Source organism: Cannabis sativa, chromosome 7 (genome assembly GCF_029168945.1).
Source record: "Cannabis sativa cultivar Pink pepper isolate KNU-18-1 chromosome 7, ASM2916894v1, whole genome shotgun sequence".
NCBI classification, from domain to species: domain Eukaryota; kingdom Viridiplantae; phylum Streptophyta; class Magnoliopsida; order Rosales; family Cannabaceae; genus Cannabis; species Cannabis sativa.
In genome coordinates, this window is record NC_083607.1 from 15,576,764 (window position 1) to 15,720,942 (window position 144,179).

General features: G+C 32.2%; 8 protein-coding genes and 1 long non-coding RNA gene across 9 annotated transcripts; 6 read left to right on the top strand and 3 right to left on the bottom strand.

Annotated features, from left to right (window-relative positions):
• Positions 1-3,605: 3,605 nt before the first annotated feature.
• Positions 3,606-6,080, bottom strand: LOC115718672 (uncharacterized). Its single transcript, XR_009683494.1, has 2 exons — positions 5,752-6,080; positions 3,606-4,484 (listed from the first exon to the last, which is right to left on the bottom strand). It is a non-coding gene; the product is annotated as an uncharacterized LOC115718672 (long non-coding RNA).
• Positions 6,081-32,343: 26,263 nt separating this feature from the next.
• LOC115696536 (uncharacterized) lies at positions 32,344-33,150 on the top strand. The gene is made up of 2 exons (XM_030623433.1): positions 32,344-32,513; positions 32,616-33,150. Exons 1-2 carry the CDS (start codon positions 32,344-32,346, stop codon positions 33,148-33,150), a joined length of 705 nt encoding a protein of 234 aa, XP_030479293.1.
• A 27,643-nt stretch (positions 33,151-60,793) lies between these two features.
• LOC133029012 (uncharacterized) lies at positions 60,794-62,192 on the top strand. The gene has a single exon (XM_061118558.1). It carries the CDS (start codon positions 61,620-61,622, stop codon positions 62,190-62,192), a length of 573 nt encoding a protein of 190 aa, XP_060974541.1. The 5' UTR covers positions 60,794-61,619.
• Positions 62,185-65,789, top strand: LOC115696537 (uncharacterized). The gene is made up of 4 exons (XM_061101867.1): positions 62,185-63,471; positions 63,579-63,647; positions 64,317-64,379; positions 64,487-65,789. The coding sequence occupies exons 1-4, from the start codon at positions 63,235-63,237 to the stop codon at positions 64,973-64,975; spliced, it is 858 nt and encodes a 285-aa protein (XP_060957850.1). The 5' UTR covers positions 62,185-63,234; the 3' UTR covers positions 64,976-65,789.
• Positions 65,790-65,935: 146 nt separating this feature from the next.
• Positions 65,936-66,676, top strand: LOC133039653 (uncharacterized). Its single transcript, XM_061118559.1, has 3 exons — positions 65,936-66,097; positions 66,442-66,525; positions 66,617-66,676. Exons 1-3 carry the CDS (start codon positions 65,936-65,938, stop codon positions 66,674-66,676), a joined length of 306 nt encoding a protein of 101 aa, XP_060974542.1.
• Positions 66,677-66,685: 9 nt separating this feature from the next.
• LOC133029339 (uncharacterized) lies at positions 66,686-67,616 on the top strand. Its single transcript, XM_061101868.1, has 2 exons — positions 66,686-67,102; positions 67,197-67,616. Exons 1-2 carry the CDS (start codon positions 66,804-66,806, stop codon positions 67,336-67,338), a joined length of 441 nt encoding a protein of 146 aa, XP_060957851.1. The 5' UTR covers positions 66,686-66,803; the 3' UTR covers positions 67,339-67,616.
• A 1,505-nt stretch (positions 67,617-69,121) lies between these two features.
• LOC133039654 (uncharacterized) lies at positions 69,122-70,822 on the bottom strand. Its single transcript, XM_061118560.1, has 4 exons — positions 70,333-70,822; positions 69,640-70,177; positions 69,269-69,485; positions 69,122-69,175 (listed from the first exon to the last, which is right to left on the bottom strand). Exons 1-4 carry the CDS (start codon positions 70,820-70,822, stop codon positions 69,122-69,124), a joined length of 1,299 nt encoding a protein of 432 aa, XP_060974543.1.
• Positions 70,823-71,114: 292 nt separating this feature from the next.
• On the bottom strand, positions 71,115-72,776 carry LOC115697180 (dolichyl-diphosphooligosaccharide--protein glycosyltransferase subunit 4A-like). The gene is made up of 2 exons (XM_061101659.1): positions 71,942-72,776; positions 71,115-71,480 (listed from the first exon to the last, which is right to left on the bottom strand). Exon 1 carries the CDS (start codon positions 72,659-72,661, stop codon positions 72,548-72,550), a length of 114 nt encoding a protein of 37 aa, XP_060957642.1. The 5' UTR covers positions 72,662-72,776; the 3' UTR covers positions 71,115-71,480; positions 71,942-72,547.
• A 49,660-nt stretch (positions 72,777-122,436) lies between these two features.
• Positions 122,437-122,811, top strand: LOC115696538 (uncharacterized). Its single transcript, XM_030623434.1, has one exon. It carries the CDS (start codon positions 122,437-122,439, stop codon positions 122,809-122,811), a length of 375 nt encoding a protein of 124 aa, XP_030479294.1.
• Positions 122,812-144,179: the final 21,368 nt, after the last annotated feature.

The following is a 144,179-nucleotide window of genomic DNA, read 5'->3' on the forward strand; positions in this document are numbered from 1 at the left end:
TAAGTTAGTGAAATTACTTGGTAAATTCTAGATTTGCTTATTGGAAGCTCGGTTATATAGGCACATGGTCCCCATACTAGTTGAGACAAACTACTTGTAAGACTGAGTTAATTGATTTTAATTAATCAATTATAATTCTAAAATTAGACTATGTCTAGTTTATGAATTTTTCACTAAGATATGGTTTGACTGTGAAGAAATAGTGTTTTGAGGTTTATTTGTTAATTAAGAGACTTTATGGAGTCTAATTAATAAATATTATAAATGACAATTTTATTTGATAGTTATTTTAATTATTAAATAAATAGTTTTAGCATTTATAGGGTTGAAGTTGTAAAAAGTGGTATTTGTGAAAAATAGATAAAATAGTTGAGAAAAATGACAAAGTCAAAACTAATGTAGGGCCCACTATGTGGCCGACAATTAGGGGTCAATTTTACTCTAATTTTATCATTTTTTATTCCTAATAATTCAACCCTAACCCTATTGAAGATAGTATCAAAGGAAGGCTATGGTCTCATTATCCAACTAATGCCTCCAAAGCTAAAAACCTAGTTTTCTCTCTAGGTTTGATGATACCTCTTCCTTCTTCTTCTTCTTCAATTCGAAACACCATAGCCTCTTCTTCACAAACTAAAATTCATCCATTAGTGATTGAGTACATGCCACACATAACAAGTTGGTCCTCAATCATAGTGTGTAAGACTGTGAAGAATCCAAATTCATGAGAAGGAGAATCGGGCTCAGATCTTGGTGATACTCTGCTACATAAAGGATATAAGAGTTAGAGATCTGAGCAGAAGGAGTCATTTAATTCCACTGCAACCACTGTAAGGTTTCTCAAACTTTATATGTGTTTAAATTACATTATTTTAGAAATACATATTTAGGATGTTAAATAACATACATGGTAGTAAATCTAGATCCTGGTAAAACATAATCCAACACTAACTCCTAAAGTCAATACTAGCTTAGGGTAGTTTTTGCCACACTACTATCCTTTGTCATTCACCTTGAGTGCCACTCTCTTTCCTTGATCCATCAGCTTAGATATTTCATTCATTTGAGTAGCTCCTCGTGTAGGTATCGGCCTAGGACACTCTGCTTTTGGGTCTGAATCTAATCCTGAACCTGAGTTGGCCATATCTATACCATTAACAAACAAAATTTAAAGTTAGCTATATAACAAGTAATCTATACGAAATATTAAATGCATAAACAAACATTATATATTCAGCATAAACGAACACCATATAAAGTAAGTGTTGAGTTTTATGCCCTAAATAAAACTCATTTCAATATAATCAGATTTACTTATTAATATAGATCAGAAATAACATTTAATGTTGCATGGTTCACATGATTTATTTCATGATTATATGTACATAATGTATAAATTCATCTGAAACCCTTTTCACATACTTGATCCTGTTTATTGTGCTGTCAACACATTGGAAAGTAAACATGACTATGTGAATAAAGTTTCCTAGATTTATCAGACACAGGGTTTTACTGATATGATAATCTACAACAGAGTTTACTTGCATTTGGAGAAATGCTATGTTCTTTCCAGAGAATTGGTTAGAGTAAAGCTTAGGTTGGATGCATGGAGTATGCATCGGAAGGGACCGATATTGAACTTTGACTTAGATTTATTAAATTTACCGTAATATCTATTCAAGTCAATATCGCCTAGTTGATCCTAGATCAAATGATCTTAATCCTGTTATGATTAGGCTCAATCTCAAGAGGCTATTCGTGTTCTTTGATTTGTTAGTTAAGCCTACTTTTAGTTCAGGGTGATACGTACATTTTGGGAACACAATAGTGCAATTGAGTGGGAGCGCTAACATAAACATGGAATCTATAGCTTCTATCTAGCGAATAGTAAGTAAAGGATGATCTCCTTCGAGCTTGACCAAACGAAAATAAATGGTGGAGATCTCATTTCACATAAGCTGAAATATCATTTATACGGGGTTAAGTGTTTTAAGGATTAAATACATTGTAGGGTGTAACGGTAATCTAATCCCTTTACAGTGTAGATCATTCATATAGAGGATCATTGATCAAATTAGGATTATAACAATGGATAACTAATGATGTGTCTATATGGTGGAACATATAGAGCATTCTATATATTGAGAGTGCAATTCTAAGTTCTATCCGTGGATTCAACGAAGAATTAATAAGTCAGTGAATTTAGGTTATAAATTCTTGATCTGCTTATTGGAAGCTCGGTTATATAGACCCATGGTCCCCCCACTAGTTGAGATAATATTGCTTGTAAGACTCATATAATTGGTTTTGATTAATCAATTATAATTCTCAAATTAGACTATGTCTATTTGTGAATTTTTCACTAAGTAAGGGCGAAATTGTAAAGAAAGAGTTTTAGGGGCATATTTGTTAATTATGATACTTTGTATGGTTCAATTAATAAATATGATAAATGACAATATTATTTAATAATTATTTATAGTTATTAAATAGTTAGAATTGACATTTAAATGGTTGAATTAGAAAATTGGCGTTTTTGAGAAATCAGATGCAGTATTGAGAAAACTGCAAAATCCAAGTAAGGCCCATTACACTACATGGCCGACCACTTGGAATGATTTTTTAAACAGATATTTTCATTATTTTAATGCCAAATAATTCAAACCTAACTCTAGTGGAATGCTATAAATAGATGGTGAAGGCTTCAGGAAATTTACACTTAAATTTTCTACTTTTTCCTTCAGAGAAAAACCTGAGCCTTCTCTCTCTATACCTAACCGCCACCTTCATCTCTTTCTTCCCTCTTCAATTTCGAAATACTTAGTGTTAGAGTAGTGCCCACACACAGCAAGTGATACCTCAATCATAGTGAGGAAGATCGTGAAGAAAGACATTCAGCAAGAAGGAGTTTCAGCACTAAAGAATCAGAGAAAGAGATCCAGGTTCAGATATTGATAATGCTCTGCTACAGAAAGGAATCAAGGGCTAGATATCTGAACAGAAAGAGTCATTATATTCCGCTGCACCCAATGTAAGGTTTACTAAACTTTATATGTGTTTATTTCATCGTTTTAGAAAGTTCATATTTAGGGTGTTAATCAACATACTTGTGAGTAGATCTAAGATCCTGGTAAAATAATTTCTAACAACTGGCCTCAGAGCCATGGTAATTGATTTGCTTGCAAGAAATTTGGACTTTAAAACGATTGTTTGATGTTTTGGATGGTATCATGTTGTATTGAGTGTTATATGATGATTGATTGATGTTGTGAATTTTCGTGAAAAATAATTGAATATCTGTTTCTAGAATTATTTTTATTGGATAGTATGCAAAAAATTAAGCAATTTACTTTTTTACAGAACTCAATTTCGATTTAATTTGAATTAGTTATGATTTTTTGAATATAGGTGTTTAATTTTATTATAGATGCATATAGGTTATTGTTGCTAAATAAAATATCATAGTTCTTGATAGATTTTATTTAGGCTATGTAACGCCCCGATTTCCCGAGACGTCACACTAGCTAGTCCGTTTAAAACCATTTAAGATAAAGACAATAAAAGACTTCTTTAATAAAAAAAAAATAACTAAGCATGAGATCTCATTATTTTTAAAACAAAACATTTATTTATTCATAACTTTAAAATATAAAGCCTTACAAAAACTATTTGAATCATAATCTTAAATGAAATATTTTTAAACCAAAACATCGTGACAATCCCCTAACATGTAATCCATGCCTCGAGCTCGCCACCCTCACTGTATAGTTTTGCCTTTACCTGCACACAGAGTACCCGTGAGCTAACGCCCAGTAAGAAGAGCTATGTAGGACATAACCCCCCAACTAGATAACATAGTCATAAGTATAACAATATCACAACATCAAATCAATTCATACCATACTTGCATACATATAACAACATGTCATATCACACATTATTCTCACATACAATACAACATCATATCACAGTGTAATCTTAATGCATGCGATACTCACACACATAACATATAGTATCTTATCGCACATTGTCCTCATATACGATAATCTACTCCCACTCATGTTGATCAGACATGAAGTGTAACTTGCCCTGCCTTGTGCTGTTCTCACACTCGGCATCCAATAGGGAAATCCCTTATCACAAGTTGTACTCACCCATGATAGGATAACCTGCAAGTAAACCCATACAAGCAGCCAAAAATATATCCTGCAGTGCTATGCTCACACCAGCAGCAGAAAACCTATCTTATAAGTGCTATTCTCACACAATCAGTTAAAAGCCTTTTCACTATCACACACTAACAACATTAGCATAAAACAACAATCTACCATAGAATAAAACATGCAAATACAAACCCATAATACAGTTGTATGTTTCAACATACACCCTGTGCACAGATGTCCACTCTTCTTACCTCAGTTGCTAAGTATATCCTTTTCTCTCCCTCGAACCTCTTGCCGAGTTTCTTTGTTGAGAACAAGATCCTAAATCCAATAACACAATAACACTTAAAATATATTCAAGCATAACCTAAGATTAACAATGAAATCTTACGTCAAACTACACAACACGTAGGTTAATTTCACTTGCATGACACACTAAACACAATCATTTATCACTATGATTCACACCAACACATATAATGTACTAAAACGAACATTTTTAACGTAAAATATGAACTCATACAAACACTCTTTACGTGAAATCTCACTAAAATACCATTTATTAACAAAATATACCAATATGTAATTATTTACCAAAATCAGAAGCTAGCATATATCTTAATCATTTATACAGATTATAAAACATATTTAATCTATCAAGAAACACGTACAATTTATTATCCATATTTATGTACTAATTTACACTTAAAACTGTATATAAAATACTAATTATTTAAATAAATAAAATAACAAAACATCTCAACCTAGTCTTAAATTTATTTCATAGACTAGAATTATATTGTAACATCATATTCACAGTTCCCAAACAGTGAACACAATTTTTAATATTTACTTTATCTAAAACTCAATTAAATAGTTAATTAGTCACAAATAATTATAATAAATACCTACAGCAACTAATAAATTATAAGAACCTTTTTATTTTGTACCATAGATAGTAAATAGCTCTACAAAAATACATTTTACTGTTTTAGCATCACTTAACTATTTTTCATAATTAACTTAAGCATTAATTAAGTAAATTCATGAAAAATACCAAAATTGATTAAAAACCGAATCTAACTCTTCTAATACACTTTATAATCTGTAATAAGTCATAAATAATTTTCTTTGAATTTTCTAAGCAACCTAGGTATTTTTCATAATTAAAATAAGAAATAACATCAATAATTCATGAAAAATACATAATCACCTGAAAATTCAATCTACCAATTTTATAACAGTTTATATATCATAGTCCATCATATAAAATAAATCTAGATTTTTTTTGAGCAACTTAAGTATTTTTCATAATTAATTTAATAAATAACACAAATAATTCATGAAAAATACAAAATCGATCAAAAATCTAATCTATCAATTTTCTAACATTTTATAATCCATATTAAGCCATATAAAATTATTCTAGAATTTTCTGGGAAGCCTAGCTATTTTTCATAATTAATTTATAAAATAAATCAATTAATTCATAATAAATAAAATAATTGCAAGAAAATTCTAAAACTTCATAGCAGACCTAGAAATACCTAAGTAAGATCAAAAATCCAAGAAAATCCAAAAAATAAACCTCAGAAGGTGTTGATCGGAGCTTCGCCGGAGTTACGCCGGCGAGCCCTTCTTCTCCGGCGACGGCGAGCCTCCAACTTCTTATACAATTGCTTTTCACGCATTATTTTGATTGGAAAAGCTTCCTACAGTGCTTAGAACCTCAAGCCGACCATAAATCACCAAATAATACGGTCCAACATCGTTGTCTTCTTCGTTGCCGGTGTACCTTTAAAAATGGAGTCCAACAATGGCAATTTTCGTTCAGGGCTTTAAAGCTTCGATTCTCCACGTCAAAACAGATTCTTGGGGTCCTATAAGCTTAAACACAATGTTCTTTAAACCCAGAAATGGTTCGAGTACGTTTAAATTCGATATTGCTCAAGAACATGCTCGAATGTGCATGAAAATGGTGGATTTCGAAACCTCTGCTCTTAGCCCGTTTGGTCATGACTATTAGCTTCCTTAGATCGTAGAAAAGCTACTCAAAACGATCAAACAAACCCAGAAACTCTCTAAGTGTTTCAAGATCAAAATTTTTCTTTCTCTCTCTAAGTTTCATGTAAATCTATATCGGTCTCTCTCGCTCTCTTTCCAGGACTTCTTCACCTACGAATTTTTTTGGGTCTTTAGGCTTCAAAATAATTGTATAAAAGATCGTAACAAACTCATTTTGTGGAACGATTCATAGTTCCACAATTATCGGGATTTTGTTACGGATGTTACTAATACTTATTATAATAATAAAATTTGTAACAATTACACCATTCTATAACAATATTATTAATATTACTATATTATATCTCTAATAAAATGACAACAATAATATAACAAATATATTACACCATAATATAAAATAAATTCACATAATTATTATTGTTATACCCACAATAATAATATGCACAAAATAAATAATTAAATTATCACAAGTATTTAATTATTTACTCAACATTCTCATATGTTTAATAAATTTTCTTAATATGCAAATTAACAAAGTACTGACAAAAGGAAAAAAAAATTACAAAATTACCCTTTCAAGAAAGAGGATATTACAGGCTAATTTAGTTTTTGGGCCTATTCAATTAATAACAGTTGTTCATTTTAAGGTTAAATTCCTCTCTTTTGGGCCTTGTGTGAGAGTTGGGAGCCATAGTAGTGGGTACGACATACTGAACCCAACACCCCCTCACATGAACCACCCCAATTGTGAAGGCCTCTTTGCCTGATTTGAATAACTGTACTAGGTTAATTAAATTAGTTTAACCTAATAAAATTGATTAGCAACATAATTAATTTCATTTATTTTGAAATTAATTTAAGAAAACCATAGTTTAAAGAATTTTTTATTCTAAGCTAAACTATATGTATTTTCTTGTATTTAATTAAATATAGAATTATACCCATGTAGATTCTTTCTGAAGCTTAATTTAAATTTTTCATTAAATATTCCTATTTAAGTTGATATTTAGTTATCTATAACTAATCAACTTAAATCTGAATATCTTTTGGATTTAAAATTTCAAAATTAAGTTGAGGAATTTTAGGAATTGGTTATTAAGATTCTTTAGATATTTTTTTTTAAGTTGATATCTTTTCGAATATTAACTTAAAATGGAATATTTTCAAATTAAGTGGTTACAACTTAATTTTTTTTATATTTAATTAAATTTAAATTTGAAAATATTTAAGTTCTAGATTTTTTCTAATACAACTTAAATTAGATATTTTTTTTCTTCAAATTTTGTGGAAAAGATACTTGGTCAAATAAGATATTTTCTAGATTGTTATTTCTAGACTACTTATTATTTCTAATATTAAAATAGGAAAATATTATACATTGTGAAATTAATTATTTAAATAATTAATTTTGGTACAATTTATTTTAAGTATATTTTTTCCTAGTATTAAACTAGAGATTAATAATTAAGCCTTCTCTACACTTAATTATTTATTTCTTGAATTTAATACATTTAATTAATTTGAAAATTAAATATCTAAGTTGATTTTCATCATGATACTTAAATATTTCTTTTTCATGACACTTAATTAAATAGAAAATTATTTTTAGTTGAAATTTATTTTTTCAACTAAATTTAAATAATTTTCAAAATATATTTTTTCTTTATTTTATTAATCAAATTTCAAAATTGCATTTCTTAAATGCTGGAATTTCGAATTTTATTTAAAAAATAGATTAAAGTTCTAAATTATTTATTTTAATTTTGGGCCAACTTAAATCAATGATTTTTTCATTTAATGATTAATTAAAATAAATGAAGTAAAATATATTTAATTAGAAAATGAATTAATTAGTCCATGAAAATCTAGATAGATATTATCTGTTTTTGCTTGAAGTATTTTTCTAGTGTCTTTAATTAAATAGAAAATTAATATTTAAGTTGATTTTCATCATCATACTTAAATATTTGAAATTTTTCTTATATATTTAATTAAATAGGAAAATTATATTTTTTGTTGTAAATTAATTTTATTAATTAATTTTGGGCCAACATTAAATTAGAATAATTTTTTCAGGATTTATTTTTTATTTTAACATGCATTTTCGAAAATTGTATTCTTAAATACTTTAATTTTTAGAAATGCAATATATATATTTATAAAAAATTCAATTTGAGTTGTAAATTAATTTAAATTAATTTTGTAACAACTTAAATTGAATATTTTTCTAAATATTTATTGGAAATTATTATTAAGATGGAAGAAATTCATGTTATTTTCATATCCATCTAAGTAAAATTTATAAATATTAAATTAAAATTTATATTTAGAATTTTTCATTCTAAATTGGAATTTTTAATTAAATAAATATATATTTAAAATAAATAGATTAAAATAAGTATCAAAGAAAATACAACTCTCTTTAAATAATGAGCTTTATTATTATTAGGACATTCGATCTCCATTGTTGGTCTTACAATAGTTAAATGTTTTCAATATAACCTCGAGATGCTACACTTCGTCCCCTTATGGATGGTTATTCGTTGAACGCATTTAACACCGTAAGATCTCATGATTTGATAAGTGTTTTGTAAGTTTTCGTCTCTATTAGACTCTCCCCTACGGTGACTACTTAGAGATAAACTTATAAAACATGAAACAATGGTGGAAGCTCATAAAATGAGAATAACCTTGACTCTCGCCTACCAGGACAACGTTGGATTCTTATTTTGATCGAATAAAAGGTTGCTAGAATGGTTTGCATTTTAGATGAGCTGACAACTCTATTCAATGAATGATAATTTGACTCTCGCCTACCGGGACACTGTATCAATTTGTTGGAAACCTTGAAATTATTTAGGATTGTATGTTTTAGTATTTTCACTGGTCATTCCTACTTGCTATATGTTTAATAATTTCTGAATTGTGTATGAATTTATATTAAACCATGTTATTTTCTTTTATTAAATTGTAGTTTAATTTCGAATCTTCATTGTTGGTCTAACTTGTTTTGTTTATCTAATGAGATAAATCCCTAATGGATTTTCACCATTAGACATACATAATAGTGTTAGATCTCGCACTACAAGAAAAGGGACCTTTTATCCCACTTTTTTAGTTAACAAAAATAAATAATGGGATAAAAGATATATTGAGACTTTTTATCCCACTTTTAGATTAAAAATTTTTTTAGACAAGGGCCCTGTTTGGTAGAAAGTTTAAAAAAAAATATCAAAGGTAAAAAAATAAGTTCAAGATTCAATTTTTATGGGTTAGCCAAACGGAGATTAAAATATTTAGGGAAACCTTTTATCCCGGTTTTTAACTAAATAACCGGGATAAAAAGTGTTTCCCTAATAAAAACACTTTTATCTCGCGAACACATATATCTCTGCTATTATAACCTCGACTGAAACCCTCCCAAACCTAGAAACCCTCACCTAAACCCAGAAACCCTCGCCCAACAAACCCAAAAATAGTCTCGATCTCGCCCATACCAGAATCGCCCAAACCCAGTAGCTAATCAAACGGTTAAAGGTATACTTTTTTTCTTTGTTATTTTTCCCTATTTTGTATTTTTATCCACCATTTTTTTTGGGTTCAAGAAAATATAAAATCCGATTTTTTTTTTTTGTTAATAATCTCTTCTAGTTTAGGGATTATTTATTATGTATCATTTTTTACCTTTCTAGCTCTTAAAGATTTGATTTTTATAATATTTGAATGAGTTATTGATAGAATTTTTTATGAAATGGTAAAAAAATTTGCTATGACAAAAATAAACATTTCTACTAGGGGCAAATAGTTCTTTTATATATCTTATAAATGTGTATCTAAACAGAATTTGTTGTGTCAAAATAATTATTTACATGACAGTGGCATTGTATATGCTTTAAAAAAGTAATTACATGGCACTAAAGAGACTTAACAATTAGTTAATAATATACTAATATTGTTTATTAGGTTTGTAAAGATTGATGAGGTGTTAAAATTAATAAAGAAGATGATTGAAAATATTTATTGATATGCATTTTGAGAGAGAGAAAAAATAAATCTATTTTTAATTTTGTCTATTTATTAACTAATTTATTCTTGTTATAAATATTAATGATTATGTGGATGTCCAAATCTTTTATTTATTACCATTAATTGTAATCAATATTCCTCTTTTTCTTAGTTTCTTAATATTTCACTCTTGTATTTGTATAAATAGAGGTTCACCCCATTGGAATAAACAACTGAGAAATTCTCACACTTTCTCTTTCTCTCTTCTTCTTCTTTCTTCTCATCTACTTTATATTATTTTATATTATTTTATAGCACGTTATCAGCACGAGTCTCTGCCCAAGCTTCAAGTATGAGTCTCTGCCCAAGCTTCAAGCATGAGTCTCTGCCCAAGTCCCAATGTAAGTATCTTGTTAAAGTTCTTGAATTGTTTCAAAGTCAAAATACACTAAATATATATTTATATATATACTCCTCTGACTGAAACAATTTCAAGAATCATTTGGTTTCTTTTTTCTTTTTATCTATATATCTATATATTATATATGTATGTATATGTTTTTATATATTTATTATAGATTTCATATATATATATAATGTTCTTATCATTCATAATATTTACAATATATGTGTGCCTATGATATGATAGAGAAAATCTATATAAATTATACATATATCCAGAAGATTATGTATCATCGATAAAATATTGCATATATCCTAAAGATTATGCATCATCGATAAAATATTGCATATATCCTGAAGATTATGCATCATCGATAAAATATTGCATATATCCTGAAGATTATGCATCATCGATAAAATATTACATATATCCTGAAGATTATGCATTCTCGATAAAATATGGCATATATCCTGACGATTATGCGTCCTCAATAAAATCTTGCATATATCGTGAAGATTATGCAAATGTAATATTCATTATATAGTTGATGGATATATAATGAAAGAGATGAATACATATTTATATATATGTTCTTGTATTCTTTGAGGACAATAAAAGTAATCTAATATCGATATAGATTTTGACAAACATTTCCTGAAGTAAAACTATATTTATCGAAGAAAAAAAATGATTGTAATGTGAATACAACTAAAGAATCATTAAAAATGATTATTATTGATGCAATTTTATAGTTGGTTTTGAATACCCAAAAAGAATGTTAAGAAAATTGCATTGAAACATTAAAGTATAAGAATAACAATGAGTATGACTAATGTTATTTAAATACATGAGGCAGTATTTATTGTTCATCATTCCCTGCAGAGAATGATACAATCTCTTTTAAAGATTCCTCGTATTAATCATGTTATTATACATTGTTATTACTTGCAATGTTGGAAATTATTGAATCTGACATATGTTAAAGATTAAATTTTGCATACATCTTGGAGACTATGCAAAAATTGCATTCATATATTCTTTGCAATATCGTAAAAGAAATTGTTGAATAATTTCTTATATTTTTATGGATGAACAAGTAATAAATTTTTAAGAAATTTATAATAATGTTCTACTTGTTCAACGTCATTCCCCGAAGTGAATGTAATGATTTTAAATAATCAATGACATTATTTACTACTCAAATATTTCCAGAAAAAGTGGAAACAACTAAAAGATGAGATACCACACATAATCAAAGTGCATGAAATTTATATATCATGTGTGGAATTGAATAATAGTGGTCACGTACCTGTAGTACGCAGATACTTATAATCAAGATAAAAGTATACTTGATTATTTAATAGAATGTGAATTGTACAAACTTATTGTACATTTAGAATATTTAAATATCATTACCTAAAGAGAATGAATAGACATGAAATTCTATTTCAAAGAATATAGATTTCACATATAGTGGTAATGCCAGAAGCAAATTAATATATACATATTTTATTATTTCTTGAAATTAATAATTTCAAACTATTGTTAGTACAGGATATGTATATATATAGTTACTATATAATTCAGTTTGCATATTCCCAAAAGTGGATATATAATTTACTAATATTTGTTAGTGATCCAATATAATCAAAGTGATAAAGAATCACAAAATGATTATTTGAAAAGCTTTCTAAAGAAGTCTTACATACAATTGCTACTTTGAGTAGTAAAATATCTTTGTATGTACCTAGATGTATAACTTTTATTTAGTTATGAAAGTGATAAAGAAAAACTTATTATATGTACTTGTTGTACATTTCAATATATAATATATCAAGTCGTGATAATTAGACTGATGAATAGTCTATTAATAAATTAGACGACTTGTTAAAAAGATACCAGGAAAAATGAATGATATATTATGGTTATATCTATTCGACCATTACAATAACATGATGAAGTTGTCATGTATCTTTAAATTATACACATCATTGAATTGATGATAGTGATTCATGAAGAAATATAAAGTTTGATAAACATAATAGTGACTCCTGAAGAATATATATGTTTTGGAGAATAATATAATTATATTATTCGTGTATATAAAAATGAAACTTGTAATGATTATGTTGTAGTGATTTTAGATTACCTTATGAAAGTTTCATTGAAATACAAATTATAGTGAACCTGAAGTTCATGAATTGAGTTATTTTGACATGATCAATCATATGCAATAAATTGTCAAAAGATTTGACTAAATTTTGTTGAAGAACCAGAAGATTCTTCTCATTATTAATTTATAAGGGTCAAAAGAAGAATATGCATATATTTGCACATAAAAAATATTTAAATTATATTTCTTAAACAATCTTGAGCCATTGTTAGATTTTTATTGCATAGTTTCTTATCGATGTAATAAGATTTTATGATCATGCATTTACAAAATGTGTAAATTTATGTATTTCTTATTATACACGTGTGACTCATTCTTAGAAATGAATTAAGTTCATAAGTATTGAACTTGAACCTGAAATTTATTGAACCTGAAGTTCAATGTCATATAGTATATATGGTTTTAAATAAATATTGATTCATTGTGATATATTGAAATCCCTACAGGTGTATTAATATTATTAGATATCACAATTTTTAAAAATTCTCTCGATCAGGGGGAGAGAAGCAGTTGGGATCGATGATAATTTTTGAAAAATGATCCTTGCACAAAGTATATAAGAACGATATAGTTAAAAATGATATATACCAACTGCAAATCAATATTACTCAAAGTTGAGATAGAATGAGTTGAAAACGCCTGAAGCGTAAATGAACAATATAGAAATTATTAGTAAATGTTCATTTGATTTGCCCTGAAGTTGTTAAATCTAGAGGTACTCATGGAGATACCTTAATGTTATAAAGTATTAAAATGATAACCGTGATGAAAACGGTACTCAAAGAGACTCCTAAGAGAAGTTAGACATAACACATTTCATCATAATTGAATCCCTGAAGTGATTCGTTATAGGTACCTATAAATGATAAACATATTTGAAAATATGTAATTTAAAGAGATCTCTATAACTTATGTCAATATGGGAGGAAATTATCATTTATTGAAATTTTTGTCGACAATAAATATTGAATGTGTGCATATGCAATAAACTAACATGAGATAGCAAGGATCATTGTATTAGATTTGTCGAGAATTATCGACATACATTTTGATTTTTGGCCAAAATATTATGACGCAATCCAGGCAAATTTACTCACATAAAGTGAAGTAACACCTGTAGGGTGTGCAAATAAATATTTCTAATGAGAAATTTGCATATATGTATTTGTACATAATGAATTGTTGTACAAAGTTTGCATAGACATGAGATTGATTGAAGTAAGGCTTAAATATTGAGAAAATATAATCATGATTTGATTATAGCATGGAATATATTTTATGAGGATTTATAAGCGTCACATAAATGTTGCAACAAAAAGTTATTCATTTGGAGCTCCTAATATAGTGAGAATTTGAAATAAGCCTTATCTAAAAATTCTAGAAGAATTTAATACATGTCTTAAGTGATATAAATTCTAAGTCGCGCGCACTATATGACAAAGATCTTTGTATGAAATAAAGACATGTAAGGAAATTATTATTTGAAAAATACGTATGGTTGTCTATGCAGTATAAATACGTAAATTATACGTTGTGATAGACTCTTGAAGAGTTTTTGATTAATTGCAAAACAAACTTTTATTTCTTTTGAATATCGAGAAACATTAAATGTATAAAGTTTGTTCATTAGTATTGAAGTCCTGAAGTACTTCATATGTATTAAGAATTATAGATATATGATCATTTGATATGGAAATTAAGATCATACAACAAGATGGAACAAATATATGGTCTTGGAGTACCATCATTGTTACAAATGAAAATTTATATTATCATTAATGTGTTATGTTCATATCTACTTGAAATGTTAAATTTTAGTATGAACAAGATTGTATATACACATGAATGATACAATTAGTTGGATAAAAATTAATGTTCCACGAACCCCTCATCTATAATTTAGAAGTCCATACATACTCTGGAAGAGTTATAGAAAATATATGATCAAAGATCATATATGGTTATATTTTAAAAGTGATAACAATAATCTTATGAGATTTATTATCACCAAAAGAATTATGGATCATATGTGCATGAGGGAGAGACATATTCATGTTGCACTCTTTTTCCCTTAGTTCAGGTTTTGTCCCACTGGGTTTTCCTGGCAAGGTTTTTAATGAGGCAACTTGCAAATAGTTATGAATATAAAATATATATTGTACTCTTTTTCCCTAGCTCAGATTTTTTCCCACTGGGTTTTTCAGGCAAGGTTTTTAACGAGGCAACTATAAATCATGTTAACATACTTGTATTTTATGAAGCAAGTAGAGAATGTGTCTGAGTGAGATCATTGACATAGCATATTCGGAAAACATATGGATTGCACTCAATAAAGAAGTATCAACCCAAGCAATTCTCTATGGATAATACTGCTTGCATCGCTCAACTAAAAGGAGGGTACATTGAAGGAGATAGAGTTAGAACACATTTCACCAAATTCTTCTTTATACGCTTTAAGAAAATGTATATTGGTGTTCAACATATTCAATCAAGTGTCAATCTTGCAAATTTATTCACAAAGTTATTACCAACATCAACATTTGAGAAGACAGCAGACAATATCGAAATTCGTTGGTTAGAAGATCTCCACAAATGCCTAAATGATGGGGAGTTAGTTTACACTATACTCTTTTTCTTTTGATCAAGTTTTCAACAAGATTTTTAATAAGGCAGTTATTATGGACATCCAAGGGGGAGTGTTATAAATATTAATGATTATGTAGATGTCCAAATCTTTTATTTATTACCATTAATTGTAATCAATATTCCTCTTTTTCTTAGTTTCCCTTTTTCTTAGTTTCTTAATATTTCACTCTTGTATTTGTATAAATAGAGGTTCACCCCATTGGAATAAACAACTGAGAAATTCTCACACTTTCTCTTTCTCTCTTCTTCTTCTTTCTTCTCATCTACTTTATATTATTTTATATTATTTTATAACAATTCTAATATTATTTTTAATGTTGAGGTTTTTAATTTACCATGCACACAAATTTGGTAAATTTTAAGTAATATAAGAGCCTATATTTCCTAAGACAAATTAGTATGTAATTTCATGTACATTTTTATTTTTTATTTTATTTTTCCTTTCTAAACAATGTGTATCCTTTTAATTAACTTTATCATTCAATTCATTTTTTTTATTATTATTATGATTGCTAATTAACAAATTTTATATTCCAACAATCTAATAACACTTCAAACAAAATAATAAATTATATATTTATTAGTTAATTGTTACTATTCTCACTTAATTTTAATTTGAACTTTTTTTAATTGTATTTAATATTGTAGGTTGTGGATTGTTATTAGAAAATGAATCAAAATATCAGTGATCATTGATTGCTAGTTAAAGGTACATTATTGACCAACAAATTTTTACTAATTATAAAGCTATTAGAGGAGTTTGAATATATTAGATATTCATCCGTAGTGAAGTAGGTTCTGCGATATAAATGTACTGTGGTCGGATGAGTGGCAATTATTATATTGTTAAATACTTTTTTAATTATTTTTTCTTGTTATCCATTTACTTGGGTGCATTGTTAGAGAGTTATTAAATTAGGAAATATTGTAAAAATAGGGGAAACTCTTGCTAATTTTTTTTTTTGGATTCTTAAATAACATATTTTTTAATATTTAATTACTAAGCATGCTTAGAATTTTTCTTGCAACTTTTAAGTTTTTTTTTTCAATCTTGTTTATTATGAATTTTATTTTTAGTTTTAAAATGGATAAGTCATAGATGGAAGAGAAGAGAAAAATCCCACAATTCCTAGAAGGATTTAAAATTTTTTTACAGTTTGCCCTAAAGAATTGTAGCGATCCTGAAAAAATTCGGTGTCCTTGTATCTCTTGCAAATGACAAATTAACTTTGACTAATATATCATATATATTATGTTAGTGGAGATTGAATATCTTAAATTTTCATACGTAGTGAAGTAGATACTGGGTTTTATTGACTGTGTGGAGATATAAGGAAAAACTCTACCCATTTGTTGTATTGCTATGTACTTAAAAAAAATTCGGGAATGTTATGGAAATAGAGGAAACTCTGCCCATTTTTTTAGGACTCTATTTCATTTTTTAAAACAAATGCATTTGGAAAAAATTAAATCAAAGACAAAAAGAGTTATACAAGTTTTATGATGTCGAGCTTCTTAGTTATAATAATGAGCAAGACAAGGTGATAGCCATCAATCAATTATCAATGTGGTTAAACACTATGACTCAAGTAGGATAATATTTTTTTATACCATGGAACATAGGGTAAGAATCACACCTCTATTTCACTTTCGCTATAATATTTATTTTATATTGATATAATATTGTTACTTTTTTCAGAAAGCATTGGATGTTGATTATAGCAATGACATCGGGAAGAGTTGTATGATCTTACCGCTTCGTCAACAGTGGTTAAGTCAATTGCTTCCCTTGACATATAAAAATTAATTAGTAGCATTTTATTGTATTTATTTAGACACTATGTGTAGTATTTTAGAGATTTATGCATAATATGTAAAGTTTTATTTAGAATTGAACTTACCAATTATTATTGTTGTTATTAAAAATGATATTAATTATTTATTTTTAATTAAGTTTTTTTTATACATACTCTATATAATTATAAAAATAAAAATTATATTTATTTGTGATTAAAAAAAAATGAATGAAATGAAATATAATAAAATTAAAATAAAAAAAACCTATACATTTATAAAAATGGGATCAAAATTAAGGTGACTTTTTATTTAAAAAAATAGGATAAAAGGTACCATTTTACCCCAATTTTTTTCATAAAAAGTGGGATAAAAGGTACCCTTTTATCCCAGTTTTTTCATCAAAAGTGGAATAAAAAGTACCATTTTATCCCACTTTTCTCTAAAAACCGGGATAAAAGGGTACTTTTTATCCCGGTTTTTTAAATACTTTTTATCCCACTGGCATACATCCCGGTTTTCATTTTAGCGAAAACTGGGATAAAAAGCCTTAAAAACCGGGATAAAAGGCCGTTTCTTGTAGTAGTGTCGAAAGATAAATATTGTATATGCAACATCTAGCTGTTCATCAATTGATGACACCTTAGACTAGTATTTTTACAATATGAAACAAGAAGATTATATAAAGAAGATTACTTTGACTCTCGCTAATCCAAGCATCGTTGGATTCTTATTTATAAACAAAATTATCCTAATTCCTCTTAGCTTATTCATTTCGAATTAGCTCAATAACATATCATTGGATGAATGGTCTATATATCATTTAATGTCATTATATTTTCTCTTAAGAAATTAGATGACGCATATGATTATAATCCCGAAATTCTATTCCCAATTGATATAAATCCTCAATCTTAGAAATCTCCTACTTGTATGGGCAAATCTGACTTAGAGTTTAAATTAGTAGTGGTGGTCCAAGAAAGAATTACTCATTATATTTGGTATAAATTTAAGTCTTTGACTTTAATTTTAGATTCCAAACAGAAATTTTCTTATATTTCTAATTCCAGGATACTATACAGTTACACTTTCACAAGTGTTTAATACCATTTTCTATCATTGGTTTCAAACTGTATGGAATATGAGTTTAATATTCTGTGACTAGGATCCACTTGCACTATTCTAAGAACTTTTTGAAGTAACAAAACCTAAGTCATCAAAAAGACACAACCATATTTTTATTAATCTATGGCATTTGTATCTTGTTCATAGTGTTTTTGACAAGATCATCAATCTCTGCAAAGAGTTAATATGCCTATATCCACTGAAAGTAGTGTTGGAAGTTATTTTACCAGGAACTTAGATCTACTCACAAGTATGTTGATTTAACAACCTAAATATGAACTTCTAAAACGATAGAAAATTAAACACATAAGAGTATCAGAAATCTTACATTGGGTGCAGCGGAATATATGTCTCCTCCCACTCAGATCTCTAACCCTTGATTCATTTCTGTAGCAGAGTATAATCAAGATCTGAGCCCGATAGTCCTTCTTTGTTGTTTCTGAATTCTACACAGCCTTCCTCACTATGATTGAGGTATTACTTGATGTGTGTGGGCACTACTCTAGCACTTATACATTTCGAAACAGTGAAGGAAGAGAGAGAGAGAGGGTGGCAGCTCAGAGAGAATTTTCAGAGAGAAAATTCTATCAGAATAATGTTGTGAATCAGTTGTACAGTTCTCTTCAACTCTGAAGCCTTTGCCTTCTATTTATAGAAGACCACCTAGGGCTATGATTGAATTAATTGACATTTAATATTGAAAAAATCAAATGGAAAAGGGCAGCTAAGTGGCCGGCCTAGGCATTGTGGAAACAAGGCTTGCCACTTTTCCAACTTTCCTTTTCCTACACTGATAGTTTCCTGTTTTGTCAAAAACTGCCAATTCCTTTGTTCAACCACATAAATGTCAAATCTAATTATTTAATAATTAAAATTAATTATCAAATAATATATTGTCATTTATTTTATTAATAATGAAACTAATTAAAGTTTCCTAATTAATAAATATGCCCTGCAAAATCTCCATTTACTGTTTTGCCCTTAATAAGTGATAAATTCTCAAATAGACAAGTCTATCTTGAGAATTTTTAATTGATTAATTAAAATCAATTAAATGAGTCTTACAAGTAATATTATCTCAACTAGTGAGGGGACCATGGGTCTATATATCCGAGCTTCCAATAAGCAGATCTAGAATTTACCACTTAAATTCACTGACTTATTAATTCTTCGTTGAATCCACACATAGAACTCAGAATTGCACTCTCAGTATATGGAATGCTCTATATGTTCCACCATATAGACACATCATTAGTTATCCATTGTTATAATCCTAATGTGATCAATGATCCTCTATATGGATGATTTACACTGTAAAGGGACTAAATTACCGTAACACCCTACAATGTATTTTATCCTTAAAACACTTAACCCTGTATAAATGATATTTCAACTAAGTGAAATGAGTACTCAATCATTTATCTCGTTTGGTTAAGCTCAAAGGAAATCACCCTTTGCTTACTATTCGCCAAATAGAAGCTATAGATTCCATATTTATGTTAGCGCTCCCACTCAATCACACTACCGTGTTCCCAAAATGTATGTATTGCCCAGACTAAAGATTAGGCTTAACTAACAAATCAAAGAACACGAATAATACTCTTGAAATTGAGCCTAACCATATCAGGATTTCGATCATGTGATCTAGGATCAACTTATGATATTGAATTGAATAGATATTTACGGTAAGTTTCAAAAATCTAATTCAAAGTTCAATATCGGTCAATTCCAATGCATACTCCATGCATCCAACCTGAGCTTTACTTTAACCTATGTTCTGGAAAGAACATAACATTTCTCCAAATGCAAGTAAACTCTGTTGTAGATTGTCATATCAGTAAAACCCAATGTTCTGATAAATCTAGGAATACTTTATTCACATAGTCATGTTTACTTTCCACTGTGTTGACAACACAATAAACATGATCAAGTATGTGAAAAGGGGTTTGGATGAATTTATAAATCAAATAGACAAGCAATTGATTAAGTGAACCAAAACATACACAAACGAATGAAAAAAATACTTCTGTTACTTTATTCATATCGAATAATCTGGATTACATTGAAACAAAGTTTTATTTAGGGCATAAAACCCAACAAACTCCCACTTGCACTAATATAAAACAAATCAGTACATTTCAATTAATCCTAAATTCTGACGGTGCTTTTCGAATGAAGTTACTGCCAAGACTTTGGTGAATGGATCAGCTAAGTTATCCTGCGTATCCACTTTCTCCACCAGTACATCCCCTCTTGCCACATATTCTCTGATAATATGATACTTTCTTTCTATATGCTTACTTCTCTTGTGGCTCCGAGGTTCCTTACTGTTGGCTATAGCTCCACTGTTATCACAAAGCAGGACTAGAGGCCTTTCCATTCCAGGAACTACACCGAGACTGGTGAAGAACTTCCTAAGCCAGACAACCTCTTTAGCTGCTTCAGCCGCAGCTATGTATTCTGCCTCCATGGTAGAATCCGAAATCGCAGTTTGTTTAGCACTTCTCCAAACCACTGCTCCACCCCCAAGAGTAAACACCATCCCAGATGTAGATTTCCTGTCTTCAAGACATCCCTGGAAATCTGAGTCTGTATAGCCTAAGGGATTTAAAGCACCACCCTTATAGACTAATACATAATCTCTTGTACTCTTTAAGTATTTCAAAATATACTTAACAACATTCCAATGTACCCGTCCTGGATTTGACTGATACCTGCTCACGATTCCAACTGCATAGCAGATGTCAGGTCTAGTGCATAGCATAGCATACATTAGACTTCCAACTGCAGAAGCATAAGGAATTTTTGCCATGTCTTCTATCTCTTGAGGATCAGTAGGACACTGTTCTTTAGATAGACGGATACCATGTCTAGAGGGCATGTTTGCCCCGTTGGTATTGGTCATGGAAAATCTCTCTAGAACTTTGTCAATGTAGGCTGTTTGAGAGAGAGCAAGGGATCTATTCTTCCGGTTTCTGACAATCTGAATACCAAGAACATAGGCTGCCTCACCCAAGTCTTTCATGTCGAATTGAGTGTCAAGCCATTCCTTGATGTGAGTCATTTTCTTGACATTGTTGCCAATGATCAAAATGTCATCAACATAAAGGACTAGGAATACTACTACTTGGTTTTCCTTGAGTTGGTAAACACAAGGTTCATCTTCATTCTAATGAAAGCCGTATGTTTTGATGATCTCATCAAACTTTTTATTCCATGAGCGAGAGGCTTGCTTGAGTCCATATATGGACCTATTTAATTTGCAAACTTTATTCTCCTGCCCAGGAAGAACATAACCTTCTGGTTTCTCCATATAGATGGTTTCTTCAAGAAGCCCATTAAGAAAGGCTGTCTTGACATCCATTTGCAAAATTTCATAATCTAAAGCGGCAGCTATGGAGAGAAGAATTTGGATGGATTTGAGCATGGCAACCGGACTAAAAGTTTCCTCATAGTCCACACCTTCTCTTTGGGTATAACCCTTGGCGACCAGTCTAGCTTTGAAAGTTTCAACTTCGCCTCCAACACCTCTTTTCTTCTTGTAGACCCATTTACATCCAATTGGACGAAAATCATCAGGTGGTTCTACATATTCCCACACTTTGTTCTTTTCCATGGAATCCATTTCTGAATCCATACCGGCTGATCATCGCTTCTGTTGCGGACTTGTCGTTGCCTGTTTATAGGTTAATGGGTCGTCATCAATACCGTCACCAACGACCATATTGATTTCACCATCCAAGCCATAACGAGATGGTTTTGTAGAAACCCTCCCACTACGACGAGGAGCGGTGACCTTCTGAACAGGAGCTTTGGTAGTAGTTTTCTCAGTTGCTACAACTGAGGGAGTGGGATGTTCCTCTTCTTGAGTAGAAGAAGATGGTACATTTGAAGGAACAGTATCTGTGAGCATTTCCTCTAATACAATTTCACTTTTCGGTTTGTTGTCTTTCATATAGTTATCTTCAAGGAAAGTAGCATTTGTAGAAACAAACACTTTGTTATCCTTGTGACTATAGAATAGCCCACCCCTAGTCTCTTTAGAATTTCCGAGAAACATGCAAACTTCAGTTCGCGATTCCAGTTTGCCATCTTTCTTTCTTAAGACGTGAGCAGGGCACCCCCAAATCCTATAATGGCGCAAACTAGGTGTACGACCATTCCATAGTTCGACGGGTGTCTTAGGGACTGCTTTAGATGGAACAACATTTAAAATGTCGTTTGCCATTTGAATAGCATATCCCCAGAAGGACGTAGACAGAGTTGAATAACTCAGCATAGACCTAACCATTTCTAAGAGAGTGCGATTTCTTCTTTCTGCAACTCCATTCTGCTGTGGAGTGCTTGGGGCAGTATATTGGGATTCAATTCCAAGTTCAATTAAATGATCTTTGAACTGCATATCCATATATTCTCCACCCCTATCAGTTCGCAAGATCTTTAATGTTTTACCTAATTGGTTTTGAGCCAAAGCATGAAATTCCTGAAACTTTTTAAACGTTTCAGATTTCTTTTGCATTAGGTAAAGAAAACTATATCTAGAGAAATCGGCAATGAAAGTGACGAAATACTCATAACCTCCTCTGGCTTTTACATTCAGCGGTCCGCAAACATCTGAATGTACTAACCCTAGGGGTTCTTTGGCACGCTCTCCCTTTGCAGAGAAAGAACGTTTGGTCATTTTTCCTTCTAGGCAAGACTCGCAGACTGGCAGTTCTCCTAAGACGAAATTTTTCAATGGACCGTCTTTGGTTAGCCTATTGAGTCTATCAAAACCTATATGACCTAATCGTAAATGCCATAGATAAGTTTGATCATCATTATCAATCTCTTTTCTCTTAAGGCTTCTAGGTTTAGCTACATTGAAAAGTTCAGTATTTAGTGAGATTTGAGTATCAAGTCTTAAAACATAAAGCCATCGTTCCATGTTTGCAACACATATATGAAATCCATTACGAGAAATTGAACAATTTGAACTCGAAAAATTCAATATATAATAAAGTGTTTGTAAACATGAAACGCTAATCAAGTTTCTACTAAAATTAGGAATATATAAAACATTCTCTAAAAGTAAAAACTTCTTAGAATTAAACTTAATTCGGGCTGTTCCTCTTGCTTTAACTGATACCATCTCGCCATTTCCAACTTTAAGCTTTAACTCATCTGGGTGAAGATTCTCCCAAGTTTCAAGCAGCTGCAATGAAGAACATACATGGTTAGTAGATCCAGAATCAACAATCCAGGTGGATTTATCGTTCTCTAAAACACATGATTCAAATACAAAAGCATCACCTTCGTTTGAATTGTCTAGAAGCCTGGGACATTGTTCTTCTGTATGTCCCTTTCCATTACAATTTGCACATAGAACATGATGTCTGATAATTGTACTTGAAGAAGCAGCTTTGTTAGAGCCCTCATGCTTAATCTTCTTCCTCTGATTAAAGCTTGCAATACCAGGAGGTCCCATTGCAATCAGATTCCGCTCATGGGCCCTCAACTCAGTCTCGAGTTTGTCCATGTCGGAGGAGTTAGGATTGTTCAATAAGTAATATAGAACAAAACTGTCATACTCTTGATAAAGACTATAAAGTATGAGTCTTACCCATTGTTCCTTTGATAAATCAATTCCTAGTAGATTTGCCTTTTGGAATTTCAGATTCATCAACAATAGGTGCGAGTTAATGCAACTACCAGGATGCATTTTCACACTATTGAGTTCTTTTGCAAAGATACTAACTAGGAGTGGATCGGGATGAGGGTTATTCATATTGGCACTACAACATATCAATAAACAGAAGTAAGGTTTTGGTTCTATAAATTCATACACAGGTTCAGAAAACAAATAATCACATATGTTATAAAAAATACTAAATCTAACATAGTTTATTTTCCAAGGTTTTCAACGAACTGATACAGTGTCCCATTTAGGCGAGAGTCAAAGCATCATCCATTGAATAGAGTTGTCAATTCATCTAAAATGTCAAACATTCTAGCAACCTTTTATTCGATCAAGATTGGAATTCAGCGTTGTCCCGTTTAGGCGAGAGTCAAGGCAATTATATCTTATGAGCTTCTACCATTGTTTCGCATTCTTGTAAGTCTTATACAGTCGCCACCATTAGGGTGGTCATGAACCATATAAAAAAAAACTTATAAGAATACTTATCTTTCGAGATTAAACGGCGCTAACTTGCTAATGAACGTTCCTCCATTAGGGAGGATTACTCACTAAAACAATAGCTATGTAAAACCAACAATGGAGATCGAATTTCTCTTGATTAAAGCTCATTATTTAAAAATGTATTTTGTTTAATCACTTATATTCCATATCTCAATAATGAAATATTACAAATTAAAGTAAAAACTTTAATTAAATTTCAAAAAATGGAATAATTTTGAAAAACATCTTATTTAAGCTGTTTAGAAAAAATCTAAATACCCAACTTAAAATATTCTTCAATCAATGACTTAATTAAATATTACCAATTAAGTATTAACCACTTAATTTAGAAGATATTCCATTTTAAGTTCCCATATTTATAAAATATCAACTTAAAAAATATCTAAAGAATCTTAATAACCAATTCCCAAAATTCCTCAACTTAATTTATAATAGGAAATTCAAAAATATTCAAATCTAAGTTGATTTGATAGATTTAACTAAATCTCAACTTAAATAGGAATATTTAATGAAATTATAAAATTAAGATTCAGAAAGAATTTATATGGTTATAATTCCATATTTAATTAAAAACAAGAACATATAGCTTTCCAGAATATAACTATTCAAACTATGTTTCTCTTAAATTAATTTCAAGGAAGAATGAAATTAATTATGTTGCTAATCAATTTTTATTAGGTCAAACTAATATAATTAACCTAGCACAGTTATCCTAATCAGGCAAATGGGCCTTCACAATTGGGGTTGTTCATGTGAGGGGGGGGGGGGGGGGGCTGGGTCCAATGTGTCGTACCCACTTCTAAGGCTCCCAACTCTCACACAAGGCCCAAAAGAGAGGAATTTAACCTTAAAATGAACAACTGTTATTAATTGAATAGGCTCACAACTAAATGAGCCTAAATAAAATCTATCAGTTATGATATTTTATTTAGCAACAACAACCTATATGTATCTATAACAGAAATTAAACATATAGGCTCACACAGGCACACACACTTGGATGGATCCTATCATGTTGCTAGGTCATACACAGATGAAAGAAGTTTGTAAAAATTACATGTTACAAATTATTTACTTGATCTATCATCAATTGAACCTTTGGTTAAAATTAGATCATAGGATCTATCATCAAGTTAACCAAGGCAATTTAGATCAAGCAAAAATAGGTTTTAGAAAACTTACAAACAATCTAAAACACATACTCCTGCAACAATGTTAGATTTGGATAGTTGGATGTAGGATTTATTTAATTTCAAACATTTATTTCGAAAATAAAATTAAAATTAAACCTACCATTTTGAAAAATTAGGTTTTGGGTAACATAAATGTCATTTCAAAATTAAATTGCTAACTTTCCTTTTAAATTTCATGTTATTTAATAAATCAAATAATAAAATAGAAAATGGTAAATACATACCCTTTTTCTTGTTTTACAATTTAATTTAATTAAAAAATAACAAAATTTAAAAGTTAACAAAAATACTTTATTTGCTCTTTTAAAAATTAATATCTGACCTAAAAAAAAAATAATCAAATTATAAAAGAAATAAGAAAAGAGGTAAGCAAAAACTTGATTTTTCCTATTTTCAAAATCAAATTACACTAATATCTAAAATTAATTTTAAAAATTAAAATTAATTTATTTCTGATAATTAGATTTGAAATTTGAAAAACAAAAATCAACATACAAAACTACACAAAAAATCGGAATTTAATTCCATGAAATAGCATGAAAAATCGAAAAAATTGAAAAATTGGATGAACTGTACGGATGGCATGCCATGCATGCAGCCATTCCGCGCGCGTGTGATGAGGTTCATCATCCCGATTTTTCCAATTTTCAAAAATTCATAACTAATTCAAATTAAATCGAAATCGACTTCTGTAAAAAAGTAAATTGCTTAGAATTTTCCAAACTATCCAATAAAAATAATTACAGAGACAGAAAAGTAAATATTTTTCCCAGAATTCACAAACAACATTCAAACATCAATATGACACTCAAAGCAACATGATACCATCCAAAAAACAAGCAAATCGTTTTAAGTCCAAATTTCTTGCAAGCAAATCAATTACCATGGCTCTGGTGCCAGTTGTTGGAAGTTATTTTACCAGGAACTTAGATCTACTCACAAGTATGTTGATTTAACAACCTAAATATGAACTTCTAAAACGATAGAAAATTAAACACATAAGAGTATCAGAAATCTTACATTGGGTGCAGCGGAATATATGTCTCCTCCCACTTAGATCTCTAACCCTTGATTCATTTCTGTAGCAGAGTATAATCAAGATCTGAGCCCGATAGTCCTTCTTTGTTGTTTCTGAATTCTACACAGCCTTCCTCACTATGATTGAGGTATTACTTGATGTGTGTGGGCACTACTCTAGCACTTATACATTTCGAAACAGTGAAGGAAGAGAGAGAGAGAGAGTGGCGGCTTAGAGAGAATTTTCAGAGAGAAAATTCTATCAGAATAATGTTGTGAATCAGTTGTACAGCTCTCTTCAACTCTGAAGCCTTTGCCTTCTATTTATAGAAGACCACCTAGGGCTATGATTGAATTAATTGACATTTAATATTGAAAAAATGAAATGGAAAAGGGAAGCTAAGTGGTTGGCCTAGGCATTGTGGAAACAAGGCTTGCCACTTTTCCAACTTTTCTTTTCCTACACTGATAGTTTCCTCTTTTGTCAAAAACTGCCAATTCCTTTGTTCAACCACATAAATGTCAAATCTAATTATTTAATAATTAAAATTAATTATCAAATAATATATTGTCATTTATTTTATTAATAATGAAACTAATTAAAGTTTCCTAATGAATAAATATGCCCTTCAAAATCTCTATTTACTGTTTTGCCGTTAATAAGTGATAAATTCTCAAATAGACAAGTCTATCTTGAGAATTTTTAATTGATTAATTAAAATCAATTAAATGAGTCTTACAAGTAATATTATCTCAACTAGTGAGGGGACCATGGGTCTATATATCCCAGCTTCCAATAAGCAGATCTAGAATTTACCACTTAAATTCACTGACTTATTAATTCTTCGTTGAATCCACACATAGAACTCAGAATTGCACTCTCAGTATATGGAATGCTCTATATGTTCCACCATATAGACACATCATTAGGTATCCATTGTTATAATCCTAATGTGATCAATGATCCTCTATATGGATGATTTACACTGTAAAGGGACTAAATTACCGTAACACCCTACAATGTATTTTATCCTTAAAACACTTAACCCTGTATAAATGATATTTCAACTAAGTGAAATGAGTACTCAATCATTTATCTCGTTTGGTTAAGCTCGAAGGAAATCACCCTTTGCTTACTATTCGCCAGATAGAAGCTATAGATTCCATATTTATGTTAGCGCTCCCACTCAATCGCACTACCGTGTTCCCAAAATGTATGTATTTCCCAGACTAAAGATTAGGCTTAACTAACAAATCAAAGAACACGAATAATACTCTTGAAATTGAGCCTAACCATATCAGGATTTCGATCATGTGATCTAGGATCAACTTATGATATTGAATTGAATAGATATTTACGGTAAGTTTCAAAAATCTAATTCAAAGTTCAATATCGGTCCATTCCAATGCATACTCCATGCATCCAACCTGAGCTTTACTTTAACCTATGTTCTGGAAAGAACATAACATTTCTCCAAATGCAAGTAAACTCTGTTGTAGATTGTCATATCAGTAAAACCCAGTGTTCTGATAAATCTAGGAATACTTTATTCACATAGTCATGTTTACTTTCCACTGTGTTGACAACACAATAAACATGATCAAGTATGTGAAAAGGGGTTTTGATGAATTTATAAATCAAATAGACAAGCAATTGATTAAGTGAACCAAAACATATACAAATGAATGAAAAAAATACTTCTGTTACTTTATTGATATCGAATAATCTGGATTACATTGAAACAGAGTTTTATTTAGGGCATAAAACCCAACAACTAGGTCATCTCATTCGCAGATGGATGTACATTCAGGGGTGGATATTTGTTTTTCGTTGTATTCTTAAAACGATAACTCTAGATTATATCTTATGCAATGAAATTTGAAATGTTTAAAAAATTTCATTAATTTCTAGCAATGGTTAAAACCATTAAGGTAAGTGGTTAAAGATCTTGCGAACTGATAGGGGTGGAGAAATAGTTAGTAGATATGCAGTTCAAAGATCATTAAATTGATTTTTTAATTATATCCAAACTTACCTCCCCAGAAATTTCGATTTGCATATAGATGATTAGTTACAAAGTCGTTGCCTAAATCCTTCTATGGTAATACCATTTCAGAATGATGTAATGGTTGTATACTTAATGTAAATCATTACTAGATTCATGGATGACCTAATAAAAATCTGAAGAAAAGCTAGAACTGTTAACCATGTTTTGTTAGCTATTCTAAGTGATTAGGGGTGGACCATCCCATAGTCAGTAGATAAGAAAGTGTTTGTTTAAACAAATACTAATTTTCTAAGAAAATGACTAAGTTTGAAAATAAAGTAGCAAATAAAGGAGATATTTATTTCTTGATTCCAAAAGTGTTCTATCATCTTATTTGACATATGATGATCCCACTGCCTCTGTTGTCTTGTCACAACCGAAGTGATCAATACCATTTAGTTTTCTTAGACATAATTCACGGTACCTTGTCGTAGTGGGAGAGTTTCTAGGAACTCACCTTCTTATGACTTGGAAGATACTAGTGATTAAAATCCATTGTGAGTTTAAACAAGTAATGGATTGTCAAGATAAGAAACTAAGAAGAAAAGCCAATAGAACTATGGTTTAATCCATTCACATGGAGTAACCTAAAATTATCTATTACAAGGACATAAACGGAAATTTTCGTTAATAAGTCTATTCAATGGAGTTAACAAAACTTCATGTTCCTAGTATTATAGGTTTAAGTTTATCTAAACCTATGGCTTGTTGTATACCTGGTAATTACTTACTCTAATGCTAGCAACTTACTTTAGTAAGATGCTGAAGCATTTTCTTTCTAATGGCAATCTAAAGAAGCTTCACAACTTCCTAGGCATAGATTTTATTTATCTAAGGAAAAGTCTCAACTATTCCAGAAAAGATAAAGCCATGAAAGAATTTCTTAAATCAACAGTGAGAGGTCTTAGATATGCTTTTGTATGCCTTAGACCAGACACCTGCTGTTGAGTGGGAGTAATGAGTAGGTATCAGATTAATCCAGGAGAAGAACATTGGAAGACAATCAAGTAAATCTTAAGATAAAGAAGAGGAACTATATGTTAGTCTATAAGGGTGTGTTTAAAACTCTTAGACTATACCACATCAGATTTTGAAATTTGCCTTTGTGCTAGAAAATCTTTCTGATAAGATGGTGATTACTCTAGGGGTGGAATAGTGATTTTGGAGAAATGTAAAAACCTATCTGAAGTCTCTAGGTCTACCAGAAAGGGACTGAATGTTAAAGTTGCAGGAAAGGTACTTATTCAGTCTAAAGAAAGTTCTATACATTTTTGGCACCATTCGAAATTGCCTTAACTACTAGTGTTAATTTCGTGATTAACCAAAAGTAGTTGCCAACGGTATAGAATCAAGTATCCCAAAAAGAGTAGACATATAGAGAGGAATTTCACATTATCAATGATTTTGTGATTAAGGAAGAGTAATGGTGGAGAAAAGGTTGTGTTTAATTCAACCTTTTAGATCCTATTACGAGGAGTTTACTACTACTACACTTGATTTGTATATCAAGGTGTTGAGATTATTTGAAATGCACTTTTTAATTTATATTAGTGCAAGTGGGAGTTTGTTGGGTTTTATGCCCTAAATAAAACTCATTTCAATATAATCAGATATACTTATTAATATAGATCAGAAATAACATTTAATGTTGCATGGTTCACATGATTTATTTCATGATTATATGTACATAATGTATAAATTCATCTGAAACCCTTTTCACATACTTGATCCTGTTTATTGTGCTGTCAACACATTGAAAAGTAAACATGACTATGTGAATAAAGTTTCCTAGATTTATCAGACACAGGGTTTTACTGATATGATAATCTACAACAAAGTTTACTTGCATTTGGAGAAATGCTATGTTCTTTCCAGAGCATTGGTTAAAGTAAAGCTCAAGGTGGATGCATGGAGTATGCATCGGAAGGGACCGATATTGAACTTTGACTTAGGTTTATTAAATTTACCGTAATATCGATTCAAGTCAATATCGCCTAGTTGATCCTAGATCAAATGATCTTAATCCTGTTATGATTAGGCTCAATCTCAAGAGGCTATTCGTGTTCTTTGATTTGTTAGTAAAGCCTACTTTTAGGTCAGGGTGATACGTACATTTTGGGAACACGGTAGTGCAATTGAGTGGGAGCGCTAACATAAACATGGAATCTATAGCTTCTAGCTGGCGAATAGTAAGTAAAGGATGATCTCATTCGAGCTTGACCAAACGAAAATAAATGGTGGAGATCTCATTTCACATAAGCTGAAATATCATTTATACGGGGTTAAGTGTTTTAAGGATTAAATACATTGTAGGGTGTAACGGTACTCTAATCCCTTTACAGTGTAGATCATTCATATAGAGGATCATTGATAAAATTAGGATTATAACAATGGATAACTAATGATGTGTCTATATGGTGGAACATATAGAGCATTCTATATACTGAGAGTGCAATTCTAAGTTCTATGCATGGATTCAACGAAGAATTAATAAGTTAGTGTATTTAGGTTATAAATTCTTGATCTGCTTATTGGAAGCTCGGTTATATAGACCCATGGTCCCCCCACTAGTTGAGATAATATTGCTTGTAAGACTCATATAATTGGTTTTGATTAATCAATTATAATTCTCAAATTAGACTACGTCTATTTGTTAATTTTTCACTAAGTAAGGGCGAAATTGTAAAGAAAGAGTTTTAGGGGCATATTTGTTAATTATCATACTTTTTATGGTTCAATTAATAAATATGATAATTGAAAATATTATTTAATAATTATTTATAGTTATTAAATAGTTAGAATTGACATTTAAATGGTTGAATTAGAAAATTGGCGTTTTTGAGAAAATCAGATGCAGTATTGAGAAAACTGCAAAATCCAAGTAAGGCCCATTACACTACATGGCCGGCCACTTGGAATGATTTTTGAAACTGATATTTTCATTATTTTAATGCCAAATAATTCACACCTAACCCTAGTGGAATGCTATAAATAGATGGTGAAGGCTTCAGGAAATTTACACTTAAATTTTCTACTTTTTCCTTTCAGAGAAAAACCTGAGCCTTCTCTCTCTATACCTAGCCGCCACCTTCTTCTCTTTCTTCCTTCTTCAATTTCGAAATACTTAGTGTTAGAGTAGTGCCCACACACAGCAAGTGATACCTCAATCACAGTGAGGAAGATCGTGAAGAAAGACATTCAGCAAGAAGGAGTTTCAGCACTAAAGAATCAGAGAAAGAGATCCAGGTTCAGATATTGATAATGCTCTGCTATAGAAAGGAATCAAGGGCTAGATATCTGAACGGAAGGAGTCATTATATTCTGCTGCACCCAATGTAAGGTTTACTAAACTTTATATGTGTTTATTTCATCGTTTTAGAAAGTTCATATTTAGGGTGTTAATCAACATACTTGTGAGTAGATCTAAGATAGAGATAGAGAGTTCTCATCGCATGAGGCCACTTCAAGAAATATGTGAAAAGATAGGGCAATGGACATAACCAGCCCAATCTGCCCAACAACCCAAGCAACCAAGGATTACAACCTCCTCCTATTGAAGGAGAGGATATCATGGTTATCTTGGGAGGGCCACATATTGCAGGAGAGAAAAATAATGCCCAAAAGAGGTACGTGAAGGAAGTGAAGAATGAGCAATCTGCCTTTGCCCCAGAACCTTCCAAGAAAGTAAAGACTGAAGATCCTCCGATTATATTTTTAGAGGAAGATGAAAAGAACGCGAGGTACCCTCATGTCGACCCATTGGTAATCACCATCCAGCTCGCTAATAAGAGGATAAAAAGGGTGCTGGTGGACAATGGAAGTTAAGTGAACATCCTTTACAGGGAAACACTGAAGAAGATGGGGCTTGAAAAAGCTAAATTAAGACCTTGCATGGTAAATCTTCGCGGATTTACTGGTGACAACGTCACTAGTCAAGGAATAATTGAGCTTCCATTAACTCTGGGCAAAGCACCATTATCCAGCACAATAATGCAAGATTTTTTGGTTGTCGGCCTGCCATCGACTTACAATATACTACTGGGTCGACCAGCATTAATCAGACTAGGGGTAGTTAGTTCGATTAAGCACTTATCCCTGAAGTTTCAAACACCAGTGGGTGTGGGAGTAGTGCGAGGTGATCAAATGCTGGCTCGCAAATGCTATCACATAGAGCTGCAGCACAGGATAGCTGGTCACCAATTAATGGCAGTCTTGACTGAAGAAGGCAAGAAGAAGGATGAAGATCTTGATCCTAGGGTTCAAGATGAAAGAAATTTATGGAAACCAATTGAGGAGCTGGAAGAGGTTGTTCTGGACCCAGGAAATCCCATGAAGTGTGTTTACATTGGGAAGAACCTAGATGAGAAATTGAAATAGCAGCTAATAAGTTTTTTAAGGGCGAACTAGGATCAGTTCGCCTAGAGCCATGGAGATATGATAGGGATTTACCCTAAGATTATCTGCCATCACTTAAATGTCGATCCAAACTACCCAGCAAAGAGGCAGAGGAGAAGACCCTTAGATTCTAAGAGACAAGGGCCACATAAACAGGATGTGGATAAGTTGTTGGTCAACGACTTTATACGCGAGGTGTTTTATCCCTCGTGGATAGCCAATCCTATTCTTGTCCCAAAACCCTACGGAACTTGGAGAACTTGTATAGATTTCTCTGATCTGAATAAGGCGTGCCCAAAGGATTGCTTTCCACTGCCAAAGATTGACCAGTTTTTGGATGCAACTGTTGGGCACGAGCTTATGTTATTCATGGATGCATACTTTGGATAAACCAGATAAAAATACATGTCCCAGATCAAGAACATACAAGCTTCGTAACCAACATGGGACTTTATTGTTATAAGGTCATGCTGTTGGGTTTTATGCCCTAAATAAAACTCATTTCATATAATCAGATTTACTTATAAATAAAGATCCGAAATAACATTTTATGTTGCATGGTTCACATGATTTATTTCATGATTATATGTATATAATGTATGAATTCTGTTTTAGTCCAGAACATATGAATTTGTTAAAGATTATAGTGTTGTCAGCACAGTGGAATATAATCTTAATTATATGTTCAAAAGTTTATTCCCTGATTTGTCAGAACACTGGATTTTGACTGACATGGTATAATCAGCGATAGGTATTCTTACACCTTGGAAAAAGTGTTATGTCCTTTCCAGGACATTGGCAAAGTTTACCAGTATCGGATGTATGGAGTATACATCGGAAGGGACCGATATTGAACTTTGATTAGATATATTAAAACTTACCGTAATATCTATTCAATTCAATATCACCTGTTGATCCTAGATCAAATGATCTTAATCTTGATATGGTTAGGTTCAATCTCAAGAGTGTTATCCGTGTTCTTTAATTTGTTAGTTAAGCCTACTTTTGGGTCAGGGTGATACGTACATTTTGGGAACACGGTAGTGCAATTGAGTGGGAGTGCTAACATAAATATGGAATCTATAGCTTCTATCTTCTATCTGGCGAATAGAAAGTAAAGGATGATTTCCTTCGAGCTTAACCAAACGAAAAATAAATGATGGAGATCTCATTTCACTTAGCTAAAATATCATTTATACAGGGTTAAGTGTTTTAAGGATAAAATACATTGTAGGGTGTTACGGTAATTTAATCCCTTTACAGTGTAAATCATCTATATAGAGGATCATTGATCACATTAGGGTTATAACAATGGATAACTAATGATGTGTCTATATGGTGGAACATATAGAGCATTCTATATACTGAGAGTGCAATTCCAAGTTATAAGTGTGGATTCAATGAGGAATTAATAAGTTAAGGAATTTACTTGGTAAATTCGGTTTGACTTATTGGAAGCTCGGTTATATAGACCCATGGTCCCCATACTAGTTGAGACCATACTGCTTGTAAGACTCAGTTAATTGATTTTAATTAATCAATTATAATTCTAAAAGTTAGACTATGTCTACTTTATGAATTTTCACTAAGCAAGGGCGAAATTGTAAAGAAAAGAGATTTTAGGTTTATTTATTGATTAAGAGACTTCATATGTCTAAATTAATACATATATATTAAATGGCAATATTATTTAATAATTATTTTCTACTTATTAAATAATTAGAATTGACATTTAAAAGGTTAAAATGGAAAATTTGCATTTTTGAGAAAATGGGAATGGAAAATAACAAAATGAGAAAGTTGCAAAGTGAGGCCCAATACCCTTTGTATGGCCGGCCACATGCATGAGATTTACCATTTGTAGTTTCCATTATTTTAATGCCATATAATTCTCACCTAAACCTAGAGGGTTTTCTATAAATAGAAAGTGTTGACTTTAGGAAACACACACACAACTACACATTGTTTCCTTCAGAAAAGGCCACACGCCACCTTCTCTCTTTTCTTCTCTCTGTAATTTCGAATTCCTTTGAGTGATGAGTAGTGCCCACACATATCAAGTGGTATCTCAATGATAATGGAAATTCTGCATCAAAGAAGGAGAAAAAAAGATCCAGATTCAGATCTTGATTATGCTCTGCTACAGAAAGGAATCAAGGGCTAGAGATCTGAATGGAAGGAGTCATATTATTCCACTGCACCCACTGTAAGGTTTTCTAAACTTTATATGTGTTTATTTTCATTGTTTTAGAATTCATATTAGGATGTTAATCAAACATACTTGTTAGTAAATCTAGATCCTGGTAAAATAATTTCCAACACATGCCATTGGGGTTGAAGAATGCTTTACGTCGATGACATGTTGGTGAAATCGTTGAAAAGTGGAAGTCATACTATAGACCTCGCGGGGTGCTTCGAAATATTAAGGAAGTACAATAAGAAGTTTAACCCGAAAAAATGTTCCTTTGGAGTGTCCTCAAGAAAATTTATGGGATTCATAGTTAACGCAGGGGACATTGAAGTAAACCCTGAGAAAATCAAGGCTTTGATAGATATGACATCACCAACCAAGCCTAAGGAAGTCCATGCCTTAACAGGAAGGATGGATGCAGTTAACAAATTCATCTCGAAGTCAACTGATAAGTGTCTACCATTCTTTAACGTATTGCGAGGCAACAAGAAATTCGAATGGACAGAGGAATGCGAGGAGGCCTTTAAGAGCATTAAAAGGCATTTGTTGAGACCTCCGGATTTGGCAAAATCGGTAACTGGAGAGACATTACTCCTATATTTAGCTGTCTCAGAACACGCGATTAGTGCAGTAATAGTGCGAGAAGAGGGAAAGCACCAACAACCTGTTTACTATGTCAGTAAAAGGTTACCAAGGGCAAAATCGAGGTATCCCCCTCTTGAAAAACTTGCCTTATGCCTAATCCACGCATCTCGCAAGTTACGACCTTACTTCTAGGCACACCCAATTAAAGTGTTAACTAATCAACCATTGAGACAAGTTTTATCAAAACCAGACGCTTCTAGAAGATTGATAAAATGGTCAATTGAACTGGGGCAGTTTGACATAACTTATCACCTTCAAACATCCATTAAGGGCCAAGCTTTGGTAGATTTAGTAATAGAAGGAATAACTCTAGAGGAAAATCTGCTTGTTCAGTGAGATGCAGACACTTGGAGGTTGTTCGTGGATGGTGCATCCAACGAGCAGGGCTCAGGTGCAAGGGTGATATTAATTTTGCCAAAAGGCTTTAAGTTTCACTATGCTTTGAGATTTCAATTCGACGCGTCAAACAACGAGGTTGAATATGAAGCCTTGATCGTTGCTTTGAGGATAGCAGAAGCGTTAAAAGGTCAGGAATCTCATATGTCATAGTGATTCACAACTGATCGTAAATCAGGTTCTCGGGGAATACCAGGCTAAGGGCCTTAAAATGGCTAAGTATCTAGAGAGAGTTCGGAAGAACTTAGGAAGGTTCGATTATTTTAAAATCGAGCAAATCCCAAGAGAAGAAAACTCTAATGCTGATGCCTTAGCAAAACTGGCCTCGCAGAATGACTTGGATTAATTAAACTTGGTTCCAGTGGAAATGCTAAATGAGCCAAGTATATGTGAAAAGGAAGACATCGAGATGATAGATAGCTCACCCACATTGATAACTCCTACAATCAACTATCCACTCGAAGAATAACTTCCAATTGACAAAAACGAGGCACAAAAACTCTTGTATTCAGTGCCTCGCTACACGATAGTAGAAGGCAAGTTGTACAAAAGGGGATATTCGATGCCTCTCCTTTGGTGTGTTCTTCCTGCACAAGCAAAAGAAATCATCAAGGAAATCCATGAAGGCTTTTGTGGGGATCATGCAGGTTGGCAAAGTCTATCAAAAAAGATAATTAGACAAGGATATTACTGACCAACCATCAACAAGGACACCCGTGAATTTGTTAAAAAATGTGATAAGTGTCAGAGATTCTCACATATACCTCGCGTACCACCGACGGAACTAAGAATTATGACCTCGCCTTACCCATTTGCTATATGGGGGATTGACCTGATTGGGGCACTTCCCATAGGGTGAGGAGGAGCCAAGTATGCAGTTGTCGCAGTTGATTTCTTCACTAAATGGATCGAGGCATAACCACTCGTCTCCATAACCTGGAAGAAAGTTCTCTACTTTGTTGTCAAAAACATTGTCTACAGGTTCGGAATTCCAATGAAGATCGTATCCGATAACAGAACTCAGTTCGATGGTGACTTATTCACTGAAAACTGCGAGAGGAACAATATAATTAATAGCTTCTTGTCAGTATCCAGGCCTCAAGCGAATGGACAAGTGGAAGTGGTTAATAAAACCTTGAAAGATACTATCAAGAAGAAATTAGATGCTGCCAAAGGTAGATGGATCGACGAACTACCTCAAGTACTTTGGGCTCATAGAACTACTGAGAAGACAACAACGTGACATACTCCATTCTCGCTAGCTTTTGGCTCTGAGGAAATGTTACTTGTGGAAGTAAACATATCGACTCATAGACGAGAATTTTATAATCAAGAAGAAAACCAAGAACTCTTAAAATTGTCCTTGGATCTACTTGATGAAAAACTTACTAAGTCGCAGATTAATAATGCAACGTACCGACACCGAGTAACAAGATACTTCAACAAAAGGGTCAAAAAGAGGTTATTCAATGTTGGAGACTTGGTTCTAAGGCGAGTATTTGCAAATACGAGAGATGCATCTGCTAGAGTATTCAACCCAAACTGGGAGGGTCCTTATGTGATTGAAGCGATAGTTGGAACCGGGGTTTACAAATTGGCTCGGCTGAATGGCTTGCTGATACAGAATTACTTGAACGTGGAATATTTGCGACCCTACTACCAGTAAATTATTACTGTAACTCACATTTCTAAAGTAATATTTTGAACTTCAGTTATGAATAAAGATAATTGTTTAACTCCCAAAATGTGACTTCCACTAGCGGTAGTTGTAGTATAGATCAGGCAGTCGATTCCACAGGGAGGTGATTATGGACATAAGCGTTAGTAGAAAAATAAACACAAAAGGTTAATAAAGAGTGACAAAAGTAACCAATGAGTTTGATGTTTTTTTTTGTGTTTTGGTAATAAATATCAAAAGAAAGCAAATAAATGTGTAATCAATAGTAAAAGTGTAATACCCAGAATTAAGAAAAGGATTAGCAAAACCCTAATTAGATAATTATGAGTTAATTGAGGAGTTATATTATTATATAGTTCAATATATGTGAAGTTATATCAAATTTAACATGTTAAAGACCCCATTGGTGAGCCAGGGGCATTTTGGTAATTATGACCAGAGAAGGGTAAATTGTTGAGATTAATTTAATTACGTGCTTAATAGAACTATATTATCATATAGTATGCCTGTGTTGTCTTTTCAGGTGTGTTCTGACAGGTTGGCGCGGTATAGTCACACCCGGGAATTTCGGGCCGAACCGGGTTCGGGCCCGAAATGTAAATTGAATTGATTATTTCGCATTTTATTTGATAATATGATAATCTGAAATTTATTTGGCAATATTTGAGTGTGAAATGGAATTTATGCCCTTAAAAAGGAATATGTATGTTTCATAGGCCTATGGGCAAAATGGTCATTTGACCATTGTTGAGTAAATTGAATTTATTGGATTTTTAGAGAAAATGAATTGTGTTTTCTGATTTTCTCTCTCTCTCTCTCTCTCACCGAACCCTCTCCCTCTCTTTCACCCCTTTCCATTTTCAAAGTTTAATTTGTAAAAAACTAGTTGATTTGAAGTTGGTTGTTTGAAAGAAAGGTGTTGGGAGGCTTGAGGCTTGGTTGTGCAAGTATTTGAGGTAGTTTTCTTGATTTTTAATTTATGTTTCTTGGCTGAATATTGTGATAGAAACATGTTTAAGTTTGTTAATTTTGGTTATGCATGGGTTAGGTTGTTCTTGCTACATGTTGGGTGATTTAGAGCTATCTTGGACTGGATTTGAGTTTAGATTGTTGTATGCTTGTTAATGAATTGGGCTGAGATTATTGGTAATTCTAGGTTGAAATTTCAGGTGTGAAATTTAATGTCTAATTGCTGGTTTTGGCTTGAAGAACTTGGTTTTGAAGTTCTTGAGTTTGAGCTTAGGTTTTGTTAATCGTAAGCATGATATTGAGTGTTTTTGAGCAATTTGAATTCTGGGATTTTGATGCATGTCATGTGATAAATGAGTATCTAGTATGTGCTATTAATCCTATGTGCAAATTTGTGTTTTGGTTATGAAATTTCTATGAAAAGATTGAGTTTTTGGGTTGAAATTCGAGTTAAGCTTGCTGGTTTTCTGGGTTCTGCACCCCGATGCCGCGGCATGCTCTGGAGCATGCCGCGGCCCGCTCCTCTGAGTGGACCTGGGAATTGGTCCCAGGTGCCGCGGCATGGTCTGGGCATGCCGCGGCCCACCCTCGTGATTTTTGGGCAGTTTGGTTGAATTTTCAAAAATGCATAACTTTGTGATCCGAACTCCAATTCGGGAGTTCTTTATATCGTTGGAAAGCTCGTTCCGAGCTCTATATGATTATCTGAATTTTAAATGCCATGCTTGAATTTTTATGAGTTGAAATTCAGGGGTTAACCCTAAGTATGAATTATCCCGGATTTGTGTGACTAGGGTTACCGACACCTGATCAGGAGCACCCGGGGATTCGGAATCTCCTTTTATAGCTGGACAACAGGTAAGACAGTAGTTTGCACGTAGAGTATGCGCAGTGGATCTTATGTGAATATGATATGCATGAATGTTTAGTAACCGGGATTAGGGTTATTACCCTAATAAGAACGGTCTGTTAGCCTAGGGTTATTACTCTAGTGGAATATGTGTATAATGCCATGCCATGTTAAATGAAATGAAATTTAAGGATTATGCGCTCAAGGCATAATCAGGTTGGACTCGGTACTCATAACCGAGATGAACCACTTCTAAGGCCTTAATGTATATAGACGTGTGAGAGCAACACGTGGGTCTACGTCACGTAGATTTAATTAGAAGTGTGAGTGCAACACATAGGTCTACACCACGTAGACATAAATGGGCATGCTGATATAGTGATCAGGTCTGTGCTATACAGAAATATATGTGAATGAGCATAATATATTTGATATGATTTATACTGTCTTGCTGGGCTTGGCTCACGGGTGCTCTACTGTGCAGGAAAGGGTAAGACATTAGCTGATCAGCCATGAGTTTCAGGAGCAGACGAAGAATGTACATGTTCACGCCACTTCAGACCAAGCGGGTTATGGGTCTAGCAGTGTTGACTTTTGTATTCTGTTTTTCCGCTTAGGTCGGCTAGTAAGAAAGAACTTGTAATAATTTTGTAAATATTTTTGGGATCCCAACTATGTTTGATAAGTTTAAATATATTACAAGTTTATTTTCAGTCTGTTTAATATAAAAGTTTAAATTCTGCGCTAATTTTTAAATTAGTAATCCCAGTTAGGGGATTAGGATTTCATAATCATTTTGGGTAGCGTGCCTAATTATTTAGGGCGTTACAAAAAGAGAGAAAGACTTCAAGAATCATCCATATGCTTGTTTAGCTATTTTGTACCTTTGATTTCCAAAGTTGACACAAATAGTATAACATTAAAGTTCATTATATTTTGAGTATACAAGTTCTTGAAAATAAAAGAAATAATTTAATCTTATGTAGAACCTAGAAATGACATTATACATTAGGCAATAATGCAATAAAATATTAAACATAAAACTAAACATTAATATTATTTTTACTAAATAGTTTCACATAGAAAGAGCATGACTAATCCTATACATTTTTAGTAAAAATAATGACAATGAGATAGAGATGGAGATGGTGGTGATAGTGAAGGAAACAAACATTAATATTAGTTTTATTAATTTTTAGACACATAGGGAGATCATGACTAAACCTATATATCATTTAACAAAAAGTAAATAAAAATGAACATAAAATATAGAAATGATCAATACCACCATTACTCATTACTATAATCACTAAATAAAAATATATAGAAAGAGCATGACTAAGTCTATATATATATTTGGTATATAATAGTATATATAGTAGTATGGATGGATAAAGAAAATAAAAATAAAAGTGGAATATGAACTTGCATTACTCAAATAAATATTACAACAAAAAGTGAATCAAAGATACAAAATAATCTCACTTTGCATATGGAATCATCCCGAACCTTCCAAGGAAGAATAGGCCATTATGCTAACTATTCCCATAAAATTCCTAAAGAGAAAGATGAGAAGAAAAGTGGAGAGAAATTTTGCTATAGTTTCTCTACTCTAAAAATTACACACTTAAACAATAGAAGTGAGTTCCTACTAATAGAGCCTTGAAATGGACTAAAATGCAATATACTAATAGTTTTAGGTTACAAAACTAATAATAATAATAATCTGATGGTTTTTGAAGTTAACATTGATTTCCTATTATTAGTGTTGTCTTTGTTGTTGATTGATAAATTTTTGAAAGATTTAATTTTGTGATTGATGTTTCAATGCAGGTGTCAATAGGGGTGTGCAGAAAGTTATCCAATCCAATTCTCAATCGGCCGATCCAATAGAATCGGATATCCAATCATAATTGGATCGGATCGGATGCAAATTTTAAAAATCCAATTGGATCGGATTGGATGTTGGATGAGACATCCGATCCAATGGATAACCGAACCGATCCAATCTAATATCATCCAATGTCCATCCAATCATATTTAATATTTATAATTTTATATATTTAATTATTTTATTTAATATTTTATATATTATTTTATTATCTATGTTAGATTATTAGGTTTTAAATTATGTTTTTTCATATATGTATATATTAATGAAATTAGCATAAATAGTGGCTAAAATGGATTAGATTCATCCATGACATCTATTGGATGGATCCAATCTAATCCAATAAAAAACCAGTTAAAGCATCCAATGGATGGAACCGATCCAATCCAATACATCCATTGGATTAGATCGGATTGGATGACTCAATTCAATTGGATTGGATCGGATGGAAAAATCCAATATCTAATAAATAATTGGATTGGATCGGATGGGTCCAAATCCATTGGATGTGATCCAATGAACACCCCTAGCAGGTGAAGTATGGGCTTTGGCGTGGAAGGAAGGGAAAGGAAGGAGAGGCTGAAGGGAAAGGAGGAAGCAGGCGGAGCCAATGGCAGCTTGCCATGTGGCACGCGTGGGAGAGAGGGTAGTGCTCTAGGTGGGCGCTGACAAGGCAGTGGTGGCCCACGACCAATTGGACTGCTGGAGAGAGAGTGGCATGGGCCTGAGTTGCTCCTTTTTGGGTTTCTTTTTCTTCTTTCCTTTTTTACAATTTTGTACTTGCTTTCATTTTTTTTTCAACAACACACTTTAATTCCTACATAATAACAACAAATTAAATTAAAATTAAAATATTTTCAATAAAAAAATATATCTAATCAATTTCATGAAAATATTAATTTCAACTTAATTTATTTTAAACTGTAAGATCAAAAATGTGCATTTTTCACTATTAATCACTAATAATCTTTTTTCAAGTAATTACAAAGTGTTGCTCTTTAAAATTACTTGAGGGGGCATATGTGTATGATTAAATGGAATCTATCTGGAAATACATGATATAGTGCAAACCCACCACTTTAATTTTTTTTTTAAAATTCTTGCTGATCAAACCTTACTAACGAGAAAGGAAGATCAAACTATTATGAATAACTTTTTGATTAAAAAATCTGTCTGACGAGAAAGGAAAATCAAAAGTTATAAATGAGATATAACTCATAACTCACATGTGAAGCTAAATACTTACGACTTACATTGTATAGGAGAGTATTAAACGAGACACAAAGATGCCTTGAAAAAAATACTTAAACCTAATATATGAATAGACAACCTAACTATTCACATAAGCAATAAAAAATATAGAAAGTGATAAATCATTAAAAGTATATTAAAGTTTGCTTGAAACAGATTATAACTGTTATTGCGAGGCAGAATTGATAACTGCTCGTAAATCAAAAGCATGGCAGATAATAAACTGCTAGCGCACATAGTAGATAATAAACTACTTAGATGTTATTAAAGGAAAATATGAGCAGTGGGAAAACCTAAAGTATTTGGCATTTGATCAAAATATGATTGTTTAAATTGTGAATGAAAACGCAAGCAAACAAGCATATTTTAAGTTCAAATATAAAAGTACGAAGCATCCAATGAAGATAAAAAAAAATGAAAAGCAAAGTTGGCCATCAAACCTTGCAAGTATGTCTTTACGAAAAATTCCACAAGGGGAAAACCACTGTCTCGACCTTACGACCACCAACCTAATAAAAAAAAAACCAAGCCTTCATAGTATTAGACTTAGATAGTTTTGCTTCCTTGGCTGCCTCCTCGTCCTCTTCCTCCTTTTTGGTCTATTTGTAGAAAGCAAGAATTTCCTCCTTAGATTCTTCCAGGAAACTTGTGTCTATATCTGGATTTTCCATCTAGGCTTGATAGATGGTACGGAGGCCAACAACATTACATCGATCATGGATTTCGACCTCCTTCCCTTCAAGCGTCACCTTAGCAGCTTCAAGTTCCCCTTTAAGCTTCTCGCATTCATCGCTTTTGACCTTTGTCTCCTTCTCAGCAGCTTCAAGACTCTTCTTCATCTTCTCAGCTTCTTTGTGAAGGCGAGTAATCTCTAGTTGGGCATCATTCCATTTCTTGGCCACAACCTCGTGTTGGCCTATTAAGTTATGGACCTCGGTCTCCAAGTATTTTACCTTTTCCAAGCCTCACCGCTGGGCGACAAAAGAGAGGAAAGAAGCATGGAAATCCACTAACAAAGATGCATGAGTAAAAAAAAAAGATGAAAAAGAATAAAAGAAGTGAACAAATAAGGACAAAGAAACTTACCAAGAGGCTGTGAGACAAACTCCTTGTAAGTACTCCCTCCAAATCCCCATGATTGATTAAATCCCAATCATGGGGAAGGAGAGCCTTGAATTGATGCGAACATGCAGCTTGTTGGAAATTATTTTACCAGGATCTTAGATCTACTCACAAGTATGTTGATTAACACCCTAAATATGAACATTCTAAAACGATGAAATAAACACATATAAAGTTTAGGAAACCTTACATTGGGTGTAGCGGAATTAAATGACTCCTTCCGTTCAGATCTCTAACCCTTGTATCCTTTCTGTCGCAGAGTATTATCAAGATCTGAACCTGGATCTCTTTCTCTGAATCTTTAGTGCTGAAAACTCCTTCTTGCTGAAAGTCTTTCTTCACGATCTTCCTCACTATGATTGAGGTATCACTTGCTGTGTGTGGGAACTACTCTAATCACTAAGTGTTTCGAAATCTTAAGGAAGAAGAGAGGGAGGGAGTTGTAACACCCTAACTAACATAGGCGTATTACGTGATTTTTTAAACATACTGTGCAGCTCGTTGCTAATCAACGAGGTTTATGGAAAAACGTGATTCATTAAAATTTTGCTTTTTTAATTAAAACTTATAAAATAATATTACAAAAGACTCGGGATCCCGATTATAAAATCATTTACAAAAGATTTAACTGATTAACTAATACATAAAATAAATGTCGTCTAACGACCAGTTACAAAAATCAGCCTCGCTGGCCCGATGATCGTACGCTCCAGGCCTAACCGCCTCGACATGTACAATCTTCACAAGCTCGCTCAAGGTCCATCAGCTTTAGCCTTGCCTTTACCTACACATAAACGTAGAACTGTGAGTCGACAGACTCAGTAAGAAAAGCATAATAATACTCATACATAATTCTAACTGTTGTGTCCAACACGATACTGAGTCCCGCTACTGCCGTGTCCAACACGATACTGAGCCACTGCTGCCATGTCCAACATGGTACTGAGTTCTGAACGTTCATAGGGACGGTACTATTGACACGTAACAACCTGATCGGTCGAACCGGTCATACTCCATTCTTGGTCATACTCCGGCCTGTACCGACGTGTTACTATATCCTCCTGATCGGTCGAACGGGTCATACTCCGGCTTGGTCATACTCCGGCTGTACCGACGGATAAGTCAATAGTACGGAACCACCAACCAAGTGTCGGCCTAATCGGTCAAGCCGGTCATACTCATTGCTGGTCATACTCCAGCCTGTACCGACGTGACAGGGTTGGATGGTTCGAAGCCAACATACATATCTAATGTAATCTAACAGGCTTCCTACATGCACGCTAAACATGTAATCTACATATGCATACTGTTATACTAATCTTACTTGGATTCCGAATTCAGGTGTCTTAGGTCAACCCGACCGGAACTTTAGGCGAGCGGCGGATTACAGGCTCCTAAACCATAAAAATCACAACACTATAAGTGACACGCTAAATCACTTCCCGGGGACTAAAACTAGGAACTAAAAGTTTCCCTATCGATAAAAAGCATGGCAATACCCCTTAAAACATAAAAACGAGGAAAAACACGGGTTCTGAAAATTCCCCAACCGGTAGACCGGTTGCCCAACCGGAATTCCGGTTAAATTCGGGACCCCCTTCGAATTCCGGATGCACAAGCTGGAATTCGGTTCCTCGCGAGCGACAACAATCAAATTTTCATATCTTGCTCAAATCAACTCCAAATCACCTCAAACTTTCCAGACCTATTCCATATAACCCCTAGAACATTTCTAAGGCATCAAAACCACCCAGATTGCACAAATTTGAAATTCACCATTAGAGCTCAAGCTTTGAGTTCTAAACTCAAACTTGAGCAAACTTAGCTAACATGCAATCAAAACCATCTAAACTTACATAAACAAACTTAGAATAACCTCTGGAAATACAAGCAAACTTTCACAACATCACAGCAACAAAATATAACTTTTTCTTTCAAAAATCACATATTTTGCATAGAAAACTCAAAGCTTCACACAACCTAACAAACATGATTCAAAACAGCTCATTTAACTTCAATTAAACATGCTTTAAACCTCAGAAATCAACAACAAAACACAGCAGCAACAACCTCAATTTATCATGCATGCATCACCATTTTCATCGTTTTTTTCCAACAAATTAAAGAGAGAAAGTTAGAGATCACATACCACAAACAAGAGTTCACAATTATAGGTTGAATCTAGCTTTGAAAATTGAAGAAAAACCCAGCCTTTGCACCCCAAGTAACTAGCCGAAATAGAGAGAAAAAGAGAGAGGGTGTTTGAAAATTCTATTTTTCTTTTCTAAGTTTTTTTGTAAAAATGAAGGAAATAAACATAAAGCCACTTATCATATTTCATTTCAGCCAAGGAAACATTAAAATAAATATTTAATTTTCATTTAATAAACTCACATAAGACAAAACACTAATGGGGCAAAAAGACCAATTTGCCCCTCCACCATAAAACCACATAACTCATACTAAAGGGGTATTTTTGGGAAATTCTAAATTCCCGGCCATTCCCGACATTCCCAATGTCCAATAAACCATCCCAAACTAATAACATGCTAAGTTGTGATTTCTACTGAGCCAAACGCCGAGTTCCAAAATACCGGGCACCGGAAATGCAAAATATGAAAACTACTGAATAACATAACCATGCATTTCTGAATTCCATAAATAACAGTATAATAAATTATTTAAATAGCTATAAATAATTTCATAATTAATCATAAACAACTGCTAATTTCCAAATTAACTAAGCGGGCTTTACAACTATCCCCCCCTTAAAAGGATTTTGTCCCCGAAATCTAACCTGAATAACTCTGGATATTGAGCTCTCATATCTGACTCTAGCTCCCAGGTGGCTTCCTCCACCTTGCTGTTTCTCCAGAGAACCTTGACCAATGCTATGGTCTTATTCCGAAGGACTTTATCCTTTCTATCCAGGATCTGCACTGGCTGTTCCTCATAGGTCATGTCTGGCTGTAGCTCAAGACTCTCATAACTAAGTATATGAGAGGGATCTGAAACGTATTTTCTCAACATCGAGACATGGAATACGTTGTGAACTGCTGATAAGGCTGGAGGCAATGCTAACCGATATGCCGCTTGACCTATCTTCTCGAGAATCTCGAAAGGTCCTGTAAATCTAGGGCATAACTTGCCTCTTTTCCCGAAACGTTTAATTCCCTTCATCGGAGATACCCGTAAAAACACATGGTCCCCTACTTGGAACTCAACATCTCTGCGTTTCGGATCTGCGTAACTCTTCTGTCTGCTCTGTGAGGCAAGCATTCTAGCTTTTATCTTCTCTATAGCCTCATTGGTCCGCTGCACTGACTCTGGACCTAGGTATTTCCTCTCCCCTGTCTCATCCCAGTGGATAGGGGATCTACATTTCCTACCGTATAAAAGTTCATAGGGAGCCATCCCTATCGTACTCTGATAACTGTTGTTGTAAGAAAATTCTATCAACGGTAGATACTTATTCCATGAGCCTTCAAAGTCCATAACACAGGCTCTCAACATGTCCTCCAATATTTGAATTGTCCTTTCGGACTGACCATCTGTTTGAGGATGGAATGCTGTACTAAATTTCAGCCTTGTACCCATTGCCCGTTGCAAACTTTGCCAAAATTTGGAGGTAAACTTCGGATCCCTGTCCGAAACTATAGACTTCGGTACTCCGTGAAGTCTCACAATCTCTCTAACATACAATTCTGCCAACTGATCCACTGTGAATGTTGTTCTAACCGGCAGAAAATGAGCAGATTTCGTAAATCGATCCACCACTACCCAGATAGAATCAAATAAACCCGTGGTCCTAGGTAACCCGACCACAAAATCCATCGTAATATCCTCCCATTTCCATTCTGGTAGGGCTAGAGGCTGTAACAAACCTGCTGGTCTCTGATGTTCAGCCTTAATTTGCTGACAAGTGAGGCATCTCGATACGAATTCTACCAAATTCTTCTTCATACCGTTCCACCAGAAGTACGGTTTCAAATCTTGGTACATCTTAGTGGTGCCGGGATGCAGAGAATACGGGGTAGAATGAGCCTCCTCAAAGATCTCATTTCTAAGTTCCACACTATTCGGAACACAAACCCTGGCTTTATACAAAAGCATCCCAGCATCCGACAACCGAAAAGTCCTTGGCTTGACCAGCCAACACCTCATCTCGGATCTTCACTAACTCTGGATCCGTCATCTGCGCGACTTTTATTACGTCCGGCGGTCCAGTTGCAGCGTTAAGTTGTGAAGCTGACCTACCACAAACTCAATGCTGGATCTAACCATATCCTCTGCTAGCTGAGGTGAGATCTGAACCATACTAGGTACTTGCCCGGGACCCTTTCTGCTCAGGGCATCGGCCACTACATTGGCCTTTCCGGGATGATAGAGAATCTCACAATCATAATCTTTCACTAATTCCAACCAACGTCTCTGTCTCATGTTCAAATCCTTCTGAGTAAAGAAATACTTGAGACTTTTATGGTCGGTATAGATCTCACACTTCTCCCCGTAAAGGTAATGCCGCCAAATCTTCAATGCAAAAACCACCGCGGCCAACTCTAGATCATGAGTCGGGTATCGCTGCTCATAATCCTTTAACTGACGGGAAGCATAAGCGATGACCCGATCGGCTTGCATCAACACACACCCCAAACCCTTTTTGGATGCGTCGCAATATACTACGAACTTCTCCTTGTCCGAAGGCAAAGCTAGCACTGGAGCGGTAATCAACCTCTGTTTTAGCTCCTGAAAACTAGCTTCGCACTTATCTGACCAGATAAACCGCTGATTCTTCTTTGTAAGCTCGGTTAGGGGCATTGAAATTTTAGAGAACCCTTCGACGAACCTACGGTAGTACCCAGCTAAACCTAAGAAGCTTCTGATCTCTGTCACTGTCTTCAGTCTCGGCCAATCCCTGACGGATTCAATCTTCCCGGGATCCACCTTAATCCCATCTTTGCTCACAATGTGCCCTAGGAAGGACACCTGAGATAGCCAGAACTCACATTTCTTGAACTTGGCATAAAGCTTATGTTCTCGAAGTCGTTGCAGTACCATCTGAAGATGTAACTCATGCTCCTCTTCTGATTGAGAGTACACGAGGATGTCGTCGATAAACACAATCACACAGATATCGAGGAAATCCTTGAATACTCTATTCATCAGGTCCATGAATGCTGCAGGAGCATTGGTTAGTCCGAATGACATAACCAGAAACTCGTAATGTCCATACCTAGTGCGGAAAGCCGTCTTCAGAATGTCCTCCTCTCGGATTCTCAACTGATGATAACCCGAACGGAGATCAATCTTAGAAAAGACCGTCTTCCCCTGAAGCTGATCGAACAAATCATCGATCCTAGGTAATGGATATTTATTCTTCACTGTCAGCTTGTTCAACTCCCTGTAGTCGATGCACATCCTCATAGATCCACCCTTCTTCTTGACGAATAAAACCGGGGCTCCCCAGGGTGACACACTGGGCCGAATGAACCCTATGTCAAGCAACCCTTGGAGCTGAATCTTTAATTCCTTAAGTTCAGCTGGAGCCATTCTATACGGGGCTTTGGAAACCGGTTCCACCCCTGGTGCCAAGTCTATCACGAAATCATTCTCCCGCTGAGGTGGTAACCCTGGAAGTTCTTCGGGAAAAACATCCAAAAATTCCCGAACCACTTTGATGTCCTCTGGCCGAATGGTATCTGGCCGAGTGGTGTCCACCACCACGGCCAGAAACCCTAAGCAACCGCTGTGCAACAATTCCCTAGCTGACATAGCCGAGATTACCGGGATCCGAGATCCCTGAACTGAACCAACAAACACAAATGGTTCTTCACTTTCCGGTTGGAAGATCACCATCTTCCTTTTACAGTCAACGCTCGCCGAATATTTAGATAGGAAATCCATTCCTAAAATAATATCGAATTCGACTAAACTCATCTCTATCAGATCAGCACTTAACTCTCTACCATCTATCCTGATCGGCATAGACCTAATCCACCTATTGGAGATAACCAATTCTCCGCCAGGTAATAGGGTTCCAAACCCTAATTCATATCTATCATACGGTCTACCCAATTTACTAAAGACTCTGGCCGCCAAATAAGAATGTGTAGCCCCAGAATCAAACAGAACTGAATATAGTGAGTTACTAATAGAAAGATGACCTGTGACAACTGATGGGCTGGCATCTGCATCAGCCTGAGTGATAGCGAACACCCTGGCTGGAGTGGGTATCGCTGGAGCTCTCGGTGCCTCTTATCGGAGCTGGGGACAGTCCCTCTTGAAGTGTCCGGGCATGCCACAGTGAAAGCATCCCTGACCTTTGCACTCACCCCGATGGTGCCTCTTGCAGCTAGGGCACTCGGGATAGGAGAATCGGGTCTCAGTACCACCAGGACGACTCCCTCTGTTCCGGTTTCCCCGGAACCTCTTGTTCTGACTCGAGCCACCGGAAGCAGTGGGTGTTCTCTTCCTCTGGTAAATGGCCGAACCACTACTCCCCCTGCTAAAGCCTGATGCAGGAGGGGTAGGAGCACCGCCACTCACCGGAGTACTGGCTGATTCTGACAGACACCCAACTGCGCCCTCAGCTCGCAGTGCCTTCTCCACCATCTAAGCATAGGTGGTGCTGTCGTCCGTGGTGATCATCAAGTCATGCCTGATCTTGGCATTCAACCCGTCTAGATACTTCTCCTTCTTGCTGAAGTCGGTCGGCACAATTCCCGAGGCTAACCTCGCCAACCGATCAAACTGAGTCGTATACTCGGTGACGCTCATATTCTCACGCTGGGTCAGGTGAGCGAACTCTTTCCTCTTGGCGCTTCTGACCGCCTCGTTATAGTACTTCGCGTTAAAGAGTTCCTGGAACCTGTCCCAGGTCATGGTGGTGACGTCATTGATCTGAGACACCATGTCCCACCAGACCAAAGCGTCCTCCTGGAACTGGAATGTGGCACACACCACTCTGTCGTTACCGGTGACACCCATGAAGTTCAAAATCTTGGTGATCACCGTCAGCCACTGCTCGACTTTCATCACGTCCGGACCTCCCAGGAAAACCGGAGGTGCTTGCTTCCGGAACCGTTCGTACAAAGGTTCCAATCTATGGGCCGCCACAACTATCTCGGCACAGGCGGCGAGCGGGTGCCACCGGAACTACGGAACCGGGCTGCGGGAGCACCTGGCTGTCTCAACCTACGAATCTCGAGGTCTTGCTCTTCGATCCGGGCTTGCATCTCCGCAAACCGTAACTCCCACCCTGGGCTCCACGATCGGCCGGGGAGCACAGGCGGCTTGTGGCGGGTTCTCATCACCCCGACCACGAGCCCTGCCTCGGGGACCTCTACCTCGGCCCCTAATAGGCGGGGGAAACTGAGCTCCCTGACCTTGATTTGACCCCACTGAGTTGCCCTGACTCCTGGTGGTCCGCCTGGCGTCCATCTGATTAGAACCGCCTGCGAAACCAAGAGTTGGCATATCAGGTCGTATTCAAGGAGAGCTTACTAATGCCGCTTAATTTGGAAATTAAAAACGAAACATGCGCCTATTCTACTATCAGGCTACTAACATGCTTCCTAGCAGGCTTTTCTTTTTCATAACTGAATAAAATAAACTACTAAAGCAATAAAGGCTTACTGAACCGTGAAACGAGCTAACTGCTGATGATGATTGTACATGTCGTGACGATCTTCGGAAGACAACCTGGCAGCTCTGATACCAAATTGTAACACCCTAACTAACATAGGCGTATTACGTGATTTTTTAAACATACTGTGCAGCTCGTTGCTAATCAACGAGGTTTATGGAAAAACGTGATTAATTAAAATTTTGCTTTTTTAATTAAAACTTATAAAATAATATTACAAAAGACTCGGGATCCCGATTATAAAATCATTTACAAAAGATTTAACTGATTAACTGATACATAAAATAAATGTCGTCTAACGACCAGTTACAAAAATCAGTCTCGCTGTCCCGATGATCGTACGCTCCAGGCCTTAACGCCCCGACATGTACAATCTTCACAAGCTCGCTCACGGTCCATCAGCTTTAGCCTTGCCTTTACCTACACATAAACGTAGAACTGTGAGTCGACAGACTCAGTAAGAAAAGCATAATAATACTCATACATAATACTAACTGCCGTGTCCAACACGATACTGAGTCCTGCTACTGCCGTGTCTAACACGATACTGAGCCACTGCTGCCATGTCCAACATGGTACTGAGTTCTGAACGTTCATAGGGACGGTACTATTGACACGTAACAACCTGATCGGTCGAACCGGTCATACTCATTCTTGGTCATACTCCGGCTGTACCGACGTGTTACTATATCCTCTGATCGGTCGAACCGGTCATACTCCGGCTTGGTCATACTCTAGCACGTACCGACGGGATACGTCAATAGTACGGAACCACCAACCAAGTGTCAGCCTGATCGGTCAAACCGGTCATACTCCGGCTGCTGGTCATACTCCAGCCTGTACCCACGTGACAGGGTTGGATGGTTCGAAGCCAACATACATATCTAATGTAATCTAACAGGCTTCCTACATGCACGCTAAACATGTAATCTACATATGCATACTGTTATACTAATCTTACCTGGATTCCGAATTCAGGTGTGCCGGTCAACCTGACTGGAACTTTAGCTGAGCGGCGGATTACAGGCTCCTAAACCATAAAAATCACAACATTATAAGTGACACGCTAAATCACTTCCCGGGGACTAAAACTAGGAACTAAAAGTTTCCCTATCGATAAAAAGCATGGCAATACCCCTTAAAACATAAAAACGAGGAAAAACACGGGTTCTGAAAATTCCCCAACCGGTAGACCGGTTGCCCAACCGGAATTCCGGTTCTGGGAAATTCAGGACCCCCATCCGGAATTCCGGATGCACAACCGGAATTCCGGTTCCTCGCAGGGAGCAACAATCAAATTTTCATATCTTGCTCAAATCAACTCCAAATCACCTCAAACTTTCCAGACCTATTCCATATAACCCCTCGAACATTTCTAAGGCATCAAAACCACCCAGATTGCACAAATTTGAAATTCACCATTAGAGCTCAAGCTTTGAGTTCTAAACTCAAACTTGAGCAAACTTAGCTAACATGCAATCAAAACCATCTAAACTTACATAAACAAGCTTAGAATAACCTCTGGAAACCCAAGCAAACTTTCACAACATCACAGCAACAAAATATAACCTTTTCTTTCAAAAATCACATATTTTGCATAGAAAACTCAAAGCTTCACACAACCTGACTAACATGCTTCAAAACAGGTCATTTAACTTCAATTAAACATGCTTTAAACCTCAGAAATCAACAACAAAACACAGCAGCAACAACCTCAATTTATCATGCATGCATCACCATTTTCATCATTTTTTTCCAACAAATTAAAGAGAGAAAGTTAGAGATCACATACCACAAACAAGAGTTCACAATTATAGGTTGAATCTAGCTTTGAAAATTGAAGAAAAACCCAGCCTTTGCACCCCAAGTAACCAGCCGAAATAGAGAGAAAAAGAGAGAGGGTGTTTGAAAATTCTATTTTTCTTTTCTAAGTGATTTTGTAAAAATGAAGGAAATAAACATAAAGCCACTTATCATATTTCATTTCAGCCAAGGAAACATTAAAATAAATATTTAATTTTCATTTAATAAACTCACATAAGACAAAACACTAATGGGGCAAAAAGATCAATTTGCCCCTCCTCCATAAAACCACATAACTCATACTAAAGGGGTATTTTTGGGAAATTCTAAATTCCCGGCCATTCCCGACATTCCCAATGTCCAATAAACCATCCCAAACTAATAACATGCTAAGTTGTGATTTCTACTGAGCCAAACGCCGAGTTCCAAAATACTGGGCACCGGAAATGCAAAATATGAAAACTACTGAATAACATGCATTTCTGAATTCCATAAATAACAGTATAATAAATTATTTAAATAGCTATAAATAATTTCATAATTAATCATAAACAACTGCTAATTTCCAAATTAACTAAGCGGGCTTTACAGGAGTGGTCGGCCAAGGTAGAGAGAGAGAGGCTCAGGTTTTTCAGAATGAAAAGTGTAATTTTCCTGAAGCCTTCACTATCTATTTATAGCATTCCACTAGGGTTAGGTTTGAATTATTTGGCATTAAAATAATGAAAATATCTAAGGATAATTCCTATAAAAGTGGTCGGCCATGGCAGTGTGGATTTGGTCCTCACTTTTTGCAATTTTGCAGTTTTATCACTTTTGCATCTGATTTTCTCAAAAACGCCAATTTTCTAATTCAACCATTTAAATTCCAATTCTAATTATTTATCATATTTATTAATTGAACCATACAAAGTATCATAATTAACAAATATGCCCCTAAAACTCTTTCTTTACAATTTCGCCCTTACTTAGTGAAAAATTCACAAATAGACATAGTCTAAATTGAGAATTATAATTTATTAATCAAAACCAATTATATGAGTCTTACAAGCAATATTATCTCAACTAGTGGGGGGACCATGGGTCTATATAACCGAGCTTCCAATAAGCAGATCAAGAATTTATAACCTAAATTCACAGACTTATAAATGTTGGAATTTATTTTACCAGGATCTTAGATCTACTCACAAGTATGTTGATTAACACCCTAAATATGACCTTTCTCAAAACGATGAAATAAACACATATAAAGTTTAGGAAACCTTACATTGGGTGCAACGGAATATAATGACTCCTTCCATTCAGATATCTAGCCCTTGATTCCTTTCTATAGCAGAGCATTATCAATATCTGAACCTGGATCTCTTTCTCTGAATCTTTGATGCTGAAACTCCTTCTTGCTGAAAGTCTTTCTTCACGATCTTCCTCACTATGATTGACTTGAATAGATATTACGGTAAGTTTAATAAATCTAAGTCAAAGTTCAGTATCGGTCCCTTCCGATGCATACTCCATGCATCAAACCTGAGCTTTACTTTAACCAATGCTCTGGAAAGAACATAGTACTTCTCTAAATGCAAGTAAACTCTGTTGTAGATTATCATATCAGTAAATAAATCTAGGAAACTTTATTCACATAGTCATGTTTACTTTCCAATGTGTTGACGACACAATAAGCAGGATCAAGTATGTGAAAAGGGTTTCAAATGAATTTATACATTATGTACATATAATCATGAAATAAATCATGTGAACCATGCAACATTAAATGTTATTTCTGATCTATATTAATAAGTAAATCTGATTATATTGAAATGAGTTTTATTTAGGGCATAAAACCCAACAATTAATTCTTCGTTGAATCCACGCATAGAACTTAGAATTGCACTCTTAGTATATATAATGCTCTATATGTTCCACCATATAGATACATCATTAGTTATCCATTGTTATTATCCTAATTTGATCAATGATCCTCTATATGAATGATCTACACTGTAAAGGGATTAGATTACTGTTACACCCTACTATGTATTTTATCCTTAAAACACTTGACCCTGTATAAATGATATTTCAGTTTATGTGAAATGAGTACTCCACCATTTATTTTCATTGGGTCAAGCTCGAAGGAGATCATCCTTTGCTTACTATTCGCCAGATAGAAGCTATAGATTCCATGTTTATGTTAACGCTCCCACTCAATTGCACTACCGTGTTCCCAAAATGTACGTATCACCCTGACCTAAAAGAAGGCTTAACTAACGAATCAAAGAACACGAATAGCCTCCTGAGATTGAGCTTAATCATAACAGGATTAAGATCATTTGATTTAGGATCAACTAGGCGATATTGACTTTAATAGATATTAAGTCAAAGTTCAATATCAGTCCCTTCCGATGCATACTCCATGCATCCAACTTGAGCTTTACTTTAACCAATGTTCCGGAAAGAACATAACATTTCTCTAAAAGCAAGTAAACTCTTGTTGTAGATTATCATATCAGTAAAACCCTATGTCTGATAAATCTAGGAAAGTTTATTCACATAGTCATGTTTACTTTCCAAAGTGTTGACAACACAATAAACAGGATCATGTATGTGAAAAGGGTTTCAGATGAATTTATAAATCAAATAGACAAGCAATTGATAAGGTGAACCAAAACATACACAAATGAATGAAAAATACTTCTGTTTCTTTATTGATGTTGAATAAAATAGATTACATTGAAATGGAGTTTTATTTAGGGCATAAAACCCAACACAACTCTGAACTCTTGGGCGAGCTCTGAGCCTATCTTTCCGTCCTCGACAAGTAGTATTTCAATGGCCTGACTCGAGGAGGCAGATGCTTGAGTCTCTTTAGGGAGAGGCTCGTCAGTACTTGCGAAGACCAAATGAGGAATCTGATCTTGGGTTGCAGCCTTAGGGACCTCGAGATTAGTGATCTAGGAGCCTCATTTCTTATTAGCTGTGGTTTTCTTTTGCCTTTTGAGGGGCTCCCCCTCACCTTGGAAGGAGCCTCCGAGGTGGTCACTCTTTTCTTCCCTTTCCTGTGGGCGAGACCCTCGAAATGCATTTCTGCGAGACAAGATAAAGTGATAGCATTAATTGAAGACAAGTAAACGGAAAGTTTGGGGTATAATTTTTCACCTAAGGAATTTACCATAGTCACTAGAAGATGAGGTATCACTAGAAGATGGGGTAGAAGGACCATAATATCCACTAACATCCCTACAACCCGTGATCCTGAATATATCATAGGGATTAATTGGTTCTAAATTCCAGCTCTCATATAAATGACTCACGCTATCCATCATAGTCCCGTAGTGCTTGGCTACTCAATAGTACGATTCAGTACAACTAATTTAGACATGGAATCTGGGATACTAAGTATCAAACCTATGTGTAATGTGATCTACGAGTAGCGGATGCAAAATATAAAAGTTAAAGCAACTATCTCGAAATGTAACTGGAGTGTTACGCTCAACCCTAAGCAGTGTGGGTGACCAACCACATTGATTACCTCGGGATGCTCCTTCTTCAGCTTCCCCAGGGGCAGTATTCTGAAGGTACTGTGCCCAAGCCACGCGATCTTGAGCTTTCTCCTCGTCTGGGATGGGAACCTACTGCCAAGAAGAATAATTGGGATATTTGTAATCATAAGTAAACTCCTTTTTAGTTAGGAGATACATAGACCTTAGGTTGACCTCGTTCAGAAGGAAGTCGCATGACTTAAGGCCATACGAGAGAGTCAGCAAGAGCCTACGTCGTTCACCCATCTCGAGGTAGGGGTAGGTCTTTTCGAGACAGTTGTCGAAAACAAAGTAAACTTGCAGTCAGAAAAACTAGAATAAAAGGCATGGATTAATTTAACAAAGTCTAATGCAAATGATTACTTACAATTATATGGAAGGTGGTTGTGCCGATGGGGGAAATGCCAGTCGTCTAGAAGAAGTCATCCTTGAAAGAAGTTTTATTAGGCAAATCCACGATGATCTTGCGATCGCTTGTGTGAGTCCCAAGATAGTAGAAACCCCCAGTCGCATTCTTCCTCGCTGGAACAGCCTTAACAGAGTAGAGATACTCTATTTCTAGGGGGTGGGGCACTCCCAATTCAGGATTTTATACAGAATCCTCAAACTTGCAAGGATTCTGTAGGAGACGGGATTTAATTGAAACGGGGCAAGCCTGAGGTGGTTTATGAAGTCCTTAAAGTAGTCTCGCAGGGGGATTATAGCTCCAGCCCTGATGTGCTCAAGGCTCCAAGCGCCTATACTAGTCGAGCCACTTGTACTGGACTTGCTAGTGGTTCCCTCAGAGTTTTCACGAGTAAGTCGGACTGGTAGGTAGCAACTGAACTCCCCGACTCGCACCGACCTAACCCAGCAGTCTCGCTTGTATTCAATACCATAAGTCCGCAGTGAATCACCTACATAACCTGCAATGGTTCGCACCTTCAACTATATTAACTCTGCCTCGAAAGTGATGTTGGGGTTCTGGGGAGTCTTTGATTTACGTGGCTTAGGAGACATTATTTCAAAATCCAATTCACCTGGTTCAAAAGCAATTGTGACCTTGGGTAAAAACAGAGGCTCAACTAAAGGAATAGAGGACACACTAGGAGGTTCAGGCCAAGCAGCATCTCGCAAGAAACGGCATTAGCCTTCTGTAATCTCTTGCAAGAAGCGCCTGTGGCGACTAGCAATATCATCTTGGTGGGTTATCACTAAGTTCCCTAATTTTTGCATCATTTATCTCTAATTTGGATTTGGGTTTTGAAGTTTTGGATTCGTACAGGATGGCAAGTTCAGTGGGATACTCTATTTCTAAATCTTTTGGACGATAAACTTCTAAACCAGATTGGGACATTGCTGCAAGAAGAAAGCAATCCCAATTCCTGGAAGGAATTTATTAAACCAGAAGTTGGTAAATTAGAGAACCTCGAAAACCCATGTTCTGTCTAAATCCTAACGATTACCCAAACACAATTCAGCCCTAAAAATTGCTAAAACCAAATGAGATGACAACGATGCTGACCAATAAATTGGTAATTAAACCCAAAAATACAACATAACAAACTTGTAAGAAAATAAGGAGAAAAGTCACGTACTGTTTGAGGTTGGTTTTTGGGATAATGAATAGCTCTACAACCTGTGAATCAACGAACGGTGCGAAGATTCCTCCGAATGCTTGAAGTCGAAAATCAAATTGGATGAAACTCGTAGGAAAAATGCTAATGACAGAGATGGCATGCAAATTTTCGAGCAAATCTGGTAATGGTTTTTTGATGGAAAAGCTTAAAAAGTTCTCAGAGTTTCTAAAACAGCAAAGGTAATGCAAAGATGGTCCCATTTTTCTATTTTATACTCTTGGGTTAATCTCCGTTAGATTAGTGAGATAATTGATCCTACGGGTAGAATTTGAAAAAGAAGTGGAAAAGATGGTCATTAATTGCTGATGTACCTTAAAACCACAAAACCACCGAAATCAGAGGACATGCATTTTTTTTTCAAAAGGGATTATGACAAATATACTCTCTATAATCATTTAAAAAGTACTTTTTATCAAAAAGAACTTTTTAAGGGGCAATTATTATACCCAAAATTCGGCTGGCACTTCAGAGAAGGACATGTACGGATCAACAAATATAATGATAATTATATTAGAAGATATTAAAATGGAATAAATTATTAAATGCAGAGCTGATAGAGTATATTTATAACTTGTTGACTGTAAAGTCTTAAGCGAGATAAGGATATACGAACTATTGTCTCGCGCTTTGACGAGAAACCATTCTACGTCAGAAGTTCAAAGCAAGGCACCGACCTCGCTACGTATGAAGATATGTAAATAGGACATGTTGACTGTTAGAACACTTAGCGTATAATATACATTATACAACCTAAGCATAACAGTTGAATGAACTTGAACAACGAATAACGAGGCATCCATCTCGCTATAGGAAGGCATACTCATGGTACCTTCAGTAATCAGCTCCAAACATCTTTCAAGGAGATTCACTACTCTGTCAAGTCAGCTCTCTTAGATAGAAGCTGACATTCAAATGAAATTGGCTACTAAAGTTCATCTTGTCACTAAGAACTGCGACTGTCAGATGGAGCGTTATGTCTTCAAGCGCAGAAACGACGTGATTTACATTATCAACCTCGGAAAGACATGGGAAAAGCCTCAGCTTGCAGCCAGGGTTATTGTTGCTATGTTCCCAACAAGATGTCCCAGAACGATACGCTTTACAACGTATTTAATACACGTATGCATTGACCCGGTAAAAGCAGACCAATCACAGCTGTGTGATTTTCAAATAATAACCACATTTATTTTACTTAGGGCATAATAAAATCTCATAATTTCAGGGGATTATTGTTGTAAGATATCAATCCGATTTGTAATTAACTGCCCTCTTATGTAACTATAAATAGGTGGATGTTACACTGAAAAGGGATGGAAAATCCTTAAGAGAAAAACCCGAAGAATTGTATCAGAAATATCTAATAAGATAGACTCGTGGACTATGTAGAATTTTAACTGCAAAACAACGTAAAAAAGCTTTGTGTTCTTATTTTTTCTTTACTGTTATTGTTTTTCTGTGCAAATCTATTACGTTTTAGGCTTTAATATAGTTAACGAAAATCTGCATTAACAGTATGATTAATTAATTGAGTTAAAGTATAATTCAAATTTAAATTAAGATTTATATAAAAAATATAGTTATATAAATTTAATTTAAATTAAAATATATACAAAATAAATATTTATCTAATATTTTTTTGATACTTTTAAATTAAATTTAGATATTTAAAATTATTTTTTTTTCAAAAATAATAATAATTAATTTATTAATTTAACGGTGTTAATTTTAATCGTTAACTTAAACGAAAAAAAACGGTTAAATTAACAATTTTTATTAAATAGCTACATTTTATAAAAGACATATATACATAATTGAAATAAAAATAAAACAGACTTAATTTTAAATTCTACAATTAAACAAAAATCTATTTTGTTTTAATATAAAATTCAAAAAACTTATCCATTCCCTAGTATAAAATAAACCAAAATAGAAAAAATATCTGTAATTTTTATTCATATAAATATAGAATTCATAAAATTTTGCAACTGAATACAAATACGATAATCCTTGTAGGTGAGGAGGGCTTACCGATTATATGCTGAAAATGAAAATGCTTAATTTTATTTTTGAAATTTTCTATGCCCAAAACACTACAACGGCAGAAGAAGGCATGGCACAACAAAGATGTCTTTTTACTCTAGGACATCAACTTATTCGACGTGTTGAAAATAATCTGGTAAGTTAGCCTAAAATTCTAAATTTGCCACAATATATGCCGGTCAAATGAGTTTCAATAGAGATAAAATGTGGTTGCAAATGCCACTAATTTGATGTTAAAGCAAGGAGGTATGGCATGGGAGAGACCACATATCAAATTCTTAGGACTCAACTGGAAGTACTTGGGAGAAAAATTGCAAGAAATGGAATTATTTATGAGAGAGATGGAAATAGCCTTCTCATATGGCACCAATTTTTCCGTTGGCATTGTTGATGAAGAGTTCAAACAGTTCTTGGAAAACTTAAAAGCTCAAATATGCCTTAAGCTAGAGCATGCCAAATGCCTTTTGGCTTTCGATGCAGCCACGACTCCTGTGGGAAAGGTAGAAACTTCAGAGAAGTCGATTTGGATGGTCAAAACAACCTCCATTTCTCAAAGATGATCTACCAATTGCACCCGACTTAGGGAACACTCCCAAACTCAAGAATGAAGAATCAAACGAAAGGCTGAATAGTTTCCACGGGGCCTTGAGAAGCTTGATTACAAGCAGCGACAACTTTGTTTTTGCATTAAAGTGCTCATTTTCATTGGGTCAACTATGTGGTTTGGCCTGATTTATAACAAGGAAAATGGATATTGGTAAGGACTAACCATCACAATTAGTATTGTAACAGGATGCCAGGCCACATTAATAGATGCAATGAGATCGATTTATGGAATTCTAAGATTATTTCTGTTCCAAAGATTTCTAGACGTCAAATTCTTAGCTCTATTACCTTGGATTGTCTTCACTAGTTTTTTAATCCACAACAAGAATTATGGCCAAGCCGGAGCATATTCTGTAGCCACTGGGGTATTGTTGTTCTTGGGTAGGAAAGACTATGGCCCCCCAGTTATGTTTGAAATTGCAAGGGTCACAGAGGCGACTATTCGAATAATTTGTCTCATTATAGTTAAGCTTCTCTTCAGTCCTTCAAGAGCAGAAACTCTTGCAAAGCTTGAAATACTGAAGATCATTCAACTATTTGGAAGCTACATTGAAAGAATAGCTAATTTTCCTCAATGGAAAAACACATTGGCTTCTTCAAGAGTGCTGAAAGAAAGGCAACATCAGTTGAAATGCCATGTAGAAAAACTGGAGAAGTTCATTGTAGAACCTAAGATGGTGCCCAATTTTCGGTTTGTGCCCTTTAATGGGGCTACCTATCATAAGCTCTTAGGGTCATTTTCAACATTGGTGAATATTTTACAGTTCGTGATCTATAAGATATAAGATAGAGTTCATCTCAGAAACATCACTAAGACTTGGAGGTGATTTAGAAGACACCCTGAAGAAAAGTTAACAATGATCTAGAGCTTTTCAATAACAGTATTGCCTCTGAACAACCTTGAAGAAATAACTTTAACTATCATTAATACCCACCACAAGTTGAAAAAGAAGTTGCAAAGAAGACAAAAGTTACCAATCCACATTGAGATGGGACAATCTAAATGCGAAGAAAATCCTCATTCAACATTTGGAGGAAGTTGTTGACAAGATTTATAGTAGAGAAGGTACAGAAAAAGTAAATAGACAAATTTGTCTTAGTTTCATTGGTCTTGGCTTTCGCATCCATAGTTTGGCTAAAGAAGCTAAGAATATCGAGAAAGAAGTTAGAAAACACAAATGGGAGCATAAATTTTTAATCTTGTGTAAACTTTCAAGTTAAAATTATGTGCCATTGTATAAAATATGAGTACTACCCACATAGTCACCTAATAAATAAAAGGGTGCTTCACTTGATACTACCTCTATTGTGATAATCTCAAAAAGAAAATCTCTCTTACAAAAAATCAAAGAGTTATGAAATAATTATGCTAACATTTTATTTTCCAATAAAAAACTAACATTTTTTTGATGTAAGATTTTTTTACTCCCTTATGTATTATGTATTGCAGTATATAAATAAAAGAGATTTTTACACCTCATGTCAAAATTGACACCTTTTTTACATTTTTATCCTTACACGGTTTTTTAAACATTTTTAACTTTTACATTTTTCAATTTTACTTTTCAAAAAGTTTAATAATTACAATTTTACCTTTTCCCTTCTTCCTTACACACGTACACGCACGCCACCTCATAAATCCTTTCTTTTTTTTTTTCTTTTGAATTTTTCATTTACCTGATTCTTCCACTCTTCAAACCGAGCTTCCCACGATCACCATTATCAAGCCCTAACCAATTTCTTCTTCCCACGATCACCTTCTCCAAGCCCTCACCCACGTTTTCCTCAACCTACATTGTCATCCTCCTCTATTTTTTCTCTATATAAATGGCAACCACTAGAAGTGGTTCGAAATCACCATCTCCGGCGAAGAAAGTTTCTAAAAAATCGAAGAAGGCTCCAACTGTTACTTCCAAAGTCGAACCTAAGATGGGGTTAAAAAAAATTGCTAAAAATTTAGTGGCTGATGTTCCAGAGACATCGGGCACTAAGAAAAGAGCCCCTCCTGTTAAAGTAGATGCTCCTAAGACTAAGAGAGCAAAAATTTCCAAGTCTGCACGCGATGTAAGTTTCTCTTTGTTGTTTTTAAATTTTTCTTTAGTTTTTTTATGGTTGTTTTATTTCTGGTGTTACATTTGATGATTTAAAGTTTTCCCCATTTTTTGTTCTAGGTTTCCTCAGATTCTGATTTTGAGGATGAAGTGCATGGTGAGGACCAAAAGCCCAAAGTTGAATCAAAGGTAATTTAAATTTGCTTGGTTTCATTTTATTGTGTTAATTTTTACATGAGCTTTTTAGGTCACTGGTTTAGGTGTTTATTAGGATGTTTTTATGTTTTTTGGGTGTTCTTTATGTATTTCTGTCATGTATTGTGGTTGATGTTGTTTTGTTGTTTTTATTCAGTTGTTGTTTGGTTGTTGAAAAATTGCCCAGTTCAATTCGTATTTTGTTACAGTTTTGAATTGCTTTTCCCCATTGGTTGGTTATATGTTTATTGTGAATTTGTTTTCGGTTGTTTTACACACTATTGGTATTGAGAAGCATTTTACTAATTTCAATTGCAACAAGATCTTTCAGTGTTGTTTATTCTTTAGTTTTGTATATGTTTATTGTCTGTTTTTTCTCGGTTGTTTGTCACACTACTATTATCGACTACCATTTTCGAAATTTCATAACAACGAGCTTGTACAGTGTTGTTAATATTTTAGTTGTTTTTTTTTTTAAGTTGTGACAGTGTTGTTACTGTATTTTTTTGAAAGTTGTTTATCTCTTACATTTATCAAACTGTAAGGGTTTCATAAACGTTGTTTTTAGGTTTTTTATTGGCTGTAATTTGGTTACTACATTTTTATATATTCATTGTTATTGTATCTAAGATTTGTTGCTTTTGTATTTCTTTTTTGTTGCAGGTCCATGCTAGGACCTCAGTGAAGGTTGAAGGATTTGACCTACCAAAGAAAAATCCCCCTAAGGTGTCCTTTTTTTAAAAAAAAAAATATTATTTTTATTATTTGTTTTCTGTTTTTTTTTTTAGTTTTTTTTGTTTTTGTCCTAATTTATTTTGTTTATATTGATACAGGAATGGGATTATATTTATGACCAGAAGAATCTATTCATTGCTAAAGCCTTTTCCACTGCTACTTTCCAGGTGATAGAGAACATTAAATCTTGTCTTTCAGATGTACAGCTTGAAATGTTTTCAAAAACCTGTTTTGGTCATTTCCTTTACCTTCCCGATTTTAAAGTTCAACCCCAAGTGTTTCATGGGTTGTTGCTCCGTGAGGTTCAGCAACCTAATGATGCTGAGTTGTGGGTAATGATACGCGGTGTTAGGCTTAGGTTTAGCATTGAGGAATTTGCATTAATTACTGGGTTAGACTGTGAAGGTGACTGTAGTGTGTTAGATTTTAAGCAAGAGGTTAATAGTCTTTGTGAAAGATATTGGCCAACTTCGTCCTCTATCACTAAGGAATCTGTTAGGGAATGTTTTACCACCAAGAGGTGGGGTGATTCTGATGAGGATGCTGTGAAGTTGCGCTTTGTATTTCGTGGAGTGGTTCTTGCTTAGTGGCACTAAGCATAAAAATGTACCCAAGTCTATTTTAGATGTTGTAGATAGTGGGAGGTACAATGAATTTGCTTGGGGCCGGAGTTCTTTTGAATTGACTATTTCCTCATTGAAGGGTAAGCTTGATAGTTGGGTTGAGGGGGTTAGGAAGGCAAGGAGTTCGAGAAAGAGGGCGAGTGTTTTTTACACTTTGATTGGTTGTCCTCATGTTCTTCAAGTTTGGTTCTACGAGTGTTGTAAGTACATGAAAGGTAAGTACTGCCAAAAGGAAAGCTCTCGTATTCCAAGGATCACTCAGTGGACATGCAATAGTCAACCCACTTTCAAAGTTTTGAAGACTACTATCTTTGATGTTTCCAAAGATAAGGTATATCTGTTTGTTGTAATTTGGTTTTTCAGTAGTTGTTTTTGTGTTGTTTTTCATTATTATTAATATTCATAATTGAAATTTTAATTTTTGTGTTTTTTGATCAGCTGCAACTTTCAAATATGAGGCCCACGGCTGGTGAGTTCAAAGCTTTGAAACTGAGCAGTTTCAAGTTCGACACCGACTACAACTCTTACAAGAGTCTTCATCTTCCCGAAGAGCCAACTGTTGCTCAGAGTGACATTTCTGTCAAGCTTGATGCCTTTTCTGAGAAATTTCATGGGTTGGAGGTCAAGATCGATTCGTTGCATACTTCCCAACAGAAGATTTCATCTGATTTGGTTGAGTTGAAAGAGTTTGTGTCTGCACAGTTTGTTTCTTTTGGTGCTCAGATGGCTTCAATGCAGACACAGTTTTCTACTGTTTTTGCCGATTCCTATGCCAAGGTATTTTTGTTTTTCAATAGTTGTTTTTCGGTTTTTTTTAAGTTGTTTTATACTAATTTAATTTGTAATTTCAATATAGGAAAAAGGCAGTGACTCTTCCAATGATGATGATGGAGGTGGTGATGAAGCAGATTTTGATTTAAATGAATGCAAGAAACTGATGAAAATGAAGAAGAGAATGTTATGGGTGATGAGGAAGGGGAGGGTAGTGAAGGTGAAGAGAAGGATGGTCAAGCCGATGAAGATTCTGACTCAAAAGAAAAAAATGATAATGGCAGTGATGATGATGCCACTGATAGTGAGGAGAAGGTAGATAAGTAGACAATGTAACTAGGTTTTAGTTACTTTGTGTGGTTTATTTTGTTGTAAGTCTGTTTTAGGTAGTGCTCTTGTAATTCTATGTTATTGTTATGTCGCTTGTTATGTTTTATTTTTCAGAAATTTGCAACTATTTTCAAACTATTTATTTGTATTTATTATGTTATTTATATGGCTGTGTTTGTAGATTATGTTGTTCGCAATTTATTGTTGGTCTTCTTATTTTACTTGTTGTTTTTATTTTGTTATGTAGTTTTTTTTTAGTTGTTGAAGTCTTTCACAAAACATAACTTCACTTTTTTCCATTTTCTTTTTCCTTTATTTTCTGTATCAAGAATTTCGTTGATTTCAATGACGGCCCTACTCAAATAGATGTTGAGGCTACTGTTCAGTCCGGGGTAAAAGCAGTTGAGCTTATGGTAATGTTGCTTTTGTGTTGTTTTTTGGTTGTGTAAAGGTTGTTATTTTTTAACCATGATCTAATTCATTTTTAATACCATATATAAACAGATGTCTTCAGATGGAATTGGTGGTGATCCTTGTAAACGTATTTCGCTTCGAAAATGTTGAGGTTACGGATCGTCGTCTTGTTTGTTTTGAGGTATATTTTTTTTTTTTGGTTGTATTTTAGTTTGTTCATACTTTTTGTGTTTAACACTGTCTATTTTCTTTCATTTTTGTGGAAAAAATATATTAGATGGGTGCAACAGGTCTCAATGTTGATTCTAACATTGAACTTGAAGATGACCCAATTCCCGTTGAAGAAACTCCTCTTGTTGACAAGAGGAAATCTAAGAAACCCATAGCGCTGACGTCTCCGTTTATGGAGTATGACTCTTCCATTTCTAGTTCTAAAGATGGTTCTGGTTATGGAGTTGTTAAGTATGTGGCTGGGTTGTGTCCTCTCGATGATAAGATTGGTGAAGATGTAGAACATAAAGACGAGATTGATTTTGACTTGTGGCTTGGTGAAGGACGCCGATCGAAGAAAGATCCGTAAGTGTTTATTTTCAGCATTTTTTGTTGTGTTTTTGTATTTTTTGTTTTTTACTTTACTATTTATGTTTCATTTTTTTTTTTAAAATGTTAGGCATGATAAGGAGAAGGTTTACTTGAAGGGTAAGGATAAGATTGTTCCCCCTTTTCGTTTTGGCGTGGAAGATGTTGCAACGAAGATGTGGTTCCACAAGCTTGCATATCCTGGCCAATGTTTGACTAATTCTGTAAGTTAATTTATTTTTTCTTTTGATTTTTTTCAAAAATTTCAGTCTATAGTTTTCTTCATGTTGTTTGTTGGTTGTTTTTTAGTTGTTGAAATATAATTCATTTTCTGATTTTCGAACATTTCTCATTTTTTATTGTTCAGCATCTGGACATCATTTTTTACTATCTACGTAAAAAAGGAAAGTATGCAAAGGAGCCAAAGGTTAAGTTCACAACCACCGATTGCTTATTCTTCAAAACCATTCATGCTCTGTATGAAAAATTTATTGCACAGAAAAAAAATCTTTCTTTGATAAGCACTTGACATGCCATTGCTGATTATATAAGAGGTAGAAAAATGTTATGTGGTTCCCCTTGGCATTTGTGCGATCATGTTTTCTTTATCATCCATATGGAGACTGAATCACATTGGATTCTTGGTCGATTGAATATTGAGGAAAGGCGTGTGTACATGTACAACTCCTTGTCGACTGCTATGAAAGATAGTGCTGCTATCAAAGCTTGTCAGCCATTTGCGGTGTTGTTGCCCCACTTTTTTGCTTTGTTTGATGAGTTCAAAAAGGAAAACAAACCGGTTTGTTTAGACCCTTTCGAAGTTGTTAAGGTTGATGGTTTGCCTCAACAAACCTCGAAGTAAGTTGTTTTTATTTTTTATTTTCAAATGTTTTTAAAATTTGTAATGTTATTTTCCTTTTTTAAGTTTTTCTGCTGTTGTTTTTTGGTTGTTTTGCGGTATTTGTGGTTGTTTCGTTGCATCGTTCGCCGAATACTTTATTGATATGAAACCGATTCCTCCCATATTTGATGTTGAGCAACACCGTGATAGGCTTGCTGTGTTGTTCTATAAGTATGCTCGCATGAAAGAAGTGGAATTTATTGATAGTGAAGATGAGGCTCCTCCAAAGGGTCCAAAGAAGAATTTGTCTTAGTTATCTATTGGTTGTTGTTGGAAATACTACTTTTTTTTTATGTAGCTTTTGTTTTTTCTATTACCAGATTATGTTCATAATCATAGACAAGTTGTTGTTTCTATCATGTTTTTTTCTTAATTGGAATTGGTTTTTAATTTGTTTATATTTATGGATTTTTAATCTTTATATTTACTCTTAGTCATGACAGCATACTATTAACAACCTTATTACAACCATCTGACAAACAACTAAATTGCATTTGTAATCACTTTATGTAGTTTATTTTTCCTTCTTATTAATTTCAACCTTCTTCCACTCATTTAATTATTTAACTATAATATTTGATGTTCTTTTGTATATTAATGATAATAATACCAATTCCCTATTATCAATATCTCTCCACATAAAAAATCACAATAAAAAAATGTATGTAACAACCAATCGTAATATGCAGTATGTGTTTTCTAAATGTTTTAATATAGTTGTTTTTTGGTTGATGTGTAGTTGTTTCCACTTCTATGCTGTAATTCTTCTGCAGGTCTTTTTGTTATGTCCCTTTTGTCCACACTTGCCACACTTGTTTTGTTTCTTTGTTTCCCAAGCCGTCGCCATTCTTCTTTTCCTCGGCCTTCCGTACTTGATTCTCTCCTTTGGAGGCAACACTATGATTTCTTCAAAAAAATCTGAAGTTCCCATTCTCTTACGTTTCCAACCGGGTATCTTTGTTTCTTCATATGTTTGCAGCCATGCTTTTGATGTGTAGTATTGTGCACGTAGTTGTATGTGTTTATGTTCAAGTCCTTCATGACAATCGCATGGTTACATGGCATTTCATCTTTTTGAAATCTATTGCATGTGCACGTCTTCTCCTTCAAGTTTACTATTCTTGTTCGTCTTCATCTATCACCTCAAACAGTTCGGTTTGTGGTTTCACCTGCATGTTTTAAACCAACTTTAAAACAACCAAAAAACTATGCAAACACAACTGTTTTTATTTTACTTTATGCGAACGAGAATCTGAACTTACTGTTAGTCGCAATGACTGTACATAGTTCCCTATGAGTTTTTTCTCAGATGATGGTGTCAGCCTTGTTGTGCATTTTTGTGCCTCCTTTCTATTATTGTATGTCCATTCTTGCATTTGTGCCCTCAAGCACTCCATTAATGTTGTCACTGGTGTTTCCCTTGCTGCTAAATTTGCTGAGTTCAGTGCCTCAGCTATGTTTGATGTCATGGTAGAGTACCTACAATTTGGACAGTTTCTGTCATAGTTCTACTTTTGGAAAAAAAACTCAAACGCAACGCAAAAACAACGCAAATACAACGCTATAAATAGGTGAACATATCATTAATTTTATCCTTCTTATTAGTTTTCACCTGTTGTTTTCTGAATGATACCTTGACCATTTTTCATGGCCAATTTTCTCCAGGTACGGTCTTATGCGCTTATCCAAGTTGTCTAGCTCCCTCATATGGAATTCAAACTCCATTTCTGTGTAAGCTTTTGCAGCTGCAAAGAATGGCACTCTGAAATGCTTTGCATTTTTCTTGAATTTTGTTTTGAGGTTCGACAAGAGGTGGAAGATGCAGTAGCCATGTGTTATTTCAGGGAACACTTTCCTAGTTGCTTTGATGATGCTTTCATGTCTGTCTGATATTAGGCATTGACATTCTCGAACCCCGAATGCTTCTCTTATTTTTTTTAAGAACCACTCCCACGATTTATCGTTCTCAGAATCAACTATCCAGTATGCTAGTGGAAAAATTTTAGATTCTGCATCTTGTGTGTTGGCAGTGAGCAACGTGCCTCCATACGCGGCCTTTAGGAATGTACCGTCTACCACGATGATTGGTTTGCAGTTTGGCCAACCTTTTATAGCAGCATTCAATGCAACAAATGCATATTTGAAACTGTCATCATCATCTTTCTCTATGTCTATTAATGTTCCTGAATTTTAATCAAACAGGATTTTGTCAAACAACATGTACTCAACGAAATAACAACGCAAAAACAACTGTTTTTTCACAAATATTTTCAAAGTAAAATTTTTAAATTTTTTTTTACCTGGATTTGTTTTACGTAGCATGTACAGTATCTTGGCAAGAGATTGTACGACTCTTTAGCATTTCCATGTAGCCGGGTTTGTGCTCGCTCTTTACTACGCAATGCTTTCATGTAATTCATCTTTATTCCGTATTTGTCTTTCATTTCGTCTTTATGTACGCAGGGGCTGCACTTTGTTTTCGTGTTCAAGAATTTTGGTTTTACAAAGTCTGCTATCAACTTTGATGTAGCTTGTCGTTGATCTCCAAATCTTATTGTAATCGCACATGTGTGTTCTTCTTCGTAGCTCCTTATTATGAATGTTTCTGTGTTTCCATTTTTTGTAGCCTTTAAACTCCATTTGCAGTTTGTGTCCAAACACACTATGTTGTATTCTTTTGTGCAAGATTTCACTACTTTGTATTGAAATGTCTTCTTGATTGCAAAGTAGCATAGTGTACTTATCAATGTTTCTTTGTCCTTGTAAATTTGCCCCTTCTCTATTGTTTCATGTCGTTTGTCATTGATGATCATCATTTCGTGTTGTCCACTTCCTCTTCTTCTTCTGGTTGTTTTCTAGTTCTTTGTACCATTTCTGCGGCCACAAGCTTTGCATAGTCGGTGAAGTCGAAATCTTCATCTACCGCCGTAGTTTTTTCTCCGTTGTTGTCCGGTTGTTGTATGGTTGATTCGATGACACTTTATTCTTGTTTCTAGGAAAAATGCATCAACTTCACCGTATCCCATCGTCTGTATGAGATAGTTGTTGCTTGGAAGTTGTTGCCGTGTTGTTTCCGTGTTGCCGCAAGTCTTCCCGTGTCGCGTTGTTCTCATACGATTCCATGATCATATTGTTCCACACCATTGTTTGGTTAGGTGGTGCCGTGTTACTGGTTTTGTTCACACACAATGGGTACCTTGTGAAATCAACCTCCTTCGTTAATAGCTTTATGTAGAACAACAGACTTTTGTCATCCTTGATTTGTAGTGGTTGGCCTCCTTCCTTCAGTTGATATTTCAGTTGTAGTTGTGTTGATTCATGGTTGCATTGGAGTTCTTCCATCATTATTCTCATTAGTTCCTCAAAAGTGCACTTGGTCGAAATTAATTCTCCACTTGATTCATAATCAACATAGTTTCTGTTGTCATCCCAATGCCCATTGCTCTGCACCAATATTTGTAATGGTTCCGTTTCCTGAAATAATGTAAATTATTTACTTGGTTCAGTTTTTGTAGTTGCAAACAACTATTTTAATCTGTCAAAACAACCAATAAACAACTCTTTCCAACAATAACTTATGCATCTAACACTTTCATCTGACCGACTATTTATATAGCTTAAATCAACTATCAAACAACTATTTCAAAACTGATCACTAATTAATAACAGTAGATTCATATTTTCCAGTTTGTAGATCCCAAACAACTATTATTCCACTGTAAAACAACTTGTAAACAACAGTTTCAGAATAAAACACTGTAGCAACTATTTATATGCCTTAATGTTTATTTTCATGCAAACCGTTGTTGTTTTTTTCTCAGATTCATCAATATTTCATTATTATTTCAATTTAATCCGGTTTTCATCAATTAATATCAAATTTCTATTCATCTACACTAAAAAATTTTTTCACGTTCATTAAAAAATTTGTTTACCTTCAATTCTCCTTCTGATTCAATCATGGGTGAGTTTCTTTGATTTCCAGCTCTCCTTCTACTCGGTTCTTCTCCTCTGATCGCGATTTCTTTGTTCAATGATTGTTGTTTTTGAGTTTTTTTTGTACATCAATGGAGGTTTGCTGGTTTTTTTTTTTCCTTTTCGTTTTTGATTTTGGATTTTCGGGATTCAGCTGGTTTCCTAGGAGTTCTACATTTTCAATTGAATTTGATTTTGCTGGTTTTTGGAAGAAAAATGGTTGAGATTGGGTTGTTGGGGTTGGACGGCTGGGTCACGAAGAAGGATCGGCTGGTCACGAAGAAGATGGAGTTTCCCTTTCCGTTTTCTCAGCCGGCATTTTTGTAATTAACAACTTTTTAATTTCCATTTTTGTTTATTTCCTTTTTTAGGGTCATAAATGTAAATTTATTACATTTTAAGTTTATAATAGAAAAAATCTCTAAATAAAATACTGATCAATAAATAATATATATAAAATATTAAAGTAAAAGAATAAAAATTAAAATCTCAACCCATAGTATTCATAAAAAAGAGAGGAGCTCAGAGTCTACACAAGAAAAAAAATATAACATAGCCGATAAGACTTAGTTGGTTTCATACTTTGGGTCAGCTGCAACATAATGATATACAATTACTAGAGAAAAAATGAAGATGTCCAAAAAATTGGCAATGAAACTAAGGTTTTGATCGTCAATCATCTAAAACTGAAACACTAACAAACACTTATTATATTAATGTATAAATCAAAAGAATTGGCCTAGGAATAATACCATATATGGATTCTTTTTACTTAAAAATTTAAATACAATAATGGAATATACTTAAGACTTAAGAGATGGGAAAACGAAGTCTACAGACAATCTTGCGGTTGTATCGTCACTGGAAATTACAACTTTTCAACTATTCTCTTCCTTCTTTCTTTGTGCACAAAATCTTTTCTAAGCTCGAATTCTTGTTTATACATTTAAATATTTAGCTTGTTTCTATTTCTGATGTCCCAATGATTTTAAGCTCTAATTTTTAATAATTTTCATAAAGATTTGATATGCTCTGGTTCTCAATTTTAGTTGCATTTAAAGTCATAAGTTGTTTTCAGTACTTGAACTTTTTGAAGACCACTTATAGTTTTTTTTTTTTTTTTTTTTTTGAAAGAACCTCAGTTCGGGATAGATTAACTCCAAAGGATGATGGGATTTACAGGGGGAAATCCCTCCCCTTTACAGTTCAAAGAGCTGCTACGAGAGTGACGCGACTCATTAGCAAGCTTGTCCACATTGGATATGAAACATCTCTTAACAAACAGGAAATTACAAACAGTAAAAGAAGATAATAAACTTAAAACCGAGGAAAAAGTAGCAAACAAGTGCCAATCAGGACACTTCTTCTGATTCAGTGCCTGAACCAGGATCTTGGAATATGAGACGATGGAAACTTCCTTCTCATGTTGATTGACTGCCCATATCATAGCATACCTTATAGTTGTTTAATACATTATACATTGTATATGAGTAGTTGTAATATTTCATGGTTCGTACTGTATATCTTTCCAACCATTTTGGCCTCTCTATAAGAGATACAGGATTTCAATATGTTTGGATTGAACACACGAATGTTAGAGTGGCACCTATTGGATTCTGCGTTCTTAGGATACACCTTTTGCAAGTGTCTATGTTGGAATCCTACATCGGAAAAACCCTGTGCCAGGCAGAGTGGAAACCATTGCCAAGTTATAAACCACCAACCAACAGTACTACAAATTACATTTTTGGTGTCAGTTTTAAACTGATACTTATACTTATAGTATCGGTTCATAGAACTGATACCTATTCCACAGTAACAAAAAGTCAGAGTTTAGGTGCCAGTAACTGAGACAATCAGTTTTAGTATCGTTTTAAAACTGACACTTAAAGTATTTTCCTATCGTCTCAGTTTATAACTGAGACTAATTAGTATAAATATCGATTTTAATCTGACACGATTTTTTTTTTTAGAAGTTTTAATAATGCAATTGAATTTTATTTTGTTCATTTTATATTTTATTTAGCATCATCATAATTTATCATAATTTATTCTCATATTACCCAATTTTAGAAACCATAAAACTCATTATAGTCCCATTAACATTTTAAAAAATCTCAACATTTTAAAAATTTTAAAACTCATAATTTATTCTCGTATTACCCAATAATCCATTACAATTTTCACAACAATCATATCAGTTAAATAAACCCACGCAGAAGCTCTGGTGACTGACAGCGGCGGAGCCACCACCTCATGGTGGTTTTTAGGGTATTCGAGCTATTGGTTTTAAAGCTCACGACAAGTGGAGAAATAGTATGGAAGTCATTTTTCTTGAAGGGGTCCGGAGTTTCTCAAATCTAAGCGGAGACATCTCGGCTCCGGCGAGTTATTGTTGGGTTTTGTGCCCTAAATAAAACCCTTTACAATCTAATTAGTTATCAATATAAGAAATTTGAAGTGATTTATGAATTTTACATGCTAATGGTTTAATATGTTTATTACATTTACACACAAAATCAGTGAAGTCCAGATCATATGTTTATTCACAATTACAGTATCGTCAACACAGTGGAATGTGATTGTGATCATATGAATCAAAAGACTAAGTCCCTGTTTCATAAGTGTTTTGGATTTACACTGATGTGATAATCAGCGATGATGTGTACTTACACTTGGAGTAAGTGTTATGTTTTTTCCAGGACATTGGTAAAGTATACTAGTTTTGAATGTATGGAGTATACATTGGACTGGACCGATATTGCAACTTAACTAAGATATTATAAACTTACCGTCATATCTTTCCAAGTCAATATCAGTAGTTGATCTTAAGATTAAAAGAATCTAAATCCTGATATGCTTAGGCTCAACTCAAGAGTGCTATTCATGTTCTTTGATTTATTAGTTAAGCCTACTTTTGGGTCAGGGTGATACGTATATTTTGGGAACATGATAGTATGATTGAGTGGGAGTTATGAACATAAATATAGAATCTATAGCTTCTACTGATGTATAGAAGTCAAGTGATGATTCCCTTCGAGCTTAGCTAAATAGAAGTAAATGGATGAGCTCTTGTTTAAGTGACTAATTCTTAGATCACTAAACATCATTTACAGGTAGCTAAGTGTTTTAAGGGGAAAAATACGTTGAGGGGTGAGAACGGTAAAATTAACCCATCTCGATGTAAATCATCTATATAGAGGATCTTTGATCACAATAAGATTATAACAATGGTTAAATGAGATAGCATATCTATATCGTGGAACATATAATATGCTCTATATAAGTCTGAGAGTGCAATTCTAAGTTCTAAGAGTGGATTCAACGAAGAATTAATAAGTAGGAATTTACCTTGTAAATTCGGTTCACTTATTGGAAGCTCAGCATATAGATCCATGGTCCCCATTCTAGTTGAGACTATACTGCTTGTAAGACTCAATAATTGATTTGTGATTAATCAATTATAATTCTAAAGTTAGACTATGTCTAATTTGTGAATTTTCACTAAGTAGGGGTGAAATTGTAAAGAAAAGAGATTCTAGGTTTATTTATTAATTAATAGAATTTATATGTCTAATTAATAATTAAATTAAATGACAATATTATTTAATAATCTATTTTAGTTATTAAATAATTAGTTTTGGCATTTAAAAGGTTAGAATTGAAAAATTGGCGTTTTTGAGAAAATAGAAATAAAAATTGTGAAAACTGCAAAATCCAAGTAAGGCCCATTAACACCTATGGCCGGCCACTTGGATAGATTTTTTCAATTGACATTTTCATTATTTTAATGCCAAATAATTACTAACCTAAACTTAGTAGTTGCCTATAAATAGAAAGTGATGGCTCAGTCAAATCATAAGTTTTCAATAACCTTTTTCTGTTAGAAAATTATTTTTCAGAAAACTAAGCCTTCCCTCTCTCTTCTATAGCCGAACCTACCCTCTCTCTTTTCCTCTTCATAAATTTCGAAACCCTCAGTGATAGAGTAGTGCCCACACACAGCAAGTGGTACCTCAATCATAGATTGGAAGACTGTGAAGGATCACACACAAGGAGAAGGACATTCGGGCTCAGATCTTGATAATACTCTGCGACAGAAAGGATACAAGGGTTAGAGATCTGAGTGGAAGGAGACAGTATTCCGCTGCAACCAATGTAAGGTTTTCTTAACTTTATATGTGTTTATTCATCGTTTTCGAAAGTTCATATTTAGAGTATTAAACAACATACTTGTGAGTAGATCTAAGATACTAGTAAAATAAATTCCAACAGTTATTCCATAATGAAGAAGGGTGAGGGAAGCTCGAGGACGTCGGGACTTGAGGGTTTTGGGGCTCGCGGAGTTCAGTCGTTGCCGTCGTATACCCCTACACTTAACGACGGCGCCTCTGTGTACTCCAAGAAGAGACAAGAACGGAGAGAGAGAAGAGGACAATGAGAAAGAGAAAGAGGTTTACGAGTTCTCGGGCTCATGGAATTCTGGTGATGGAGTGGCTCGTCGGGATGGCTGAGAAGAACCACCTGGTTCTATGTTCTCCCTTCTCCGGCGCCGCGTGAGGATTGAGCAAGAGAGAGAGGGTATTAGAGAGAGAGAGAGTGTGAGAAGAGAAGACTTTATGTTAGGGTTTTTAGTTTAGGGTATATTATTCTTTTTATACCCTTTTTTTTTTTAATTACTGAAACTTTTGTTATTTATTTATATTTTTGTCATACCCTTAAGTCTGGATTTATAATCGAGACTAAAGATTATTTTTTATGTATTTTTTTATTAAATATAAATTTATTTTATTAAACAAAAAAATATACATATTTTTTTGTTGTACCCTTAAAATTTGAAACTTTTTTTATGTATTTTTTTTTATTAAATACAAATTTATTTTATTAAACAAAAAAAAAAATACATATTTCTTTTTTTTTTGTTATACCCTTTAAGTGTCGATTTATAACCGAGACCAAAGGATCTTTTAGTTCGGTTATGAACCAACAATTATACTCAATCTGTATATTTATTGTTTTTTTTAATTTTTTTTGTCTCGGTTATACTTTTAGTGTCGGTCTGCTAACTGACACTTAACTGACACTTAAAGTTATTATAGTTGTCAGTTGTAAACCTAGACCAAAGAGTTGCGGTGGTTTTTAGTGTCAGTTTTTCAAAAAAAACGTCCCTCAAACCGACACCAAAAGTCTATTTTGTAGTAGTGCAATTCCCCCCACTTAGTGGATGTGGGATCATAAATATAGAATCCCCTTAGATATGGGACGTTCATGACTCACTTCTAAAAGACTAGCTTAAGAGAGAAGAGTGCGCAAAAAAAATTTAAACCACCAAACCATACAACACTTAGTAGATGCGGGATCAAAACAACCTCTCTGGCAAAGGTTATTAATTTATTTTATTTTGTGAAAGGCAATTCTATTTAGTAGCAAACAATTACATAGGAACATTTAATGAGATGATTAGTAACAAAAGGAAGGCCCATATTCCACAAGATAGACGCTTTTAATATCTAAAGCCATCTTAGCTAAACTATGAAGAAAAGGTTATCATCTATTAGCTCCAAACAAAACTACAGAATACCCAAACTACAACAACTAACTAGATTATCATCAAGAAAGCTATCAATATCACGAATTTCTCTATCTTTTTTATTTAGCAATGTGACAACATTCAAACAATCTGGATCAGTAATGATGTTACTCAAGCTAGCTTTAGCAACCAACTTGAAACCACACTCCTCTAAAGTTCAGCAGCAATCAGAGCATAAGAGCATCTAAGGAACCTCAAGCTGCACAAACAACTTGACCAAGATGATTACGAGTTAGCACTCTTGAACTATAGTAGCACGTCATATTAATCTTGAATTTATTCTCGGATGGAGGACTCCATTGTTGCACACTCTATTTTTATATATTCAAACACCCCTTTTTTCCTCCCAAAAAAGATAGTAGCCCCAAATAACGCCAATGGTAGTCCACTAGTTTAACTCCCTGTATTCTTAGAGATTAAGGAAACTAGTGCTTAAGAATAAAAAATAAAGCTATATTACTTGGCTAGGTTTATATTCTATAGATAATAGTATGAAATAATTGCATTGAGAAAAAAAAAATCTACAAACAAGTATGTGTTATAAAATAATATAAAATATATAAGAAGAAAAGAAGAAGAAGATGAAGAGAGAAAGAGAAATTAAATGGAAATTTTTCTGTTGTTTATTTCAATAGGGTGAACTCTATTTATACAAAAATATGACTAAAAGAATGAGAAACTAAATCAATGTAGTAAAGGAAAATACAACCAATCATTAATGGTTATAATTAATGTGGTGATTTGGACATCCATAAATAATATTTCATAATACTCCCCCTTGGATATCCATAAAAACTGTCTTATTACAAACCTTGCTGAAAAACTTGGTGAAAAGAAAAAGAGTGTAGTGTAAACTAACTCCACCTCATTTAGGCATTCGTTGAGATCTTTTAATCAACGAATTCTAATCTTGTGAACCACCTTCTCAAATGTTGATATTGGTAATGACTTTATGAATAAGTCTGTAAGATTGACACTTGATTGAATTTGATCAACACCAATATGCAATATCTTAAAATGTATTAAAAATAATTTGGTGAATGTATTTTAATTCTATCACCTTCAATGTACCCTCCTCTTAGTTGAGCGATGTAAGCAATATTTTTTGGGGATTATTTTACTAGGATCTAGATTTACTACGATGTATGTTGTTTAACATCCTAAATATGAATTTCTAAAATAATGAAATTTAAACACATATAAAGTTCAAGAAACCTTACATTAGTTGCAGCGGAATTAAATAACTCCTTCTACTCAGATTTCTAACTCTTGTATCCTTTCTGTAGCAGAGCATCATCAAGATCTGAGCCCGATTCTCCTTCAGTTGATTGGATTCTTCATAGTCTTACACACTATGATTGAGTACCAACTTGCTATGTGTGGGCATGTACTCTATCACTATAAGGGTTCAAAAATTGAATATATATATATATATATATATAGAGAGAGAGAGAGAGAGAGAGAGAGAGAGAGAGAGAGAGTGATTCAAAATTAGAGAGAGAAATAGAAGGCTCAAATTTGACTGAAAGCTAGTGAATCCTTAAGCTGTCAATTTTGAGTCCATCACAATCCATTTATAGGAATCCTTCTAGGTTTAGGTTTGAATTATTTGGCAATAAAAAATTGATAAATAAATGATAAAAATAAGCATACGCGGCCGACCATAGGATGTGGGCCCACCACTTGCAACTTCGCTATTTTTTAACTATTTATCCTATTCTTTCACAAATGCCACATTTTCCAATTCTACCACTTAAATGCCAAAACTATTTATTTAATAATTAAAATAACTATCAAATAAAATTGTCATTTAATATATTTATTAATTAGACTTAATAAAGTCTCTTAATTAACAAATAAAACTTAGAATCTCTTTTCTTCACAATTAAGCCCTAGTTTAGTGAAAATTCATAAATAAGACATAGTCTAATTTTAGAATTATAATTGATTAATAAAAATCAATTAACTGAGTCTTACAAGCAGTATTGTCTCAACTAGTATGGGGACCACGGCCCTATATAACCGAGCTTCCAATAAGCAGATCTAGAATTTACCAAGTAAATACCCTAACTTATGAATTCCTCCTTGCACAACCATAGATTTGGAATTGCACTCTCAATTATGTTGAACGCTCTATATGTTTCACGATATAGATACGCTATGAAAATTTAACTAAATGGTAGGCTTTAACTAACTACTCTAAGAGCATAAATAACACTCTTGAGATCGAATCTAACCATGTCAGGATTAAGATCTTTTGATCTCAGATCAACCAGTGATATTGACTTAGAAAGATACAACGACAAAATTATAATATCTTTACCAAGATCAATATCGGTTCCCATTCATTGTATAATCCATACATTCGATACTAGCATACTTTGCCAATGTTCTGGAAAGAACATAACACTTATCCAAGGTGTAAGTAAGCTTTATCGCTGACTATCACATCAGTATAATCCATTGCAATGATGAATCATGAGAATTTATCTTTTAAAGCATATAATCACAATTATCTTTCACTGTAATGACATCACTGTAATTGTGAATAACTATATGTTCTGGATTTAACAGAAATTGTATATTTTAAACAATAAACATGAAAACTACATGTAAACATAAATGACTTCTAATCTTCTATTGATAAAAAATCTGATTATATTGAAATGGATTTTATTTAGGACATAAAATTCCAACAGTATTATCTTCATAGAGAACTTCTTGTGTTGATACTTATTTATTGAGTGCAATCCATATGTTTTCTGAATATGTTATGTCAATAATCCCACTGCAACACATTCTCTACTTGTTTCATAAAGTGTAAGTATGTTAACATGATTTATAGTTGGCTCGTTAAAAACCTTATCAGGAAAACCCAGTGTGACATAATTTGAGCTAAGAAAAAGAAGAGTGCAATATATATTTCATATTCATAATTATTTGGAAGTTGCCTCATTAAAAACCTTGCAAGGAAAACCCAGTACGTGGGGCAAAACCTGAGCTAAGGGAAAAAGAGTGCAACATGAATATATCTCCCCCTCATGCAGATATGATCCATAATTATTTTGGTGATAATATATCTCATAAGATTATTATTATCACTTTTAAAATATCACTGTATATTATCTATGGTCATATATTTTCTATAACTCTTTCAGAGTATATGTGGACTTCTAATTTATGGATGAGGAGTTTGTGGAATATTAATATTTATCAATCTTATTTAATCATTCATGCATGCTTATATACAATGTTCTTCATCCAAAAGTTTGAACTTTCAAGTTGATGTGAACATAACACATTAATGATAATATAAATTTTTATTTGTGAGAATGATGGTACTCCAAGACCAATATATGTGTTCCATCTTGTTGTATGATCTTAATTTCCATATCAAATGATCATATATCTATAATTCTTGATGTATATGATGTACTTCAGGACTTCTCTACTAATGAACAACTGCATACATTTAATATTTCTCAATATACAGAAAGAAACAACAATTTGTTCTTCAATCATTTATAATATAATCAAAAACTCTTCAAGAGCCTATCATAACGTATAATTTATAAATTTATATTGCATAGACAATCACACATATCTTTTAAAATAATAATTTACTTACATGTCTTTATTTCATACAAAGATCTTTGTTATATATTGCACGCTACTTTGAATTTATATCACTTAAGACATGTATTAAATTATTCTAGAATTTTTAGATAAAACTTATTTCAAACTCTCACTATATTAGGAGCTCTAAATAAATAAAATTTGTTGCAACATTTATGTGACCCTTATAAATCCTCATAAAATATATTTCAGGCTTTAATCAAATCATGATTATATTTTCTCAATATTTAAGTCTTATTTCAATCAATCTCATGTCTATGCAAACTTTGTACAACAATTCATTTTGTGTACAAATACGTATAGGCAAATTTTTCATCAGAAATATTTATTTGCACACCATAAAGGTCTTACTTCACTTTATGCGAGTAAACTTTCCTAGACTGCGTCATAATATTTTAGCCAAAAACAAAATGTATGTCGATAATTCTCGACAAATCTAATACCAGTATCCTTGTTATCTCATGTTAGTTTATTGCATATGCAAACATTCAACATCTATTGTTGACAAAAAATTCATTATATGATAATTTTCTCCCATCTTGACATACCTTATAGAGATCTCTTTACATTATATATTTTTCAGATATATTAATCATTTATAGGTACCTATAGAACTATTTGAAGGGTTAAATTATGATCAAATGTGTTATGTCTAACTTCTCTAGGGAGTCTCTTCTAGAGTATTATTTTCATCACTGTGATCATTTTTAAATTATCAATACTTTATAACATTAAGGTATCTCGATGAGTACCTCTAAATTTAACTACTTCAGGACAAGTGAAATGAACATTAATTAATATTTTCTACATTGTTCATTAATTCTTCAGGCATTTTCAACTCATTCTAACTCAACTTTGAATAGTATTGATTTGTAGTTGGTATATATTATTTGTAACTATATCGTTCTTATATACTTTGTGCAAGGATCAATTTTCAAAAATCATCATCGATCCCAACTATATTTCTCTCTCCTGATCAAGAGAATTTTTAAAAAATTTGATATCTAATAATATTAATACACATGTAGGGGTTTCACTATATCACATAAATCAATATTTATTCAAACCCATATATACTAATACTATATGACATTGAACTTCAAGTTCAATAAACTTCATGTTCAGTTCAGTAGTTATGAAATTAATTTATTTCTAAGAAGGAGTCATACGTGTATAATTAAAAATACATAAAGTTATAAATTTTGTAAATACATGATCATATGATCTTATCACATCGATAAGAAACTACGCAATAAAATTCTAACAATGGCTCAAGATTGTTAAAATAATCTAACTTAAATATTTTCATCAAAAATAATTTAATATATATTTATTTTCTAAATAAATAAATGAAATTATATATATTATAATAAATTATGTTAGAAAAATAATTATCAAAAAAATATAATTTTATCATATAAACAAATATATAAGAGAAAATAAATGAAGTTATAGATATATAGCTTTTTTTTTGACAAAGTGATTAGAATTACTCCTGAATTTACGATGCCCGCGTTCGCCACTGGCGCTGAAACCTCCTCTAACCAGGATAGCTCATTGTCTAACCGTAGAGCATGCTTTGCCAATAAGTGTGTCTGTCCTATATGTATGTGACCATTATTATTCAATTCTACACATGATATATAGGTTTCATGTACTTTGATTGTGTGTGGTATTTCATCTTCTTGTTATTTCTCATTTCAACTGGAAATATTTGAGTAGTAAATAATACCATTGATTATTTAAAATTATTACATTCACGTCGGGGAATGACGTTGAACAAGAACATTATTATAAATTTTTTAAGAACTTGTTAATCATCTATAAAAATATAAGAAATTATTTAGTAATTTCTTTTACAATATTTTAATGAATTTATGAATATAGCTTTTGTATAATCTTCAAAATGTATGTGAAATCTGATCTTTAATGTATGTCACTTACAATAATTTCTAAAATAAATACCGTAAGTTATAACAATGTATAATAATATGACTAATATATAGAATATGAACACTTTTTCAAATTAAATAAATTCAATTCATATCATCTTTGTAGGGAATGATGAACAATAAATACATGTCTCATATATTTAAATTATATTAGTCATGTTCATTATTATTCTTATACTTTGATGTTTTAATGCAATTCTCTCGAAATTCTTTTTGGGTATTCAAAACCCACTGTAAAATTACATCAATCATAATTATTTGGCTTAATTATTTTAATGATTCTTTAGTTTTATTCACATAAATATAATATTTTTTTGACAAATATAAAATATTTACTTTAGGAAATGTTTGCAAAAATCTAATCGATATTAGATTATTTTTTACTGTCCTAAAAGAATACAAGAACATATATATGAATATATATTTATTTCTTTTATTATATTTCGGTCAGTTATATAATGAATATTATGTTTGCATAATCTTCAGGATATATGCAAGATTTTATTGAAGACGCATAATCTTTAGAATATATGCAATATTTTATCGAGGATACATAATCTTCTAGATATAAGCATAATTTATATCGATTTTTTCTATCATATCATAGATAAACAATAAGAGCATAAAATATATATAAATTCAATAATAAACATATAAAAACATATACATACATACATAATATATAGATAAAAAAAGAAAAAGAAAAAGAAAAAGAAAAAAGAATTCTTGAAATTATTTCAGTCATATGAGTATATATATAAATATATATTTAGTATATTGTGACTTTGAAATAATTCAAGAACTTTAACAAAAATATTTACCTTGAGGCTTGGGCAGAGACTCGTGCTAATAACGTGTTATAAAATAATATAAAATATATAAGAATAAAAGAAGAAGAAGATGAAGAGAGAAATAGAAACTGAATGAAATTTTTTTAGTTATTTATTCCAATGGGGTGAACCCCTATTTATACAAAAAATATGACTAAAAGAATGGGAAACTAGATCAATGTAATCAAGAAAAATACAACCAAGCTTCAATGATGATAAATAATTTGGTGATTTGGACATCTATAAATAATATTTCATAACAGTATGTTCTTTCTCCCAATTTATTTATTTTCTTTTCGTTCGCAAAATCTTATGCTTAAAAAATTGATGCCAAATAATTTTAGGGTGGTTCTACAATGCACACTCCAAAAAAAGGTGTACCGATGCACTCTTTATTTATTTCGACATTTAGAAAAAAAAAAATTAGTCTAATTTTTTTCATAGTCGTGTATCTTATATTTATTTATGACATCCTGTAAAATTTTATGTGTTGACCTTGGTTTTAGCCAATAATACTGAGACAATTGAAGCGATTAGAATGATAGATAATAATTAATAATGATTATATGAAACTAAGCAATAAGAACACAAGGATTCATAGAGGTTCTGCCTTGTGATTGTGGTAATAACCTACTCCCTTTTTTGCTGTATTACTTGTGAGAAAAGAAGCAAAGAATTTGTGATCTCTCTCGAAAGCTTACAATTTTAACAACATAAGAGCTCTCTTAAAGAACTGATTTTGCCACCCTGAATAGTGAAAATGAAATGACTCCACTATTCATAGAAAATAATTACATCAATTAGGTTTACCAAAATAAATAATAAATAAAATGATAAACTTGTTTACTTTCCTGAAACAGATCAAACTAAAAGGAAAAGTAGGAATGTTTCCTTTTATTTTTTGTCGGTGTTGAATCTATCCCACAAGATCAGGCATGTGATCAAGATTTAAATGCTTGAATATTTATTGAAAGTAGCTCTAAGGATATTCCAATCACATTTTCCGTAGCCAGTGTCGGCGAGCTAGCTGCAAAGTTTATGCTGGTCAGAAGGTGTAATATACCCTGCTCGAATAGTCTAGCTTATTCTTCAAACGAGATATTTTTGAATGATAAATCGACTTGGATGACACATCATGAAGCGTACCTCCCGTCCAGATTATAAAATTTTCTCCACATGTCATCCAAATAAGTGTCACAGTCATCTTGCGAAGAAATTGGGATAACATTTGCCCCAAGTCCGCGTGGAAACCTCTTGCTCGCACATTGACTTATTTTGCCACCAAGCTGGTCGGATGGGTGACACATGTTCGGTCTTCGTACCATTCCTTGATCCAATAAGATTTGATAGAAGAAGGGGAAGATGTGATTGTCTCTTCAGTATTTGGGCATTTAATGCCTTGTCTTGAAAAGCAGATCTCGATTGCCACAATGACAGTTATTGAATATTGTATGCCTGACGTATGTATTCCCCAATATATGATGATCACTTTTTTTTGGGGAAACCTAAAATTTAAATTTAAAATTACCAAACTGCCCTTGTAACCGCCTATATAAGGGTTTAAAAATTATTTTATACTCTTTTAGCCATTTTTATTTTCAAAGAAAAGCAGAGCACAAAAATCCCTTTTCTCACTAAAATCTCCAAATAACTCTATCTTGGAGCTTGATTTATAGAAGTCGTCTAAGTGCATTCAAGAGCTTCTGAACTGTGAGCAGGTCCTTTTTCTTCTTTTTTTTTTCTATTTTCTTTAAATGCATGTATTATTTTTGAACCGCTTTAGTGAAATCTGGGTTGTTGAGGTTGTTCTTCGATGATTGAGATTAGAAAAAACTGGGGCTTTCAATACTTGACTTAGACGCATGCTTATGGCCTTTAGATTCCTAAATATCCTTTGTTTTCCAATTATTTTCGCTAGAAACTATCTAGACTCACTTCTTTGAAGCTTTTGGGAATTTTCTAGGTTCATTGTCTTTCTTTAAACCTTTGATGTGGGAATTTTATTTTTGGAATAAAATTTCATCCTTTTTTCTTTTGAATTTGTCTGGTTGGCATATCAGACATATTTTGTTCTTGCAAAAGAAAATTATAGCTCTATCCGGTTCTTACCTCTCTATCTTCCCTCTTTTGTAGATGAATTTTGGCAAATACTGGGAAGGTAACCACTGAATAGATAACAATTTACTTCATCTTGTTTACGAGAAGGAGCCAGGACTCCGTGCAGCTTCATCTTCATCAGTGATAATTCATCGACATCGAGCTTAGAGGAGTGGGAGGTTACAACTGGCTCATCAAAGTCCTCAAAGCTTGTGGTACATCATCATCATTACTTCAGCCAAATCAGTGGAGAATTATAAGGCTTATTTATTTGGGAATAAACAGAGGCTAGATGCATTATTCCCATTACGTTGACATACAAGGTCCGAACGGACGTCTCAGACACGCTACCGAGAGGCTATCTAGAGCCTTCAAAGAATAGCTCCGCACTAGAAAAAATTTCTATCTCCATCGCAAAGAATACCACTAAACCAAATGCCCCATCCAAACATAGGGTGATGGCCAAAACCAAACAAACCTACAGAAATACCTCGACTAAGGATCCACACTTTTGCCGAATTTTTGTGATGGTCGGTGTAGAACAAGTTGAGCATCCTGAGGAGGATGTTTAAATGGTTGTTGGGGAGGAAGAAGTCCAAGAAGTCAAGTATCAAGGCAAGGTCTGAGCAACTACTTTTCTTGATGGTGAAGGAGAAGTAGTGGAAGATGAAGACGAAGAGGCTCTCTAAGTTCTTTCGTTTGGAGGGTACAGTGAGGCCGAAGAACCCCTCTCTGAAATAAGAGTTCAAGATAACTCAAGATTTAGGCCGATCTACTATTGATCATCATTATGATATGAATTAGGTCTTTATGATAAACGACATCTTAATAAAGATAAATTTATTCATATTGGCCATTGTCATATATAATCTATATCATATACAACACCTTCACATTGATGTCTCACTACATCAATAATCCAAACCAAGATTACTCTTACCGTAGAATGGACATCAAGGAACTATACTAGCAACCATTGATTAATTAAAAATTCCATAACTTTAATATGTTGCTGACTGTTTTATTCATAAGATTACTCATACCGTAGAACATCTTTTTACTGTCGTTATAATGTCCCATTTTAGTGTTTTATTTTAGTCAAGTTTTTATTATCCTCGTAGATTTTAATAATAAATTAATATATTAGTATTAAATTAGTTTATAAAATCAAACATGTGGCGCTCCTATGGAATAGGGCGTTACAAAAGGGCTGCTCGGCCACCCCTGGCTAGCCCTATGGTTGGCCAACCACTGGATAGCATAAGACCAGGCAGCCTACTCCCTGTGGCTGCCTGGGTGGCCACGATTTGATCTGGTAGGATATTGGTGCACAACCTTACACGTGGAGTACAACCTAGACTGCAAATTGGGCATTAACAACCCAATAAAGTAGATCAAAAATACCTATATTTGAGGGGCATTTTAGTCTTTTGTATTTAATCAATTTAATATGTAAATATCTACTTACTTTATTTGTAAATTACGGTCTAAGCTCTCCTATATAAGGAGCCTTAACTCAACCCTAGAAAACCCTAAGCAACTAAATCTAAGCCTAAGCCTCTAAGTCATTAAGTCTCATTCAAGCCGTCAAGCTATAAGCCTGATAGCATTCTCACTCCACTCTCTCTCACACGCCCACTACAGCATCTCTCAACACTTGAGATTTGCCATCTTCGATTTCAACTTTGTAACTTTCAGGGAGCTATATTAGATCCCACTTATTGAGATCTAAATAGTATTATCACTCGGTATCAATACAACTAAAAGGTGAGTAGGTCATTACTCGCTAACTAAAAGAGTCAAACCTCTATAAAAATCCTTATTTTCTTTACTCTGTTGAGTTCTAATTGTGTAACACGTGGCAAACATCAAATTAATACGAAAACAATGTCGGTTGGCCACTTTTCTAGGTCAAAAAATAATTTATTATTTAATTAATTTCTCAATTAAATGCAAAATAATAAAATTATTGTTGAAACAGTAATTTTGTAGCTATAGAATACAACTTTGTAGCTACAGAATAAACCAGAAAACAAACAGTGGAGAAAAATAAAAACACGCAGGATGTTTGTACGTGGTATCAACAATCCTTGCAGATTGTTACTAGTCCACGGGGCCACACCTAGAGATAAGATTTATTAGATAGATCCCAAACAATACAAAGTAATTGACTTATGCATAAATAAATTCTCTTTTGTTGTATGCTGTAAGGTTGATGTATTCCACCATCTAATCGAATCTTATTGAAACTTCAAGTGCTCGGACTCTCTTCGACCTCCTTGAAGGGTGTTTGATTCCTTATGAGGCAAGACTTAAAAAGATATCTCCTAAAAGCTTGTAGAACCTTCTCCCAAAGGTAGTACTGTTGTTCTCCTTTTTTAAAGAACTTGATTGCAGAGTCAAGAAATACAAAATTCAAACACACAAAGAGAAAGTCGAACACACTCTTTTCTTCAAAACAAAGACTCTATTTTCTAAATATATGAAGACAATTTAAAGTGAATAAAAGAGATATTAAACCTAGGTGCTAAACATGTATTTATAATCAATACACCCCTTATAGAAAATTCATACATGGTTTGAACGAGACCACAATTCACAAAAAACTTTCCTAAAAAAAGATCTTCAATCAGCATAGGGATTTCTGCTTCTGTACCTACAGAATCGTGAGTAGTAAGTGCGACTTTCCTTTTATAGAAAAGAAAAGTCTTACATCAGCACAAAAAATCTGATCAAACTAATTAAGAAACTCATATAGGATCAGATTAACACGATTGGAATATAGAAATTGATTTATTCATAAAACTTACCATTTATGATAAACTTTTCAAATATAGAAAAGCTAATCACTTTTTATACTTTATATAACAAATACAACTCAACTAACATTAAAAAAGAACTTATGAAATATATTTCTTAATGTAAAGATGTTAAAAATAGAATTGATATTTTAAATAAAAATTTTGACAAATTAGTTTATATTAATTTAACATATTTATTTTAATTAAATTCAAATGTATAAATGATGATTATTAATTCGTTAAAATTCAAGTGATAAAACAAATAGATTTCGTGTAATTTGATAATTGTTGATTTTAATTACCATAACGGTGAGTACTTGTACAAATTCAATCCAAGAAATATTGTATACTTTTATTATTATTATTATTACTAGTAAACATCTCGCGCTTCGCAGTGGATATATAAAATATTTTAAATTATATAAAAATAAATTGTGTATTTTAATTAATAATAGTTACTTAATAAAATTATATTAAAATTGTAACTTTACTATTAAAAAATTATTAACATAAATACTTAAAATATTAAATTTGTTGCTAATAAATATCAAAATTCGAAAAATAGTAACATAAATCCTTATTTATGGTTTAATTTTTATTCTGATGTGTGTGTTAAGTTCTGGGTTCGAATTTTATTGTGTCTGTTTTTAATGTTTGAGTTTTAGTATTTTTCTGGGGTTCTAATGTTTGAGTTTGTATTTGTGAGATCTGTTGTTTCTATTGATTATTGAGATTGAAATTTTGATTTTTTATACGGGAATAAAAGTTTATTTTTAATTTCATTGATTTAAAAATATTAGTAGAAAGTTTATGAAATGAGAATCCTGAATATATGAAAATAAATTAAAAAATAGCATTTGAACTGAGAATCAAAGTTTATTGTTAATTTCCTTACAAATAAAAACTTTATTGTTAATCTGTAAAGATAATATGGCTAGAAGAAGATGAAAAAAATTAATTTTTATTTCATTTAATATGTATATAATATTTTTTTTTTTGAATAATATGAATTTATTTTAATTATTTTTCATTTTTTAAATGAATAATTGAGTGTTACTATATTTACATGTGGTACTTTATTGATCAACTAATAGAACGATAAATTGAGTGTTAAGTTTGGAAATTTGAGGATATCAATAGAAACTACAATGATGACATTAACTTTATATGATTGGAATATAAAAATAATGCATTATGAAAAAAAAAATCATTCATAATCTCACACCTATTTCTTTTTCTACATAATCTCACACCTGCTTTTGTTTTGTTCAATTCATAATAAATTTTTTCTATAAAAAAAAATACTTTTCCTATATTCAGCAAAGTAAATTTTTTTTACACATATATATAGTTATGAATACATATATATATAAATGAATAATTATTTAATTTAATTTATATTTATTAGGGATATTGGCGGCTAAACCACTTGAACTTTACGGTTTGTAACACTTAACCTACAAAAACCGGTATTTCGGCGGCTAAACTACCTAAACCCTTGTTCCGTTTTGCTCTGCACACCTCCGTCCAAAAATCACAGTTAAGTGTCATGGTGGACTGTCCACGTGTACACACTTGTACACGTGGCAAGTTTTTAGTGGTTCACGTAATATTAATTGTAAAAAATAATTATAAATATTAAAAAAAAATCAAAATCAAATTTTTTTTTAATTTTCTTAATTTAAAAAAATTAAAAAACTAATTTTTTTTTTCTTTTTCTTCTTTTTTCTTTTTCCCCTTCTTCCAAATAATAGAAAGGAAGCAGAAGCCAAATTCAAGCAAATCTCTGAAGCTTATGAGGTATGTCTCTTTAGCCAAAACCCACCCCTCTTTTTCTCTTCAAAATATAGAACTTTATTAATATGAAGCTTTTTAATTAGCTGTCAATTTATGTTTAATTTCATTTTTGCAGGTTCTGAGTGATCCCCAGAAAAAAGCAGTGTATGATTAGTACGGTGAGGAAGGGCTTAAGGGTCAAATGCCACCACCAGACGCCGGAGGACCAGGTGGAGCTTTATACTTCTCGACCGGAGATGAACCCACGATGATTCAATTCAATTCTCGAAATGTAGATGATATTTTTGCGGAGTTTTTTGGGTCCTCGGGACCGTTTGGAGGCTTGGGAGGGATGGGTGGTGGAGGAGGAGGTATGAGGGGTTCAAGGTTTTCAAGTGGGATTTTCAAGGATGACATATTTGGATCGTTTGGGGAAGGAGGTGAGGGTGGAGGTGGTGGCGGTGGCTCCATGAACTTGTTGGAAACTATTTTACCAGGATATATTTACTATCATGTATGTTGGATTAACAATCTAATATGAATTCTAAAAGAATAAAAATAAACACATACAAAGTTAGAAAACCTTACAGTGGGTGCAGCGGAATATTATGACTCCTTCCGTTCAGATCTCTAGGCCTTGATTCCTTTCTGTAGCAGAGCATCACCAAGATCTGAACCTGGATCTTCTTTTCTCCTTCTTTGATGCAGAATTTCCATAGTCTTACATACTATGATTGAGGTACCACTTGATGTGTGTGGGTACTACTCATCTGACAAGGATTTTGAAATTTTTCTCTATTTTTCTCTCGTAATTTCGTAGCTTATCAAGCATACAAGAGAAGAGAACAAGGGTTGCTTTATATAGGGAAAAAGGAAAGCACAACTTTCCAAATAAGCGGTTTCCTCTTTTACTGTGTAATTGATTAACTGCCTTATTTAGTGTGATCCACCACTTTCCTATCATTGCTAGGCTTTGATTAGAAATTACATGGCAATTAAAATTGAAAATAATAATTGGAAAACAAGCAAAGGGAGTGGCCGGCCATGGAGTTTCATGGGCCTCACTTGGATTTTGCAGTTTCCTCAATTTTATTTCTATTTCTCCAAAAATACCATTTTTCCAATTCTAATCATTTAAATGCCAAAACTAATTATGTAATAACTAAAATAGATTATTAAATAATATTGTCATTTAAAATAATTATTAATTAGACATGCAAAGTCTCTCAATTAATAATTAAACCTAGAAACCCTTTTATTTACGATTTCATCCTTACTTAGTGAGAATTCATAAAGTAGACATAGTCTAACTTTTAGAATTATAATTGATTAATTAAAATCAATTAACTGAGTCTTACAAGCAGTATGGTCTCAACTAGTATGGGGACCATGGGTCTATATAACCGAGCTTCCAATAAGTCGAACCGAATTTACCAAGTAAATTCCCTAACTTATTAATTCCTCATTGAATCCACACTTAGAACTTGGAATTGCACTCTCAGTCATAGAGAACACTCTATATTGTTCCATGATATAGACGCGTCATTAGTTATCCATTGTTATAACCCTAATGTGATAATGATCCTCTATATAGATGATTTACACTATAAAGGGATTAAATTACCGTAACACCCTACAATGTATTTTATCCTTAAAACACTTAACCCTGTATAAATGATATTTCAGCTAAGTGAAATGAGATCTCCACCATTTATTTTCGTTTGGTTAAGCTCGAAGGAAATCATCCTTTACTTTCTATTTTCCAGATAGAAGCTATAGATTACATATTTATGTTAGCGCTCCCACTCAATTGCACTACCTAAAATGTACGTATCACCCTGACCCAAAAGTAGGCTTAACTAACAAATCAAAGAACACGGATAACACTCTTGAGATTGAACCTGACCATATTAGGATTAAGATCATTTGATCTAGGATCAACAGGTGATATTGAATTGAATAGATATTACGGTAAGTTTTAATATATCTAATCAAAGTTCAATATCGGTCCCTTCCAATGTATACTCCATACATCCGATACTGGTAAACTTTGCCAATGTCCTGGAAAGGACATAACACTTTTCCAAGGTGTAAGAATACCTATCGCTGATTATACCATGTCAGTCTAAATCCAGTGTTCTGAAAAATCAGGGAATAAACTTTTGAACATATAATTAAGATTATATTCCACTGTGCTGACAACACTATAATCTTTAACAAACTCATATGTTCTAGACATAAAAAGAATTCATACATTATATACATATAATCATGAAATAAATCATGTGAACCATGCAACATAAAATTTTATTTCTGATCTTTATTAATAAGTAAATCTGATTATATGAAATGAGTTTTATTTAGGGCATAAAACCCAACAAACTCCCATTTGCACTAATGTAAAACAAAAAGTGCATTTTAAATAATCATTAACACCTTGATATACCAATCAAGTGTAATAGTAGTAAACTCCTCGTAATAGGATCTGACAGGTTGAATTAAACACAACCTCTTCTCCACCATTACTCTTCCTTAATCACAAAATCCTTGATAATGTGAAATTCCTCTCTATATGTCTACTCTCTTGGGATACTGGATTCTATACTTTTGGCAACAACTTCTTGGTTATTCAGGAAGTAACCCTAGTAGTTAAGGCAAGTTGGGACAGTGCCACAAATGTATAGAACTTTCCTTAGACTGAATAAGTATCTTTCCTGCAACTTTTAACATCCAGTCTCTCTCTGGTAGACTAAGAGATTTCAGATAGGTTTTTCCACTTCTCCAAAATGACTACTCCACCCCCAAAGTAATCACCATCTCATCAGCAGACTTTCTAGCACACAGGCAAGTCTCAAAATCTGATGTGGTATAGTCTAAGAGTTTCAAAACCACCCTTATTGACTAACATATAGTTCCTCTTCTTAATCTTAAGATTTACTTAATTGTCTTCCAATGTTCTTCTCCTGGATTAATCTGATACCTATTCATTACTCCCACTCAACACCAGGTGTCTGGTCTAAGACCTCTCACTGTTGATTTAAGAAATTCTTCCATGGCTTTATCTTCTCTGGAATAGTTGAGACTTTTCCTTAGATAAACAAAATCTATATCTAAGAAGTTGTGAAGCTTCTATAGATTGCCATTGGAAAGAAAATGCTTCAGCATCTTATGCTTGCATTAGAGTAAGTAATTACCAGGTATACCACAAGCCATAGGTTTAGATAAACTCAAACCTATAATACTAGGAACAGGAAGTTTTGTTAAGTCCATTGAATGGACTTATTAACGAAAATTTCCTTTCATGTCCTTGTAATAGAAAACTTTAGGTTACTCCATGTGAATGGATAAAACCATAGTTCTATTGGCTTTCTTCTTAGTTTCTTATCTTGACAATCCATTACTTGTTTAAACTTAAAATGGATTTTAATCACTAGTGTCTTCCAAATCATAAGATGGTAAAGTTCCTTGAAACTCTCCCACTACGACAAGGTACCATGAATTATGTCTAAGAAAAATAAATGGTATTGACCTCTTCGGTTGCGTTAAGACAACAGAGGCAGTGGGATCATCTTGTAACGAACAAGATGATAGAACACTTATAGAATCAAGAAAAAGTATCTCCTTTATTTGCTACTTTATTTTCAGACTTAGTCGTTTTCTTAGAAAAGTAGTATTTGTTTAAACAAACACTTTCTTATCTAATGACTATGGGATGCTCCACCCCTAATCACTTAGAATAGCTAACAAACATGAAAACCAAGGTTAGCAGTTCTAGCTTTTCTTAAAACTTTGATTAGGTCATCCATGAATCTAGTAATGATTTACATTAAGTATACAACCATTGCATCATTCTGAAATTATATTACCATAGAAGGATTTAGGCAACGACTAGTAACTAATCATCAATATGCAACTCGAATTTCTGGGGAGGTAAGTTTGGATATAATTCAAAATCAAATTAATGATCTTTGAACTGCATATCAACTAACTTTTTCTCCACCCCTATCAGTTCGCAAGATCTTTAACCACTTTCCTTCACCATTTCTAGAAATTCATGAAATTTTTTAAACATTTCAAATTTCTTTTGCATAAGGTAAAATCTAGAGTGATCGTTTTAAGAATACAACAAAACTCATATCCACCCCTGAATGTACATCCATCTGCGAATGAGATGAACTTAATTTCAGTGGATATAGGCATATTAACTCTTTGCAGAGAATGATCTTGTCAAAACCACTATATACAAGATACAAATGCCATAGATTTATAAAAAATGTGGTTGTATCTTTTGATGACTTAGGTTAGTTACATCAAAGAGTTCTTAGAATAGTGCAAGTGGATTCTGGTCACAGAATACTAAACTCATACAATTTGAATCCATTGATAGAAAATGGTTATTAAACACTTGTGAAAGTGACACTGTATAATTAGTAACTCTTTCTTGGACCATCACTACTAATCTAACTCTATGATTTGCCTATACAAATAGAAGATATCTAAGATTGAGGATTTATATCATTTTGGGATAGAATTCCGGGAATATAATCATATGCGTCATTTAATTTCTTAAGAGAAAATAAGACTTTATATGATTTATAGACCATTCATCCAATGATATGTCATTAAGCTAATTCGAAATCAATAAGCTAAGAGGAATTAGGATAATTTCGTTTTAAATAAGAATCCAACGATGCTCCGATTAGCGAGAGTCAAAGTAATCTTATTTATACAATCTTCTTGTTTCATATTGTAAAATACTAGTCTAAGGTGTCATCAATTGATGAACAGCTAGATGTTGCATATACAATATTTATCTTTTGAGATCTAACACTATTATGTTAGTCTAATGGTGAAAATCCATTAGGGATTTATCTCATTAGAAAAACAAGTCAAGTTAGACTAACAATGAAGATTCGAAATTAAGCTACAATTTTATAACAGAAAATAACATGGTTCAATACAAATTCATACACAATTCAGAAATTATTAAGCATATAGAAAGTAGGAATGACAAGTGAAAATACTAAAACATACAATCCTAAATAATTTCCATTGTTTTCAACAAACTGATATCAGTGTCCCGTTTAGGCGAGAGTCAAAGCTACCATTCATTGAATAGAGTTGTCAGCTCATCTAAAATGATCAACATTCTAGCAACCTTTTATTCGATCAAGATTAGAATCCGCGTTGTCCTGTTTAGGCGAGAGTCAAGGCTATTCTATCTTATGAGCTTCCACCATTGTTTCATATTCTTGCAAGTGTTATACAGTCGCCACCATTAGGGTGATCATAAACTATATAAAAAACTTACAAGATTACTTATCTTTCGACATTAAACGATGCTAACTTGTTAATGAACGTTCCTCCATTAGGGAGGATTACTCACTAAAACAATAGCTATGTAAAACCAACAATGGAGATCGAATATCCTTATAATAATAAAGCTCATTATTTAATGAAGGTTGTATTTTCTTCTAATATTTATTTTAATCAATTTATTTTAAATATATATTTATTTAATTAAAATTTCCAATTTAGAATGAAAAATTCCAAATATAAATTTTAATTTAATATTTATAAATTATACTTAGATGGATATGAAAATAACATGAATTATATCCATCTTAGTAATAATTTCCATAAATATTTAGAAAATTATTCAATTTAAGTTGTTTCAAAATTAATTTAAATTAATTTACAACTAAAATTTAATTTTCTATAAATATATATCTTGCATTTTGAAAAATGAAGTGTATAAAAATACTATTTTCGAAAAATGATTTTTAAAATAAAATAAAAATAAATCCTGGAAAATTACTCTAATTTTATGTTGGCCCGAAATTAATAAAAATTAATTTTCAACAAAAAATATAATTTTCCTATTTAATTAAATATCTAAGAAAATTTCAAATATTTAAGTGTCATGATTAAAAAATCAACTTAAATATTAATTTTCTATTTAATTAAATATACTAGAAAAATACTTCAAGCAAAACAGATAATATCTATCTAGACTTTCATGGACTAATTAATTCAACTTCTAATTATAATATATTTTAGTTCATTTATTTTAATTAATCATTAAATGAAAAAATCAATGATTTAAGTTGGTCCAAAATTAAATATATAATTTTCAACTTTAATCTATTTTTCAAATAAAATTCGAAATTTCTGCATTAAAGAGATGCAATTTTGAAATTTTGGGAAATGATTAATAAAATAAAATAAAATATATTTTGAAAATTATTCAGCTTTATGTTATTCTGAAATAAGATTCCAAACCTAAGATAATTTTTAACTTTAATTAAATAACTTGAAAATAATAATATTTAAGTATCATGATGAAAATCAACTTAGGTATTGAATTTTCAATTTAATTAAATGTATTAAATTCAAGAAATAAATAATTAGTATAGAGGAAACTTAATTATTAATTCTAGTTTAATACTAGGAAAATATACTAAACTTAGATTGTACCAAAATTAATTATGAAACAATTAATTTCACAATCAATGATATCTTCCTATTTAATATTAGAAATAATAACTAGTACTAGAAATAACTATCTAGAATATATATCGTTAACTAAGTGTTTTTCTAAAATTAACTTTAAAATATTGCATGAAAAATAAATTTCATATATTTTAAAAGTTAATTATGTTACTAATTCAATTTTAATTAGGTTAGACTAATATAATTAACCTAATACAATTATTTAAATAAGGCAAATGGGCCTTCACAATTGGGGTAGTTCATATGAGGGGGAGCTGGGTTCAGTATGTCGTACCCACTTCTATTGGCCCCCAACTCTCACACAAGGCCCAAAAGAGAGGAATTTAACCTTTAAATAAACAATTGTTATTCATTGAATAAGCCCAAATCTAATTGGACCTAAATAAATTTCCTTATGTCAAAATTTATTTTAGCAACCTAATCCATTTACTTAGTAAAAACTTAAATGGGCTTCCTATATGCATCTAAGCCCAAAAGCAAACTGTTGGGTTTTATGCCCTAAATAAAACTCATTTCAATATAATCAGATTTACTTATTAATATAGATCAGAAATAACATTTAATGTTGCATGGTTCACATGATTTATTTCATGATTATATGTACATAATGTAAACATGACTATGTGAATAAAGTTTCCTAGATTTATCAGACACAGGGTTTTACTGATATGATAATCTACAACAAGAGTTTACTTGCATTTGGAGAAATACTATGTTCTTTGGAGAGCATTGGTTAAAGTAAAGCTCAGGTTGGATGCATAGAGTATGCATCGGAAGGGACCGATATTGAACATTGACTTAGATTCATTAAACTTACCGTAATATCTATTCAAGTCAATATCGCCTAGTTGATCCTAGATCAAATGATCTTAATCCTGTTATGATTAGGCTCAATCTCAAGAGGCTATTCGTGTTCTTTAATTTGTTAGTTAAGCCTACTTTTAGGTCAGGGTGATACGTACATTTTGGGAACACGGTAGTGCAATTGACTGGGAGCGCTAACATAAACATGGAATCTATAGCTTCTATCTGGCGAATAGTAAGTAAAGGATGATCTCCTTCGAGCTTGACAAAACGAAAATGAATGGTGGAGATCTCATTTCACATAAGCTGAAATATCATTTATGCGAGGTTAAGTGTTTTAAGGATTAAATACATTGTAGGTGTAACGGTAATCTAATCCCTTTAGAGTGTAGATCATTCATATAGAGGATCATTGATCAAATTAGGATTATAACAATGGATAACTAATAATGTGTCTATATGGTGGAACATATAGATCATTCTATGCGTGGATTCAACGAAGAATTAATAAGTTAGTGAATTTTAGTAATAAATTCTTGATCTACTTATTGGAAGCACGGTTATATAGACTCATGGTCCCCGCACTAGTTGAGATAATATTTCTTGTAAGACTCATATAATTGGTTTTGATTAATCAATTATAATTCTCAATTTAGACTATATCTATTTGTGAATTTTTTCACTAAGTAAGGGCGAAATTGTAAAGAAAGAGTTTTAGGGGCTTGTTTGTTAATTATGATACTTTGTATGGTTCAATTAATAAATATGAATTTTAAAATTTGCGTTTTTGAGAAAATCAGATGCAGAAAAGATAAAACTGCAAAATTGCAAAAAGTGAGGCCCAAATCCACTTTGCATGGCCGGCCACTTTTGTAGGGTTTTCCCTCTGATATTTTCATTATTTTAATGCCAAATAATTCAAAACTAACCATAGTGGAATGTTATAAATAGATAGTGAAGGCTTCAGGAAAATAACACTTTTTCTTCTGACTTTTCATTCAGAAAAAACTGAGCCTCTCTCTCTCCCTATCTTAGGCCGACCACTCCCTCTCTCTCTTCTTCCTAAAGATTTTGAAATTCTTAGTGTTAGAGTAGTGCCCGCACACAGCAAGTGATACCTCAATCATAGTGAGGAAGATCGTGAAGAAACACTTTCAACAAGAAGGAGTTTCAGCACTAAAGAATCAGAGAAAGAGAATCCAGGTTCAGATATTGATAATGCTCTGCTACAGAAAGGAATCAAGGGCTAGAAATCTGAACGGAAGGAGTCATATTATTCCGCTGCACCCAATGTAAGGTTTACTAAACTTTATATGTGTTTATTTCATCGTTTTAGAAAGTTCATATTTAGGGTGTTAATCAACATATTATTCCAAAAACTGGCCTCAGAGCTATGGTAATTGGTTTGCTTGCAAGAAATTTGGACTTTAAAACGATTGTTTGATGTTTTGGATGGTATCATGTTGTATTGAGTGTTATTTGATGATTGATTGATGTTTGTAAATTTTCGTGAAAAATAATTGAATATCTGTTTCAGGAATTATTTTTATTGGATAGTATGGAAAAAATTAAGCAAGTTACTTTTTTACAGAACTCAATTTCGATTTAATTTGAATTAGTTATGATTTTTTGAAGTTTCGAAAAAATCGGGTTTGAGCAGCAGGGCTCCTGCGCGCAAGGAAATCATGCAGATTTCCCCCTGCGCCGAGAAACCACGCCCAAAAAACCCTTGTGCGCGCGTGGACGAGTATGCACAGCATACCGTCCGCACAACTCGCATTTTTTTCGTTTTTCTTCGATTTTTCATGCTTTTTCATGGATTTAACTTCCGATTTTTTGTGTAGTTCTGTATTTATAGATTTACTATTCCTAATTCAATTCCAATTATCATAATTAAATTAATTAATATTTTTTAAATTTAATTCATGATATTAGTGTCATTTAAATTTGAAAAATAGTAAATATCTATCTTTTTTGCTTAATTATCTATCTTATTTTTAAATTTGATTATATCTTATCTTATTTTTAAATTTAAGGTCAGATATTAAATTTTTTAAATTAAATATTTTTTAAATAATTTGACCTTATTTAAATTTAAAATAAGATAACTATAATCATGTAATTTTAAATAGATGTAAGATATTTTGCTAACTTTTAAATTTTGTTATTTTATTTATTTAAATTACATTTAAAATGTGAAAAAAATATTCATTTATCTTTTTAATTTTTTATTTAATTTTTATTTATAAAATAACATTAATTTTTTTTTTAAAAATAGTTAGCAAATTTTGAAATGATATTTAGGTTGGTTGAAACCTAATTTTTCAAAATTGTAGGTTTAATTTTAAATATTTATTTTAAAATTTCGATTTTTTTTTTAAATTTGCGAATTTTTTTTTATTTATTTAATTAATTATTTTTTGAAATTATTTATTTAAAATTAAATAAATCCTACATCCAACTATCCAGCTAACCTTGTTGCAGGAGAATGTGTTTTAGCTTGTTTGTAAGTTTTTAAAACCTATTATTGCTTGATTGCAAATAGCCATGGTTAACTTGTTGACAGATCTAATGATCTGATTTTAACTCATGGCTCCCTTGGTCAAGTAAATAATTTGTAACAGGTATATTTACAATCTTCTTTTATCTGTGTATGACCTAGCAACTTGATAGGACCCATCCAAAGTGTGCCTGTATGAGCCTATGTGTTAAATTTTATTATAGATGCATATAGGTTGTTGTTGCTAAATAAAATATTATAGTTCTTGATAGATTTTATTTAGGCCTATTTAGTTTTTGGGCCTATTCAATTAATAACAGTTGTTCATTTTAAGGTTAAATTTCTCTCTTTTGGGCCTTGTGTGAGAGTTGGGAGCCAAAGTAGTGGGTACGACATACTGAACCCAGCACCCCCTCACATGAACTACCCCAATTGTGAAGGCCCATTTGCCTGATTTGAATAACTGTACTAGGTTAATTAAACTAGTTTAACCTAATAAAATTGATTAGCAACATAATTAATTTCATTTATTTTGAAATTAATTTAAGAAAACCATAGTTTAAAGAATTTTTTATTCTAAGCTAAACTATATGTATTTTCTTGTATTTAATTAAATATAGAATTATAACCATCTAGATTCTTTCTGAAGCTTAATTTAAATTTTTCATTAAATATTCCTATTTAAGTTGATATTTAGTTATCTATAACTAATCAACTTAAATCTGAATATCTTTTGGATTTAAAATTTCAAAATTAAGTTGAGAAATTTTAGGAATTTGTTATTAAGATTCTTTAGATATTTTTTTAAGTTGATATCTTTTCGAATATTAACTTAAAATGAAATATTTTCAAATTAAGTGGTTACAACTTAATTTTTGATATTTAATTAAATTTAAATTTGAAAATATTTAAGTTCTAGATTTTTTCAAATACAACTTAAATTAGATATTTTTTTCAAATTTTTGTGCAAAAGATACTTAGTCAAATAAGATATTTTTTAGATAGTTATTTCTACAATACTTATTATTTCTAATATTAAATAGGAAAATATTATACATTGTGAAATTAATTATTTATATAATTAATTTTGGTACAATTTATTTTAAGTTTATTTTTCCTAGTATTAAACTAGAGATTAATAATTAAGTCTTCTCTAAACTTAATTATTTATTTCTTGAATTTAATACATTTAATTAATTTGAAAATTAAATATCTAAGTTGATTTTCATCATGATACTTAAATATTTCTTTTTCATGACACTTAATTAAATAGAAAATTATTTTTAGTTGAAATTTATTTTTCAACTAAATTTAAATAATTTTCAATATATTTTTTCTTTATTTTATTAATCAAATTTTGAAATTGCATTTCTTAAATGCTGGAATTTCGAATTTGATTTGAAAAATAGATTAAAGTTGTAAATTAGTTATTTTAATTTTGGACCAACTTAAATCAATGATTTTTTAATTTAATGATTAATTAAAATAAATGAAGTAAAATATATTTTATTAGAAATTTAATTAATTAGTCAAAGGAAAATATAGATAGGTGATATTTTTGCTTGAAGTATTTTTCTAGTGTATTTAATTAAATAGAAAATTAATATTTAAGTTGATTTTCATCATCATACTTAAAGATTTGAAATTTTTCTTATTTATATTTAAATAGGAAAATTATATTTTTGTTGTAAATTAATTTTATTAATTAATTTTGGGCCAACATTAAATTAGAATAATTTTTGCAGGATTTATTTTTATTTTAACATGCAATGTCGAAAATTGTATTCTTAAATACTTTAATTTTTCGAAATGCAATATATATTTATAGAAAATTAAATTTGAGTTGTAAATTAATGTAAATTAATTTTGTAACAACTTAAATTGAATATTTTTCTAAATATTTATTGGAAATTATTACTAAGATGGAAAAAATTCTTGTTATTTTCATATCCATCTAAGTAAAATTTATAAATATTAAATTAAAATTTATATTTAGAATTTTTCATTCTAAATTGGAAATTTTAATTAAATAAATATATATTTAAAATAAATAAATTAAATAAAGAGAATCAAAGAAAATACAACTCTCTTTAAATAATGAGCTTTATTATTATTAAGATATTCGATCTCCATTGTTGGTTTTACATCGCGTTTGTTTTAGTGAGTAATCCTCCCTAATGGAGTAACGTTCATTAGCAATTTCGCACCGTTTAATCTCGAAAGATAAGTAGTTTGTAAGTGTTTTATATGGTATGGATCACCCTAATGGTGGCGACCATATTTGACTTGCAAATTATGAAACAATGGTGGAAGCTCATAAGATAGAATTGCCTTGACTCTCGCCTAAACGGGACAACGCTGAATTCCAATCTTGATCGAATAAAAGGTTGCTAGAATGTTTGACATTTTAGATGAGCTGACAACTCTATTCAATGGATGGTAGCTTTGACTCTCGCCTAAACGGGACACTGATATCAGTTTGTTGAGAACCTTGGAAATTATTTAGGATTGTATGTTTTAGTATTTTCACTTGTCATTCCTACTTGCTATATGTTTAATAATTTCTGAATTGTGTATGAATTTATATTGAACCATGTTATTTTCTGTTATTAAGTTGTAGTTTAATTTTGAATCTTCATTGTTAGTCTAACTTGGTTTGTTTATCTAATGAGATAAATTCCTAGTGGATTTTCACCTTTAGACATACATAATAGTGTTAGATCTCGAAAGATAAATATTGTATATGCAACATCTAGTTGTTCATCAATTGATGACACCTTAGACTAGTATTTTTACAATATGAAACAAGAAAATTATATATAAATAAGATTACTTTGACTCTCGCTAATCGAAGCATCGTTGGATTCTTATTTATAAACGAAATTATCTTAATTCCTCTTAGCTTATTCATTTCGAATTAGCTCAATAACATATCATTGGATGAATGGTCTATAAATCATCTCATGTCATTCTATATTTTTGCTTAAGAAATTAAATGACACATATGATTATAATTCTGAAATTCTATTCCCAATTGATATAAATCCTCAATATTAGAAATCTCCTACTTTATGGGCAAATCTGACTTAGAGTTAAATTAGTAGTGGTGGTCCAAGATAGAATTACTCATTATATTTGGTATAAATTTAAGTCTTTGACTTTAATTTTAGATTCCAAACAGATTTTTTTTATATATTTCTAATTCCAGGATACAATACAGTTACACTTCCACAAGTTTTAATATCCATCTTCTATTAATGGATTCAAACTATATGGAATATGAGTTTGGTATTCTGTGACCAGGATCCACTTGCACTGTTCTAAGAACTCTTTGATGTAACTAAACCTAAGTCATCAAAAGACACTACAACATTTTTTTTAATCTATGGCATTTGTATCTTGTTCATAGTGGTTTTGACAAGATCAATCTCTGCAAAGAGTTAATATGCCTATATCCACTGAAAGTAGTTCATCTCATTCGCAGATGGATGTACATTCAGGGGTGGATATGAGTTTTTCGTTGTATTCTTAAAACGATCACTCTAGATTATACCTTATGCAAAGAAATTTGAAATGTTTGAAAAAATTCATTAATTTCTAGCAATGGTGAAATACCATTAAGGTAAGTGGTTAAAGATCTTGCGAACTGATACGGGTGGAGAAATAGTTAGTAGATATGCAGTTCAAAGATCATTAAATTGATTTTTGAATTATATCCAAACTTACCTCCCCAAAAATTTCGATTTGCATATTGATGATTAGTTACTAGTCGTTGCCTAAATCCTTCTATGGTAATACAATTTCAGAATGATGTAATGGTTGTATACTTAATGTAAATCATTACTAGATTCATGGATGACCTAATCAAAATCTTAAGAAAAGCTAGAACTGTTAACCATGGTTTGTTAGCTATTCTAAGTGATTAGGGTTGGACCATCCCATAGTCAGTAGATCAGAAAGTGTTTGTTTAAACAAATACCACTTTTCTAAGAAAGTGACTAAGTCCGAAAATAAAGTAGCAAATAAAGGAGATATTTAATCCTTGATTCCAAATGTGTTCTATCATCTTATATGACATATGATGATCCCACTGGCTCTGTTGTCTTGTCACAACCGAAGAGATCAATACCATTTAGTTTTCATAGACATAATTCACGGTACCTTGTCGTAGTGGGAGAGTTTCTAGGAACTCACCTTCTTATGACTTGGAAGACACTAGGGATTAAAATCCATTGTGAGTTTAAACAAGTAATGGATTATCAAGATAAGAAACTAAGAAGAAAAGCCAAGAGAACTATGGTTTAATCCATTCACATGGAGTAACCTAAAGTTTTCTATTACAAGGACATAAAAGAAAATTTTCGTTTATAAGTCTATTCAATGGACTTAACAAAACTTCCTGTTCCTAGTATTATAGGTTTGAGTTTATCGAAACCTATGGCTTGTGGTATACCTGGTAATTACTTACTCTAATGCAAGCAACTTACTTTAGTAAGATGCTGAAGCACTTTCTTTCAAATGGCAATCTATAGAAGCTTCACAACTTCTTAGGCATAGATTTTATTTATCTAAGGAAAAGTCTCAACTATTCCAGAAAAGATAAAGCCATGAAAGAATTTCTTAAATCAACAGTAAGAGGTCTTAGATATGCTTTTGTATGCCTTAGACCAGACACCTGCTGTTGAGTGGGAGTAATGAGTAGGTATCAGATTAATCCAGGAGAAGAACATTGGAAGACAATCAAGTAAATCTTAAGATAAAGAAGAGGAACTATATGTTAGTCTATAAGGGTGTGTTTAAAACTCTTAGACTACACCACATCAGATTTCGAAATTTGCCTTTGTGCTAGAAAATCTTTCTAATAAGATGGTGATTACTCTAGGGGTGGAATAGTGATTTTGGAGAAGTGTAAAAACCTATATGAAGTCTCTAGGTCTACCTGAAAGGGACTGAATGTTAAAGTTGCAGGAAATGTACTTATTCAGTCTAAGGAAAGTTCTATACATCTTTGGCACCATTCCAAATTGCCTTAACTACTAGTGTTAATTTCTGATTAACCAAAAGTAGTTGCCAAAAGTATAGAATCCAGTATCCCAAGAGAGTTGACATATAGAATCCAGTATCACATTATCAATGATTTTGTGATTAAGGAAGAGTAATGTTGGAGAAAAGGTTGTGTTTAATTCAACCTTTTAGATCTTATTACGAGGAGTTTACTACTACTACACTTGATTTGTATATCGAGGTGTTGAGATTATTTGAAATGCACATTTTGTTCTATATTAGTGCAAGTGGGAGTTTGTTGGGTTTTATGCCCTGAATAAAACTCATTTCAATATAATCAGATTTACTTATTAATATAGATCAGAAATGACATTTAATGTTACATGGTTCACATGATTTATTTCATGATTATATGTACATAATGTATAAATTCATCTGAAATCCTTTTCACATACTTGATCTTGTTTATTGTGTCGTCAATACATTGGAAAGTAAACATGACTATGTGAATAAAGTTTCCTAGATTTATCAGACATAGGGTTTTACTGATATGATAATCTACAACAAGAGTTTACTTGCATTTGGAGAAATGCTATGTTCTTTTAGAGCATTGGTTAAAGTAAAGCTCAGGTTGGATGCATGGAGTATGCATCGGAAGGGACCGATATTGAACTTTCACTTAGATTTATTAAACTTACCGTAAGATCTATTCAAGTCAATATCGCCTAGTTGATCCTAGATTAAATGATCTTAATCCTGTTATGATTAGGCTCAATCTCAAGAGGCTATTCGTGTTCTTTGATTTGTTAGTTAAGCCTACTTTTAGGTCAGGGTGATACGTACATTTTGGGAACACGGTAGTGCAATTGAGTGGGAGCGCTAACATAAACATGGAATCTATAGCTTCTATCTGGCGAATAGCAAGTAAAGGATGATCTCCTTCGAGCTTGACCAAACGAAAATAAATGGTGGAGATCTCATTTCACGTAAGCTGAAATATCATTTATACGGGGTTAAGTGTTTTAAGGATTAAATACATTTTAGGATGTAACGGTAATCTAATCCCTTTCCAGTGTAGATCATTCATATAGAGGATCATTGATCAAATTAGGATTATGACAATGGATAACTAATGATGTGTCTATATGGTGGAACATATAAAGCATTCTATATACTGAGAATGCAATTCTAAGTTCTATGCGTGGATTCAACGAAGAATTAATAAGTTAGTGAATTTTAGTAATAAATTATTGATCTACTTATTGGAAGCTCGGTTATATAGACCCATGGTCCCCGCACTAGTTGAGATAATATTTCTTGTAAGACTCATGTAATTGGTTTTGATTAATCAATTATAATTCTCAATTTAGACTATGTCTATTTGTGAATTTTTTCACTAAGGGCGAAATTGTAAAGAAAGAGTTTTACGGGCTTATTTATTAATTATGATACTTTGTATGGTTCAATTAATAAATATGATAAATGACAATATTATTTAATAATTATTTATAGTTATTAAATAGTTAGAATTGGCATTTAAATGGTTGAATTTGAAAATTGGCGTTTTTGAGAAAATCAGATGCAGAAAAGATAAAACTGCAAAATTACAAAAAGTGAGGCCCAAATTCACTTTGCATGGCTGGCCACTTTTGTAGGGTTTTCCCTCTGATATTTTCATTATTTTAATGCCAAATAATTCAAACCTAACTCTAGTGGAATGCTATAAATAGATAGTGAAGGCTTCAGAAAAATAACACTTTTTCTTCTGACTTTTCATTCAGAAAAAACTGAGCCTCTCTCTCTCTCCCTATCTTTGGCCGACCACTCCCTCTCTCTCTTCTTCCTAAAGATTTCGAAATTCTTAGTGTTAAGAGTAGTGCACACACACAGCAAGTGATACCTCAATCATAGTGAGGAAGATCGTGAAGAAAGACTTTCAGCAAGAAGGAGTTTCAGCACTAAAGAATCAGAGAAAGAGAATCCAGGTTCAGATATTGATAATGCTCTGCTACAGAAAGGAATCAAGGGCTAGATATCTGAACGGAAGGAGTCATATTATTCCGCTGCACCCAATGTAAGGTTTACTAAACTTTATATGTGTTTATTTCATCGTTTTAGAAAGTTCATATTTAGGGTGTTAATCAACATACTTGTGAGTAGATCTAAGATTCTGGTAAAATAATTTTCAACACAAACATATAGGCTCACACAGGTCAAATGATTTGGATGGGCCCTATCATGTTACTAGGTTTACACAAATGAAAGAAGTACAAAATTTACCTGTTACAAATTATTTATAAGATCTATCGTCAATTAGACTATGATTAAAATCAGATCATTGGATCTGTCAACAAGTTAATCATAGCAATTTAGATCAGATAAATAATAGGTTTGTAAAAAAAATCGAATAAACAATATTAATAAACAAACATTGTCCATGTAACAGATGTGAAAATAAGATATTAATATAATTAAATTATTATTCTTAAACTAACCAAATAAATGAAACTAATTTTAAAATATCTAGGTTTATTTGAATAAAATTAAATTAAATATCTAATAAGATCAATGATTTGAAAGGAAAGAATCTTCAATATCACTTTCAGATCTTATAATTTAATAAAATAAACCAATTTTAAAATAGATTTGGTTAGATAATTATTATTTTAGGAATAAAATAATAAATCAATAATAATTACCATAATTATATGTCAAAATATCTCAAATTAAGCAATATTCAAATCTCTACAAAAATATCTATATTATTTAAATATTTAAGATATGATATATAAATTTCCAATAAGGAAAAAAAATGATATATATAGAAAAATATTTTTTTAAAACTTATAATTTATAAATAATTAAATATATAACAAAATAACAAATTTTTGAATTTGAAAACATTATGGTAGGTATATCTATAAAAATATCTATATTAATTTCAAATTTATTAATTATTTAATTTGTTATATAAGATAATTTTAATATAATATTTTAAATAAAAAGATAAAGTTATCTCTAAATTTAAAATATGTTAAATATCAAAATATCTAATCTTTTAATTAAATAATAAATAAATATTAAAGAAGTTAACAAAATTTTAAATCTGACCATAATAGAAAATATTTAAAATTGGAAACATTCCAAAAAAGAAATATTTAAAATTGGAAAAAATTCCAAATTGAAAATATTTAAAATTGGAAATATTTCAATTTAGAAATATTTAAAAAAGGAAAAATGAATTTTGGGAAACAATCCCAAGAAAAAATTGGATTTTTGGGGAAAAAGCTCACAAAATTCGCAATTTGTAGGGGCTGCCAGGATAGGCTGCATGCAGCAGCCATGATTTCCAATCTTCCAAAATTCATGTATGTTGGATTAACAACCTAATATGAATTCTAAAACAATGAAAATAAACACATACAAAGTTAGAAAACCTTACAGTGGGTAGCAGAATATTATGACTCCTTCCGTTTAGATCTCTAGCCCTTGATTCCTTTCTGTAGCAGAGCATCACCAAGATCTGAACCTGTATCTTCTTTTCTCCTTCTTTGATGCAAAATTTCCATAGTCTTACATACTATGATTGAGGTACCACTCGATGTGTGTGGGCACTACTCATCTCACAAGGATTTCGAAATTTTTCTCTATTTTTCTCTCATAATTTCGTGGCTTATCAAGCATACAAGAGAAGAGAACAAGGGTTGCTTTATATAGGGAAAAAGGAGAGCACAACTTTCCAAATAAGCAAATTCCTCTTTTACTGTGTAATTGACTAACTGCCTTATTTAGTGTGATCCACCACTTTCCTATTATTGCTAGGCTTTTATTAGCAATTACATGGCAATTAAAATTGAAAATAATAATTGGGAAACAAGCAAAGGGAGTGGCCGGCCATGGAGTTTCATGAGCCTCACTTGGATTTTGCAGTTTTCTCAATTTTATTTCTATTTCTTCAAAAATGCTATTTTTCCAATTCTAATCATTTAAATGCCAAAACTAATTATTTAATAACTAAAATAGATTATTAAATAATATTTTCATTTAAAATAATTATTATTTAGACATGCAAAGTCTCTCAATTAATAATTAAACCTAGAAACCCTTTTATTTACGATTTCATCCTTACTTAGTGAGAATTCATAAAGTAGACATAGTCTAACTTTTAGAATTATATTGATTAATTAAAATCAATTAACTGAGTTACAAGCAGTATGGTCTCAACTAGTATGGGGACCATGGGTCTATATAACTGAGCTTCCAATAAGACGAACCGAATTTACCAAGTAAATTCCCTAACTTATTAATTCCTCATTGAATCCACACTTAGAACTTGGAATTGCATTCTAAGTCATATAGAACACTCTATATTGTTCCATGATATAGACACGTCATTAGTTATCCATTGTTATAACCCTAATGTGATCAATGATCCTCTATATAGATGATTTACACTGTAAAGGGATTAAATTACCGTAACACCCTACAATGTATTTTATCCTTAAAACACTTAACCCTGTATAAATGATATTTCAGCTAAGTGAAATGAGATCTCCACCATTTATTTTCGTTTGGTTAAGCTCGAAGGAAATCATCCTTTACTTTCTATTTGCCAAATAGAAGCTATAGATTCCATATTTATGTTAGCGCTCCCACTCAATTGCACTACCGTGTTCCCAAAATGTACGTATCACCATGACCCAAAAGTAGGCTTAACTAACAAATCAAAGAACACGGATAACACTCTTGAGATTGAACCTAACCATATCAGGATTAAGATCATTTGATCTAGGATCAACAGGTGATATTGAATTGAATAGATATTACGGTAAGTTTTAATATATCTAATCAAAGTTCAATATCGGTCCCTTTCGATGTATACTCCATACATCCGATACTGGTAAACTTTGCCAATGTCCTGGAAAGGACATAACACTTTTCCAAGGTGTAAGAATACCTATTGCTGATTATACCATGTCTGTCTAAATCCAGTGTTCTGACAAATCAGGGAATAAACTTTTGAACATATAATTAAGATTATATTCCACTGTGCTGACAACACTATAATCTTTAACAAACTCATATGTTCTAGACTTAAAAAGAATTCATACATTATATACATATAATCATGAAATAAATCATGTGAACCATGCAACATAAAATGTTATTTCTGATCTTGATTAATAAGTAAATCTGATTATATGAAATGAGTTTTATTTAGGGCATAAAACCCAACAGAACCATGGTGCCCCTAGGAATTAAGCATCTCCGATTGTGAATAGGCTGCCTTGTAGCCTTGAAGACCTGTACAAGGGAGCTACAAAGAGGATTTATTCAGATCTCTAAAGATGAAGAGGATTATTAAGCAAAAGTAGTGAGAGGATTTATTAAGCAAAAGAAGAAAGAAGAATAAAAAGAAAAAGGAAGAAGAAAAAGAAAAAGAAAAAAGTAAAAAAAATATATATTTTATTTAAATTAAAAAAAGTATAAAAGAAATTTTTTTTTCTGATTTTTTAATTTTTTTTAATATTTATAATTATTTTTTAAAACTAATATTACGTGGACAACTAAAAATTTTCTACGTGTACAAGTGTGTACACGTGGACAGTCCACCGTGGCAGTTAACTGTGATTTTTGGACCGAGGTGTGCAGAGCTAAACGAAACCAGAGTTTAGGTAGTTTAGCCGCCAAAATTTCAGTTTTTGTGGTTAAGTGTTACAAAACATAAAGTTCAGGTAGTTTAGCCGCGAATATCCCTATTTATTATTATGTGTTTTTTAAAAGATAATTAATTTAAGATTGTTATTTTTATAGAATATTTATTAAAATAATAGTAAAATATTAATTTGTAAATTTATGCTTTAATAAAATATTAAAAAATTGAGAGAATATATATATCTTTATATATTAAAAGTGGCTATCTAACGGTATTTCTTGGTTTAACGGTGTTTTTATTTTTTTTTTCCGTCAACTTTAACGGAGGCTACTGATAACGTTATTTAATTTTATAATAATAAATAACTCCCTTTTACGGGTTGTTACGTGAATAAACCCTCAAATAGTGAGAATATTCTAATTACGAACAAACTATGCCTCTAATTTTCAAGATCTCTCGGATCAATAACCCAAACCCATTCTTCTCCAATGCAAACTATCAAACCTCTTCTTCAAAAAGTTTCAATGTCGTAAGCCACCGCCTGAAAATCCTAAAGCACTCCTCCTCCGAGAAAGGACTTCGTTTGATCTTTATGAAGTATTTCGAGGAGGGCATACATAAAGGGAACAGAGGAAGAGGGTTGGTCTTCACCCATTACATGGGTGTTAAAGTGGCAAAGGAAATTGATCATTCTGATAGTAACGAATACAGTAAGAGGTACCTTATCTCTACATTTGAATTTCAATGTATAATTAATCAAGAGTAGTTTTTCTCTTTTCTGTTTGCCCAATTCTAAGATGTGGTCAATGCTCACATGTGCTAGCCTTGTGCCACAACCAAAACACCCAAAATGTCGGAGCGACCGGAGGTGGAGGCAGTTTGGAGGGTTGTAGAGGAAATTTTTCTTGGCAAGAAGATGAAGAGGTCGGTCGTAGCTGACGACTCCAAAGTCATCAACGACATCTTCACCTCAGACTTTGATGTTGCACTTTTGGGAAATACTATCGTTGTCACTCACCGCAAGGGCAAGAACCTATGGCTCTAACTTACTTCCTTTTCCTTCCTTTCAATTAGGTAGTCTTTTTATTTTCTCAAATTAAAAGCCCTAATTAAATAATGCTGAGTTATTCTAATAGCGTCTTTGTTGTTCAAGGTTTTTTTTTTCTTCTTTGAAAGTTTGAAGATTGAGCTTTATGGTTATTTGATTTCAGGAATGGCAGGTGCTATTCCTTAGGTGACTGAATCATGAATGTATTTGTTCACATCATATGAAATTGTGTTTTTAGTAACGCAACCCCCTTTAAAAGTTAAGGGGATGTAGGCCAACATGATTTTACGTTACAGAATAGTTAAAAGCTTAGTTCAAGTCTGATATATGCGAGTAAATCAAGTTTAAAGTTTTGATTTTCTTAATGGTGTAGGATGTTATTCTCAAGCCACTTTCTGAGTTGGACACATATGTTTTGCTTGATCTTTTGCCTAAAATCTCATTGTGGGTGAAGAGCGCTGACTATGATAGAGTAAGTATCATTGTTAAATCTTATTACAACAATTTTCATTTGTATTTACCTTGAATTTCAATGATTAATCATCTACATTCCAACTTCTAAGATAATAAGATGAGTAATAAAGTAATTATGTGTTTTGCTTTTGATTTTTTTGCTTGAGGTCATTTAATTTACAGGCAATCTCTGCCTTGGTCCTATAAGAAGTTATGTTGGTCCTATAAGAAGTTCAACATAACCGATATCGAAGAGTACAATGCGAAGGACCTGATTGAATTGATTGAATTTAACACTATTAGTATTAGTATAGGAGATCTTCCTCCTTTACTATGTCGTAAGTGTACTAATAATGTGCATTTTTATGTCATCAAATGTCTCTACTAATTTTATTTTTTCAGGTTTGAAGTGTTGAAAGTAAAATACATATTTTGACACAAGCATTACACTATCTTTCATTACATATTATGGATTTTTGCTATGTAAATCTCAATTTTTCTTTTAGCTGTATTCCATATCAATTTATCTTTCTACACAAGATGACAGAAAATGTGTCTTTCATTATCTAATTCATAACAGTCACTGACTTGTTTCAGTAGAAGAGTATATTAGGATCTCCTTATTCAGTTGATGATTCATTGAAATAGTTTGTGTTTCTTCTAATTTGTATTGTCTTTATTCAGTAAAATTTCACCAAACATAACCCCACTTATAAATAATAATATTGCTTAACTGTTATTTGAATTTTGGCATTGATCTGCACAAATGAAGCGTATAAGAATGACTTCTTACTGAGTGTTTTTATTAGTTGTCATTCTACAATGTAAAGATGTCAACTTATTTTGGTTTTATGAAACTCCATACACCTTTATAGTTCTTTTTTCTTTTTTTGATAATGGACACCTTTATATTCTTAAGATTGAACAAAAAGTTAACTTTTATAGTGTGCTTGGGGGTTGGGATTGTTTATTTAGTGTGCTTTGCATAAAATTGGGGTATGTTAATGTTATTTTATAAACTAGGTAAGGCTCTTAATATTTAGGACTGCTTGTAATTCCAAGTCCCACACCACATGTTCTTTCTCAATATGTACTATATAAATACATTAACCAAGTGAATATGTATGATCAGTTGATCAAAACTACTTTTCTACAAAGTAACTATATCAGTACTCAATCATTTAGACATATATTATATATTTAGTACACCCCTTTAATAAATGTCATATATGTATCAGTTATAAGGAGGAATTATAACACCTGGTGGACCTCAACTATGGACAAGAAAAACTCAGAGTTTGATATCGCTTGTGAATGTAATTGGGCTTAGTGTTCATGGTTATAGGACTATTAATGGACGTGAAAAAGGCTGGTGAGACGTGTCTTGTTGTAATACCATGAAATTAAGAAATGGATTAGCAAAATCCTAATTAGATAATTATAAATAATTGAGGAATTATATTATTATATAGTTCAATATATGTGAATTAATATGAATTTTAATATGTTAAGACCCCGTTGGTGAGCCAGAGGCATTTTAGTAATTATGACCCGAGAAGGGTAAAATGATGAAATGAATTTAATTACGTGCTTAATAGAACTATATTATCATATAGTATGCCTGCGTTGTCTTTTCAGGTGTGTTCTGACAGGTTGGCGCGGTATAGTCACAACCGGGAATTTCGGACCGAATCGGGTTCGGGCCCGAAATACAAATTGGATTGATTTACTTGGCATTTTATTTGATAAATGATATCTGAAATTATTTGTGAGTTATTTATGCATGAAATGACAAAATTACCCTTGTGTGGGTGAATATGTGTGCTTTGGGCCCTAAGGTCATTTTGGTCATTTGACCTCTAATTGCTATGTTTGGAAAAGTGATTTTTGAGGGAATTGATAATTTATTTTCTGGTTGCTTCTCCCTCTCACCCGAACCCTCTTTCTTCCCCCTAACCCTCTCAAATATTTTCAAACCTTAATTGGTGTGAATTGCTTGATGTTGAGCTTGATTGTTGGAAAAGGGTGTTGGGAGCTTGAGGCTTGATTGTGCAAGAGATTGAGGTAGTTTTTATAACTTTGATTCTCTTTTGCTTGCTGAATTTTAGTTGAAAATGTATGATTATGGTGGTGATGATGATGATAGGTTTATGTTGTTTAATATAGTGCGCTTTAGTTGATATGATTGTGTTTTGCTTGAATTCTTGGTGTATTAGTTGTTTGAGGTCTTGATAGGATTCTAGGGTTTCTTCATTGTCTTGAGATTAAGATTAAATGATGATGATTATTGCTGGAAAATAGTTGGATGTGTTGGAAGTAAGTTCAAGTTGAGAGCTTGAATGTTGTGGGTTTGAGCATGATTTTTGAGTCAATTATGTAATTTGAATTCTCAAGGTAAAGTGTGAGTTTTAATGCTTGTTGTATGTATTTTATTGCCCTATGTTTGAGCTTGATAAATGGTAATCTTGTTTTGAAGATTTGGTTGAGTTTTGGGATGATTTGGTTGAGTTGGATTGCTGAATTTTCAAGTTTTGCATGCTGGTTTGTGGGTTTGGAACCCAGGTGCCGTGGCATGCTCTGGAGCATGCCGCTGCCCGCTCCTCTGAGTGGAACCTGGGAATTGGTCCCAAGTGCCGCGACATGGTTTGGGCATGCCGCGGCTCGCCCTCGTGTTTTTGGGCAGTTTCGAGTTGATTTTTGAAAATTCATAACTTTTGATTCTGAACGATTTGGGAGTTCTTTATATCATTGGAAAGCTCGTTCCGAGCTCTATATGATTATCTGAATTTAAATGCCATGATTGAATTATATGAGTATGGAATCAAGGGTTAACCCTAAGTGTGAAATATCCTAGATTTGTGTGACTAGGATTACCGGCACCTCAGGAGCACCCGGGGATTCGGAATCTCTATCTATTGCTGGACAACAGGTAAGACAGTGATTGGCACGTAGAGTATGCGCAGTGGCGCTTATATTGAAAGTGATATGTATGATTGTTTAATAACCGGGATTAGGGTTATTACCCTAATAGGAATGGTATAGTTGCCTAGGGTTATTACCCTAGTGATAAATGTATGAAAATGCCATGTCATGTTATATGTAATGAGATTCAAGGGTTATGCGGTTAAGGCATAATCAGGTTGGACTCGGTAACCATAACCGAGATGAACCAATTCTAAGGCCTTAATGTATTTAGACGTGTGAGAGGAACACGTGGGTCTACGCCCTGTAGATTTAAATAGATGTGTGAGCACAACACATAGGTCTACGACACGTTGACATAAATGGGCATGTCAGTGTGATATGCAGGTCTGTGTCATACAGACATATGGGAATGGCATATTTGTTTAAATAGTGTGATGAGCATATTATATTTGTTATGATTTATACTGTCTTGCTGGGCTTGGCTCACGGGTGCTCTACTGTGCAGGAAAGGGTAAGGCATTAGCTGATCAGCCATGAGTTTCAGGAGCAGGGCGAAGAATGTACATGTTCGAGCCATATCAGACCAAGCGGGTTAAGGGTCTACCAGTGTTGAACTTTTGAAATTCTATTTTGCCGCTTAGGTCGGCTAGAAAGAAAAGACTTGTAATAAAGTTTGTAAATATTTTTGGGATCCCAACTGTTTTAAAAGTTTAAATGTATTACAAGTTTTATTTTCATTCTGTTTAATATAAAAGTTTAAATTCTGGGCTATTTTGATTAGTAATCCCGATTAGGAGATTAGGGTTTCATAAGTATTTTAAGTAGCGTGCCTAATTATTTAGGGCATTACACTTGTGCTCACCATCCTAAGTTAAAGGTATAAATAATTTAATCTAATCAAATTTCATTTCAAATATTAATACATTTTAATTTCTTAATTCTTTTTTAAGTTCCCTGTTTTTTTTTAATTTGACAGGGCTGATACAAGAGAAGTCCTACGACACTAACGTTCTTAAATTGTAAAGAAGATTATCTGAAAAACATATTGATGATTATTATTCCACAAATTCATATACTTGTGTGGTTTGGAGATGATATTAGATTTGAGTCTTTTCTATAAAATCTCCTCCTCAAAGTCCAAATATTGAAGAGTCTAAAAATGTCACTCTATTATTAAAGCTAGTAATATATCTCTAATATATATATTTATATTAGCAATTCTTTTATTATTGGACTCTTCGTTTTAGTAATTAAAGAAGTTTGGTTATATGTATACAATGATTTTTTTATCGTACATATAAAATATATATATATAAATATACATATGGAAGAGGTTTCAATGGTTACATTTTTATTGTAACCATCATGGTTACATTTTTTTAAGCCATTGGATTACTATTAAATGGTTGTGATTAATTTAGAAATTAAATAAAAATAAATAATAAATAACTTGTAACCTGAAAGTAACCTAATCATTTATTTCCTTATAAAACTTTAATTAAGATTAATTATATTTTAAAATTAAATTAATTATAATTATTAATTAATTTTTTGCAATTTATTACTATATAAGGATCTTTTAGCAATTTATTTTTTTATACTTAAATTATTTAAAATTTTATAGCAAAACTTTTTATAATTTAAAATTATACACATACAATTTCATAATTTAAATTTTATTATACTTGTAATCTTAATTTTAAATTATTACACTTAATTATTTAATTTTTTTATTTAAATATTTAAAAAGTAAAAAATGAAATAAATTGAAGAATTTTTTAGAAAAAAAAATAGCTGCACTTGTTATTGATTGATTAGCTTGAGGCCTAATACTTAGTTCATATAATTGTAACAAAATAATTAAATATTACTTAAAAATAATTAATTATTTAAAAATTTATTATAAGAAGAGAATTTTAATTTGTGTCAAAAGAAATTTAATTTTTGTAAAAAAAATAAATTTTATTGTAAATATTATAATTAAATGGCTTAATTATTAAAATAATTCAAGTAAGGATTTAAATATAAATATTAATTGCTAAAAGAGGTCTTGTTAAATATTTAATTAATTATTTTAAGAAAATAATTAATTATAATTAAATAATTCTAAAAAAGGAATGTCTACTATTTAATTAATTATTTTAAGAAAATAGTTAATTATAATTAATTAAATCAAAAAAAGGAAAGTCTACCTATTAGTAACCTGCTATTACAGGTTAAAGAAAAATGTAACCATATGCTTACAATAAAAATGTAACCATTGAATAGTCACCCATATATATATACAATCAATTCATCATTCTAACTACTGAATCAATAGAATTTTACAATAAAGTTTTACTATGCTTTGTTTCATTTCTTAGAGTATTTTATCTTAAGACTTTATTTAATAATTTTCTCTTTCTCTTTTTTATATTTATATTTTTATATTTAGATGTTTCCTTTAAATTTTGTAAAAAACATATATTATTTGAATTTTTCAATAACAAAAAAAATAAATATTAAAGTTATATATTGTTATTTATGATTTATCATAAATTATTTCTTTACATTATGGATAACTACTATATGAGTATGTATTGAGATTATCATACCTTTATAAACATAATTATATTTTACTTACTAAATATACTGACCCATAATTTATTTTTATAAAACAAATTATTTAAATAATAATAATACTTTACTTACCAAAATCATAAAAAAAATCAAAACTTTAAATAAAACTAAAAATACGTGGCTCGGCACGTAACATTCACCTAGTATATATATATATATATAGGGATATGATTTTGTCCCTTGATGTACTTTCACGGAATGTATTCCGTGGTACATTAGATGGGTCTCACGGTACATTAAATGAGTGTCCTGGTACGCTTTTACTTTTTAACCCTAATTCCCCTAGATCAATCTCAACCGTCAGATCAAATAACTCCCTCATCTGACGGCTGCCGTACATCACGGATTACAATCCGTGAAAGTACAATAACGGGACAAAATCATATCCCTATATATATAAATGAGAAGTGTGAAGCAATGATGTGGCAGTCTAAATTCTCTCTAAAGGTATTTTTCTTTTTTCTCTATTTGTTCTACTTTTTTTTTTATTTTTTAGTATTAATTATTAATTTTCCTTTCCTGTATAGCTTTTTTATTATTTTTTTAATATTTTTTTTGAAAGAAAGTAATCTTTATTAGACAGAAACATCCGCTAAAACAATGGGCTGAAGAGCAAGGGGAACATCGCTCTTAGTAAAAAGACGACCTAACCAAAAACAAGCACCACGTGCCATACAACTTCTTCAACCAACCCCATATTGCCGACTGCCAACACTTCCTAGAACCTGTCAAAGAAATTGGTTGCTATAGAATTGCCAACTCCTAGCGCAGATCAGAACCAACAAGAATTAGCAAAGGAGCATTGAACCAAAACATAGAAAATTGACTCTGCCCCATAGTTGCACATCACACAATGTAAACCCATAGGAACATGTTTACTATGAAGTTGAGTACGTGTAGGCAAACAACCCGAAAGAGCTTTCCAAGCAAAATGTAAAACCTTGGGGGGGGGGGGGCTTTAATCTTCCACAATATTTTCCAAACATCATCCTCCATGGATGAATTCCAACTATCATTAGCTGACTGTAAGTAATTATAGGAGCTTTTGACAATGAAAAAACCAGTTGGATCCTTGTTACAAAATCAACTATCACTCGCAAGATTAACACTCAAAGGCACCTGTTTGATGAGCTCAACATCATGGGAATCAAACAAGTCCTCAATAAGCTCCAAGTCCCATTGTCTACTATCTGGCTTCATGAGTTGAGACACTTTACAATTGGTAGTGCCGGATGATTAGACACCACACACGGGTTAGCATCAGACAAAAGCCAAGGAGTGTTAAGCACCTTAGTAGATGAACCAGGTCATTTTCTTCGATGGGTGTCATCTTTGAGTAGCTTTTGTGGCTCAAAGACACTGCGCCATATAAAGCTCGGATTGCCACCCAACTCAGCCCCCAAGAATGAACAGTTAGGAAAATATCGAGCCTTATATATCCTACCCACAAGGGAGTCCTGGTACAGCAATAACCGCCAACCTTGCTTACCCAACAAAGATAGATTATACTCACGCGAACTCCGAAAACCCATCCCACATGCTTTCTTATTTTTGCATAGTTTCCTCCCACTAAACCAGCTCACACCTTTTCGACTACTCGAACTCCACCAATACTTAGACATAAGGCTCTCCAAATGTGAACACGTTTTCAAAGGCAAAAGGAACACAGACATCGCAAAACTTGGCAAAGCTTGTGCTACAGTTTTTATCAGAACTTCACGCCCAGTGGTAGACAAGAAACGACCCTCCCAATTGTGAATGCGCTTCTGCATTTTTTCTTTCAAAAACCCCAAAATGGCATCCTTATTTCTTCCCATGACACAAGGGAGGCCAAGATAAGTACTATGTTCATCTGTAAGTCTCATCCTAAGGATCCCACACAATCGATCTCGAGTAGCATTAGGCACATTAGTACTGAAGAAGACAGAGGACTTACTGAAATTAACTTGTTGACCAGAAGCGATCTCAAATAGCTGAAGCAGATGTAATATATTCGAAGCCTCTCTATCATTTGTGCGACAATAGACATAACCATCATCCACAAAAAGCATATGAGAGATAACCGGAGCACCATTAGCAACCTTGCACCCTTTAAGCCTACCATCCCGCTCAAACTTTCGTATCAAAGATGAGAAGCCCTCAACACAAATAAGAAATAAGTAAGGTGATAGAGGATCACCTTGTCTAATACCCCTCTCAGGTACAATCGAACCCAGCTCATGTCCGCCATGAATTATTTTATACCTCACAGAGCTAACCGTAGCAATAACAAGATCAAGAAAACGCAAGTCAAAACCCATTTTACTAATCATAGCACGAAGAAAGCCCCACTCCACGCGATCATAAGCTTTACTAAGATTTAGTTTGAGTGCCATATAGGCTTCTTTACCTTTACGCTTTCTTTTGAAATAGTGCATGACCTCAAACGCTATCATAATATTATCAGTAATAAGGCAACCCGGGATGAAAGTAGATTGGTTTGAGGATATGATCTGAGGCAACACTTCTTTTAAACGATTCGCAAGCACTTTAGACACTATCTTATACAAGACGTTGCACAAGGATATGGGCCGAAGGTCACCCATCAAAGTAGGTTGCTTCTTCTTCGGGATCAATACAATATTCGTATCATTCAGTCCATCACGAATACTACCATTCATAAAGAATTGACAAACTTGGTTCACAACATCGCTCTTCACTATGTCCCAGTATTTCTGGAAAAAACCTGGGGTCATACCATCTGGACCAGGAGATTTATTAGGATGCATATTAAACAGAGCACTCCTACGTTTCTGGGCAGAATTCAAATGTGAATATCTCCCTACGTTTTGCTTTATCTGTGGTATAATAGGTCACTCTGAGAAATTTTGTCCTAAGCGTTTTGATACACCAGCTGAGATGATAATAAAGCCTTATGGTGCTTGGATGAGGGCTCAACCACGACAGCGAAACAACCTGGTGGGCTCTCAGTGGTTGCGTGATAGGAATGAGACAGACGAGATGTTTTCCAACCGATTGAATGGTCGCGTGGCGACTGCGCGGAGAAGTGAGGAGGTTGTTGGAGGAGTTTGTGGCAATTCGGTCCTGCATAAAGGGGTGGGGGGGACATCTCTTCAATTTAATTCTCCTAAGGTTATGGAGAAACATATGGGATATCATGTTGGTGTTGACCATAGTGGGAATGAGATAGATGCTAATGACACTGATATTGAGGATCCGAATGATGATGTCATTTTGTTGGATTCGAAAAAAGAGGCGCACAAGGGAGGGAGTGCAATCGGGCCAACGAGTTGTGGGTCAACATTCTATTGGGCAGGGTAATGATTCTGCTCCAAAGGATAATAGTAGTATGGATGTTCAGGTGGCTGAAGTTAATCAAGAATTGGGCTTAAAAAACAGGCCTTTGGTGGGTGCTGGGATCCAGGCCCACCGCTCATTATGAGTATCATTTGCTGGAATTGTCGTGGGTTTGGGAACCCATAGGTTTATCAATTCATTGTGCATCTTATTATCAAAAAGAAACCCAATTTTCTGTTTTTGTGTGAAACTCTCTGTCGTAAGGACAAGTTGGAAAGGCTACGGGTTGCGATTGGGTTTGATGGATTGTATTCTGTTGATGCGAGAGGACATAGTGGTGGGGTGGCCATGCTTTGGCGTAATAATGATGATGTGCAACTGCTTAGCTATTCTTTTCATCACATTCATATTCAGATCTCGGAAGTAGCTTCTTCTCCTTGGCATTTAACAGGTCTTTGTGGAGAACCTAATAGAGTTGTTCAGTATAAAACATGGAATTTATTAAGATCGTTAAGGTCAAAATCTTCTCTTCCTTGGTGTATCATTGGCGACTTAAACAATACTACTAGTCATGCAGATAAAAGAGGAGGAAATAGATATCCACAGATGCTGGTGGATGGGTTCAACCAAGCTTTGTCTGATTGTGATCTTGTTGATATGGAGTTTATCGGGTATCCTTATACTTGGGAGCGTGGGAGAGGCACTGATTCATGGATTGAAATTCGTCTTGTTAGAGCTCTTGTTTGTTCTAACTGGTTCCAGAGGTTTCGTATGGCTCAGCTACGTAATTGGGAAGCCTCTGCTTCACATCATTGCCTGCTGCTTCTTGAACCGACGGTGCGTTCTGTGACAGTGCCATTTCGTCAATTCCGTTTTGAAAATGCCTGGCTTCGTGAACCGCTGTGTCGCCAAGTTGTTAAAGATAGTTGGGACCTTTGTGAAGGGTAGCATGTTATGAAGAAAATATCTTATTGTGGGGAATCTCTCCAAGCATGGGGGCGAGACTATACAAGCAATTTTAAGCAAAGGATTGGACATTGCAAGCGGGAAATCCAGCACTGGAAGAAAGGGTGTGATGATATATCTATTCAAAAGTTTCGAGAGGCTGAACTGAATTTTAGTGAAGTTATGAACCAACAAGAAGTGTTCTGGCGCCAACGCTCTAAACAATTGTGGCTTCAAGAAGGAGATAGTGACAGTAAGTACTTCCATGCTAAAGCTACTTCTAGAAAGAAGCATAATACTATAATTCGACTTATGAATGATGTGGGTGACTGGGTTACTTGGGAGGATGAGTTACCGAATGTTATGGTTGCATTATTTCACTAATTTATTTACTTCAACTGTGGCCGATCATTCAGCTGTGGTAGAGGAAATTACTCCTTCGATCACCGTGGATCAGAATATGTCGTTATTAATTTTTTAATATTAATTCTTCCTATGTAGCTTTTTTATTATTTTTTTAATATTTATTATTAATTTTTCATTATTCACCGTTATTTTTCCTATATAGCTAATAATAATTTAAAATATCATTATTCTTCACGTTATTGGTTTTTCAAAATTTATATCTATATTTATCAAAAATAAATAAATTTATATATGTATATGTCTATCAATTAGTATAAATGAGAGGTATGAGGCAGTGATATGACATTTTAAAATTACTCTAAACTATTTTTCTTCTCACTCTTTAATTCTTTCAATTTTAATATTTTGTTAAAGTATAAATCTATAAACTGATATGTTACTATTATTTTAATAATTTTTCTATAAAAAAAGCGTAAATCTATTAATTAATATTTTACTATTATTTTAATAATTTTTCTATAAAAATATAAAATATTTTATAAAGAGTTAGAAAATAAAATATAAATTCCAAAAACAATATTAAAACTTAAATCAAATTTAATTAATCGTAAATTTCGTTTGTATACATACATAAAATATCAATCAATATATATACTTTTATACACATTTAATTTTTCATACAAAATTATATGAAAAATTAGATTAAAATTTGATACAATTTATTACTTATTGTTGTCATCAAATAAAAATTATCATTTATTTTATATATATAATTTAAAAAAATTTAAACATCCGCCGCGAAGCATAAAATATTTACTAGTTAAGAAAAAAAAATAACTTTGGAGAACTTTTAGACTATATTATTATTATTATTATTATTATTATTATTATTATTATTTATTATTATTATTATCAAGTAGTAGTAGTACAAGTACATATATTTTGTTGGGGAAGACACTAGACTCACGGGCACCTTGGGCCAAATGCATATTTGCCCTCATTGGAGTGCTCATCTCACCACATCACACATGTAAATTGATGCACACCTTTCAGTATCACCAAAAGGCAAAATAAGGATGATCCACGCAGAAATCTTGACCGCTCATTTGATTGGAAAACAGAACTATATGTGGCAGGAGGACCCATTCATTCATATAATTGATGTCGGTCATAAGTTATATAAAGAATTTGGAAATAAAATTTGAAGAAGTCAACCTAACAATGCTCTTTGCAGCTATTCTCTAATCATCTCTCTCATTATCTTGATTCCTCTATTTTTTAATTCAAATGATTGTAAGATTATTTAGAAAATTTGTATCGAAAAATGATAATGCTCGGACAGTGATCGGTCGGTTAATGATAACTAATTTTAATTTGTATTTATTATAATCTTGACTAACACAAAATAAATTGTGGCCTCAATTATCCCACATCTTTAAATAAAAGTAAAAGATGAGATAAGATACATGAAAAATAAGTTCCTATGTGATTGATAAATTTGTGTTAGTTCAGAGTCGTTTTTTATATATTAATATACCTATTAATGGTTAATGTACATATTTATATGGCTAATTAATAATTTTTTCTCCTGAAATTTGATATATACCAAATTATGTCCTTTGAATTTTTTTGGCCGTTAAAAATTCCCCCTGAACTATTGAGATTGTTAGATTTAAAGACTTTTGTCTAATTTTATTCAATTTTACTGTTTCAGTGATTGTTTATGTACTAAACCATGCTCCCCAGACTTTGATATCTACCAAATCATGCCCCTCAAACTTTAATATGTACTAAATCATGCCCCCTGAACTTTCATCCATGTTAGAATTTTTTAACTAAAATTAGACAAAAGTCCTTAAATCTAACAATCTTAATAGTTCAGGGGAATTTTTAACCGCAAAAAAAGTTCAGGGGGCATGATTTAGTATATGTCAAAATTCGCGAGGAAAAATTACTAATTAGCCTATTTATAAATATAGGTAAACTCTTAATGGGTATTACCTATGAATAAGTATTCTATTCTTAGTCATTGGATCAAATCTAATGATTGATATTTATAACTATTAATTAAATTTTTAAACTTGGAAGTCATTTTTTATCCACTCTTTTTATTTTATCCTCATTCCATTTATATGTATGGATAATTATATTTACACCATAAAATAATAGGGACACGATTTTGTTCTGTGATGTACTTTCACGGAATGTATTCTGTGGTACATTAGATGGGTCTTAGGGTACATTAAATGAGTGTGAGAGTACGTTACTATTTTTTAACCCTAATTACCCTTAGATCAATCTCAGCCCTCAGATCAAATAACTCTCTCATCTAACGGTTGTCGTACATCACAGAATACATTCCGTGAAAGTGCAATCACGGGACAAAATCATGTCCCTAAAATAATAATGGGTGCTTATATTTACACCCCAATACATTATATAAGTGCACCCCTAATCTAAATACACCCCACTTTATTTATTTAAATATTATTTTTTGATAAGCACACTCCTTTTTATTTACTAAATTAGGTTTCTCTTAAAAAAAAAAAGAGAAATACACTCCATACAATAAATATTCAAGCTACTTCCATTTGGATTTTTTTTTTTCAGTTCTGAATCTTTATTATCTCTTCTTCATCATTTTCATTCTTAAATAATCATTACCTTTTAGATATCAAAATATGCATACTTACATATACATCTCTCTTTTTATAATTATAATTAACAATCAATCAATTTTTTCATATACATATCAAGATTCTATGATCGAAAAAAATGAAGTAAATGAATGAAATCTTTCATATATTAGTGTATATATATAAGTGAGATTCATACGAAAATAAATACAAAAACTTTAGAGATTATAAATTTAATTAAATAATTAAACATTTTTTATGCTTACATTATTTTCTTTATTGATAAAAGCTCAATTATTTTCCTCTATTAATGATTCTTTTTTAAGACTTGAAGGATATAATTTTAGTTTTATAAGCAAATGAGGTCATGTAATTATTAAAATAAAAGTTAAAATAGACTCATCATTTAAAATTGTATATTTTCGTAATTTTGTACAAGGATAAAAATTTAATTAAGATTTTTATTTAAATTTGGGTGTATTTATAATTTATTGGGATGCAAATATAATTTTCTAATAATAATAACTACACCTTAATAATATATTTACATATTTAACTTTAGTAAAATAACCAAAATAATTATTTTTACTCCACTACTAAAAAAAAAAAACTGATTTGATTGTTACAATTTTTTTTTTTAAAAAAATTATTAATTCAAAACTTTTAAACTATAAAATCGTTCATCAATAGATAATTTTGAAATTTCATAGTAATTATCAAATATAAAAATAATACCTTTGAAAAATTGTTCTATTGATTTTTATTATTTATGTTTATGTTTACATTATACTTAAATTTGCACAATTTTAATGATTCATAATATATAATATGCTGGATATTGTTACTAGATCTTTTCATTTGTCATTTTTTTTCTTTTTAATTTTTTTGATTACACAATATATATATATATATATATATATATATAATGCATCATTTTTCATAAAACAACTAAATACATAGAAGTAAATCGTGGAAAGTCTTCTTATTCTTTGAGGTTTTTTTTTTTTTCTTAAAAAAAACTTTAAAGAAGATTTTGAAGTGTTCTAAATAATACTTTTTTGTAAATAAAGTGGGGTGTGGTTATAAAAGTTAATATTTAATGGGGTAAATTTAGTAATGGAGTGTAGTTATAATTTTAGAGGGTGTAAATATAATCTCCCTATATAATATTAAGGGGAGTTGTATTTGCACCCCATAAAATTATAAATACATCCCATTATTGAAAAAATATAAACTTAAATAATTTTTAGAAATTACTTTTAATATTTTTTTTTAAAAAAATGCTCACTTTATGTTAATTTCAGTACTTATTTTGATTTCATTTCAATAATTTTTTTCTAACTCATGTATATATATTTTTATTTTTTTCTAAGAAAATTTCATATAATTTTTTACTTTAATTTTTTTGTCATAATATTTAAAATTTAATTTATTTTTATTTGATAGGTATATCTTTTAAGAATATAAATTGGAAGAAAAAAGTTCAAAAAACTTAATACAATTAAAAATATAAATTTTATATAAAATAAAAATTATTAAAATGGGGTGTCTTTAGAAATTTTTGGGGTGTAAATAAAATTTTCCAATATTATTACATTCATGTCTTACAATTTAATTATGGTAATTTAAATATTTTCATTAAAAAAAATCAATAATCAACTGCCAGTTACATCGTCAAACCCCACTACAACAAATATTTTCATTCTATAACATATATTAATTTTTTTTAAAAAAAAAGACATAACGTACATATATTATAAAATACGTAATAATTTATCAATATAAAAAAATATCAATTATAATCATTGGCTTAGCCTAATAGTAATTAATATTATTAATCTAAATAACAAAGTTATCATAGCATAATTGGTAAGTATACTATTACTTTAAAGTATTACAAGTATTGTAATGACATATTTATTAATCTAAATAACAAAGTTATCATAGCATAATTGGTAAGTATACTATTACTTTAAAGTATTGTAATGACATATTTTTCTTACATTTTTTTAGTTTAAATTTAGGATATTTGAATTTCTATAATAATATTATAATTAATTTTATTTTATAATAGAGTGAAAATAATTTCTTTCTTATTATTATTTTTATCATTGAGTAATTTTTGTATTAAATGAAAAATTTAGGAATTTGTAATTTTTGTGGTGATTAGTCTTACATCATTATTTGTTAGTCTATACTAATTATTGCATTAGGTCAACTATAAAAAAGAGAATTTATATAAAAAAAAAAAAGTATAAAAGAGAGGAATAAAAAAAATTCGTAGTGCTATAAAATTTGGATCATGGTATATCAGATATTTGAACACCCCTTATAGCAGCAAATGTCTTTTACTTTTTTATTTAACTTTTCTTGTTTGGTTTCATAAAGTTTGACATTAGTGGCTAATTTTTTTCTCTCTTATAAAATAGGATGTTTTTGTGAGAGATTTTAGCCAACAACACGAAGTGACAAATACAATAATAATGATTTTATAATTAATAAAAGAACAAAGAATATAATATAATAAAAATAGAATTTATAGAGGTTATGTACCAATTATAATGGTAATAGTCTAACTATTTTAATTTTTCTTGAAATTCCTTTAGTTCATACCCAGAATAATACGAACAAGATTCAACTAAGCTTTCCAAGTTTAGAAGAGGGGCAACTCTGGACTAAGACGGGCCAGACCTATGCCTAGAACCCACTTGCCTATGCCTAGAACCCACTTTGCCTAGGGCCCCCAAAAAAATCTTTTTAAAATATGTATATTTTTTTTACTAATTTTTGAAAATATTATATATTTCTTCAATGAGAGCCCAATGATTTTTTTTATTCCTAAAGTCTATAGTTACTTATGGTCACTCCTGGTGTAAGAAAAATTGTATAGAGATTTTAGTGGTGTGTGTGCTATGTGAATTTTTTTTGTATCCTCACTTTGTGTGATGGACCTATATTTATAAATTTTTCATATCAATTATAATAAATGACAATAAATTATTAGTTAAAGATCATAACAAATAATGTGGAGGGAATGAATACCGGATCCTTAGGGATTAGGAGCTAATTTACCGGATTTGGACCGTATATGCTCTCGTCAGTCATCGACCATGGTTCGTTTCATGAGCCTAGTTGAAGCTGTGATTACTTCTCCTAAATTGATATTTTCATCAGGCAAGGATGTGTCATGCAAGGACAATGTTGATCATTTCATTTTTGTCGACCGCTAGTTGTCTTTAAGTGTGTGATTCTTATGTCTACTCATTGTATGTACCGATCAAGTTTATTAAAAGTGATGCTTTATCTTGCCACATGTAATAATTCGTATGCTACGCCAGGTAAAAAATAAGATAAACCGACGTACATTCTCTCTCTAAACCGACGACACACGCATACCTATCACTGTCAACAGCGTGTTTGCGTACGGACAATAGTTGCCAACATATTGGGCCTCACCAAAATTCTAGGAACTTCCAAAACAATCAGTCGCCTGATTCTGCCTAGTTTCTGCAACTCAAAATTTTTTGAGTTATAACCCTCTTAAACTTGTTCAAATCAATTATAACCTTCCAGAACATTATGTTCATGCATTCTAAACAAAACTATAAGCTGAGAACACAACATAAACTAAAGAATCAACATTCACCATTAAGCTATATAAACCTAATGTTTATTTTTCGCAGCATAAGTACCCAACGTTTGTAAAACTGTAATTTTTCTCCAGTTTCGTCAGTACAGACTCTATTTTGAAATTAGATACTACATATTTCTATCTAGACCCAATGATTAAGAATCTAGGCTTTTATATATGCCCTGTTTAAGACTAACAAAATTTGTACACATAAAATTAGAGAAAATTTACAGTTTTATAAACATTGGGTACTTATGCCGCTAAAAATAAACATTGGGTTTATGCCACTTACAAGCTTAAAATTTTAGGTACTTACGTCGTTATTTATCCTAAATATTAATGATCAACTACCTTTAAATATTTTTATTGCAAAATAAAAACTTGAGTATTTAATTGTTATATTCTTTAAATATTTGGTATTTTTACCACAATTAATTCTTTTTTTAAATATAATAACATGTTATCTATTACACTACGATTAATGACAAACAAAATCTTCACTTTGTATAACTAGTTTACTTTTTAAAAACTAAATCTTTATATATAATTTGCTATTGATTAGTAAATTTTAAGTAAATATTAAAATTGTTTATTGTGCATTCTTTAAAAATAAATATTCATATCAATATAAAATATTTCCTTCTTTTGTTCTTTAGCTAGTTATTATTAATAATCTTCTAAGCTTTCAATTAATTAATTATTCTTTCAAAAATATAAAAAATAAATAATAATATTATCTAAAAGAAATATTCAAAATAGTTGTCATAATAGAATATAACAATTACTTATTTTAGTTATTGTCAATTTTTCTATTTTCTCAAAATGATCATATTTTATACACACTCTTCTATTTTCCTAGTCCATATACAGTTAGAGGGCATGAATTAATGGAGCAAAGAAATAATACACATCTTGATCTTCTTCTCTCTCAACGTGCAACCAAGTAATTATAGTACAAAAATTTATGTAAAATTTGTAGAAATAAATGTTAAAGAAAACATTTTCCAGTTTAAATTTTTTTACTAATCACCCGCTTACTTACCAACACCAAATAAAAAATTCAAGCACTAAATGTAACAGAATAATTCTTAGAATAAGAACAAAGAGCAAAAAAAAAAAAACAAAGCTACTCATTTTTTTTTTTCTTTTTCCAACCATAAAATCAAACAACTTAATTCTTTTTTCTTTATAACTTTGAAAAAAAAACTCATCAAAGAGTGTTAGAGTGAAATATCACCAAGGACCCTCATAATAAAATAAATTTCTATTGTTGGTGTATGGATAAAGTAGTAATTTAAATAAAATAAGTAAGTTCTAAAAATAACTTTTAATTTTAAGAATTATTATTTCCTATTATTAAATAAAAAAAATATTTTTTAATAAAATACTTATTGGTAACTTGCTATAGGTAATCAACATATTACCACATCATCTTTTTTTTAAATACCCATTGATGGGTATTATCAATTGAGAAGTGTTCGGACAGTGATCGGTCTGCTAATGATAACTAATTTAAATTTGTATTTATTATAATCTTGACTAATAGAGAATAAATTGTGGCCTCAATTATTCCTCATTTTTTTTTAAAAAAAAGTAAAAGATGAGATAAGATACATGAAAAATAAGAAGATCTTATGTGATTGATAAATTTGTATTAGTTCACCGTCGTTTTTCATATATAAATATACCCATTAATGGTTAATATATATATATATATATATATGGAAGAGGTTTCAATGGTTACATTTTTATTGTAACTATCATGGTTACATTTTTTTTAAGCCATTGGATTACTATTAAATGGTTGTGATTAATTTAAAAATTAAATAAAAATAAATAATAAATAACTTGTAACCTGAAAGTGACCTAATCATTTATTTCCTTATAAAACTTTAATTAAGATTAATTATATTTTAAAATTAAATTAATTATAATTATTAATTAATTTTTTACAATTTATTACTATATAAGGATCTTTTAGTAATTTATTTTTTTATACTTAAATTATTTAAAATTTTATAGCAAAACTTTTTATAATTTAAAATTATACACATATAATTTCATAATTTAAATTTTATTATACTTGTAATCTTAATTTTAAATTATTACACTTAATTTTTTAATTTTTTTATTTAAATATTTAAAAAGTAAAAAATGAAATAAGTTGAAGAATTTTTTAGAAAAAAATAGCTGCACTTGTTATTGATTGATTAGCTTGAGGCCTCATACTTTTTTTTTTTTGAGAAATTTCACTGTTATTAAAACTGGCAATCGTTTACAATAACAGAGAAAATAGGATTTGGGATTTCACCCATCCAACAGACATCTTCATCCAACTCGAGAGCATACTTAGCTAAACCATGTGCGGCTTGGTTAGCATTTCTCTTAACATGAGAAATAGTTACTCCTGAGAAAAAGGATAAAAGACAGCTAATATCTATAATTAAATCATTAAAACTAGAAAGGTTTCGTGATGAAGAATTTAGGGCCGAAGAAACTCGCAATGCATCTGTTTTGATATGTGAAAGTGAAAGTGGCATTTGCATCACCCAATTGAGACTATGAAATAGCGCCTTGGCCTCCATCTCATCCGATCGAAAACAACCTTGAACAGGCTTGGAAAGAGCAGCGACAACATTACCAAAATGATCTCTTATAACAGCACCTATTCCCAGAATTTTCAAATCATGATTGACAGCAGCATCAACATTTAATTTGAGACCAGTAGGTGATGGTGGCAGCCATGAAGAATGTCGTGTATTATCTTGTTGCAGTCTATCTACTGGTGCAATTTCTGGTGTGTGTGAACTTGTAGAAACAGTCGCTGAAGTTATAATGCTGGCTGATCCTTGATGTTGTTTTGTTTTGCTACTAATAAACCTCTCCAAGTTTGTAACAGCAAAAGAAGCAATGGCATGGCTGGGGCGTGAGACACCTCCATGTGTGACTTTGTTTCGATTATGCCAAATTGCCCACATTGTGCAAACAAGTAATTCAAAGTCTTGTTTTGAGTGTAATGTTGATAAATGGATTAAATAATCACCATTATCCATATTGTGTGCATTTGAATGATCTATGGTGAACTTTGTTTCCCTCCAAACTTTCCTAGCTGTAGTACAATTAAACATAGCATGCCCAATTGATTCCCATGCATTGTTGCATAAGGAACATGTAGCAGAGCTAATCACCTTCCTTCGGCAAAGTGCAGTAGCAACAGGTAAAGCATTTTGCAACACTCTCCAAGCAAAAATCTTGATCTTAGATGGCAAAGTTAGATTCCAAAAATGTTTCCACCACTCGGAATGAGCTGTAGAACCACTTGATTCATGCCCTTTTGCCAAATTTTCTGCTAAATGGAACCCCGAGTTGACTGTGTACATACCAGTCGTTGTATGATGCCAAATATAACGGTCATTGCTAGGAAAATAACATAGAGGAATGGAGACTATTCTATCCACATCAATCGGCTGGAAGTGTTCACAAAGGAGAGGCAAATTCCACTCTCTTTGCTCTGTTATGAAATAGGAAACGGGCAGATTTGGAGGGCCATTATAACTTACTGGTGTGAAAACATTATTACCAGGGATCCACTTGTCTACACCAGCTAACACATTAAAACCATTCCCAATCTTATAACGTAAGCCCTCTATTAAAAGCTCACGTCCCCAATGGATTCCTTGCCAAGTGAGTGAGGGTGAGTGGCCAAGCCTTGCTTCCAAAAAAGTATTGTTGGAAAAATATCTATGCTTTAAGAGTCGGCTAAGTAGAGAATTGGGCATTTCAAATATTCTCCAAGCTTGTTTAGCAAGGAGGGCTTTATTAAAGTGTAAAAAAGAGCGAAATCCCATACCTCCTTCAAATTTCGACTTACAAAGCAATTTCCAACTTTTCCAATGAATCTTTGAACCATCCTTAGTTGATCCCCACCAGAAATTGGCCATCATGGATTCCAATTGAGTGCAAAAAGTGGTCGGTAGCCGAAAACAAGACATAGCGTAAGTTGGAATCGATTGAACAACGACCTTCAGAAGAACTTCCTTACCACCAACTGAGAAGAGTTTTTCATTCCATGCATGAAGTTTCTGCCATATACGTTCTTTAACATCGCTGAACATCTCTTTCTGCCATATAACATCGCTCGAGGCCTCATACTTAGTTCATATAATTGTAACAAAATAATTAAATATCATTTAAAAATAATTAATTATTTGAAAATTTATTATAAGAAGAGAATTTTAATTTGTGTCAAAAGAAGTTTAATTTTTGTAAAAAAAATCAATTTTATTGTAAATATTATAATTAAATGGCTTAATTATTAAAATAATTCAAGTAAGGATTTAAATATAAATATTAATTGCTAAAAGAGGTCTTATTAAATATTTAATTAATTATTTTAAGAAAATAATTAATTATAATTAAATAATTCTAAAAAAGGAATGTCTACTATTTAATTAATTATTTTAAAAAAATAATTAATTATAATTAATTAAATCTAAAAAAGGAAAGTCTACCTATTAGTAACCTGCTATTGCAGGTTAAAAAAAAAATGTAACCATATGGTTACAATAAAAATGTAACCATTAAATAGTCACCCATATATATATATTAAAAGAGGAGCATCTAAAGGCTTCAAATATGCTCTAAAAAAAATTAGATAATAAAATTTCATTTACAAATTATATAAATAGAAATAAATTAGTGTTGGGATTAAACTCAATTAATTTGTCAAAGTCAACAGTTTCATCTTATCAAATGAATTTGAAAAAAAAAACTAATGTTAGTTATAAGTGATGGCTTTGTCATTAACTTAAAGAGAGTCCCACCAATATTTATAAGGGATATTGGCAGCTAAACCACCTGAATTTTACGTTTTGTAACACTTAACCACAAAAACCAAAATTTTGGTGGCAAAATCTACTGAACTCCCATTCTATTTTCTCTGTACCCCTCCATCCAAAAATCACAGTTAAGTGCTACGGTGGACTGTCCACGTGTACACACTTGCACACGTGGAAAATTTTTAGCGGTCCACGTAATATTAATTTTAAAATATTTTAAAAATAATATAAAAATTAAAAAAAATTATAAAAATAAAAAATCTTTTTTTTTTCTCTTTCTCTTTTTCTTTCTTCTCGTCAGACACCACCACTACCCCTCCCTAACCCTTATTCCCGAAACCAAAAAAAAATTAGGAGCTAACCAGAAGAAGAAGAAGAACGGTAACAATGGCATCGTTGTCGAGCAGTGGACTAATGGTCAAGCTACACCCCCTCGTTATAGTCAACATATCCAATCATTACACCAGGGTTAAGTCTCATATGCAACCACCACATCTTTCTTGCGAGTGTCACGCCAACAACAACGCCAATGCCTCCTCTGATCGAGCCCCTTTTTCATCGTCGCCTCCATCATCTACACCCCAAGGGTCTACGACTACGTTATTGGAGTCCAGAGAGGTCGTACGATCGAGATCTTCAACAACTTTGAGCTTCTCTACGTTTCCACCACTAATTCCCTCGACCGTGCTTTCCTTGAGAAGCAAGAATTCTGCTCCGTGCCTTTCTTCTTTTCCCAAATTCATTGCCTTTTTTTTGGTTTCATGAATAAGGGTTAGGGAGGGGTAGTGGTGGTGTCTGACGAGAAGAAAGAGAAAGAGAAAGAGAAAAAAAAATATTTTTTTTTATAAATTATTTTTTTAATTTTTAAATTAATATTACATTAACCACTAAAAATTTGCCACGTGTACAAATGTATACACATGGACAGTGCACCATGTCACTTAACTGTGATTTTTGGACGGAGGGGTACAGAGCAAAACAGAATGGGAGTTTAGTAGGTTTTGCCACCAAAATTTTGGTTTTTGTTGTTGAGTGTTACAAAACGTAAAGTTTAGGTGGTTTATGTTAGAGATTTTATTAAAATGGAAGAAAAATCAAGATATATACAACTCAATTGTAAAAATAATAGAAGGACAATAAAAGAGATTGATTAAATATATGTTACACAATACACATATATACACTATATATATTGCAAATATATATGAAAGGTAGAAGGACAAAATTACAACACATGTAATATAATATATATAATATATATATAGCAAGAGAAGAATATATATACACTCACTCACAACCTTGAGTATATAATAGTGGAGATCACCATGACTTGAACAAGGTATTACACCTTTGTCCAAAAGCTTATTTCCCCTATCTCTAAACACTAAGGGAATTCTCATGGAAATAGCTTTGGGAATTATCAAGTCTTAGGGTTTTCTAGCAAGGTGCTTTTTTGATAGAAAACCTCTCATCTCTTACTCTCAAATTAGCACCATAGACCTCCTTTATATAGTGTTTAATTAGGATATCACAATTTGAAATTCAAAATTCATAAGTCATAACCTCCATGGATGTTATGGACTCAATAAAGATATGTAACTCATGCACACCATAACTCCTATAGAGTTAAGAATTTCAAATTAAGATGTGTACCATCTTTTTACACTCTTAATGTTGGTGATAATGGTGGAGGTTACTCATAGTAACAAGTAACTCCCCAAATGTTACAAAAAGATGACAACTAATATAAATTGTCATATGTTACATTTTATTAGTTTATTACATATATTTAATCTATATATTATATTATTATAAATAATATAACAATCCCCCACTAGATTAAATATTATCTCTTTAGTAACAAACTTGGAACTTTTGTAACATTTATTTAATCAATCAAAAATATTATATAAAAATATAACATTCCCCTACTTTGATTGACTAAATACACACTTTCAAAGAAGTCTTGCTTAGGTGCATTAGGTAAAATGTCTTTGGACTTGAATTTTACCTTAGTGTAGTTACCACAAAGTTTGATGAAATTTTGGTTGTCGTAGCATTGAACCACTATTCCTTTAGTTCAAACCGGTGATAACACACACCCTTGCTAATGCTCACTTGAGACCACATGTCTCGCTCTTGCACCGTTAATGGCCATGTGCAAAATTCCAATTCATGGACTCTCTAGAGAATAACACCCAATTCTCATAAGAGGTGGCACCACCTCTAGTCCATATAGGTGGAGTTTTAGTGTCTCACCACTCTTTAGACATTTCTTAAGCTTAAGCTCCATTAAAAAACCTTTCGATTTAACCCTCAATTTTCAGATTATGTACTCATCCATAGATGGGACAATTGAGTACCACATTCACTCTATTGACTTGTTATTACCTATTGAACTTAAGACTAGATTTTTACTAGTGTTAAGATAGGTTACCATCAATGAGCAAAACACTAAGTGAGTTTAGGTCCCATCCCTCGAAAATTCATGCTTTAATCTTGTACGGAGATTAAGAGATTTATTATAACCTCTCACTATTGATTCCATGTGAATCATGCATGCCAAAATATAGTGTTCACTTTGTGACCACTTTTCTCCTTAAGTACTTAAGTTTTGAAAATTTAATCATAAAAGATTAATTTTCACACAACTCAAATTCTCAATAATTTTGATACCAAGCATATCAAAATTAAACACTAATTTAGACACTACATATGTCTAAATTACATTTTATTTTAATTAAGACACCAAACATGTCTTAAACTTTTCACATTGGAGTATCACCCCCACACTTTCACATTTCACTATCAAGATAATATCTTGATTTTAAAATATAGAAAACCACTTTGTCTCTATAGCTCTTTTGATTAATTTCCTTATTGAAATTATTTTCACTAAACTTTGACATTAAATAGTCAATATTTTCACGTATGCACATAGCCAACTTGATTTAGAATTTGAATTCAAAATCAAATAAATTAATGAACAATGTCTCAACACATTGTGATTAAGTTTGTGGCTCACCCCCACATTTCTACCATAAAGTGTATAAAAAATATCACTTTTGTGTATTTTCCTCTTGAAATGACTCTTTAAGGTCACCTTAAAAATACCATTTGACATTTTTAGTTTTCTCAACAAAACTAAAATATCAAACTCACATTATTACTCACAAAATAATGTGATTATCTTTACCCATAATTTAAGATTATCTCCTCATTGAGATTAGCCCAAAATTATACCAAAGTTAACAAAATTCTCATCAATTTTGTTCACCACTTTAATTATTTAAGATTCAAAATTGCTTCTCCAATTTTGTTATCTTTTCACAATTTTTGAATCCACATTGATTCATTTACTTTGAGTCCAAAATTGCTCTTCCAATTTATGGCTCATTTCACAAGTTTGGATTCACTTTTGATCTATTTGTTCTTGCTATGACAAGACAATTCTCATAAGTGTAACACTCATGGTTCACTTTTCTTATCGCATAAAATGAGATAATTATCTTTTTATTCTGAAAGAATGTAACTTCTCACAAGTTACAATTTTTTTTTCAAAATCACTATCGAAAAAGAATTTCAATTTCTCTTTATTCACAATATGTATGATAATAATCTCCACATCCATAGTAATAAACACTATTATATTACTATCAACATTATTGTCATACTATATAACTCATATATTAATATAACATGTATGTTACTAATCAACATATCATATGTAACATACACATAATATCAATATTAAATTCACAAATATATATGTTACATATCTCATATATAACATGTATATTGTAATATACATATATATCATACAGACATAATACATATATATATATATTAATTACACAACTATATATGTTACATACCTCACATATATATAACATATATACACTTTAATATACATGATATATATAACATATATTATATATGCATGTCTCATATAAATACATAGAAATAATTATTTCTACATATATAATCTCACTAATATATATTATATCACATGCTCTACATATATATCATATATATTACTCATATATACATGTTACATATAATGTATCTCACATATATACATATAATAACATGATATAAAATTCAAATATCATATTATATACTACTATACATAATATATGATATAGACTCATGATCACATATATATATGACACATATACATATACATAATTCATATATATATATATTATATATATTATACTATCATATAAAATAGTAAATCACATAATATACACCACTCACCCATGAATGGTTTTCACATAAAATCTCTTATCCTTGCATTCTCAAAATCTTGATTTATCACCTCTTCCATTGAAAAGGAATAAGCTTTTTATTGTTAGAGATTTTATTAAAATGGAAGAAAAATCAAGATATATACAACTCAATTGTAAAAATAATACAAGGACAATAAAAGAGATTGATTAAATATATATTATACAATACACATATATACACTATATATATTGCAAATATATATGAAAGGTAGAAGGAGAAAATTACAACACATGTAATATAATATATATAATATGTATATATAGCAAGAGAAGAATATATATACACTCACTCACAACCTTCAATATAGAATAGTGGGGATCACCATGACTTGAACAAGGTATTACACCTTTGTCCAAAAGCTTATTTCCCCCTATCTCTAAGCACTAAGGGAACTCTCATGGAAATAGCTTTGGGAATTATCAAGTCTTAGGGTTTTCTAGCAAGGTGCTTTTTTGATAGAAAACTTCTCATCTCTTACTCTCAAATTAGCACCATAGACCTCCTTTATATAGTGTTTAATTCGAATATCACAATTTGAAATTCAAAATTCATAAGTCATAACCTCCATGGATGTTATGGACTCAATAAAAATATGTAACTCATGCACACCATAACTCCTATAGAGTTAAGAATTTCAAATTAAGATGTCTAACATCTTTTTACACTCTTAATGTTGGTGATAATGGTGGAGGTTACTCATAGTAACAAGTAACTCCCCAAATGTTACAAAAAGATGACAACTAATATACATTGTCATATGTTACATTTTATTAGTTTATTACATATATTTAATCTATATATTATATTATTATAAATAATATAACAGTTTAGCCGCCAATATCGCTATCTATAAATAGAAGTGTCTCTAGTCTCTTTAATAATCTTTATGGCTCATACTTTAGATTCAGAATCAAGCTTGGAGTGAGAGAGTCCAAGATAAAAGTGAGTGTGTGTGTGTGTGTGTGGAGCGATGTAATGGGAGTATCATTCATAAAGTGATTTCTCTCATGAGTGTGAGACATTTCTTTGTAACTGTTTACTGTATTGAGTTGTAATCTTTGGACATATCCAATTGTATACTACTGACTACTGAATCAATAAAGATTCTTAATTCATTCATTCTCCAATTAAGTTTATTCTTGTCTAATTTCATCTAAGTTGTAGTTTTTGATTTTGTTGTTAGCTCTAATTTGAATTGTGTTTTCTTAAATATTATTACTGGTATAACAATAAAGTTTTGAGGGTATATATTCACCATAGTTAGTAACAAACTTTTAAAAAGACATAAAAATTACACACATGATAAGGTAAAAAATATATGAATAATAATTAGAACTTATCTCAAAAATTTTTTAGGATCTTTGAATAACCAAGTGAGTAAAGTAAATACACACCTATAAGATAAATATATGAAATTCAACTAACACACTACTCAATGATAATATTAAATTAAAATATGAGTTTCTATTTTAAAATATAAAATTAATGAAACAAAAATTTAAGGATATCACACTATATACTATATTTCTAACTTTTTTTTTTTTTTATTTTTACAATTTTACTTGTCCCGGTAGTTGTTATATGGGTTGATATGTGGATTTGGATTGCGGCTTAAGTTGCTCTATTAGTTGTTATGTGGGTTGCTATGTGAATTTACATAAAAATACAAAAAAAAAAAATACTTTGAAATGTAAAAATAAAAAGACCCAAAATTTTATCTTTGATATCATATCCCTCAAGTTGAGGGTGTCACAGAGTTACCTCACACCACTTTTAAGATGAACATAAAAAATGACTTAAACCAATCTATATCGTACCAAAAAATTACACCAGACACATGAACAAACTAACATATCTTGTACAACATAAGTCACAATCCACTACAAAGGGGAAATATTTGAATAGGTATATGAAATATAGGGAGTATTATAGTAATTAAGGTATTAGTTTTTTTTTTTTTTTTGTCATTCTAGGGCATATAACTTTTGTGTTTATATGTAGGAATATTTATGTTTTTTTTTTATTATTTTTTAGAAGTTATAACATATTTTTTTATATGAAGATCTACATTGTAGGTATTCTATTCTTCTTTAAAAAAAAATCAATTAATTTATCCTACAAAAAATTAAAATTTTAAATAATATAAATAAGTATTCCTAAAATTTTTATAACAGTGCAGAAGCAATGACTTGATACTCCTCCTCAAGATGGGCTATATATATCCTTCAAGCCCATCTTGTCTTTGAAAGAATTTTATTGGTTAGAAAACAATGATTTATTAGGATGTCTACTAGTTGATCCTTAGTTAAAATATGTACTGTTTTGATGATTTTCTGTTGCACCTTCTCCCTTACCAAGTAAAAGTTTATTTCGATGTGTTTGGTTCTCTCATGAAAACTAAGGTTTCCAGCTATGTATTAAGTTGGCTTGTTGTCAAAGTAGAGTAGTGCAGGGTCTTGATGTTCAATCTTTAGTTCCTTTAGAATAGACAAGAGCCAAACCACTTCACATGTTGTATTGGCCATAGCTCTATATTTAGCTTTTGCTGAAGATCTATAAATAGTATGTTGTTTCTAACTCTTCCATGAAATGATTGAAGAACTAATGAAGATACAAAACCATGTAGTTGACCTTCTTGTACCTGGACAAGCTGCTTAATTAGAGTTTGAGTAGGCATGTATCTTGACCTCTGTAGCAGCTGCAAAGAACAATCCTTGTCCTGGATTATTTTAACATATTGAAGCACCCTCTGAGCAACAATTAGATACCAGAGGTGTTGACAAGAATTGGCTTAGTTTGTTAATAGAGTAGGAAAGGTAAGGTCTAGTAATTGTTAAGTACTACAATTTCCCAACAATACTTCTGTATAAAGTAGGGTTAGCCAATTTCTCTTTTTCATCTTGTCCAAGTTTCAGATTACCATTCATTGGTGTGCTCATAGGTTAGCTGCCTAGGAATCCAAGGTCTTCAAGTAGTTGCAATGCGTAAGGTCTTTGAGAGACAAAAATTCCCTTGTCTGATCTAGCAACTTCTAAGCCCAAAAAATACTTAAGCTTTCCTAGGTCTTTCAACTTGAATCTGTCATTCAATCTCTTTTTCAAGGCTTCAAGTTCTTCCAAGTTATTGCTAGCTATTATGACATCATCCACATACACTAATAGAAAGATGAAATCGCCATCAAAAAGTTTGATGAAAAGGGAATGATTTGTAGCAGAATGATGGAATCCTTCATTGGTTAGAACACTAGAGAACTTAGCAAACCACACTGTTTTGAAGCTTGCTTCAGTCCATATAGTGATTTTTTATAACTTGCAAACTGGATTTCGTGACAACTCCCCCTTAGGTCTATATCCTTGAGGTAGAGACCTATACACTTCCTCATTTAGATCACCATGTACGAAGGCATTATTTACATCTAGCTGATGTAAGTGACAACCTTTTATTGCAGCAAGAGCCAAAACAAGTTTTATAGTGACCAACTTAGTAACAGGTGCAAAGGTTTTGTGTAATCCACTCCCTCCTGATGGTTGTACCCTTTAGCAACCTGCCTTGCCTTAACTCTTTAAACACTACCATCAGCATTGAATTTAATCTTATACACCAATTTGGAGCCAATAACATGTTGATCTTTAGGTAGAGTAACCACAATCCAAGTGTGATTCTTCTCTAGAGCATTTATTTCATTGTCCATTTCATTGTCCCATTCAGATATGCCATGAGCTTGACTAAAAAACTCATGTTCAAAATAGGTGAAAATGGAAAAAACTATTACTCTGAATGTAGGAGACAACCTGTCATAATCAACAACTTGAGAGAAATGGTGAGATGTAAAAATAGTCCCAAGAGATTAAAAAATAGTTGGATTAGTTGCCAAGTACAAAGATAATCATTAATGTAGGAAGGTTAAATGATTTATCTTCTTGTTCTATTATGTGAATGGGAAAGAACATGAATAAATTTAGTAGAATTAGGTGTTGGAGATATGGATTGATGAGGTTGTTGGGAATATTTTACGAGGATATAGATTTACTAACAAGTATGTTGAATAAACATCCTAAATATGAATATCTCTAAAATAATCAAATTAAACACATAAGGGTATAAGAAAACCTTACATTGGTTGCAGCAGAATAAAATGACTCCTTCCGCTCAGATCTCTAACCCTTGTTCCTTTTTATCGAAGAATATTATCAAGATCTGAGCCTGGATCTCTTTCTCTCTTTTGTGACAATCAGTAGTCCCGTGATCCGTAAGGGGAAATACCGGGTAAGCTGTGCAATCTCACATCGCCTGGGGAAGGTCAAGTGGGATGATTCTGAGACTGTGTAGGTATGGGACTAAACAGTTGAAGAGAGCTTAAATGGATTGATTGGTACTACCTATATCAACAAGGTGCATCTTGTTTTTCGGTAGCCCATCTCGAAAGAACTCCACAGTTAAGAGTGCTTGACCTGGAGCAATTTTAGGATGGGTGACCTCGTAGGAAGTTTTCCCAGGAAGCGTGCGAGTGAGGACAAAGCACGCTGGAAACACTCGTGTGGGTCTATAGGGCAAGTCATCATTCCATGAAGCAGCCAGAGTGGCGTACTCGTGTATAAGAGCCATGATTTCGTGGGTGTAAGGACCCAGTGGAGGCTTGAAGCGGGAACGTTACACTTTTGGGTTTTGTTACCACTGTCTTACTCACTATGATTGATTATTTGACTTGCTATGTGTGGGCATGACACTCTTTCACTAAGGGTTTCGAATATGGTGAAGAACAATGAAGGAGGTGAAATCTCTATAGAAGGAACTCTCTCATCTACTAGTTGTCTGACATGGAAAACTAGGTATGATTTGGTTGAAGGCATCAAGTGAATGAGTGAGAGCATCATGATCCTTTTATAGGGTTTCAGCTAGGCCTTAGGGCTGAATTATATGGATTAGAAAAGCATAAAATATTGGGCGAAAATAACTCTAAGAGCAGCCATACAAAGGACCACTTTCTAGTTACAATTTTACCACTTTTTTCAACCAATTATTCTTCTTTCAATAATACAATATTTTCCAATTCAATCCTATAAATGCCAAAACTATTCATTTAATAATTATATTAATCATCAAATAAAAGTGTCATTTATATAATTTATTAATTAGACCATACAAAGTCTCTTTATTAATAAATTGACCCCAGAAACTCTTTTTTTTTTCACAATTGAGCCCTTGCTTAGTGAAAATTTATAAATAAGACACAGTCTACTTTTAGAATTATAATTGATTAATTAAAATCAATTAACTGTGTCTGCAAGCAGTATTATCTCAACTAGTGAGGGGACCATGGGCCTATATAACCGAGCTTTCAATAAGTAGATCTATAATTTACTAAGTAAATTATGTAACTTATAACTTCGCCTTGCGCCACTATAGATTTTGAATTGAATAACACTCTCAGTTATATAGAACACTCTATATGTACCACAATATAGTGTTAGGAATATTTTACCAAGATCTAGATTAACTAACAAGTATGATGAATTAACATCCAAAATATGAATTCTCTAAAATAATGAAATAAACACATAAGGGTTTAAGAAAACCTTACATTGATTGCAGCGGAATATAATGAGTCCTTCCGTTCAAGATCTCTAGCCCTTGATTCCTTTATGTAGCAGAGCACTGTCAAGATCTGAAGCTGGTTCTCTTTCTGTCCTTCGGGTTTGGTTACCACTGTCTTACTCACTATGATTGAGTACTTGACTTGCTATGTGTGGGAATGACACTCATTCACTCAAGGTTCGAATTGTGGAAGAACAATTAAGGAGACTGAAATTACTAAGGAAGGAACTCTCTCATCTAGGTTGAAGGCAATAGTCAAGATGACATTATTGGGATGAGTGAGAGTATCATGTATCTTTTATAGTGTTTCAACTAGGGCTTAGGGTTGAATTATATGGATTGAAAAAGAATAAAATATTGGGCAAAATAAACTTGATGGCCGTACACTTAAGT

Excerpts from the sequence above, each read along its gene's own strand:
- LOC115696537 (XM_061101867.1), top strand. The coding sequence starts at position 63,235 with ATGGCAACCACTAGAAGTGGTTCGAAATCACCATCTCCGGCGAAGAAA. Across the intron at positions 63,648-64,316 it reads AGCCCAAAGTTGAATCAAAG|GTCCATGCTAGGACCTCAGT; the intron begins GTAATTTAAATT and ends TTTTTGTTGCAG. Across the intron at positions 64,380-64,486 it reads CAAAGAAAAATCCCCCTAAG|GAATGGGATTATATTTATGA; the intron begins GTGTCCTTTTTT and ends ATATTGATACAG.
- LOC133029339 (XM_061101868.1), top strand. The coding sequence starts at position 66,804 with ATGGGTGCAACAGGTCTCAATGTTGATTCTAACATTGAACTTGAAGAT. Across the intron at positions 67,103-67,196 it reads CGCCGATCGAAGAAAGATCC|GCATGATAAGGAGAAGGTTT; the intron begins GTAAGTGTTTAT and ends TTAAAATGTTAG.
- LOC115696536 (XM_030623433.1), top strand. The coding sequence starts at position 32,344 with ATGGTTATCTTGGGAGGGCCACATATTGCAGGAGAGAAAAATAATGCC. Across the intron at positions 32,514-32,615 it reads GAAGATGAAAAGAACGCGAG|GGAAACACTGAAGAAGATGG; the intron begins GTACCCTCATGT and ends CATCCTTTACAG.
- LOC115696538 (XM_030623434.1), top strand. The coding sequence starts at position 122,437 with ATGAAGAAAATATCTTATTGTGGGGAATCTCTCCAAGCATGGGGGCGA.
- LOC133039653 (XM_061118559.1), top strand. The coding sequence starts at position 65,936 with ATGCAAGAAACTGATGAAAATGAAGAAGAGAATGTTATGGGTGATGAG. Across the intron at positions 66,098-66,441 it reads CCACTGATAGTGAGGAGAAG|AATTTCGTTGATTTCAATGA; the intron begins GTAGATAAGTAG and ends TTCTGTATCAAG. Across the intron at positions 66,526-66,616 it reads TAAAAGCAGTTGAGCTTATG|ATGTCTTCAGATGGAATTGG; the intron begins GTAATGTTGCTT and ends ATATATAAACAG.
- LOC115697180 (XM_061101659.1), bottom strand. The coding sequence starts at position 72,661 with ATGATTGACGATCAAAACCTTAGTTTCATTGCCAATTTTTTGGACATC.
- LOC133039654 (XM_061118560.1), bottom strand. The coding sequence starts at position 70,822 with ATGATGATCATCAATGACAAACGACATGAAACAATAGAGAAGGGGCAA. Across the intron at positions 70,178-70,332 it reads CAATCTCTTGCCAAGATACT|ACATAGAGAAAGATGATGAT; the intron begins GTACATGCTACG and ends GAACATTAATAG. Across the intron at positions 69,176-69,268 it reads TACAGTCATTGCGACTAACA|GTGAAACCACAAACCGAACT; the intron begins GTAAGTTCAGAT and ends TAAAACATGCAG.
- LOC133029012 (XM_061118558.1), top strand. The coding sequence starts at position 61,620 with ATGAGATCGATTTATGGAATTCTAAGATTATTTCTGTTCCAAAGATTT.